Here is a 128,774-nt window from a genome sequence, read left to right as displayed (position 1 = left end):
TTTGAGGAGAACACAAAACTTGAACAAGGGAAAATTTGGGTTATTACTACAATGTGGGACATCACCTTTGACTTAGTTAATAGTTTTCTGACTTTCCAACACACCAATGGCTATTTTTCCTTCTGCATCCAGACCAAAAAGAAGACAACATGTGATGATTTTACTTTCTTCTCCTATTCTGTCAGGATGTTTGCCCATCAAACATTTATGTGTTCACATTCAAAGCATGCCTTGTCGGTGAATGGCTGGATCAGTTGCAAAGAGAGAGAACACCTGAGGCCTTTGCCCCAGAACCATGTGGAAAAGATACTTTGCCTTGACAGCTACCGCCTCTACAACAACATCTGGGCTGTGGCACGTGCCTTAAACACTGCCTATGCCTCCAGATCCAGCTGGAGGAGGAAGAAAAGTGGGAAGGAGTCAGGAATTCAGAGGCTGCAGCCTTGGCAGGTATTTCCTTCTCATCTCTTTATTTTCTTTTCTTTTTTTCTTTCTTCCTCTCTTTCTCTCTCCCTCTCTCCTTTCTTTCTTTCCCTCCCTCTCTCCCTTCTTTCCTCCAAAACCTCTGGAGCCACACTCCCACTCCCTGTCGGTTGTTCCTCCTCTCCCTCAGAGTCAGATTCTAACAGAGGCATGACACATTCTGTCTTGTTGACCCATCCTCTACCTTTCTTGTGAGGAGAATGAGGTGTTTTAGGTTTCCAATTTTCATACTTTGGCCACCAAATGATAAGAAAGAACTCATTGGAAAATACTCTGATGTTGAGAAAGATGGAAGGTAAAAGGAGCAGAGGACAGCAGAGGATGGTAGAAGGTTAGATAGTATCACAGATGCAATGAATTTGGGCAAACTCTGGGAGACAGTGGATGGCAGGGGTGCTATGATCCATCAGATCACAAAGAGTTGGACACAAGTTAAAGACTGAACAACAAAAATTTTCATAATTTTTAGTGACATGGTAGTTAGACTGCTGTACTGCAGGCTACTTCTACTGACTGCCAGCAGTTTGGCAGTTCGATTCTCACCAGTTCAAGGTTGATTCAGCCTTCCATCCTTCCGAGGTGGGTAAAATGAGGACCCAGATGGTTGGGGGCAATCTGCTGACTCTGTAAATCACTTAGAATGGGCTGTAAAGCACTGCGAAGTGTTTTATAAGTCTAAGTGCTATTGCTATAAGACCATCCTATAGCTTGGAAATGCACAAAATCTATACCTTTTGTCTAATCAATGAAGCAAGTATTAATTCCTTTTGGTTTTCACTTATCCAGCATGCATCAGCAATAATCTTCCTAAAATCAGTAGTGGATACGAGTTACTTTGGTAATACAGCCAAAATTGTTACGATGCTTTGCACAGTGTGTAGATTCTCCTTCCTATACTGTTGACATGTAAACTAAGCTCTGTTGTTGCCCTTCTGTTGCTTCTCCTAAGGTACATACAGCCTAAAATTTAACCTAGAGAAAAGAGCAGATAAAAGAAGAGAAAGCACCACTGAAAAAGCAACTTTGGGGTAAAAGAAGTGAGTTATACGGAAGTCATCTGTAATTATACCAGTTGGGTGATTGCAGATTCTGAGATAAACCATTTTTAGTTTCTTTTCCTTAAATAAATGATCCCTAGACTACATTCAGTAACATCTTATTTTATATGTTTAGCCCATGCACTCTTCCAGATGTGTGGAAAGCTGTTGCCCTGGATGAGTCAAACTGATTCCAGAAGGACAATCAGTTTGCTGCTATGAATGTGTTCCCTGTGCAGATGGAACTATCTCCATTCAGGAAGGTGAGTATTCTAGAAAGAGAGACAATCAATTCTCATCAGCCTCTGCACATTCTCGTGTCTGTGCCCAATGGAGTCTTTGTCACTGGAGTTATGGCTGAAGGGGTTTTTGAGTAAGACACAATGGGTACATGGAGTTCAAATCACCACAGGGAAACCTTGCACAAAGTTAGTGGTTGCGTCCAATCAAAATTCTGCAACCAAAGCAATATAGATGACAATTCTCCATAATACAAAATCACTGCAGAGTTTTTAAAAAAATCTTATATCCTATTTTGTTTGCTCTCTTCATGGCTCCACTATATATTGTCTTCACTAATAAACCCTTTCACCTCTCATGTTATCAGCCCCTAAATTATGACTGAACCAGTGGTGGGCTGCTTACGGTTCAGACCGGTTCTAGTGAACTGGTAGTTGCGGTGAGCAGTTGGCCCCGCTCACCCACTCCTGCCTTTTCCTGTCGTATATTTCCCTGTTTTGTAGCTCAGCTGATTCACACCTCAGCTGTTTTACTCACCAGGGCTGACATAGAAGGTAAGTTTTTAAGCTTAAAATGGGTGGTTTTGAAGGCTGTGCGCACACAAAGCATGCATTCACTGAACCAGTTGTTAAACCAGTTTCAGCCCACCATTGGATTGAACATATATGAATAACCCTGACTGTTCTTTGGAAGGACAGATATTGAAATGGACACTCAAATATTTTGGCTGCCAAATGAGAAAAGAGGACTCATTGGCAAAGACCCTCATGTTGAGAAAGAATGAGGGCAAAAGGAGAAAGAGATGGCAGAGGATGAGATGGTTAGATAGTGCCATTGATGCAACAAAGATGAATTTGAGTAAACTCTGGGAGACAGTGGAAGATACAAGGTGGCTGGCATGCTATGATCTATGGGGTCGTGAAGAGTCAGACCCAACTTAAGTGAGTGAACAACAGTATGTGAACTGTTGGAAATCAATCTATATTTCTGGCGAAAAAGCACCCAAATGAATGAACCAATGGGTGAGTCAGTGAATGTAAAATGACGAATGATTTGGTGTTATTTGTTTTGCAGATGCAGAGCAGTGCATCAAGTGCCCCAACGATCATCACCCAAATGAAGATCAAGATCAATGTATCTCTAAGACTACAATCTTCTTCCATTACAGAGAAACTTTGGGCAGTATTGTGGTTTCCTTTGCTTTATTCTTATCGTTAATCACTGGTTCATCTTAGGAATGTTTATTAAATACCTGGAGACCCAAATAGTCAAAGCCAATAACCGGGACGTTTCTTATATCATCCTCACTTTCCTCCTGCTTTCCTTCTTGTCCACTTTTCTCTTCATTGGACGGCCAAGCAAAGCCACTTGCCTCCTCCGACAAACAGCCTTCATCTTCTCAGTGGCTGTCTCTTCCATCCTGGCCAAAACGATCATGGTGGTGCTGGCTTTCCTGGCCACAAAGCCGGGGAAGAGAATGAACAGATGGCTTGGGAAGAATTTTGCCAACTCCATTATCCTTTCTTGCTCTGCTGTCCAGATCATCATTTGCTCCATCTGTCTCAGTGTCTCTCCACCTTTTCCTGACTCCGACATGATCTCCCAACCCAGAGAGATCACCCTGCAATGCAATGAAGGCTCTGTCGCCATGTTTTATGTTGCTCTGGGGTACATGGGCTTCCTGGCCGCCATCTGCTTCACGGTGGCTTTCCTGGCCAGGAATCTGCCTGGGGCCTTCAATGAAGCCAAGCTGATCACTTTCAGCATGCTGGTCTTCTGCAGCGTTTGGGTGTCCTTTGTGCCAGCCTATCAGAGCACCAAGGGGAAGTCCATGGTGGCTGTGCAAGTCTTCTCCATCTTAGCCTCCAGTGCTGGTCTGCTGGTCTGCATCTTCTTCCCCAAGTGCTACATTATCATGCTAAGGCCTGATCTGAATACAAAAGATCACCTGACCACAAAAAGGAAAAATGGCACCTAAGTCTGAAATATTTACTCTGAAGAAGAAATACTCCTTCGAACTGACATATTAGATGCTGCTAAAATAAACAATTCCCTTTTGTTTTCATTATAGACCTCTAGAGAAGAAGTCATCACTTATGCTGAGCTGGCTAACAACTGTTTATTTCCTCTTACTGTTTACATTGAATTTTCATCTATAACATTTGAATCCATTGTCCTGCCCTTTGGCATAACAATGAAAATTATTAGTGAACTGTAACAACCCATGAAATATTTGAAGACAGTTACTACATTTGCTTTCAACTGTCTTTGTTTCAGGCTACATAAACCCAGTTTCTTTAACTGTTTCCTCTGGTCGTTGGTTTTGAGGCCTTCAGCCTCTTGCTTATCCTTTTCTGAACATGTAATTGTCCTTTCTGTGCTGTGGTGCAACTTTCTCAGGACTGGGGTGTGAAAATGCTGAATTAAGGCTTACCCAAAGAAACAGATTGGCTGGACAAAAACTAGTTGATGGTGAAAAAGACCTACATTAGAAATGGCATCCAGGTGTAACCAAAGGATAAGGCAAGATGCTGGCTAGGGAGAAGAAAGCAAAAATAAAGCAAAGATATTTTTTTTTAAGGAAGAAGTTAACATGACAAAGCTCAGTCATTGAGTTTAACAAGTGTGTGGATTACATAGAGCCATTCAAACAATGAAGGAACTGCAAGCAGCTCTGCAAACAAATGTATATTTGGTTGCTAACTGGATATCCTTATGTATGAGAAAGATAAGTTTTTCTTCCTCAGTGCTGTAACAATAAAAACTAGTTTAATTTGAATGAAGAATATACTGTGTGTGTATCTGAATTTGTTCCAGTTCCTTTTCTAGTGTCAGTTCTTCCGCCTGGACATTTTTCCTGATATTTAAATCAAATTGTGATAACAACTGTTAGGGATAACATTGTTTACCCTAACTGTTTTGGGTAAAAATAATAAATATGGTATCATGGTTTGTTGGTTAAAGTGTGTGTAACTTTAACTGCAAGAATGTAATTAAGGGTGTAGTTGTAAAAGCACTATATAAGAAGCGAGGCAATTGCAGCTCGCTCTCTCTGGCTTATTGATCCCTAATTACTGGATGGATTGATGACTGCGTTCTTGCTGGAAACGGGGAGAGAAAAAGGAGTGTTGATTTTTCTCAACGGTGAGAAGATAAAGACTGATTTATTGTAAGTATACTGACATTGGCTATTCAACACGGACTTTGCAAATAGAGTATCCCCGACAAGACTTGACTGAAATTGATATATGACTAATGGACCGTTTATTTTGACTATGCTATAATTCTTAAATGGAATAAACTATATTTTTGATAGCACAAGCGTATCTGTATTTTTACTGCGTGTTAACTAGAAAACTTATCTCACACATTTACCTGTCTGCCTATCTGACTTCGCTGCACATTCTGTTTAGTTTGTTTTCCTTAACACCCGTTGGGGAATCCAGGCTTAACACTGGTTATGGGCCCAGAGACTGCAAAGTCAGTTTAACTAGGATAAAAACAGGTTTATGTACAAAGTGAGAGTTTGTGTTGTTACACGTTACAGTAAACAGACAGCTGTGTTTTATCAATTATAGTTTTATATCCATATAGTGAAACATGGCACAAGTCAGTCTACAAAGTTTGTCCCTTATATCCAAACTGGATGGAACAAACTATGTTTCATGGTCTATGAAATGTAGTCTACTTCTACGAAGAGAAGGTCTGTGGAACATAATAGAAAACCCACCAAACGTAGAAGAATGGGATCCTGAAGATGAGGAAGATAGTCAAAAGATAGAAGACTTTAAACAGAAAAATGAACAAGCTCTTTGCATCATAGGACTAACACTATCTGATCAGCAACTTGTTCATATACGCGGAGTGCAAACAGCAGTTGGGTGTTGGCAAAAACTGAGGAGGATTTATGTCCGAGATAACGTTGGTGCTCACATAAATCTAACACGGAAGCTTTTCTGCACGTATCTCCAAAAGAATGGTGATATGCTGAGTCATCTGAATACTATGAAAAGCATTTTTCAAGAACTACATGAGAAGGAGTTAATTTTCTCTGACCTACACCAGGTCTACATAATTCTATCTTCATTAGACGAAAGTTTTGATGACTATGTAACTTCCCTTGAAATAATGCCTAAAGAAAGCCTAACTTTAACTGATATCACTGGCAGATTGATTGAAGAGGCCAGAAGAAGGCTTGAAAGAGATCAGTTAAAGAGGGAGCAACCACAAAAGGAAAATAATGAATCTCCTACTGCATACGCAATTAAAAAGTGTTTTAATTGTGGAGGGAGAGGACATTTTGCAAGATTTTGTAAGAAACCAAAGCGCCAGAAAGCAAGCCAGAATGCTGGAAGCCATCAAAGAAGAAATAAGAATTTTGAGTTAGCCATGTATAGTAATGAAGTTGTAAAAAATAATTTATGGGTGGTTGACAGTGGTGCATCCCACTGTATTACAAATGATAACAAAAAAATTGTAAAAATGTCCATGAGTTCACAGCATATCTCATTGGCAAACGGATGGAAAATGAAGGCAAAAGGTGAAGGTATTGCTCATTGTTCTAGTATAAAGGAGAACATAAAAATGTTATATGTACCTCAACTTAAATTTAATTTGCTTTCAGTTAGAATGTTGGTTAGATTAGGATACATAATTATCTTTAAGGGAGATACTTGTTTAATTGAAAAAGAAGGTAAGAAAATTACTGCATCTTTAAGAGGTGACTTATAGGTGTTAAATGATAATGGTTTAGAGGTGGCTAACACAGTTTATGATAATAAGAAACCTCATAATGAATGTATTCACTTGTTACACCGCATTGCTAGGTCATTTAAATTTTAAAATGATTAAGAGAACTGTTCAACTATCTAAAGGAATAAATTTGAAACCTTATAATAAGTATTTGCAATGTTCTGCTTGTAATCAAAACAAAAGCAAAGTTATACCGGCAAATAGAGTTGATGGATTTACTACCAAAGAGCCTTTAGAGGTAGTATTTGCCGATATAATAGGTCCTAAAAAGCCAAGTGTAGGTGGTGCTAGATACATATTAAGCATAATGGACCACTATTCTAGGTATGGTTTCTGTTTTTTAATGAAGAGAAAAACTGAAACGTATACAAATTTCTTTAATTGGTTAAAATTTGCAGAGAGGAAAACTAAAAAGAAATTAGTAACTCTTATAACAGATAATGGTGCGGAATTTACAAATAATAAATTCCAGAGTAGACTTAGAATGGCAGGTATTCAACATAAAAAGTCTGCACCATATAGGCCTCAACATAATGCATTTATAGAGAGATGAGGCCAAACACTGCAATCAATGGGAAGGACAATGTTATCTGATTCTAGATTACCTGACAATTTGTGGGGAGAAGCTATAATGTGTGGTAATCACATATTAAACAATGTTGTTAATTCAACAACAGGTGAATTACCATTCACACTGTGGCATGGTAGGAAACCTGATTTGAGTTATATTTACACATTTGGTGCACCAGCATGGGTATATATCCCTACACAACTCAGGCACAAAGGACAACATAGAGCTAAAAGATTAATTTTTGTTGGATATCAAGCAAACCATAGATCTTATAGATTCTGGGAACCAGGTACATCTAAAGTATACTGCAGTGCTAGTACACAATTCCTAGAACATATAGGATGGAATAGATTAGAGCAAGATTCAGATAATGATGTTATTATAGAACCCTATAAGAGGCAGAAAGAAAAGACTAGTTATAAGAAAAGTCCAATTAAAGAAGAAGTCCATGAAGAACAAATAGAACCAGATCAAGAGGAAATAATTGATCAAGAAGAGATAGATAGTCAAGAATAGGAAATAAAGGAAAGTCCACCTGTAAGTCCTGTTATACCTAGACGCACAACGCGTATAACTAGACCACCTGAAAGATATCAGGCGAGTATTGTTTGCCAAGTAAATAAAGTTCCTACTAGCATAGATGAACTTGATGTATCCTGCTAAGGATCAGGAGAATTGGCAAAAGGCAATGGAAAAAGAGTTAAATTCATTAAAGGAAATGAAGGTTTATGAAGAAACCAAATTACCTCCAGAAGAAAAATCCATTGGGTGCAAATGGATATTCAAAGTAAAGACTGGAAATAATGGGAAAGTAACTTATAAAGCTAGATTAGTAGCACAAGGATTTAACCAAAATGTATTTGATTATGATGAGGTATTTGCACCAAATCTTAAGGCTACAACTTTAAGAGCAGCTCTAGTATGGGCAGCTAAGAATAATTATATAATTAACCATTTAGACGTAGAAACTGCATATCTGCATGCACCATTGCAGCATACAATATATTTGAAAAAACCAGTTAGTATAAATGATAATAAAGTAAATAGCAATGATTGTTGGAAACTCAAGAAAAGTTTATATGGATTGAAACAATCTAGCTATGAATGGAACCAATATATTGTGAAAGAATTAAACAATATAGGGTTTAAATCTGGTTTAGCAGATCCATGTATGTTTAAAAGAGAAAATAATGGAACGGTGTCATTATTGTTATTATTTACAGATGATATTGCTTTGATTACTAAGACCAATAATGAAGCTACTGAGATTATTTCATTATTAGCCAAAAGGATAAAATTAAAGCATTTAGGTGAAATTAAAAAGTATCTAGGATTGACAATAAACAAAACCACAAAAGGATTTAAGATATCTCAAGAGGATAAAATTTGCCAATTAATTAAATTGTATAAAATGGAACTTTGTAAGCCTGCAAAGACTCCAATGAGTCAGGAGATTTGCAAAATGGATGCTCAAAGTCCCAAATTTGATAAGACCATATATCAATCTTTGATTGGTAGCTTATCATATATAAGCAATTGGTCAAGGCCAGATATAGCTTATAGTGTTAATCAGCTGGCACGATTTAATAATGATCCACATCAATGTCATTGGCAATCATTAAAGAGAATTTTAAGATATCTTAAAGGAACAATGCACCATGCATTGTATCTAGAGCCAAAAGGTGATTTGAATCTTAGTGCCTATGCAGATGCAAGTTTTGCAACTGACATAAATACTAAAAAATCAACATCTGGGATAGTTATATTACTTGGTAAGACACTAATAGGGTGGAGGTCAATCAGACAACAGCATATTAGCTTGTCAACGATGGAAGCAGAATTTTCATGTCTGTCATTACTATGCACTGACTTAATTCTGTACAAACAGTTATTATTAGACATGGGTATAACTGTTAAAGATTCTATTATTGTATATGAGGACAACCAGACAGCCATACAGTTAGCTACTAATATTGCTGTAAAGACTAGATCAAAGCATACTGATTTAAGATACTTAAATGTTAGAGAATCTGTAAAAAATGGTCTAATTAAACTTGAGTACTGCATGACGGAAGAAAATATTGCAGACCAGTTTACAAAAGCTCAAGGTGTTGTAAAATTTAAAGAGAGTTGTAACAATTATGATTTAAAGATGTAAATGGTTATATTATTGTAATATTATTATTATTACACAAAAGGGGAGAATGTTAGGGATAACATTGTTTACCCTAACTGTTTTGGGTAAAAATAATAAATATGGTATCATGGTTTGTTGGTTAAAGTGTGTGTATCTTTAACTGCAAGAATGTAATTAAGGGTGTAGTTGTAAAAGCACTATATAAGAAGCGAGGCAATTGCAGCTCGCTCTCTCTGGCTTACTGATCCCTAATTACTGGATGGATTGATGACTGCGTTCTTGCTGGAAACGGGGAGAGAAAAAGGAGTGTTGATTTTTCTCAACGGTGAGAAGATAAAGACTGGACTGATTTATTGTAAGTGTACTGACATTGGCTATTCAACACGGACTTTGCAAATAGAGTATCCCCGACAAGACTTGACTGAAATTGATATATGACTAATGGACTGTTTATTTTGACTATGCTATAATTCTTAAATGGAATAAACTATATTTTTGATAGCACAAGCGTATCTGTATTTTTACTGCGTGTTAACGAGAAGGCTTATCTCACACATTTACCTGTCTGCCTATCTGACTTCGCTGCACGTTCTGTTTAGTTTGTTTTCCTTAACACCCGTTGGGGAATCCAGGCTTAACAACAACAACTTATGTCTCCTACTGAGGGGTCTTTCCAGTGGAACAGCTTGTTTTCAGAATTTGGGGATGCTCCAACACTGGAGGTTTTGGGGAAAAGTTTAGACAACCATTTATCTGAAATGTTATTGAGTTTCCTTCTGAGCAAAGCCTTGGACTAGAAGACCTCCCAGATCCCTTCCAGTTTTGTTATTCTATTATTCTATTAAGGGCTCTTACTTGTAAATGGCCACTTTGCATATATATGAATTACAGATAACAGATAACAGATAATCAGAGTTGGAAGAAACCTTGTAGGTCATCTAGTCCACCCCCCACCCAAGCGGGAGACCCTACACCATTTCTGACAAATGGCAGTCCAATCTCTTACTGAAAGCCTCCAGTGAGGAAGCTGCCACACCTTCTGAAGGCAAGCTGTTCCATTGGTTGGTTGTTCTCACTGTCAGAAAGTTTTTCCTTATTTCCAGGTTAAATCTCTCCTCGTTCAGTTTCCATCCATTATTCCTTGTCTGGCCTTTGGGTGCTTTAGAAAATAGCTTGACCCCTTCCTCTCTGTGGCAGGCCCTCAAATATTGGAAGATTGCTATCATGTCTCCCCTGGTCCTTCTCTTCACTGGTCCTTCTCTTCTCTATTCTGTTATGCCATACAAAATAAAATCTACCTGATATTGGATTCCTAGTCTGAAGGGCTCAAACTCCCTTTGGAAATGTTTTGCAAGGCAAAAAGAAAAGAAAATACATGACACAGTGAAGACCATTGTATTTATTACACTAGATATCCATAGAAAAACCAACTCTTGCCTGGGATGAACCAAAACAGCCCTAAGAATCAGCAAACTTTCATATTCTCTATTATATGTCATTGGGCAGAAATCACAAAGACAGGAGGTGGGGAAGAAACAAGGAAATCCAAGACTAAGTCTGTTGATTACACAATCAAAAATACAAAAACAAAACAAAAATCCACGTAAAAAGCAAGCACATATTAACAATGTTCATCATTCAGACTTCTACATCATATTTATGACAGCTGCAGTGACCTGGAATCATGGGATCACTTTTTGCAACTTTCTAACAAGCAAATTCAATTACGAAGTCAGATATATTAAGAACTGTAGTGTCTCAGCCAGTCCTTGAGTATTGAAGATTTGCCCTGAAATGAATACAAACTCCAGCTCCTTTGTAGTGCAATGATGGTTTATTCATTAGCTCAGCAAACAACAAATACTCTTCTCTGACAAGAAAGACTAAAAGCCAGGCAAGGTTAGAGTTGGGTTTGAGTTTGCTCCCTTTCCTTTTATTACCATTATTATGAGACACACCCTACCACACCCAGGCCTATACACAGTTCTAATTCTGGCCATGCCTAACCCATTATCCCTAAATGCTATTAACCCTGTAACATGTCTACATCCCTACCCTATTCTGACCCTCACTAAATTATCCCCATCTGGTGCCACCTTCACCATGTTTTAACCTAAGGCTTAATTACCACCTATATGTGCCCCAACCCCCTTTAACAATATGCTCCACATCAATACATGAAAAGAGCCATTTCCAGCAGCCCCGCTGTTGTTTCAGAATCCATCCTGCAGCCCCACAGTTGCTTCAGAATCCATCCTCCATCCCCACAGTTGTTGCAGAATCCATCCTCAACTCTGCTAGGTCATTCCAAAGCCATCTGCCAGCACACAAGCAGAAATACAGATCCGGCAGCAGCAGAGATAAGGTGACATGACATGACATTGCTTTGAGGCATATTCAGAGCTGACGGGCTCCGAGTGAACTCGGAGCCCGACATAGTGGTTCAATTGACAACGGTGGCAAGAAAAGTTGTAAAAAGTTATAAAATGGGGTGAAACCCACTTGTCTTCCTTAGCAACAGAAATTTTGGGCTCAATTGTAGTTGTTAAGTTGAGGATTACCTGTAAAACACATCTGTAAACCAACAGTTTTCACTGGATCAGCCTTGGAGATGACTGAGATTTTAGTTCCTGTAAAATGGAATTATCACATTACAAACTGGTTTACAATAGGCTATAGATTCCTTCCTCGCCATCTTTAAAATCCAAAGCATTAGGAAAAAAGGATAGAAATATTGGCTTGAACGAACATTTCCCCAGTTCTAGAAATGAACTGGGCACGGGATTTAAGTGCCAACTTTCTATTGAAAAATCCAACTGCTATGAGGACTGGACAACTGGTCACTTAGTGGTTGTAGCTATATTACAAGTACCACCAGCTCCCACTATCACAGGAAATGAGGAGGGGTGTTGTGAGTTGTAATTCAGCAATTGGCCTGGTGATTTGCACGATTTTTCTCCTCTGTGAACTCGCTGGTGAGCAATTAGGTGTGTCTATTGCCAGAAGTTCTTCCCACACTCTGAGCAGATGTAAGGTTTCTCCCCTGTGTGGATCCTCTGATGTCGAGTCAGGTGTATCCATTGAGTAAAGCTCTTTCCACACTCGGTACAAGCAAACGGCTTCTCCCCAGAGTGGATTCTCAGGTGTAAAGTGAGAGTACTGCTATAAGCAAAGCTTTGTGTACACTCAGAGCACTTATACGGCTTGTCACCAGCATGAGATTTCTGATGGTACGACAGACCGCTATTTTGAGAGAAACTCTTGCCGTACTCTAAATATATGTATGGTTTTTCCAACGTATGCCCTTTCTGATGTGTCATAAGACTCATCCACTTCCTGAAGTGTTTCCCACAGTCTGGGCACTCATACGGTTTTTCTCCAGTGTGGATTCTCTGGTGTTGAGTTAGTTGTATCTGCTGAGTAAAGCTCTTACCACATTCCGAGCAAGCAAACGGTTTCTCTCCACTATGGATCCTCTGGTGTAATACAAGTGTGCTGGCACACGTTAAGGTCTTTTCGCACTGAGAGCACTTATATGGTTTTTCCCCCGCATAGGTTCTCTGATGATAAGACAGATTGCTACTCTGACAGAAGCCCTTTCCACATTCCGAGCATTTGTAGGGTTTCTCCTCTGTATGCAGCCACTGATGCGTGTTCAGGTTTGTCCACTGGCTGAAACTCCTCCCACAATCGGCACATGTGTATGGTTTCTCCCCCTTGTGGATCCTTCAGTGGGAGGAGAGGGTGCTACTGTGGTTGAAGCTCTTTCCACACTCTGCGCATTTAAATGGCTTCTCAACCGTGTGGATTCGTTTATGTTTGGTGAGGTTGCTGTTATCAATGAAACGTTTCCCGCACTCGGGACATTGAAATGGTTTCTTTCCTGAGTGGGTCCTCTGATGGCCAATCAGGTGATGACTCCAACTGAAGCTCTTCCGGCAGTCTGAACACTGAAATGGCTTGTCCCCTGTGTGAGTTCGCTAATGTACCACAAGGTGCATCTTCTCTTTGAAACCCTTCCCGCACTCCAAACCCTTGCATGACCTTTCCAATTCCAGGACTTTGCTTGGGGTTGCAGGGCTGGAGATCTCAGCCAATAGTTTTCCATAAGAAGAGGAGAATTGCCTACTCTTTCCTGCCAGATCTTGGCTGCCTATTTTTCCTGCACAGCCTCCTTGCTGCACCCGGAATTCATCAAATCTCACATTTTCAGTTGAAATGGGTCTCTTTTTCCTTCTCTGATGCGGCACAGTTTCCCTGCTTTGCCCTTTGCTATTTGTAGTGTTCTCTTTTTCATCACCTGCAAGAACAAAGAGAGAAAAGACACCAATGGAGAAAGAGATTTGGGGTGAACTGCAGACGAGACAAATGGGGGGACAAAGAGAAATAAATGCTGAATGTTAGGTTCTGTTGTGGTTCGCCAGCAGCCTGTGCAGACAGCAGCGGAATCGGACAGTGGGAAAGAACGGGGACCAGTCCGGGAGTTCCATTCCATTTCTATTCTATTCTATTCTATTCTGTTCTGTTCTGTTCTGTTCTGTTCTGTTCTGTTCTATTCTATTCTATTCTATTCTATTCTATTCTACTCTACTCTACTCTACTCTACTCTACTCTACTCATCCATTTTTCCCAGCTTCCCCAAAAATCTCTCACATCTCCCCACCCAACTTACCTGATTCACCAGGATCCCATCGACCAACTGACAAATTGCCTGTAAAGTTGTCTACTTCTTCCTTGAAGCCTTCAGCTGGCAGATTTTCATCTAACAGGGGCATCTGATCCAGAGCCAGAAGAATTCCTTTGACAGAAAATCAAAATGGATATAAAAAGGGCTATACATTTATAAAAGTGCAATGCATTTCTAGCTCGAGTGGTAAAAACATGAAGAGAACAAACATTTTTATCTCTGCTTCTACCCAGAAATAAAACAGAAAGAACTTGCTTATATAGCCAAGTCAACAACTTACGACAATAACTGAGCCCAAAATTTCTGTTGCTAAGCGAGACAGTTGTTAAGTGAGCTTTGCTCCAATTTATGACATTCTTGCCACTAAACAAATGCTGCAGTTGTTAAGTAACAGAGAATTTGGCCTTCCCATTGACTTTGCTTCTCAGAAGGCCCCAAAAGGTAATTACATAATCTTGAGACATTACAACTGTCATAAATATGAGTCAATCGTCAAGCATCTGAATTTTGATCATGGGATCATGGGGATGCTGCAATAGTCATAAGTGTGAAAAATAGTCATATTACTTTTTTCAGTGCCATTGTAACTTCAAATGGTCACTAAAGGAACTGTTGTAAGTCAAGGAACACCTGTATAATCAAAACTAAAGGTATTACGGACTGAGGCTGGCTTCCTATTTTTACACTCTAACCATTCCCAAGTATAGAAGAGCTTTCTCCCTAGCTCGTTTTAATGTCTTGCCCTCAGCACTACTGGATGGGTGATTTAAGAGGCTCCTGATCAACGAGTGGCTATGCCCCTATGACAGAGCTGAGGTTGAAACTGTGGAGCATGTGCTTTTATATTGCCCTATATATAACATAGGCAGATCTAAGTTACTGTGTCTCCTTGAAACTGACCCTTCTAGACCCAATGTTAGTAATTTGTTCTTATATTGTCTAGGGGATGGCTCCTCATACATCAGTTCTCAGGTTTCCAATTTTTTTTAAAGAGCTGTAACCATCAGAGGAGAACGCTGTAATTCCCCTTAGTCAAATTTTTGGTGACCAATTGTTCATGATTAATTTTCCCATTTCTTCTTTTATTGTACTTGTGTTTTGGCCTGTGACTGCAAATAAAGTACCATGTTTCTCCAACAATACGGCCTCCCCCAATAGGAAGTCCCAGCATGTTTTATAGGCATGAAATGAAATTAAGCCCCTCCCCCCAAATTAAGGCCTATGTTAAAACATGTGAAATGGGAGGAATGGTGGGGGGGCTTGCCGTTAGGAAGTACTTTTGTTGCACACCCGGATATGGTGCTGCCTGCGTTGACCCCGATACAAAGTGCCCCACCAACGCCAAGGTCAACATCCAAGCCGTCGCTGCCCGCCCGAAGATGCAAGGGGGGGAAATTAAGTCACCCCCAAAAAGACGGCCTAGCCATTTTTGGGGGGCTCAAAAAAAAATAAGACCCGGCCTTATTATATGAGAAACATGGTATTATAATAATAAAAACTAAAGGTTCCTAATCCACACATATTTTTCAATCTAAACAGGATCCCTGGCTTAGCCAGAAAGCAATTAGAGGCAGATAATTCTTAGCTACAAAGAAGGTAACAAGAGCTAACATGATACAAAAACCTATTTGCAAAGAAGGTTAGTCTAGCTGCAAGAATTTAACTTTAGTGAGAACAATTAATAGTCGTTTTAAATTAATTTAGGGGAACGACGTGCCTCCAGAAGTTGTGAATGCTCCAACCCTGGAAGTTTTTAAGAAGAGATTGGACAATCATTTGTGTGAAATGGGACAGGGTTTGAGTGAGCAGGGGTTTGGACTAGAAGATCTCCAAGGTCCCTTCCAACTCTGTCATTCTGTTATAGCAATAGCTTATGTATCAGTGCTTTTACAGCCTTCTTGAAGCAGTTTACAGAGTCAGCATATTGTCCCCAACAATCTGGGTCCTTGTTTTACTCACCTGTTATGTGCTGTTTTTCTACACAGGATGTAAAGGTGAAATACACGACTGACATTCTTTCACAAGGTAATGCCTAGCTTAGGGAATCCCTCTTAATCAAATAGAGGAGGTAAGGATCTTTACCAGGGGTGGGCTGCTGGGGGATTGCAGGGGCTCAGGAGAGCCCCTACCTAAGACTGCAGGGCTCGGAGAGCCCCCAGTAACCTCAGAAAAACAAGCAGCAAGGGAAAGCTCTTAATAGGCTTAATTGAACTTCTGGGCGTTCAGCCAAGAGCATTTAACACCTTGTAAAAATGTTGCAAGCTAGATAAACAATCCACTCAGTGCTTGCGAGGGAGAGCCATTGAGAAAATCAGACAGCATAGCCACTAAGCCTTCGAGGGGATTAATTCCCAAATAATAAGAATCACGTAACTCACAAGAAACTCCACTAAGGCTCCAAGATCCCTCTCACAGTCACTTCTATTAAGCCTGGTTTCCCCCAGTCTTTTATTTAAGTCAGGGGTCTTCAAACTTGACAGCTTTAAGACTTGTGGACTTCAACTCCCAGAATTCCTCCTCCAGTCATCTTAGCTCAGAAATTCTGGGAGTTGAAGTCCACAAGTCTTAAATTTGCCACATTTGAAGACCCTTGGCTTAAGTATTAAATGCACCAAAATAATAAACAACTTTTTGGTATACTATCTTTTTGTAGGTAATTAGGGCAAAGAAGCGACATCAAGTTGGCCACACCCACCCAGCCACATGAACACCTAGCCACACCCACCAGATCACATGACCACCTGATCACACCACCACCTAGCCACATCCACCCAGCCACACCCACCCAATCATTAGGTCAGAGTGCCCCTTGCTAAAAAAATTTGAAGCCTACCCTTGTTCCTTAGCCAAGGAAGCCAGCGTCTTCTGAATCTCCTCCATGACTTCACGAGGCAAAATCCTTTGGTCTGCATTCAGCAACGTCCACTCCTCCTCCTTAAAGCAGACAGCAACTTCTTCAAAGATCGCCAGAGCCTGAAAGCAAAGAGAACTCCTTTCTCATCACAATAATACCATATTGGGTCTCATTACAGGTGGAGATGAAGCAGCGTACGGGGGGGGGGAGGTTCAAAAATTATCCTCATGGTGCCTAGAAAACAACCTGCACCTAAACATCAGCAAGACAAAGGAGATGGTGTTAGACTTCCAGAAGAAGAGAGAGGAACCCGCCCCAATTTACATCGAGGGGGGCTGTGTGGAGATACTTTCCTCCTTTAAATTCCTGGGAGTCTACCTCAGCGAAGATCTTACCTGGAAAATCAACATACCCCAGGTGGCCAGAAAGGCCCAACAGGGACTCCATTTCCTTAGGGTCTTGCAAAAGAATGACGTGGAACAATGACTGATAACCTCCTTTAATCGATAGATAAATAGAAAGCGTCCTCACATATTGCATGACGGTGTGGTATGCTGGCTTGACAGCCACGGATAGAAAGACACTACAGAGGGTGGTGAGCACAGCACAAAACATCGTGTGCTGTTCCCTGACACCACTAGATGACCTTGCTAGGGCTCGCTGCCTTAGAAGAGTGAGGAAAAATCTCAGGGATGACTCACACCCCAGTCAGTACTTCTTCACTCTCATACCATAGGGTAGGAGATATAGTTTACTTTAGTTTACTTTACTTTATTGTCATTGCACCTCATACAATGAAATCAAACACCATCTTCAGTGCACATCATGACCATGAAAATAAACACAAACACACATCCTTCACACTTCACACATTGAACCAAAACCCCCGACACAGCACCAACGCTGCATTATACAGTAGAATTCAACAGAGCTACTGCCCTGGGATAGAAGCTGTTTTTCACCAACAGGCTGAAGAACAGTTTCTACCTGTGGGCTGTCAGACTTCTGAACAGAAAATAACTTCATGTCAACATAGTATAGTAGACTTGCGGGGCCGGTGTGTTGTGTAACAAGGTCACCTACTGCAGTGGCCCCCAACCTTTTTTGAACCAGGGACCAGTTTCACGATTATTTATTCTTCCACGGACCGGTACCTGAGTAACACGAGACTCCACCACCATCGGGACGGCTCTTCGTTCGAAGCCGCCCCCCCCCCTTCGACGAAACTAAGGTGCGAGCACCCAAACACCGCTTTCCAACTGAAAACCCGGAAGCACTTCCAACTGAAAACCCGGAAGCAACTGAAAACCCGGAAGCGCCGTTGAAACAAGATGGCGGCGCCCAAGCTTTGCGGCCCGGTAAAAAATGATCCACGGACCGGTACCGGTCCGGGGACTGGTGGTTGGGGACCCCTGACCTACTGTAATAAGATTGGAACTGGGTTAGGGACTTCTGTCCTCACTGTGAGTTGTGTTGGGGGGCGGGGGAGTGCACGAAGGGAGACTCAGCCAATCTCTTTGTACACATGTTGTACTCTGACAATAAAGGCAATAATAGTAGACACAATCCACCACCAAGAATCCTGCAGTTGGTCAAACTTTTCCAAAGTTCTGTTTGCAGAGCAAGCTGAAGTGAGCCCATGCCAGCCCCAGCCTATCAATCAAACACGAAACCCAAAATAAATGGAGCTTAATGTTTAGGTTTATCCCACATGTGCTCAACATACCTTACCGTTACTTCCTCTTCTGACCTCCCTACCTCCCCACTTTTACATTTACAATGGAGAGAAACATGGAACAGAATTAAGAACACGGGCTGGTTATTCTCTCTAGCCACATTGGTGCCACTCCTGACCAGGCTACAAAGCTGGTGTTTTTTTTTCTCCCGAAATAAAAATAAAAAACTACAGATTAATAGAGTTGGAAGGGACCTTGCAGGTCATCTAGTCCAACCCCGCACCCAAAGCTGATTGATATCCAGTCAGCTTTGATATGTATAGATAATCGAGAGGCAACCAATACTTTGGGATAGAACAATGGTGGCTAACCTTTTTGGGCTCCTGTGCCAAAAATTGTGTGTGCACTTGCACGCTCATACTCGCGTGCCAGCACCCAGAAGTCAATCTGCGCACACCCCCATGCTCCCTACACATGCACACGCAATCCCCCCCACACACACCGCTCCCTTACCTGTACTGCGCCTCACAGCTGATTTTCGGCCGATTTGAGGCCTTTTTCAGCCTCCCAAAGGCTTGAGGAAGGCTTCTTCAAGCTTCTACAAGCTTTGTAGGCCGAAATCTAGCCCCGTTTCATCACTTCCTGTTTTTTCCGAAAAAAATTGGAAGTGACGAAATGGGGCTAGATTTTAGCCTACAAAGCTTGTAGAAGCCTGCAAAAGCCTTCCTGAAGCTTCTGAGAAGCTGAAAAAGACTTCAAACCGGCTGAAAATCAGCTGTGAGGCGTGCACATGCGCAATGAGGTAAGTTTGCCGGCAGCTCGCGTGCCGGCACAAATGGCTCTGCATGCCACCTGTGGTACACGTGCCATAGGTTTGCCATCACAGGGATAGGATCAGGGTCTACTAATTCTCCAAAGCACCTTGTAATATGACTTTACAACTGTTTTTTCCACAGTTACCACCTTTGCCGCATCCCCAGGGTCATGTGATCAAAATTCAGATGATTGGCAACTGGTTCATATTGCTGTGTCCCTAGGCCATTCGATTCCCCTTTCTTGAAATTCCCGTGAATAAAGTCTACAGGGAAGCCAGATTTACTTAAGATCCGTATTACTAACTCATCAGCTGCCATGATTCACTTAACAACTGCGATAAGAAAGGTCGCAAAATGGGGCAAAACTCCCTTAACAAAGGTCTCTTTTAGCAACAGAATTTTGGGTCTCAATTGTGGTCATAACTTGCGGACTCCCCGTAGTCCATGGTGGAGAGAAGACAGCCCAGCAGAGCTACAGGGAGAGATTCCTAGAAAAAAAGTTTGGCCAAGTTTAAACTTTGTAAAATAGGACAAAAAATAATAATAAATTAGAACAGTGTTGCGAGAAATTACTGGATTTCAAATAGAATTTAAGCCTGAAATGTTTTTGCTAGGGATAATCAGAGGAACATTTTAAAAAGAAATGGAATACCTCATAATACACATTCCAACAGCAGCAAGAATAACCTATCCTCAAAGTTGGAAATTAGATTGCACTCCCACAGACGATACGATCATAAAGAAAATTATGGATTGTGCAGAAATGGCAAAACTCACGTTGGAATTACAAGAGAGGGAAGAAAAGAAATATTATACAGTCTGGAAAAAAATGGTATAATTGGTTGGATGATAGGACAGCAAGAACAAAAAAATAATATAAACAAATAAATGTATACTTAAATACATAGGTAGATAGTTAACAAAAACTGGGAAAGTGGATGTCACAACGTTGTAAAAATTGTATTTGTGTTGTTTTTATATTTGTGTTGTTTTTTAATTGTGTAAAATTCAATAAAAATTTATTGGAGCAAAATAGGAAGAAGTAGCATAGCTTGAGAATGGGGGGTCGGGAGGGAAAGAGCGACCTTCACCAAGGGGAAAAAAAAAATAAGGATGACCTTCACCAAGGGGAAAAAAAAATAAGGACAAGATGCAAACGTGCCTGATGACCTAGCCCCTGAATAACACCCATCTTCGGTATTTCTACAAATGACATAGCCAAGTAGCAATTCACTATTAAGTCCGAAGTCATCTCAGTAAGATTTCTGCAGGGGGGGGAATCAGATAGCAGCTTCACCTCTCTTGCAGAAATCTTCCTTTGGATGTCTTCGGACACCGGCGCACGTGCCTCGAGTGTCTACTCAAGGTTTACTCGGAGCTTACAACACAGACAGACATCCCAGAGAGGCCCGTTTCAGAGAACCCACTCCAAGAAGCCGAGAAAGGAGACTCCCCGCGGGGCCTTTCTTGTCTCTCGGATGCAGAAGCGCCCCCGACTCGTCTCTCCTCCTCCTCCTCCTCCTTGCTCGGGCTCCCCCGCGGCCCTTTCCACCCCTCCAGGGGAAGACCTGGCCCGGATCAGCGGCATCGTTCCCTCTGGATTCCGCGCTCGCTTTTCCAACCGTGGACCGGTCCTCCCCGCCCCCGCAAGCGCGCAACGCTCTCCCCCGGGCGTGGGAAAATCCGCACCGCCTTTCCCACGGAGGGGGCGGGGCGACTCCCCTCGCCGCCCTTAACTCTGCGCTGGCCGGAGAAGCTTTTCTTCTCCTCTCTTCCTCGGAGATACAGCCGGCAAATGTTAGGACGCCACCTTCCCGGATTCGGTGACCTCCTGCGGATGGGAATGGGGGGACGGACGGACTCCCATTCCCATCCTCCACGCCCGGCAAGTCTCTTCCTTTTTTTTCTTTTCTTGTTCTTTTTTGTGAGGTCTTTAGTGTTCTTTGAGCTGGCTTCTTTTCTTGTAGACTTTTCATAACCCAAACTAGGTAACATCAACAGCTATCTTTTTTTAAAAAAAATATTTATTTATTTGTTTGTTTGTTTGTTTGTTTGTTTGTTTATTCAAGCGATTATAAGATAACAGGTAAAAGTATAAACATACTTATGAATACATGAAATGGATACATATAAGAAAAAATAAAAAGAAACAATAGGACAGGGACGCTTATGCACGCCCCCTACAGACCTCTTAGGAAAAGGATGAGGTCAATAATAAGACAGTATAAGGTTAAAGTTTTTGGAGTTTGGGGAAGAAACCACAGAGTCAGGAAGAGTATTCCAGACATTGACCACTCTGTTGCTGAAGTCTTATTTCCTGCAATCAAGTTTGGTGCAATTAACCTTGAGTTTGTATCTATTGTTTGCTCTTGTATTGTTATGGTTGAAGCTGAAGTATTCATTGACAGGTAGGACATCGCAATGTATGATTTTATATACTATACTTAGATCGGACTGAAGACGGCGTAATTCAAGGTTATGGTAATAACTTTTACATATGGTAAAATTTACATACGCTCTGTTCCACTCCATTCCAATTTTTCTATTCTATTCCATTCTATTCTATTTCATTCCAGTATTTCTCTTCTCTTCTCTTCTCTTCTCTTCTCTTCTCTTCTCTTCTCTTCTCTTCTCTTCTCTTCTCTTCTCATTCCATTCCAATATTTCTATTCTATTCTATTCTATTTTACTCTACTCTACTCTACTCTACTCTACTCTACTCTACTCTACTCTACTCTACTCTACTCTACTCCACTCCACTCCACTCCACTCCACTCCACTCCACTCCACTCCATTCCAATATTTCTATTCTATTCTATTCTATTCTATTCTATTCTATTCTATTATTCTATTCTATTCTATTCTTGTTGTTTTTATTTCTTTTATATTGTGTACATAAGTACTGTAAGTCGCCTTGTGCAAGTAGGCGGCAATATAAATGTTCTAAATAAATCAATAATAAATAAACAGGATGGCAAGAAAGCATGCCAACTCAGAGGGCACTAAGGACCCCTCCTTTTAAACCTGAGCTACCAATATTATCCTTTATTGATGATACCTAAATGGGCAGATGAAGTGTCGAATAAATCATGATGCTTGATGTAGGGCTGCCTTTGCCAGGGAATACCGAGCAGGGGGGTTAGACTATAGATGACCTCTAGGGTCCCTTCCAACTCTGTGATTCTGTAGGGGGTCTTCTGCTTGGACTACATGACCTCCAAGTCTGTGATTCTGTGACCTTTTTAATTTTAGCTTTTTCTCTCTCTCTAGGCTGGACCAGGAGGAGGGATGGCAAAGGCTGGCGGGAGGAACCTTCAGCCGGCTTAGGCGAAGAAATATCATCTTGAAGGCGCCCTTTTAAAAAGGAAGGGCTGAAGGAAGTTTTGGAGTCTCCACTCAAGGGTTAAGGAAAACGAGTCACGAAGCCTAGAGGGACCACTAAAGAGCAGGAGGAGGAGAAAAGGAAGCGGAGTCCCGTCTACGCCCCCTCCCTGGCAAAGAAGCCTTGGAATTTCGCGGTTCCATTTGCGGGGTGGTTCTGAGGGAGGCTGGGCCTGATAAGTGCCCTTGGAAGCCCCAGACCTTGAAAGGCGAGGGTTAAGGAAAAGGTGGATTTAATCGGCAGAACCCGGGCAACCAAGAAAACTCCTGTTGCTTAACTCTTTGTTGTTGTTCAGCTGCTAAATGCTGGGCTCTTTGCGACTCTATGGAGCAGGTTCTCCAAACTTGGTCCCTTTAAGACTTGTGGACTTCAACTTCAAATAAGATATTTTCAAGCCTCTAGTTGGCAGTGTTGCAAAATTTCTTAAAACCACTCCCCCTTCTTCCCCCTTAAAAAAGCCTAAAAAGAACGAAAATATATGTATATATATTTAATTTAAAGAAAAAAATACTAAAGGGGGCCTCTATTTTATAAAATATAAACAGTCAAAAAGGAGAAAAAAGAACTAGTAAATATAAAAGAAAAAAAACCAGTCTGCTTAACTAGATCACCATAGAAGTTCAATGAAAGAAAAAAAAAAAAAAGGTAAAAGTAAAAAGCCAAGCCTCACTTTGACATTTCTCTTTAAAAATCGCCGCTAAGTCAGTTTTGTCAAGAATCTTACAGATTTCTTCTCATTCTTAGAGTGTCCTTTAGTCCTGAATATTAACATTAAAAAAAAAGTCCTCACCAAGCCGATACACTTTCTCTTGCGATCTCTTCCTTCCAGAGCTGTCCCAGCTTCAGCAGCTTAATGGCTGCCTCCCCGCCGATGGTAAAAGGGCTTCTTCTGGATCAACCAGGGACCTGCGATGTCCCTGGGATCTACAGAACGCGCCCCTTACTATCACCGTCTCTACGGGACGGTTTAGGTCCGTTGGGACCGACCAGGAGCGGGGATATCAGTTGCTATCTCAGAGCCCCGAGATAGCAGCTGTATCGCAGCGACGAGACTCCGCCTTCTCCCTGTTTTCTATCTTCTCTCTGTTTTCTATCTTTTTCTTTCTATTCTTTTTTCTCTCTTTCTTGTCTTCTTTTTCTCTCTTGCATTTATGTGTGTGTTGTTGGTCTATTTTAATTGTAAAATTAATAAAGTATATTTTTTTAAAAAAGAAAAAAAGTCAAGAGGGCAGCCATGACCATGAGATGGAAGACCTACACATTTTCAATTTGCAACACTCCTAAAAAAAGGGGGGGAAGGGCTTCAACTGCAGAGACAAAAATCACAACTTGATTTTCTTGGCTTCCTCTGTGGAGGCTTCAAATTCTATTGAGAAATAGTGGTAGAAATATTTTTGAGAAGGTGCCACCCTTTTTGTATGCATTTTCAAACCTCTCTTCCGGATTTCTTAAAAGTTATCAATGGGTTCTTGGGGACAACATACAGTATCCTCGATGTGCAAGCACAGTGCAGCCCAACATTTCCATTGCTAAGCTAGATAGTCGTTAAGCGGGTTGTGCCCCATTTTACAACCTTTTGTTGCAAGTTGTTAAGCGAATCATGCTTCATCATTAAATGAATCTAGTTTCCCCCTCATTGACTGTGCTCGTCAGAAGCCAGCTGGGAAGGTTACAAATGGTGATCATATGATCCCAGGACAGTACAACTATCATAAATATAACCCAAAGCATCTGAATTTTGATTATAGGACCGTGGGAATGCTGCAACCATCCAAAGTGTGAAAAATGGTAATTTCCTTTTTTTCAGTGCCATTGTAACTTTGAATGGTCAATAAATGAAATGTTGTAAACCAAGGATTACCTGTAAAGGAATTACAGGGTCATGAAATGAGAAAAGAGAGAAAATAATATTGAAAATAGCTGTATAAATATATTTGAGAAGGTGCCACTCTCTTTCTATGCTTTTTCAAGCCTTCTGGATTTCTTTAAAGTACCTGCAGATGCCTAGAGACCTTGTGTGTGTGTGTGTGTGTGTTCCAGAATTTCATTTATAAAACATTAAAGTTTATCTTCTTTTTTTAAACTTTCTTTGCTGTCACTCCACTGACTTTCCTCATTTCAGTCTAAATTTCAGCATTCCTATTGACGAATCTAACCAAAGCGAGCACGATCGAGACAATCCAATCTCTGAATGCAAAACTTTATTGAGTACATCGTTTCGCCACTGATTAGGGCAAAACCAGCTAATTCCCACGCAAGCCCACATAATTAAAAGTATAGGATTCTTCCCCCAGTGTTGCAGGTTATATTGTCCAATTGAGTTTCATTGTATTGTCATGAGAAAAAGTCTTTGGCTTTGGCAAATAACTGCTGAAGTGTCCTTGGCTCTGACACTCCTCTTCATGATATCTGGAACTACATTGCATCTCCCTGGTTCATTGGCAAGGCAAGAAGCGATAATGGTTGCAACAGCAAAAGCACGCTTCGAATCTTGGCACCAATCCTAGAGTGGTATCTATTACTGGGGGGAATGGGGGAAGCCAATGACATATGTGCACTGCACTGTCCTAATACCAATCCTGTAATTTAGAGACATGTGTCAGAGAAAGAAACCTAGGAAGGACCCGTCCTAATGGATCAAACAGTTAAAAAGTGACGACAGGAGATTTATACCTTCAGAATTGCAAGGTTCTATTCATATAGCCTTACAATAAAGTAGAATAACAGAGTCATAGCAGATGCTATTGTATTTCTCCTCAGACCTTTTATTTTTTGGGTTAAGCATGTCAGAATAACAAAACAACAGAGTTGGAAGGGACCTTGTAGGTCATCTAATCCAACCCCCTGCTCAAGAAGGAGACCCTATACCATTTCTGACAAGTGGCTGGTCAGTTTCTTCTTAAAAGGCTCCAGTGATGAAACACCCACAACTTCTGAAGGCAAGCTGTTCCACTGGTTGATTGTTCTCACTGTCAGCTAATTTCTCCTTATTTCTAGGTTAAATCTCTCCTTGATCAGTTTCCATCCATTGTTCCTTGTCTGGCCTTCGGGTACTTTGGAAAATGGTTTGACCCCCACTCCTCTCTGTGACAGCCCCTCAAATACTGGAACACTGATATCATGTCATCCTTGGCCCTTCTCTTTACTAGAGTAGTCGTGCCCAATTCCTGCAACCGTTCTTTGTATGTTTTAGCCTCCAGCCCCCTAATCATCATGGTTACTCTTCTCTGCACTCTTCATAGAGTCTCAACATCTTTTTTACAGTGTGGGAACCAAAATTGGATGTAGTAATGTAGGTGAGATATAGCTCAACTAATTGTATTGCCTGTCCAGTTTAATTAGATGGACTGACCCTTTTTTCCCCTTAAATTATGGACACCTTTTTTTAAAAAAACTATCATACACGCAGCAAAGAATTACAGAATGCTTAGTGGAAAAAAAGCTGCCCAGCATTTCTAAGATATAGAAGTATTTGAGATACCCAATTGAACATAAAATTACATTTTTATTTTTACCCAAGAAAAGATCTCCCTATTCTCCACCCTACCCCACCCCAAAATTAGAAAGACAAAGTCTTCAGCACTACAGCATGCCATTTAAATTGCTACCAGGACTGGTGGAAATATACATTTGATTCCCTTTTGGGAAATAATCAATAAAGTGTCCAGCTATGAGAAGAAAAACAAAGGAGCTACCTTGATCCTGAAAACATTTATTTATTTATTTATTCATTCGTTCATTCATTCAGGTTCTATAGCCACCCATTTCAGTCAATGACACTGGGTGGCTTACAGTTGAAAAAAACGTGTTACAATCAAAATATTAAAACATTTTAGTACTGAGCATTTAATACGTTTGTATATAAAATCATATTCCTCCTTAGTTTCTACGGGATTCATTCTTTCCGATAATGTGCTATTCCAGAAAACATGAGCTGAATCCTTATGCTTTATATGTGGACTTCCTTGATATCATCTGTCATGGAAGAAAAGTTAGTGAGTAAGAAAGTAAAAAAAGTTGATAAAAAAACAAAGTTTAGGTGGGCATGAGGCAGAACGCCAAAATGAAATCACCCCCTCCTCATTTTGTCCGCACACAGACTAAATGGACAAATTGTCATTCTAAAAGAAGCCAGAGAAGTAACGATAGGTGGTCCTTAACATACAACCCCAACTGAGCCCAAAGTTTCTATTGCTAAGCGAGTTAAGTGAGTTTTACAACCTTTCAAGCCACAGTTGTTAAGTGAATCACTGCAGTTGTTAAGCTACTAATATGGTTGACTGCCCCATTGATTTTGGTCATCAGAAGGTCGCAAAAGGTAACCATGTGATCCCAGAACACTGCAACCATTATAAATATTAGCTAGTTGCCAAGCATCCAAATTTTAATCAAGTGACCAAGGGAATGCTGCCGTGGTCATAATGGCGAAAACTATTGTAAGTCACTGTTTTCCGTGCCGTTGTAACTTTGAACAGTCACCAAATGAATGGTTTTGGACTCAGTTATGGTCGTAAATACAGGAGTACATGTAACTAAAAACATTTGGGCCAATGGTAGCTCATGCTTTACCTGTACTGCAGGGGGCAGTGTACTTGGCTGTTGCAAATTCACCTGGAACACAAAAAAGGAAAGTTTGTCAGGGCTGAGGTGTCTCTCTCCTAGACTTTGATCTACATCATATGGTTCATGGTATGGATTTTGCTCCAGGAGTACAAAGCGGTTGTCCTCTAATTTTACATGCAAATGTTGTGCGAGAGATAATTTTATCTCTCATTAAAAATCCTGAACTCTCCCCAAGAATCGGATGGATTTTTCCCACCAAGCAGTGCTTTAAGGTAGCAGTTCCCAACCTTTGCAGTGAGGGACAGGGGAACCAGGCCACGTAAGCAGTGGCTTGGCGTGCACACACACACAGGCATGTAGCTCAACTTATGTGAGTTAAGACGCATGCATGTCCGCTCATGCACCAATCCAACACTCCCTTGAGCTACATGCACATGCGTGCCAGCCTGCTTCTCACAGAACTCAGTTCTGAATAGCCCATTGCTTGGTACAGGGCCATGGCCAGGGGGTTGCGGATCCCCGCTGTAAGGGCCAAACACATGCCCACTTTCGGCAAAGCCGAAAGCCGTTAATTTTTCCTCTTTTTGAGCCCTAAACCTCCCAATGCAAAAGGAAGAAAAAATTTCGAACAACCTCATGTTGAAAAATAATTAATTAAACAAGCTGATCGGAAGTACCACCATTCAGTCCCCTTCTCACCAATTTCATAATAATCATAGACTTTGACCAAGGCAGGCTTCAGACCCTGGACGGGTGTCTCCTGCTCCACTGTAAAGGAGAAAGTCTGGCTTGTGTTGCGTACCTGCAGAGAAAAATGAGATTATGGACAAGACGGAGAGGTTTCTGCAGGCAACACATTGTATAGCCCTTTTTGTTCTCTGAGCTTTGTTGTTTCCGTTATACCTGACTCGGTATCATCATCAGTGCTGGTGAAGTTGAATTTGTTACCTGTTTATACCCAGTAGCTTGCTCTGCCTGTGTTGGTGGGGTTTTTTCTCCTTGATAGTTTTTTACTTGGTTGTTTTCTGCTTGATTGTTTATCTGGTATTAGCCTCTGCTTATCTAGGTGAAGGCTACTGGAGAGGATGTCATCTGGTCATTTTGTTTCTTTCTTAGCTTTTTATTGTCTTTTCTGAATGGTGTGTCCTTCATTTCTGTGTCCATTGAAGGCTGATTTATCTGAATGCTAAGCTTCCAGGAATCCCATAGCGCTTTTGGATTTAGCTTGGTCTGAGCTACATATGGTAGCTTGTCACGAGCTATATACATCTTTAAAATGTTGAACTACATATATTCCCTTTTATTGGAGACCTCACGCTGGCAGGGATCCTTAAAAACCCTGGATGTATTTTGACATGGCTACCATAGGGGTGAGAAATCAAGCACTACTACAGGATATTGTTCCAGGGGGGTGGGACCAGACCTAATAAAAGAGAAAGTGAAGTTGTGCTACATATATGAAATAGTTACGTCTCTACAGAAATGCAATGGAAGTCTCTATGTCCCTAGGAAGACCGCCAATCTCTTTCAACATTCTTGAGCTGAAAGGAAAAGGCCTAAAATATACTGTAAAGGGAAGGATGGGCATTGTAAAATCCAATCTATCTGGAGCTTTCAATCTTCCTTTTCTTTGTGTCCTAAAACTGTTGGATCGCTTTTTCTCCCTAAACAGATTAAAGGCAAAAAAAAATCCTAAAAGAGAGCTTTGAAGTCACCCAGCCCATCACCAGCTCACTACAGGAACCCAAATGAAAGTCATTTGAATGAAAGTCATTTGAACATCTTTTGGCTAAGAAGATACTATCTACTATTTAATATCGGGAGAATTCCAGTAGAAATATTCTCATGTTGTAGTGCAAGGGTGTCAAACTCGATTTCATTGAGGGCAGCACCAGGGTTGTGTTTGACCTCAGGGTGCAGGGTGGGTGTGGCCAGGGTTGGCATGGCCAGTTCGACGTCACTCATGTTGGGAGCATCTGTGGTGGCTTGAGTGTTCTGCCAGTGAAAACGGGCATCCAAGCTCCCTTTTTGGCTGTGACAACCTCCTGCAACCCTCTGCCAACAAAAATGGAGCTTGGGAGGGATGTGTGCAGCCCTCCTGAGCTCTGTTTTCGCAGGCAGAGGCACCATGGGTTGGTCCTTTGTGTTAGGGATAACATTGTTTTACCCTAACTGTTTTGGGTAAAGATAATAAAATGATGAATCATGGTTTGTCAGATAAAGTGTATGTGACTTTAAGCTAAAGGAATGTAATTAAGGGTGCAGCTGTAAAAGTACTATATAAGCAGCAAGGCACTCTCTGGCTCTCACTGGCTGGCTTATTGAAGACTGCATTCTTGCTGGATCGGGAGGAGAAGAAGTGTTGGATTACTTTGAAGATATTTCTCAACGGAGAGAAGATAAGTTTTGGACAGATTTATTATATGTGTACTGACACTGGCTATTCGACACGGACTTTGCAAATAGAGTATCCCCGACAAGACTTGACTGAAATTGATATATGACTAATGGACCGTTTATTTGACTATGCTATAATTCTTAAATGGAATAAACAATATTTTTGATAGCACAAGCGTATCTGTATTTTTTACTGCGTGTTAACGAGAAGGCTTATCTCACACATTTACCTGTCTTCCTATCTGACTTCGCTGTACATTCTGTTTAGTTTGTTTTCCTTAACACCCGTTGGGGAATCCAGGCTTAACACTGGTTATGGGCCCAGAGAGACTGCAAAGTCAGTTTAACTAGGATAAAAACAGGTTTATGTAAAAAGTGAGATTTTCTGTTGTTACACGTTACAGTAAACAGACAGCTGTGTTTTATCAATTATATTTTTATATCCATATAGTGAAATATGGCACAAGACAGTCTACAAAGTTTGTCCCTTATATCCAAGCTGGATGGAACAAACTATGTTTCATGGTCTATGAAATGTAGTCTACTTCTACGAAGAGAAGGTCTGTGGAACATAATTGAAAACCCACCAAACGTAGAAGAATGGGATACTGAAGATGAGGAAGATAGTAAAAAGATAGAAGAATTTAAAGAGAAAAATGTACAGGCACTTTGCATCATAGGACTTACATTAACTGATCAGCAACTTGTTCATATACACGGAGAGCAAACTGCTGTTGGGTGTTGGCAAAAACTGAGGAGGATTTATGTTCGAGATAACGTTGGTGCTCACATAAATCTAACACGGAAGCTTTTCCGCACGTATCTCCAAAAGAATGGTGACATGCTGAGTCATTTGAATACTATGAAAAGCAATTTTCAAGAACTGCACGAGAAGGAGTTAATTTTCTCTGAGCTACACCAGGTCTACATAATGCTATCTTCATTAGACAAAAGTTTTGATGACTACGTAACTTCCCTTGAAATATTGCCTAAAGAAAGTCTAACTTTAACTGATATCACTGGCAGATTGATTGAAGAGGCCAGAAGAAGGCTTGAAAGAGATCAGTTAAGGAGGAGCAACCTCAAAAGGAAAATAATGAATCTCCTACTGCATATGCAATTAAAAGTGTTTTAATTGTGGGGGAGAGGACATTTTGCAAGATTTTGTAAGAAGCCAAAGCGCCAGAATGCAAGCCAGAATGCTGTAAGCCATCAAAGAAGAAATAAGAATTATGAGTTAGCAATGTATAGTAATGGAGTTGTAAAAAATAATTTATGGGTGGTTGACAGTGGTGCGTCCCACTGTATTACAAATGATAACAAAAAAATTGTAAAAATGTCCATGAATTCACAACATATCTCATTGGCAAACGGATGGAAAATTAAAGCAAAAGGTGAAGGTATTGCACATTGTTCTTATATAAATGAGAACGTAAAAATGTTATATGTACCTCAACTTAAATTTAATTTGCTTTCTGTTAGAATGTTGGTTAGATTAGGATACATAGTTACCTTTAAGGGAGATACTTGTTTAATTGAAAAAGAAGGTAAGAAAATTACTGCATCTTTAAGAGGTGATTTATATGTGTTAAATGATAATGGTTTAGAGGTGGCTAACACAATTTATGAAAATAAGAAACCTCATAATGAATGTATTCACTTGTTACACCGAAGGTTAGGTCATTTAAATTTTAAAATGATTAAGAGAACTGTTCAGCTATCTAAAGGAATAAGTTTGAAACCTTGTAATAAGTATTTGCAATGTTCTGCTTGTAATCAAAACAAAAGCAAAGTTATACCGGCAAATAGAGTTGATGGATTTACTACCAAAGAGCCTTTAGAGGTAGTATTTGCCGATATAATAGGTCCTAAAAAGCCAAGTGTAGGTGGTGCTAAATACATATTAAGCATAATGGACCACTATTCTAGGTATGGTTTCTGTTTTTTAATGAAGAGAAAAACTGAAATGTATACAAATTTCTTTAATTGGTTAAAATTTGCAGAGAGGAAAACTAAAAAGAAATTAGTAACTCTTATAACAGATAATGGTGCGGAATTTACAAATAATAAATTCCAGAATAGACTTAGAATGGCAGGTATTCAACATAAAAAGTCTGCACCATATAGGCCTCAACATAATGCATTTATAGAGAGAAGAGGCCAAACACTGCAATCAATGGGAAGAACAATGTTATCTGATTCTGGATTGATAGCACAAGCGTATCTGTATTTTTACTGCGTGTTAACGAGAAGGCTTATCTCACACATTTACCTGTCTTCCTATCTGACTTCGCTGTACATTCTGTTTAGTTTGTTTTCCTTAACACCCGTTGGGGAATCCAGGCTTAACACTTTGCTTTTTCCAGGGCAGCCCTGCAGGCCAGATCTAAGTACCCCGTGGGCTATATCTGGGCCTTGAGTTTGACACCCCTGTTATAGTGAACTAAACACCATCATGACGCATGAGAGAGATGCCGTAGGTTCACATAAAACAGAGTTTGTCAACCTTACTGGCTGAGAAATTGTGGGGTTTGAAGTCCATACAACTTGAAGTCACCAAGGTTGACGAACATTGACATAGGAAAATATACCTGCCCCAGAGTGTACATCTTTGTGTAGAGACTAGATAATATTCATTGGCCAGAAGTAAGAAGAGTGGCACATTGTGTTGGCTACTTGAAAAAAAGTCAGCCCCTAAATAAGCTTGTAACTCCTTGCTTTCAAGAAAAATAAGGACAAGGAGAAAAGAAGGGGTCCTGCCCTGGATTTTATCCCCTTGATTGAATGATCATGTCCCCTGTTTGGGCTCCTCTCCTTATCCTTACTCACCTCATTCAAGTATAGCAGGACATGATTGATGTTCACTTCAGTCTTCTGGATCTGACCTAGCTTTTCCAGCTTCAGGGTGAAAACATTTGAAAAATGGAAAGAGCTTTAGTAGCATTCATAGTCATACTAGGTGGCCATAGAAACAGAGTTAGAAGTGATCTTGTAAGTCACCCAAGTTAAACCTCCCACTCAGTAAAGAATCCACCACAAAGTTGTGGCTAACTTTGGGTTGCATGTATAGGTGCAATATTTCACGGGAGAAAGAATGGCAACTGCTATTTTCATTGAAAAATATCAATATTCATCACATCTGTTTCAGCATTATTAATCCCCATTTCTTATTACAGGAGTTCTCAACATGAATCAATTGCTTAGGAACCATTCAAAATTTTGTTTCCCCAGGGCCACTGATTGCCCTCCACCTATGATTTTACATTTTATATGCCTTTCTGGTTCTTTGACCCACAGTTATGCTGACCACGATTTTCACTTTTTACCAATAGAAACCATCATCCCCTTGACAAGACTTGACTGAAATTGATATATGACTAATGGACCGTTTATTTGACTATGCTATAATTCTTAAATGGAATAAACAATATTTTTGATAGCACAAGCGTATCTGTATTTTTACTGCGTGTTAACGAGAAGGCTTATCTCACACATTTACCTGTCTTCCTATCTGACTTCGCTGTACATTCTGTTTAGTTTGTTTTCCTTAACACCCGTTGGGGAATCCAGGCTTAACACTGGTTATGGGCCCAGAGAGACTGCAAAGTCAGTTTAACTAGGATAAAAACAGGTTTATGTAAAAAGTGAGATTTTCTGTTGTTACACGTTACAGTAAACAGACAGCTGTGTTTTATCAATTATATTTTTATATCCATATAGTGAAATATGGCACAAGACAGTCTACAAAGTTTGTCCCTTATATCCAAGCTGGATGGAACAAACTATGTTTCATGGTCTATGAAATGTAGTCTACTTCTACGAAGAGAAGGTCTGTGGAACATAATTGAAAACCCACCAAACGTAGAAGAATGGGATACTGAAGATGAGGAAGATAGTAAAAAGATAGAAGAATTTAAAGAGAAAAATGTACAGGCACTTTGCATCATAGGACTTACATTAACTGATCAGCAACTTGTTCATATACACGGAGAGCAAACTGCTGTTGGGTGTTGGCAAAAACTGAGGAGGATTTATGTTCGAGATAACGTTGGTGCTCACATAAATCTAACACGGAAGCTTTTCCGCACGTATCTCCAAAAGAATGGTGACATGCTGAGTCATTTGAATACTATGAAAAGCAATTTTCAAGAACTGCACGAGAAGGAGTTAATTTTCTCTGAGCTACACCAGGTCTACATAATGCTATCTTCATTAGACAAAAGTTTTGATGACTACGTAACTTCCCTTGAAATATTGCCTAAAGAAAGTCTAACTTTAACTGATATCACTGGCAGATTGATTGAAGAGGCCAGAAGAAGGCTTGAAAGAGATCAGTTAAGGAGGGAGCAACCTCAAAAGGAAAATAATGAATCTCCTACTGCATATGCAATTAAAAAGTGTTTTAATTGTGGGGGGAGAGGACATTTTGCAAGATTTTGTAAGAAGCCAAAGCGCCAGAATGCAAGCCAGAATGCTGTAAGCCATCAAAGAAGAAATAAGAATTATGAGTTAGCAATGTATAGTAATGGAGTTGTAAAAAATAATTTATGGGTGGTTGACAGTGGTGCGTCCCACTGTATTACAAATGATAACAAAAAAATTGTAAAAATGTCCATGAATTCACAACATATCTCATTGGCAAACGGATGGAAAATTAAAGCAAAAGGTGAAGGTATTGCACATTGTTCTTATATAAATGAGAACGTAAAAATGTTATATGTACCTCAACTTAAATTTAATTTGCTTTCTGTTAGAATGTTGGTTAGATTAGGATACATAGTTACCTTTAAGGGAGATACTTGTTTAATTGAAAAAGAAGGTAAGAAAATTACTGCATCTTTAAGAGGTGATTTATATGTGTTAAATGATAATGGTTTAGAGGTGGCTAACACAATTTATGAAAATAAGAAACCTCATAATGAATGTATTCACTTGTTACAACCGAAGGTTAGGTCATTTAAATTTTAAAATGATTAAGAGAACTGTTCAGCTATCTAAAGGAATAAGTTTGAAACCTTGTAATAAGTATTTGCAATGTTCTGCTTGTAATCAAAACAAAAGCAAAGTTATACCGGCAAATAGAGTTGATGGATTTACTACCAAAGAGCCTTTAGAGGTAGTATTTGCCGATATAATAGGTCCTAAAAAGCCAAGTGTAGGTGGTGCTAAATACATATAAGCATAATGGACCACTATTCTAGGTATGGTTTCTGTTTTTTAATGAAGAGAAAAACTGAAATGTATACAAATTTCTTTAATTGGTTAAAATTTGCAGAGAGGAAAACTAAAAAGAAATTAGTAACTCTTATAACAGATAATGGTGCGGAATTTACAAATAATAAATTCCAGAATAGACTTAGAATGGCAGGTATTCAACATAAAAAGTCTGCACCATATAGGCCTCAACATAATGCATTTATAGAGAGAAGAGGCCAAACACTGCAATCAATGGGAAGAACAATGTTATCTGATTCTGGATTGATAGCACAAGCGTATCTGTATTTTTACTGCGTGTTAACGAGAAGGCTTATCTCACACATTTACCTGTCTTCCTATCTGACTTCGCTGTACATTCTGTTTAGTTTGTTTTCCTTAACACCCGTTGGGGAATCCAGGCTTAACACTTTGCTTTTTCCAGGGCAGCCCTGCAGGCCAGATCTAAGTACCCCGTGGGCTATATCTGGGCCTTGAGTTTGACACCCCTGTTATAGTGAACTAAACACCATCATGACGCATGAGAGAGATGCCGTAGGTTCACATAAAACAGAGTTTGTCAACCTTACTGGCTGAGAAATTGTGGGGTTTGAAGTCCATACAACTTGAAGTCACCAAGGTTGACGAACATTGACATAGGAAAATATACCTGCCCCAGAGTGTACATCTTTGTGTAGAGACTAGATAATATTCATTGGCCAGAAGTAAGAAGAGTGGCACATTGTGTTGGCTACTTGAAAAAAAGTCAGCCCCTAAATAAGCTTGTAACTCCTTGCTTTCAAGAAAAATAAGGACAAGGAGAAAAGAAGGGGTCCTGCCCTGGATTTTATCCCCTTGATTGAATGATCATGTCCCCTGTTTGGGCTCCTCTCCTTATCCTTACTCACCTCATTCAAGTATAGCAGGACATGATTGATGTTCACTTCAGTCTTCTGGATCTGACCTAGCTTTTCCAGCTTCAGGGTGAAAACATTTGAAAAATGGAAAGAGCTTTAGTAGCATTCATAGTCATACTAGGTGGCCATAGAAACAGAGTTAGAAGTGATCTTGTAAGTCACCCAAGTTAAACCTCCCACTCAGTAAAGAATCCACCACAAAGTTGTGGCTAACTTTGGGTTGCATGTATAGGTGCAATATTTCATATCGGGAGAAAGAATGGCAACTGCTATTTTCATTGGAGAAAATATCAATATTCATCACATCTGTTTCAGCATTATTAATCCCCATTTCTTATTACAGGTAGTTCTCAACATGCAATCAATTGCTTAGGAACCATTCAAAATTTTGACAGACTTCCCCAGGGCCACTCTTCCTGATTGCCCTCCACCTATGGTCATGTGATTACATTTTAGGTGTTTCGCAACCACCTGCCTTTCTGGTTCTTTGAAGTATCCCACAGTTATGTGACCACGATTTTCAATGTTTTTTACCAGAAACCATCATTTACTTCCAATTTCTACCAAAACTCAAATTGCAGACAATAATGCACTAAATGTTCATCAGAAAAAAAGGTTGTTAAAAGATACTTATTTAGGCATATACTGTACATATATACGCACATATATGTAAAAGGGGATAATTTACTTCTTTTTCTTCAGTGCCCAGCTAAAGTTGATCACTTTTTTCATCTTTTTTTGTACGCTATTTTGTTATTAGTGTTGAATGTGTGCTTCTGTTTTGGTTTTTTTACTTTTCTGTTTTGTATTTTATCTTTTTATGATAAAACAATAAATAATGTATATAAAAAAGAAAGAAAAATGGCTGTAAAATTAGATGCAGTCAAATGTTGACCCGTCTAGTGACCAGCGCAACTTGTGACCATAATTCCAAGGTTGATTGCAGTCATAGGTCGAGAATTACCTCCATAAAGAAATACAGCACTGAAGCTTTAGCGGAAAAGGGAACCTGGGCTAAAAAGATACCTTTTTTATACTGGATTTCACCGGGATGTATCCGGATAGCATCTTAATCTGGACAATTACCATATTGGAAACTAGACGTTGGCCAGTGTAACTGAGAAACCAAGAAAGGAGAGAAGACATGTGACTCTTTTTGAAGTAAGAAATACACAGCTTGAAGCAAAATGCTGCATGCAGGTTCATAAAAACTTGGCCGTGCCCTCAGGGCCTCCATCCAATGTTGCCATTAAATGGAGCTTCTGGAATGTGGAACCATGGCCTTTCAGAAAGTGGGGGAGCTGAGTAGCAGCCTTTGGGCCCTCATACAATGGTCCATCCCTGAAGGAGAAGGGCCTGTATCTGTTCAAGAAAGCAAGGCTCAACAACCATCCAAGAAAGAGATTACCTGACATTCATGGCAATGTCAAAAGTGACATGAGCTTTGTTTCCTGTGCAAGTCTCAGGAACGGTGTGCACATCCAGCCTAAATGGTACATCTTCTTGCTCCAAAGGGACATTGTATTTCAAGGCAGTCTGGAATGGAAAGGCCATCATTTGGGAATGTTCAACACTCCCGTGACAGAGGAATTTGGAGATTTAAAACGTGGGATATGTAAAAGGGTGAAAAAAATCTGGATTCAAATAGACACACTAATCTAGAGGATTTAAAGATTAAAATACAATTGAGACCAGAGGCTTTTCTTTGAGGATTCGATGAACAAACAGTTGGGGAAAAAGTCATGGAACTTTGTTGTTGTACATGGTAACTGCAGTGAGATTAATGTATGCACAAAAATGGAAAGATTCAGCACCCCCACAATAGAGGAACAGTTGGTGAAAAAGATGGAATTCACTGAGATGACCAAATTGATTTATCTGACAGAGAAAAGACAAATATCTATGTTTATTGCTGACCGGAAACTCCTAATGGACTCCTATTTATTTATTTTATTATTTTATTTGTAAAGGTAAAGGTTTCCCCTTTCCAGTCGTGTTCAACTCTTGTGAGGGGGTGCTTATCTCCTTTTCTTAGCTAAGGGACTCAAAATTGTCCAGACACTTCGGTGGTCATGTGGCCAGCATGACTATACACAGAACACTGTTACATTCCCACCGAAATGGTACCTATTTATCTACTTGCATTTGCATGCTTTTGAACTTCTAGGTGGGCAGAAGCTGAGGCAAGAATGGGAACTCACCCCATCACGTTGCACTCAGTTCTTGAACCCAGGCCGTCATCTTTCCAGCTGACAAGCTCAACATCTTTAACCACTGAGCCATCATGCTCCTTTATTTGAATCCCCCCTTTATTATTTTACAAATAGGAGAAAAGGAACATAATTTATAGTGTTTTGATGTTTAGACATGATAGATTATAAAAAGGAGTTATGTTGTAACCATGGAGTAAGAGGTATATTTATTATTTTACTTTTAACTGCTGTAAAGAAGTTCACAAGCTACTACTTTCCTTTTTTTTCTTCTATTTTTCTGTTACTTCTTTTTTCTTGCACTTTTAGCTTTCTCTTTGATTTATTTTCCTTTTTCTTCTTATTTTGTGTTACACTATTTTGTATAAATTATGTATTTAAATATTTCTATAATTGCCCATCTTCCATCAAACTATAGGCAGCTCCCAACCAACAATTAAAAGAACAATATAAAACAATATAATACACATACTTATTAAAACCATAAACATTACAAACCTAGCACCAAAGCTAAATTTCCAGTCAATTATTAATCCTTTTGTTCACCTCATTCTCTCCCAATGTTTTGGAGAAAACCCAGGTCTTCAGTGCTTTTCAGAAGGGTACAAGGGTAGAGGCCTGCCAACTTTCTGGGAGAAGAATGCTCCATTGGACAGAAACTGCCACAGAACAGGCACACTTCCTAGATCCCATAAATTGGCAAAGTCTAAGAAAAGGGACTAGAAGCATGTTCATCTTATTTGACCCGGTAGGACAAGTAGATGTCCTTAGGGAGATGAAGTCCCACAAGTGCCATGTAGAGATTTAAAGATAATAATCCTTTTCATCTTTTGAAATGTTTATAATGTTTTTCTATGATTTTAAAAAAAATTATCCTAAATTATTCTGATGTTAATGTTTAATTTTATTGATTAAATTGTACTGAGGAGTATTCCTTGCTGCTCTCTGAGCTTGGTTTTTTTCTTGCAGACATTTCATTCCCCAAGCTAAATAAATCATCAGTGCTAGTAAGCAGTGGGGTTTTCTCTCAGTTTCTATTCTAGTTGCTCACCCTGTCAGAGTGGAGTTGGGAGTTCTTTGGTTGGTCTGTTTACTGTTAACTTTTTTGGCAGTTCCTTGATTGGGATATTTACTTCTTGATTGTTGGGCTGATATTAATCTTGGGGTTCATTTATGCTCCTCTGGGTGCTGTTTGCTTTTTGTTCCCTTTCCGGGAACAAAATTAAATTGCACATTGCCCAGAGCCTTCTCTGAGGAGAGGGGCAGTTAACTAATATCAAATATAAACAAACAAACAAACAAACAGCACCTTAAATTGCACCCGGAAGGAGTTGAGAGTGAGTGAAGCTTCACAACAGAGATATTAAACGGGAAAATCTAAGAGCACCCATCACTGCATACACTGCGGCATTCTGGATAGTTGTAGCTTCCAAATGGTCCTCAAGGGCAGCCCCATGTAGAGCGTATTGCAGTACTCCAAATAGAAAAAGGAAATCTGGAACGAGTGCTTCATTTACAATTTAGTTGCTAGCAACTTCCCAAGGACCCTGGGTGCGGGGGTCTTGCTTGGCTAATGTAAACCATTCAAACATTGTCAGAAGATGGCGTCTCTAAAACACTAGTCTCTCACCATTTTTCTTCCCCAGTGCTTTTCTCCCTCCCTCCCTTCCTTATCAGGTCTCTTTATCTTTCATAAATGACCTATGGAATTCATTCCTTCATGAACTGAATGGCTTCTAAAGCAGGATTGGATGCATCCACAGAATACAGGTCTCTCAAGGTTCCATGTCCTTTCTGAAATCAGGACAGCAGGTCCCTTTGTGTCAAGTTGTGGGAGAATTATGGGCTCTGCCTCCTGCTTCTCATGGCCGGCCGCCATGAGAAGCAAAATGCTGGACTTAAATGGCTTAATCTGGTCTGGCTGCTCTTATGTTCTCAAAGATATTCTCCATCCCTTATTTAGCTGGCTGACTCTCTTGATGTCTTTTCTTCTCAACTTACATTCCCATAAGGCCATTGGGAACCCAAAAGAGATCATCACTAGGCAGTGACACTGGTCTCTTCTCTCACTAGAGCGCTCACCTGCATAAAGATGCAACCGGTCACCTCAGCCTTGTAGTTCCCTGGCACTTGGGGCAGATCCTGGCACTGGAGCAGCAGAGAGTTTTTGCTGTCCACATGGAATTTTGTCAGGACAGCATCTCCTGAACTCAAGGTCACTCTGGCATAGATGCCATCCTTGGAATAAGTAAGTGTCTGGTATTGGGAGAGGGCCTGGAGAGCCACCACCGTATCCTGCAAGAGAAAGCAAAAGAATGGAATGGAATGGAATGGATTTATTTATTTATTTATTTTATTTGATTTGCCAATTGTTTGCAAGATAATAAGTATAAGTGTATACATAGTTGTGAATACATGAAATGAGTACATATAAGAAAAATAAAAGAAGAATAAGAGAAACAATAGGACAGGGACGGTAGGCACGTTGGTGCACTTATGCATGCCCCCTACAGACCTCTTAGGAAAGGGGTGAGGTCAATAGTAGACAGTCTAAGGTTAAAGTTTTTGGGGTTTGGGGAAGAAACTACAGAGCCAGGTAGAGTATTCCAGACATTGACCACTCTATTGCTGAAGTCCTATTTCCTGCAATCAAGTTTGGTGCGGTTAACCCTGAGTTTGTATCTATTGTGTGCTCTTGTGTTGTTATGGTTGAAGCTGAAGTATTCATTGACAGGTAGGACATTGCAATGTATGATTTTATATACCATGCTTAAATCAGACCGAAGACGGCGTAATTCAAGGTTTTCTAGTTCTAGAATTTCACGTCTGGTGGCATAAGGTATTCTACAATGAGTAGAGGAGTGGAGAACTCTTCTTGTGAAATATTTCTGGACTTTCTCAATTGTGCTAATATCAGATACGTAATGTGGGTTCCAGACTGATGAACTGTATTCGAGTATTGGTCTAGCAAATGTTTTGTATGCTCTGGTTAGTAGTGTGATATTACCAGAGAAAAAGCTACGTAGGATTAGGTTAACAACTCTTAATGCCTTTTTGGCTATGTAGTTGCAGTGGGCTCTAGCACTTAGATCATTAGAGGTGAGTATTCCAAGGTCCTTTACGGAGCTTGGGTCATCAACAAGATCTTGACTATTCAGCTTGTATTTTATTTTCTGATTTTTTTTGCCAATATGTAAGACAGAGCATTTATTTGTTGAGATTTGAAGTTGCCATTTGTTTGACCATTCTGATACATAGTCAAGATCTTTTTGTAGAGTAGCAGTATTGTCTGTGGTATTGAACAGCTTTACATCATCAGCGAAAAGAACGCAATTGCTCTTAATATGATCACAGAGGTCATTTATGTAGAGTATGAAGAGAGTTGGTCCTAGAACACTGCCTTGGGGGACACCACTATTGACAGGTACAGAATTTGATAGTATGCTCCCAATTTTGACCATTTGTTGTCTGTTTGCCAGGAATGCTTCTATCCAGTTATGCAGTTGTCCAGAGATACCATAGGATTTTATTTTTAGGAGTAGTTTGTCGTGTACCACTGAATCAAAGGCTTTACAGAAGTCTATGTAGATTGCGTCTATTGCTTTGCCCTAGTCGAGTTTTGTCGTCCATATGTTTTTGCAGTGTAAGAGTTGCAGATTACAGGATAGTTTTTTTCTGAAACCAAATTGTTTATTGGAGAGTAGGTTGTTTGTCTCTAAGTGGAGGATGATGGATTGGTTAATAATTGATTCCATGACTTTACAGGTGACGCAGCATAAGGAGATTGGTCTGTAATTTTCAACTAGGCTTGGGTCTCCCTTTTTGAAGATGGGGATGACTGTGGCTTGTGACCATAGGTTAGGCAAGGAGCTGGTCCTGAAAGATTTTTCAAAGATTATGCTTAGAGGTTTGGCTATGGCAGTGGATAGCTTTTTTAAGAAGTAGGCACATATTCCATCCGGTCCAATAGATAGAGATGGTTTTAGATTGCTTAGTGCTTTTTCAACATTGTCTTCTGTAAAATCAATATGTATTAGATCATTGTTGTTATCTGTGGTACGGCTAGGAAATATTGGGCATGATCCATTGCTGTTTCCAAATACTGAGCCGAAGAATGTGTTAAAGAGGTTGGCTTTAATGGTGTCTTTACCATCAGGTCCTATCAGGGGTGGGATGGACCTTGAGTCTTTTAGTTTGTTGTTTACAAAATTGTAAAAAGCATGGGTGGAATTGGTGCTTAGAAGGTTTTCCTCTTGTTTAATGTGATAATTGGTGCATTCGGTCTTTATCTGGTGGCATAAATTTTTGTATCGGCTTTTGAAATTGGCAACGTGACCAGATTTGTTTTTCCGCCAGAGTGATCTCTTTTGGATTGAAGTTTCCTTATTGTTATGGGTAATCTGCTTTTTTGTTTTGTTTTGGGAGTTGTTGTTGGTACATATAGTTTGATGACTCTTTTGACTTCAAGTAAAAATATGTTGTAATGGTCTTCAACAGTATTGCATCCAGTGAATAGAGATTGCCAATCAAGGGATGAGAGATCGTTGTCTATAAGATCATAGTTGCCTTTTTGAAGTTACAATTGGGGATTACATCATTGTGGTGATTTTTGTGTGGGCGTATGTTGAGACAAAAGTCAATCATATTGTGGTCACTGCTGGAAAAGGGTTCTTTAGTTTGTATTCCGTAAATTAAATTCAAACTATTGCAGAAGATGAGATTGAGGCAGTTGTTTAGTCTAGTGTTGTTGGTTACTAGTTGTTCCAGTCCCAGATTTGTAATAGCATTGTAGAAGGTTGTGTGTATGATTTCAGTTGTACAATCATTTAGGGTCCAGTCAATATGAGGTAGATTGAAATCACCAAGAAAGATAAAAGGGTATGGGCAGGATGCAGCCCATGTTAGTAATGTATTTAGCTTGTTTACATGTTCGATGTCATAATCAGGTGCTCTGTAACATAGTAAGAATCGAATTGTGATATTTAAGGATAGTTCACAGATGATGGTCTCAGGAAGAGCAAGCTCCTGGGTAACTTGGATATTTTTTAGATGTAAGGACTTTTTATAGAAGATAGCAAAACCACCTCCTCCACGAATTTCATGATCTGATCGGTAAACATGATAGTCTCTTACTGTGGTAATGGAGTCAGGGAGAGATGCATTGAGCCATGTTTCACAGACAAATATAATGTCGAATTTAGCCATATTTAGTAGGAGGAAAAATTCAGGTATTTTATTCACGAGGCTTCTTGCATTGAGTAGTTTGCATTTAAGGCCAGCAGTAGTTGGAATTGAGGTAGTTAGGGGCGTGCATGCCTAGTCTTGGGTGATGGTGGATCGGTTGAGGTAGGGTTGTGGTTGAGGGTTAAAACTGAGTTAAAACTGGATTGAATGAGATGAGATGAGATGCTGGAAGGGACCTTGGAGGTCTTTTAGTCCAGCCCCTGCTCAAGCAGGAGAACCTATATCATTTCAGAAAAGTGGCTGTCCAGTCTCTTCTTAAAAACCTCCAGTGAGGGAGCACCCACAACTTCTGAAGAGAAGCTGTTCCACTGCTTCAATGTCCTCACTGTTAGGAAATTATTTGTATTGAATGACACACCTCAGCTGGTCATCCTGGGAGCTAAGATTCCGCACATCTGGAGGCCATACCAAGGCATATCATATCACATCAGGTTTGTTTCCAATTGCTTCTTCCTACATCCTCTTGAGAATTTGTGAGGAGCAAACATACCTGTGTAGAAGAGTATCCTCCATTGGAATTCTGTTGTTTGGTCAACCATTTGACGATGGCAGCTGCTGTCATTAATTCTTCCGAGGACAGGGACAGGTTTTTGGTCAGCAAAGCAAGGAGCATGTAGGCAGTCAACTCTACCTCAGCAGAGGTAGCACGCAAGGGAAGTGGAAAATCAGACCTCTGCTTTGGCTTCCAGGACCTCTCCCAGTGGATGGAGCCATCCTCTTCAAAGAGACAAGGAAAAGTTAACTTTGGATTGCACACACAGTCCAAGCACCATCAGAGATATATCCAGTTTCAACTGGTATCTGTAAAAAAACATTTGGCCTCCCTGGTGTCAAGCCCTATGCAGCTGGGCAACAGGAGAAGCACATTCCAGGTGGACCTCAATGCACAACCGGTTACTTGTTCAAAGTTATGATGGATCTCCCCAGAGCTAGTTATGACCCATTTTGGGAGTTACAATAGTCAACGTACGACCACAATTGTGCCCAAAATTTATGTTGCTAAGTGAGAAATTTGCTCAGTCAGTTTTTCCTCATTTTATGACTTTCCTTGCCACAATTGTTCACTGTATTACTGCAGCTGTTACATTAGTAACAGGGTTGTTAAGTGATTTTGCTGTTCAGAAGGTCGCAAAAGGGGATCCCATGACCCCAGGTCACTGCAACCATCATAAGCGTGAGTCAGCTGACAAGCCTTCAAATGTAACTCATGTGCCCATGGGGATGTTGCAATGGTCATAAGTGTGAAAAATGGCCATAAGTCACTCTTTCCAGTGCTGTTGTAACTTCCAGTGGTCACTGAAAGCTAAAACATATGAAGAACGGTTGCTGGAATTGGGTATGTCCAGTTTAATGAAAAGAAGGACTAGGGGTGACATGATAGCAGTGTTCTAATATCTCAGGGGCTGCCCCAAAGAAGAAGGAGTCAAGCTATTCTCCAAAGCACCTGAGGGCAAGACAAGAAGCAAAGGATGGAAACTAATCAAGGAGAGAAGCAACCTAGAACTAAGGAGGAATGTCCTGACCATGAGAACAATTAATCAGTGGAACAACTTGCCTCCAGAATTTGTGGCTTCCCCAACACTGGAAATTTTTAAGAAGAGATTGGACAACCATTTGTCTGAAATGGGATAGGGTTTCCTGCCTAAGGAGGGGGTTGGACTAGACCCTTCCAATTTTGTTATTCTATTGTAGATACTAAGCAAACTGTTGTAAGTCGAGGGCTACCTATCCCCACTCATACCTCCATGGTCACGTGATCACATTTTGGGTGCTTGGCAACCGACTCTTCTTTATGACAGTTTGCAGCATCCTGCAGTCGTGTGAGAGCATGATTCATTATGGCTTTGGTTAGTTACTAGCATTTTTATTTCCAGTTGCTAGCAAAAAACTGGAAAATTGATTCTCTTAACAACCGCCATGTTTACTTAATGACTGTCATAACAAAATGATCATAACTTTGAATCCAGTCACCTGATGCCTCAATGTGTGACTGCAATGACTTATAATCATGACTCTGGGCTCAATTGCAGTCATACATCGAGGCTACCTGTAAACAGATTTCAATGACCCTCAGGCCAATAAGCCACCCCATTACCATCATGATAAAGGGTTAGAAGATGCTGAATGTTAATACGATGATAATGTGATCGACAGATTTGTTCCATGATGGCCAGAAGGCATATCTTCTCTGGCTCATCTGCCTACTTATTTCTTTCCAGTGGTCATTAATAAATTATTCACGGAATTATGCTTCCATCCTCATATAATGAGATGGGCAGCAAATATATTTAATCAATAAAATATAATCCTGTATGAAAAAAAAACTTGGGGTTATAGGCTGGACTGGGGAGACCAGTGAACATTTTTCTTCGCATGCCAATAAAGTTGGTTGCACATTTCCAATTTCTTCGGTGGGTACCTGCTTTTCATAACAAAGAGCTCATTTCTCACCGTCCTCCACAGCTACTTTTAGAAGGGAGTCCAACATTTCTTGCCTCTTGTCCTCTTTCCCCGCCAAAGCAAAAGCATATGCTAACAGAGCCCGGAGATAAATGTGGATCTCTTTTGCTTCAGTCACCTTCTCCAGGCAAACTAAAGCATTTCGCACCACAGGATGCTGCAGAGGAGAAAACGTTTAATGGAAGTCAATATAGCAGTATAGAAAGCATATTTATCTCCACCCTATATTAACCAGGGTCGTGGTCATTTGTCATAAAGCATAAGCGAAAGTTAATCATCACGGAAATTAAACATTTGAAGAAAGTTGCCAGAGTGATCAGAAGGGATAAAATTTAAAAAATGAGATCGCAAGAGAAAGAAATGGAATAGATCCAATGTTAAACTATATGCAAAAATAGCAAGTTAAGTGATCATTTAGAGAGAGTGTCTTGAGATTCTGTCTAAACCATAGAAGCATATACAAAAAGAGAAAGCCAAAGAATATGAGGCAGACCCAGAAGATGGACAGACAACATCAAAGTCACGCAACAATAGCATCAAATAACAGTGATTTAGGCCACCAAAAATGCAAGAACCAGAACTTTGTATCTCCTTTGACACTTAAAATGATGGAGGAGGAAGAGGAGGAGGAAGGTTCCTGAAGAGGAGATTGTGAAGAAACTCAGGATCTTGGAAAAGCCCTCTGATCAAATTGGCTTTATTATTCATTTAAGTTGTTAAACAGTCTTCACAACAATACACCAACAAGCAAGCTGATGGTCTAACAGATGCAAGCCAGTTCTTATTTTCTTCCTCCAAGGAAAAGAGAGAAGTCAGAAGCTCAGGATAAACGAAGAGCACAGAAATGTCAGCTCTTGATCTTGGTATTTCTGCTGCCTGAGCCACTATCAGCTACTTGCTCTTCCTACATGCTCCTGTGTTTTTGGAACAAGGCTTAGCAATTCCTCCCTAGGTGAGGTCCAAGATGGGAATGCTGGTGGGTCAATTATGAGAGGAAGAGGAGCAGGGCAAATCAAGATTGACAATGGTGCTTCTGTTATTTGCGAAAAGAAGCTTCTTTCCAGTTCACATAAAAGTCCTTAGAAAGCAAGTCAAAAAGTCTTCACCCTAATTTGTTGAAAGACAACATGGTCCTAAAGTGAAAGCTGTTGATGTTGTCAACACCCTTTCCCTCTCCTTTCAATAAGTTTTGCTAAAGAAGACTGTGAACACCTTGCTTGGAAGAATTACTTTGGTGGAGTCAGCTGCCAAGAGTCAGAGAGCTGGTCGTTAGAAGCCAAATCTGAAGAAACAAGTTAGGGGAGAACTGATTGTCTTATTGGCATTGTTACAGTAGCCAGGAGACCACAATATTATTGCAGAGTAGTAGTTTGACTTGCCAAGGTACAGTCCTGTTATAGGATACACTTGCGTGTTTCCCAAGGTGCACCACAGGAGGGTGAGCTGACTTCGCACCAAAGAGAAAGGTGAGTGGTTCTTCCTGCAGCATCACCCAAGGCCCCCTCCCTTCCCGGAGCTGCCTCGCAAATTGGCACCAAAACCGAAAAGGTTTAGAGCTATCAGGAATCTGATTGCCTGCACAGAGCACCAGTTTGCCTCCTCACCAAAGTAGTACCTATCTATTTACTTGTATAAAACATGCTTTTGAATTGTTAGGTGACAGAAGCTAAAGCAAGCGACAGGAGCTCATCCTGCCACATAGTACTTCAGCTCAAACCACCGGAACTGAGACCATCTCTGACATTAAGCCACTGAGCCACCGTGCCTCTTAATTGATTGGAGAGAGAAAAGGACAGAATTGATTAGAGAAGAGGAGGGATAAGGAAGAGGTAATTGGGCTTATTCAGCTTGTACAATTACATTTTGGGTTCACCAGACTATGACATGACTTTGCATGTGCCATGAAGCTGGTCAGATGTGGTCTATTTCATTAGCCTAAATGATTGTGAACTCCATGACCAAGTGGGAACTTGAACATGGGTTTCCTCACTGCTAGTTTACTGCAATCATGGTTGCACTTTGCACACTTACGGTGGGAGGTAGCGGCACTTCCAGCAAAGCAATGGTGATGTAAGTTGAAAGAGTGGTCTTGTCATCAACTCCCCCCTGCAGGAGAGAGAGATATATATCAGCTGCACGATTATACAAAGAACTTCCACTATCTTCTATCATCCATCCAATCTTTTCAAATTTGTATTATATCTCCCTCACAAGAAAACATGGAGTTGTGGGAACTGAGCAATACAGTGGTGCTTTTTCAGGAGGCAACTGGACTTTCTTGTCTTTTCTTTTGAAGATGTTTCGCTTCTCATCCAACAAGCTTCCTCGGCTCTTACTGGATGGTGGGGAATGGAAGGATTTATAGACAGCTGGTCATTTGAATTCTTTTAGTGAGTCCAGGGGTGGGCTGCTATTGATTCACACTGGTTCAGGCAAACCAGTTGTTAATTTTATGGCCAGTTTGACGAACCGGCATATGCCACACCTGTTGGCCCCGCCTACTCCACCCCTCCCCTCCCAGGAGTCCCCATGTGGTTCATTTTTTAGATTGTACCGTGTTTCTCACAAAATAAGGCCAGGCGAGCCGGCGAGCATCTCTGCTGCTGCTACCCTTGGTGCTCCAGCCTCAGGCTCTGCAAATTTGCAAAAGTCCCGGTGCGCAGCCTGTTCCTGCATTCCAAGCACCCAGGCCGAGCTGCAGCTGTCCCTCTCTCGCCACCGCCATCTCCAATAACAGCAGCAGCAGCAGCGGGAACTGTGGAAGCGTTTCAACTGCTTCTTGGGCGGGGGAGCTGCCTCCGTAACTTCCACAGTTCCCACCGCTGCTGCCACTGTTATTGGAGATGGCGCTGGCAAGAAAGGGACTGCTGCAGCTCGGCCTGGGGGCTTGGAATGTAGGAACAGGCTGCGCACCGGGACTTTTGCAAACTTGCAGAGGCCAAGGCTGGAGCACCAAGGGTAGCAGCAGCAGAGACGCTCGCTCGGCTCTTCTCACGCCCACCCAGCTGCTCGGAATTAAACCAAAACACAGCTCATGGTGCTTCCAGGTACCTCAAAATCTTTTTTCCCCCTGTTGTTACAGAGATGGGGGGAAAGCGGAGGCGACTCAGATGCTGTTGTTGGAGACGGTGGTGGCAAGAGAGGCGCCAGCACCGGTGGGAACTGTGGAAGCTACGGAGGCCTGAGAAGCAACTGAAATGCTGCCGGACATCCATGCCGATGCCGCCCGCCTGCTAACCCGGGTAAGGGAGGGGTAAGGGAGCCCTCTGTGCTCTACCATGATTGGCTGTTAGGAGCGGCTGATGGTGAGGTGTAGCTGTCCATGGGGCACTCTAATGGCAAGTTCCCCCCTGCCTTCCCCTTCCAATTTCGCATGTTTTAAACTAGGCCTAAATTTGGGGGGAGGGGCTTAATTTCATTTTATGCCTAGAAAACATGCTGGGTCTTCCTATTGGGGGGGCGTATTGTTGGAGAAACACGGTAGTTAAGTGCAGGGATCATGTGGAGGTTCGGGGAGAGCAAAACACAAACCTCTGAAGCCCGGGGAGGCCATTTTCGCCCTCCTGGAGGCTCGAGGAAAGCCTCCTGAGCCTGAGAAGGGTAAAAAATGGGCCTCCCGGAACTTCCAGAAGGCCAGAAACAGGCCTCCAGAGCCCGGGGAGGGTGAAAATGCCCACCCCCATGGCCCGTTTTTGCTCTCAGATGTCAGTGTTCCAATGAAACTCCTTATTTCATAAGAATTTATTGAAGAAGTAAATATGGTTATGTAAATATCTAAGTAAAATATGGCTTCCAAGGCAGATACCATGGTGGCCATGCCCACCGTGGACACGCCCACTCAGCAACTGGGCAGAGAAACGGTTGTTAAATTAATTGAAGCCCATCCCTGAGTGAGTCATCGAGGCCACTAGGAGGCCTAGTTATCTGTGTCATCAGGGTCACCTGAATAGTGCAAATGTATGTGGAGTTTTCTTAGCTGCAGGATGTTGTTTGCCCTGTGTTCCTTTTCTGCTGAAGGCAGGTGCAGGCTATTGAGGATGAGTCTGTGCTGCCTGCATCTCAAATTGAAGCACAAATGGTTCGTATTCTGCAATTTTTCTGGAAATCCGTTCATACTCCTACACTATTCGAAGGGTGTTCATCCCAAAATGCATAGCTAAATGAGCTAAATAGCTACACTATTCTAAATAGCTAAATAGCTACACTATTCGAAGGGTGTTCATCCCAAAATGCATAGCTAAATGTCTTTGTCTTCAAACAAAAAGAAGAAAGTTCAATTGCCTCCTGAAAATGCACCCTTGGGCACTTCTGAAGATACTGTGTCAGTTTTTCGTGTAAAACGTTAAATCCTGACTGCTGAATATTCACGAGTCTTTCTGTTTTGTCAATGTTGTCCTTGTTCATTAACAGAAAGACAACACATATTTTCTTCCGGATTAGAAATCCAGAGTAATTCCCAATCATTCTCTATGTGGCCAAACCAACTCAATCTTCCTGTATCTTCAATTCACATTCCTTCTTGAGCTCAATTTGTTTCATGACGGTCCAAAGTTACAACAGGCTTGGAATAAACCAGCTTTCAGTACATCCTCAAAAGTACGACTCTCACACCACTCATGAACACAATTTGGGCACTTGGCAACTGGCTTGCATTTACGACAGTTGCATAGTCCTGTTGTGATCATAATCTGCAACCTTCCTGGCCAGTTTTGGACAAAAAAAGTGAATTGGGGAAACCAGATTCACTTAACAACCATGGTGATTTGTTTAACAAGTGCCATAAAAACAGTCATAATATCAGGTTGGCCATGTGATGACTTGCATAGCAACTATATCATTTAGAGTCCCAAATTGTGACTCCAATTGTGGTCATAAATCGAGGACTACCTATAATACCAATATACCCTACTCTCATTTCCAAAGACACGTCTCCGTTTTCTTTCACCTTCCTCTTGTACCTTGAGATTATTGTTAAAAAGAGACCCAGTGCTCCGAAAGCATCCATCATTCTCCTGCTGCTGTGTCAGTGAGTTCTGAGCATCGTTGACCTGCTTGTCTTCCACAAAGATTATGGATCTTGCCCGAGCAAAAGATTTCAGCACAAAAGCCGTCAGCCTATAAGACAGCACAGAGCACAGGAGAACCTCATTTTTCTTTTTCTAGTTCCCAAGCTCCTACGATCTTCGGCCATCTTGGGATTGAAGAACCCATTGAAAGAAGGTATCAAGAAAGGAGGACAGCTATAACTGGGCAGTCAAAGCCCCCCTTTCCACCAGCAATGTGGTGGTTGCACAGGTATAGGCAATTATCTTCACTTTTTAAAAAACCATTCCCGAGTATTCCCCTGCTTGATATGCTTATACCATGTTTCTCTTCAATCCTGCACATGTGCTGGACCCTTGGTAAGGAGGAATAGTCCATTTCCCTGCTGTATAAATTGCATCCTCCCCTTTTTAAAAACATCCCTCAATAAATTGGGGAAGTGTCTCTTGGGGATCACATGAATATGCCTGTGTGATGTTCTTGGCAGCAATATGGCACTGTCTTCCCATTTTCTTCTTCTGGGATGCTGTTTCAACATCCAAATTTAGCCTAAAGCCATGGTATTTCCTAGTGGCTTCCCATCCAAAGACTAAAGGGAACCAACCTTATATTTTGGCGACTTGTGGGTGTGGGTGGTCTTAAGAGATTCTTTGGTTGGGCTGTTTACTTATGGTTCTTTGACAGTTTATTGTTTGGGGTATTGTTTACTTGATTGTTGGTATGAGGTTGACTTTGGAGCTAATCTATGCTGATCTAAGTGCTGATTACTGGTGGAAAGTTGCTACCAAGCTTTTGGGCTGGTTGATTGTCTCTTTTGCATAATCTATAGATGTTGCTAATGTCTATGTGTCTGTTAATGGCTCATTTGTCAGAGTGCCAGGCTTCTAGAAATTCCCTGGCATTTTTGGACTTGGCCAAGTAAACAGCTCAATCAAAGAATCTCTAGGACCATCCCCACCCACACAGACAGGCAAGACACCAGAATATAAACGGACAGCAAACTGCACTCCTTACTAGCACTGATGATATGACCTAGTTAGGGTAATGAAATGTCTGCAAGAAAACAGCCAAGCTCAGAGAGCACCAAGGACCCCTCATTTCAATCCCCAGCTACAAATATTCTCCTTTATGGCTCCTGAATTGTTTGAATGTTGATTTGGTTAGTCCATCATTGTAGAAAGTTTGGGAAACGTGACCTTAAGAACAAAGAAATCTTACCAAGTGTTCCCTTCTTTAGAGTAAGATTCTCCAAAAGCGCTGTAAGAACCATCACGATGCTTGTAGTTCAGTTGCCGTTGATAGCCTGAAGTGGAAGAGTAAATTTAGAGGCGAGCTGAGCAGCAGGTACATTTCCAAACCGAACTGAAATATTTACTTCAAGTTTGTGATTCAAGATACAGAAGGATCATGACAGACTTGGAACAGTGGGCGCTATCTAACAAAATGAAATTCAGTGGTGAAAAAAGTAAGGTTCTTCATTTAGGCAAGAAAAACAAAATGTACAGGTACAGTATACACAGTTCTAGGCTACATAAACAGGGATAGAATCAAGATCAAGGGTTAATACCATTTTATAATGCCTTGGTAAGGCCACACTTGGAATACTGCATTCAGTTTTGGTTGCCACAATATAAAAAAGATGTTGAGACTCTAGAAAGCGTGCAGAGAAGAGTAACAAAGATGATTAGGGGACTAGAGGCTAAAACATAGAAAGAATGATGGCTGAAACTTGGTATGTCTAGTTTAATGAAAAAAAGGACTAGGGTTGACATGATAGCAGTGTTTTGATATCTCAGAGGCTGCCACAAATAAGAGGGAGTCAACCTATTCTCCAAAGCACCAAAAGGCAGGACAAGAAGCAATGGATGGAAATTAATCAAGGAGAGAAGCAACCTAGAACTAAAGAGAAATTTCCTGACATTTAGAATAATTAATCAGTGGAACAACTTGCCTCCAGAAGTTGTGAATTCTCCAACACTGGAAGTTTTTAAGAAGAGATTGGATGACGATTTGTCTGAAATGGTATAGGATTTCCTGCCTAAGCCGGGGGTTGGACTAGAAGACCTCCAAGTTCCCTCCAAGGACCACTATATTGCTACAGAAATGCATGAAACCAAAGATGAAAATCTCCTAGAATGCATATGGTCAATATAAAAGAAAAAAAGAATGATATGGCCATAGGTGTATGTTGTGACCGGGTTTGGAATCTGCTCCTTTGGCAGATGGGAGTTCGAGCTATGAGATATAAGATATGGCAGGGAAATATGAGCCGGCATTGATAAGTGACTTGGATGTTAGCCAGGATGAGGAAATGGATTTAACAAGGAGAGATGAACCTGAGTTAGTGGAGATGTCAGGACTTTCGACCTTCTCTAATTCTTCCTCTGAGCAACAGCCGGGAATAACTAACAAGGAAAACATGCGAGAGTTTTCCAGCAAAGAAGAGAACTTTGAGAGATCATGGCTCGACGTAAGAAATAGACGTAGGTTAAGACGTCAAACTCAGTTAGGGGAAATGGCTGGGCTGGTGAAATTCGCCAGAAGCAAAGTGATTAATGGGAGTGAAAATATGACAAGAACTCTTGAGACTTTGAGAATTTATTGCCACGTCAGGATTGCTGGACAGAGTGTGGATTTACTATTGAGGATTGGAATACCTCAATAGTTCTCTTGTGGGGGTTTGTTTTTTGGTTTGTGATATTTTTGGAACTGCTGAATTTTGTTTTGCTCATCTGTAATTAAAGGGGAGACATAACAGGTATATATTATAGGCCACCCAATCAAGCAGAAAATATAGACGTCCTTTTTGCCAGCTAACTAACAAATATATGCAGGAAACACACAACAATAGTAATGGGAGACTTCAATTATCCTGATATCAATTGGAAAACTAATTCCTCACCAAGTGAGAAATCAAATAAGTTCCTAACCAACCTAGCTGACAACTTTGTTGTCCAAAAGGTAGAGGGTGAAACTAGAGGGACAGCCATATTGGACTTAATTCTTACAAACAGAGAAGAAGTGATAGAGGGAGTTGAAACTGCAGGAACCTTGGGTGAGAGTGACCATGTCATACTAGAATTCAACATAACACAAACACAAGCAACAGAACATAATGACACCAGAGTCTTGGATTTTAAAAGAGCTGATTTCAATAAACTCAGAGAGAACTTGGGAAAGATTCCATGGATAAAAAGCCTAAAGGGGAAAACCACTCAAGAATCAATACCACTGAGAAAGAAAAACAGGAAACAGGGATACAATCAAGATCAAGGGAAGCATGGCTACACAAAGATCTCTCTGGCAAATTGAAAGAAAAAAAGGACAAGTACAAAAAACGGAAAGAAGGACATACAACCAAGGCAGAATATCAGCAGATAGCCAGACTCTGCAAAGACGAAGTCAGGATAGCAAAGGCTCAGAGTGAACAAAGACTTGCAACAAAAGACAAAGATAATAAAAAAAGTTTCTTCCAACATATAAATAACAAGAAAAAATCAAGGAAACAGTCGGTCCACTAAAGAGAGAAGATGGCAAGGAAGTAACAGGCAACAGAGAGAAAGCAGAACTGCTTAACTCATTCTTTGCATCCGTCTTCACGCAAAAAGAAACAATAGCTCAACCCACCAAAAACATAACTGTAAAAGACAGACCAGAAATAAAAGTTAAAATAAGCAAAAAAAAAATAGTAAGAGAACACCTGTCTGATCTTGATGAAAACAAATCACCAGGGCCTGATGGATTACATCCTAGAGTTTTAAAGGAGCTGGCAGAGGTCATCTCAGAACCACTGCACCATATCTTTCAAAAATCCTGCAGCACCGGGGAACTACCAGAGGACTGGAAAAGAGCTGATGTGGTTCCCATCTTCAAAAAAGGAAAAAAAACAGACCCAGGAAACTATAGACCAATCAGCCTAATATTAATACCCAGGAAGATACTGGAAAAGATAATAAAAAACAGATCTGCCAACATCTAGAAACAAGTAAAGTAATAACTAGCAGTCAGCACGGGTTTGTTAAAAACAGATCATGCCAAACCAATCTTATTTCATTCTTCAACACGGTGGCTAAATTGGTAGACCAGCAAAATACTGTGGACACGATATATTTAGATTTCAGCAAGGCATTCGACAAAGTAGACCACAACCTACTTCTTAGTAAGCTAGAAAAAAGTGGAATAGATAGCACCACTACTAGATGGACTTGCAACTGACTAGCAAACTATACTCAACGAGTTGTCCTTAATGGATTTAAGTCTACATGGAGGGAAGTAAGCAATGGGGTGCCACAAGGTTCCGTCTTAGGCCCAGTATTCTTCAATATCTTAATTAACGACTTAGATGAGGAAATAGAAGGGGAACTTACCAAATTTGCAGATTATATTAAGCTGGCAGGATAGTTAACACCCAAGAAGATAGACTCAAGATCCAGATGGATCTTGACAGACCAGAACACTGGGCCATATCTAACAAAATGAAATTCAATGTAGAGAAAAGTAAAGTCCTACACTTAGGCAAGAAAAACCAAAAGTACACATATAGACTGGGTGAAACCAGGCTCAATAGCAGTAACTGTGAGAGGGATCTTGGAGTCTTAGTGGACAACCAGCTAAATATGAGCCAGCAGTGTGCAGCAGCAGCCAAAATAGCTAATGCAATCCTAAATTGTATTAACCGAGAGATACAATCAAGATCAAGGGAAGTACTAATACCACTCTATAAAGCCTTAGTAAGACCACACCTAGAGTACTGCATCCAGTTTTGCTCACCACACTATAAAAAAGATGTTGAGACTCTAGAAAGAGTGCAGAGAAGAGCAACCAGGATGATTAGGGGACTGGAGGCTAAAACATTACAATGAACGGTTGCAGGAACTGAGCTTGGCTAGTCTAGTAAAGAGAATGTCCAGGGGAGACATGATAGCGGTCTTCCAATATTTGAGGGGCTGCCTCAGAGAGAAAGGGGTCAAGCTATTTTCTAAAGCGCCTGTAGGCCAGACAATGAATAATGGATGGAAACTGAACAAGGAGAGATTCGACCTGGAAATAAGGAGAAACTTTCTGACAGTGAGAAAAAATCAACCAATGGAACAGAAGTTGCCCTCAGAAGTTGTGGGAGCACCATCACTTGAGACTTTCAAGAAGAGATTGGACTGCCATTGTCAGAAATGGTGTAGGGTCTCCCGCTTGGGCAGGGGGTTGGACTAGATGACCTACAAGTTCCCTTCCAACTCTGCTTATCTGTTAAACCTTCCAATTCGGTTATTCTATTCTATTCTCTGCTACTGCAGGCTAACTGGGTTGTCCAGAACAGCAAGCCATTGAGCAATATTTTATTTTATTTATTAGATTGTAATCCCTCATTTGCTACCTTTTCATAAGAAATTCAAAAGGGAGAATGTGCATGCTATTCCTTCATTTTATCTTCCCCATAACACTTTTCTATTTTCCCCAACCAATCTTTTGAAGTGAGTTGAGTCAAGGTAGAGTGACTAAATCCAAAATCACTCTGTCATTTTTTCATACTCAGGCAGTACTAGAACTTACAGCCTCCTGGTTTCTAGGCCAGTGTACACCAAACTGTTTCTCTATATTACTTAACATCTGGAAAGGTTCCAAGAATCTTAGTCAATCTTATCTGTTTAATTTACAACCTCCTCTATTAATACCAGTAACCAATCTGTTGATGGAGCCTTTGAAAGTTTCCCAACTGCGGTAGGGAAAGAATGAGAGGAGAATTCCTGTGAGGTGCTTCTCACCAGCCTCTAAGTATCCGACAGCCTTGGATTTGATCTCCTGTGTCAGTTGTCCAGTCTCATTGAGATAGTTCAGGATGTAGATATTGGGGGCAAAGAGGGCCATGTTCTGCTCCCCACAGCCGTAGGGCATTTGGAGAAGCTGATTGAGGTTCTTTATCGCTCCTCCTAAAATGTCTCCTGAGAAAGGGAAAGAAAAGGACGTATGATAGAGAGGATCTTGCCAACTTTGATTCCCCCCCTCAAAAGAGGCCACTGTTTGAATTTTCAGAGAAACCTACCCAATTTTCTCCCACCCTTAGTGTCAGGTCCCTGCCAGAATGCTGCCAATCCAAGGGGGAGGGGGTTGCCATCTGGGACAAGATACTTTGCATGCTTTCACTTTTGCTGTAACCATGTGGGATTTAGGGAGGAGGACCAAGTCAACATGATGGACTGCTCCCAGCCAGCTCTAGCCTGTTACCAAAGTCACAGCATTCTGAGGATGAACCATTATCAACCTAATGCCTCGGGGTTCTCAAAACATCCTTGCTATACTGTATTAGCTATTTTGGAATGAGGGCCATTGGGGTGGGGTTTGAATGGGAAGAATAAACTAAACTTTGTGTGGGAACTTCAGATTCTGCCTGTTCTCTCTGCAATCCCTTTCTCTCTGTAAAAGTTCCTTTTGAAATGCCAATAATGTTTCAAGAGTCATGCATTCTTGAAAAGGTAGCTGAGGCAGGTCCTTACATTTAACCCAATGCCCCAAAACTGCCAACTGCAGCGATTATCCAACATGCTTGAATACAAGTAGTTTTATATAATTGAACCCAATGTTTCTGTTGCTGAGCAAGATAATTAAATGAATTTCCTCCCATTTTATTACCTTTTTTGCCACAATAGTTCAGTGAATCAGTGCCAGGGATTGACTTAGAAAGCACCCAGCCCAGGCTTAATGGAAAACCATCAACCATGGACCATACAGATAATCCACAGCTTATGACCACAATTGAGCCCAAAATTTCCATTGCTATGGTGAGATAGTTGCTTGCCACAATTGTTAAGTTAATCACTGCAGTTGTTAAGTTAGTAACCAAGTTGTTAAGTGAATCTGGCTTCCCCATTGATTTTGCTGTCAGAAGGTCGCAAAAGATGACCACATGACCCCCGGAACACTGCACCCGTCATAAATATGAGTCAGTTGCCAAACATTTGAATTTTGATTATGTGACCACAGGGATGCTGTAATGGTAGTACAGTAAGTGTGAAAGGTGGTCATAACTCACTTTTTTCAGTGCCGTTGTAACTTCAAATGTCACTAAACAAACTGTGGTAAGTTAAGGACAACTTGTACATGGAATTGGAGTGGCTTCCAGATTGACCCAGGGACCTTATGTGGGAGTGTCCAAGAACAGAATTAATTTCTAAAATGATTAAGACGGTATCTCACTTACCCAGCACACAAAATGAAGCCCTGGCTGAGCCTTCTACAACATTCTCCGGTAATGTCAGAGGAAAATATTTGGACACGGGTTCTGCTATAAAAGAGATGCAAAACTTTGATCATGGTGCAGGTGGCACTGCTGTTCTAACTGGTCTCTTGGTGCAAGTTCTGCTTAGAAGGCTGAGCTGCAGTAGTGATTTCAGCAGGAATCAAATTGTTCAAGAGACCATATCCAATGTTTATATCCTTTCTCCCCACTCTTTCCTCTCCTCTAGGCTTTCATGAATACCTGTGTTGGGGAGGTGGTGATCTTTGGAAGGAGGCACTTCAAAAAAGAGCTTTTAGAGTAAGTTAAGAACTGGGTCTACAGGGGCAACGTACCAGATGCACAGAGAAGAGAGTTGAACACCATTTCTTTCTCAATCCCTTCAGGCTTCACCGGAACAGAAAGGGAAGGAAAAAGGGAGAGGTGAACAGGAGTGTTAAGAGTCATGTAGTAAAATTGCTGTAGACATAATATGTGAGTTAAGTAGATGAGCACCAAGAAGAAATGTGGTTGTACCCAGAAGATTGTGGTTGGTGATTGAACTGCCCTTTGTCAGAAATGGTGTAGGGCAGAGGTCTCATTCTCACAGCCCGCGGGCCAATCCTGTGCCCCCCACCGTGATATGAAAGTATAATATTAGTGCGGCCCGCAAAGGGAATGGACCTCTGAAGGAAGTCCTGCCCTCCATTCCTCGTTGTGGCTGACATTCGGTGCTAGGCTAAGCTACACCGACTTCATGCACACTACACTTGTAACAACAATGTGGCGGATGACGAACAGTCCGGTAGCAGTCGCATTTTTTTGCGGTCGCCATTCCGGTACTTTCTACCATCAACAAATGCCATGATCAAATGCAGAGAAAGGCGACTGCTACCGGGCTGTTCGTCATCCACCGCGCTGTTGTGACAAGTAGAAGCGGAAATGACATTTGAGTTGATGACATTTGAGGATATTTTTTTAACAACGTTTTTTGTGCAATCCCTTATGCGGCCCAGCCTCACCCAGACTCTACCTCCAGCGGCCCCCAGGTAAATTGTGTTTGAGACCCCTGGTGTAGGGTCTCCTGCTTAGGCAGGGGGGGTTGGACTAGATGACCTACAAGGTCCCTTCCAACTCTGATTATCTGTTATCTGTTAGAATTCATATCACTGGATAGATCAACACAGAACTGCTTTGTGTTGTTTCCTAACAAGGTAATTTTTGAGTTTGAAGGTTCATTCTCGGAGCTTGTGGGTTGGTTTCCGAACTTTTCATTATTAGGCTAGGTAACGTCTTCAACAGAGTATGGGGATGTCAGTGTCATAACCCTTTTTATGTAAAACAAAAAACACACACAAAAAAACCCCTTTTTATGTAAAGTCTTGACTAATCCCTTTTTCTATCATTTGCTGGCTTTCTAAAAAGATCCCCCTTTTGTTGTAGTAATTCATGCCTTATAGTAGCCATGTTTTGTATTGTAAAATGTGTAATCCAAAGGAGAAGAAAGCGAAAAAGGGGGGGGGAAAGATAACCGGGTCCACTAACAATATCCCTTCAGATCTTGCCAGACTTCTCCCAAGGAACACTCCAAAGCTCAGATAGATGATCTCACAGCATTTTTCTTGACCTGGGAAACTCTACTAACTGGGATAAATTGCTGGCTGTTGGCATTTTCCTCACAATCATCTCTGACATTTAACACAAAATATCCACCATCGCTTTACTCAGACATCTGTGTCCTCTCCTTACCCAGCCTGGGTTTAAAGCACCCCACATACCTCAACTAATAACGACTTGATCACGATGTCTTTGTTTCCAATGGTGGGCACCTCCACTACTTCATTCCCACAGAGCTGATTTGAAGTCACAGCCTCTGCACTTGCTGTGAGGTTGACCTCCCCTGGAACAGAAATGGTTCGCCTCATTACAATATGTCCCTTTATGTAGTAATGGTATGTGAGTAAGTGCAGTGGCCTGGAGGTAGAGCTCTCACCTCACAATCAGGAGGCTGTGAGTTTGAACCTAGGTAGAGGCACAGTGAGAATATATCTGTTGAAAAGAACTCTGCATTGGCAACAGGAAGGACATCCGGCCAGTAAACACTCAGCTTCATTCAATTGCCCAGATTCCACCCCGCAAGCAATGATTGAAATCATTAAAAGATGAGCCCAATGTGGATTCAGCCTTCCATCCTTCCGAGATGGATAAAATGAGGACCCCAAATTATTCAGCCGGAGAACTTCAATGTTTCCCAAAGGTGAGGAGGAGCTGTCACTTTCAGCACCCGCACACTACATTTCCCGGTGGGCTCCGCGGTTGGGAGAGATTGTCTATCACAGAGAGCCCCAAACTCCGGTCCCCGAGCTTTTGCTCCCAGGCTGCTTTGCGGTGGGCAGCCTTTCCTGCAAGAGGCGGACTCCATTTCCTGGCGCTCCCCGTGGCCTGAGGAGGAGGAGGAAGGGAAGGAGCTGTTTTTTCCCCGCAAGATGGTGGACGGGGTGCTGAGATTATATTCAAATTCAAATGTTTGACTGGTCTGGTGAAAAGAAGGCCTAAGGGTGACTCTATGACAGCTGTGTGCCTAAGGCTGGAGTAGAATGCTCACTCTCCCTGAAATTGGCCCAAAGTCTTTTGCAAGATGGGCCAAAATGTTTAGCAACATGTCCACCAATTCTGTAAAACCACTTAGAGAGGGTTGTAAAGCACTATTGCTATGATGGTGATGATACAGTAATGATATGTAGAAAGGACCAAGAAAAGATTGGGCAAAGAGAACCTGCCAAGGGACATGGTCGGATAAGGGACAATAGACCCCGTGGCTGGATAGCAGGGAGATGCAAGAGGATCAGAAGATACTCTCTTTTAACCTTTTCGGAACCAAGTGCCAAAATGGGAACACGTGCAAGCTGAAAATGCACCAAGTGCCGGAATACAGCCACACACATGTATGGGTGTGGGAAACTGGAAGGTCAGTTTCCTGGCGTGCACATGAGTGCTGGCCACCTGGTCTTTCAGTTAGTAGCACGCATGTGCACATGAAGATCAGCTGCCGGCATTGTGTATGCATGTTAGGGAGCTGCTCTTCCGGTTTCTGGCACTCCTGCACACAGGAAGATCAGCTGCCTGGCATACATGCATGTGCCAGAAGATCTTTCTTACATACATTACAATCTTAGGAGGAAATTAAAACTCTGCTCCGTGATTTACTTTACACATGGAGGGAAAAGGTCATCTTCTAAGTAATGGCTCCACTATTAGAGTTACACTTACCTAGAATTTTAGGGGTCATCATCCATGACACTGTTTTCCTTCCGTTTGCACAGATACAATAGGAATCTTCCTCCTCCTCCATAGGAGATGCCTCAAAGTCAGCAGAAGGCGTCAGAGATATTCTGACCTGGAAAAAAAAATAGTTCAAAGGGAAAGTTATACATCCCCATCTGCAGTGCAGAGAAAAACTCATAATCATCATTTCCTATGAGGCTGAGCCTTTCAAAAGGCTCTCAAAAGATGGTGTCTTCAGCAACATTGGTGAACCCATGGGGAGCCTGCACAATGGTCATACTATGATTAGGTGAATGTTCCTCCCCCCCAATTTTGCTTTTATTGATTGGTTCAGTTTTTAACACCTGTGGTAATGTTTGAATATTTGTTTGTTTATTGGATTGTTATGCCTCCATCTTCCCTACACACACACACACACACACACACACACATGAATGAATGAATGAATGAATGAATGAATGAATGAATGAATGAATGTATGAAAAGGATAATATACAGTCTGTTCAAAACTCTTTTATTCTCCTAGAAACTAGGCAATATGCTTTGAAAGGTTCCATCTTTACCTATATCTATATCTTTGTCAGGCTAAGCTCAAGAAAAGTTCAGCCAGAGTTCAGATCTTTCTCTGCTTATACACAATAGACAGAATCTTGCAAGCTCATTCCCAGTCTAGCAGGTATATCCTGGCAGATTCTAGGGAGTGGCTATCCAAAATCTCTGTCTCCTATCCCGCTCCAAGCTGTGGTGCCTCATCCCCCCCTCACTTTCTAGAATGTGCCCCTCCTTCCTGGGAAACTGCTAATCACTGTAACTCACCTTCCTAACTCTCCCTCCGTATGCACCATCTCTCATAGTCTTTTCGAATAAATTATCCTTTGGAACTGGTTGAATTAAAAGTTAATCATACTTCCATATTGTAGGCATTAATGTATGAGGAAGAAAATAGCCAGGCTGGTCCAAGTATTTTGTTGCAAAAAATAAAGAATGTAGAATTATATCCCAAGTCTTGACATCATAATAGATACAGAGCACAGTTATTCTAGTGCTTGAAATAAGAATCCAATAAGCTTCTCTTTGCTATTCTTGGTAAAAATGAGCAATTAAAGAACTCAAAAAGCGGGATGAACCCCATTCTTGCTAATGGTAAAACCAACCACAATCTTTGGGGTACAACCTACACTCCCTCTGTTAGTTCTAGTTCATTTCCCCCATACACTCATTACTTTCATGGATGCATTATTCAATAGAGAAGCATCTGCTAGGGTAGTGTTTTCAAACTCAGCAACTTTAAATTGAATGGACTTCAGTTTGCTGGCTGGGGAATTCTGGAAGTTGAAGTCCAAACATCTTAAAATCACCAAGCTTGAAATAATGTACTATAGGAAAAAAAAGGTATTGAAAGCCAGTTCTCTAGCAAAAATGGGAGCGCAGGTATTGGGGTTTTTTGTTTGCAAATTGGGGCAGGATAATTTCAGGCAGTTTTGAGACCTTGAATGCAAACAATGGACAGTTAAGAATTAAGCCCCTGAAAGCAGAACAAGAAGTAATGGATGGAAATTTAAGGAGAGAAGCAATGCCTGAGAATGAGAACAATCAGTGGAATAGGCTGCCTCCAGAAATTGTGGGTGCTTCATCACTGGAGATTTTAAAGAAAAGATTGGATAGCCATTTGTCCAAAACGGGTGTCAAACTTCAGGCCCGCGGGTCGGATATGTCACGTGCTGGCCCTGCCCCCATCTGGTTTAGTGAAGGGGAAAAAAGTCCCAATACATCACGTGATGATGCTATGATGACACGAGCTTGACACCCCTGGTCCAGAATGATATAGGTTCCTGCTAGAAGAGGGGGTGTAATGCCCCAGCATATAACTTTTATATACTATTGTTGCTCTCTAGCCCCATCTAGTGTCCAGAGAGACAATTACCAATTATATTGTTTGAAGCTGATCTAACCTCTTTACCCATCAGCCTGCACTCTTAAGGGCACACTATAAAGCCAGACTCCATTTCCTTTAGCATTTGGAGAAGGCAGAAGCACAAAGAATAATCCATCTTAATCTGTGGCACATGGTCATCCAAGAACAAACCCACATCCCACACACTGAGCGTTGTTGGTGAGATTTAAATTTATTGTTATGTTCAGCAGTAACTCAATATTCTCTATCTTGTATTTGGTTCTCATTGTATGTATTGCTATTTTCCCCGAGTTTCACCATATCCTGGTCTTTGAATAAAGCATTCAGATCTACGCACATGGTCTGTTTTATTGGTGGATGGGTGGGTTTAGCTGCATGTCTAGCTGCGCACAGACTAATGTGTATTGAGGACAGAACGGGGTGGATGGGCCTAGAATACCACCCAAGATCTCTTCCAGCTCTGTTATTTTGTTATTCTGAATTGGAGCAAATGGACTCAGGCAGAGAAAGAGGACCAAGCAATTCCAAGAATACAGAGGGAAGGTCCCATAGCCAGCAGTAAAGCGCTTCTTACCCGGATGCAGTAAGTCAGGTAGGAGAAGACGGTAGCCTTGAGTGGGAAGGCTTCTCCTCGCACCACAGAGTATGGAAAGGTGAGTTCAATGAAGAACGGCTGGAAGGCCTTCAGAAAAGTGGGCTGGGCCAGGCCAAAGCCTGCGTCTGCTGAAAGACAGAAAGCTCCAGCTTTCCATTCGGTGATGGTGTCCGGGATGGTCACAGGAAGAGCAATCTCTTTGGGTTCTTCAGATACATCACTCTTTCTACTGGAACTATGGAGTTGAGAATGGCTATTTCCTTGAGAACCACTGAAGGACACAAGAGAATAGAAAGTGAGTGAAGCAATCCACTACAGGTGTGTTGATTTCTGGCAGTTAGTTCTGGTCTCCAGCAAGCAAGCCCCATTGGGGAAAAAAGGATTTGCTTAACAACCATGCTATTTGTTTAATGACCATGGCAAAAAATCAGGGCCAGGTCACCGTGCCTCAATTCACAACTGCAATGACTTATGACCATAATTCCAGACTCAACTAGGAATATAAATTTAGCACTAACCATACATTTTGAGGGGTGGGGGGAACAGCATAAAAGATAGCTTAGTCCCAGAGCAGTTGTGCAAAACACCCCAATGAATCAGATGTCTACACAATAATACAGGTGGTCCTCAACTTACAACAGTTCCCATAGGGACCGTTCAAAGTTACAAAGGCACTGAAAAAACCTGGCTTATGACCATTTCTCAAAGTTACAACCTTTGCAGCTTCCTCATTGTCATGTGGATGAAAATTCAGATGCAGCTTCCTTCTCCTGGTGCCTTCCAGAAATATTGGATTACGACTGCCTTCGTGCTCAGCCAAGCCAGCTCAAACTTGCCATTGGGGATGATGGGAGGGGGGAGCTATAGCCGTCCATACCTGGAAGCTCCCCTAGGTTGTAGTAATTGGTCTCCAGGGAAATCTCTTAGGTTGTGCTATCCACTTACTTTATAATAACCAGGTCCCACATCCACGTTTCAGGAAACAAGCGCCGAGGTGTCCTTTTAGGAGCAGCCTCAACCTGAGGTGTGGGAAGCCCCGGAAGAGCAGCACCAACACTAAAGGAACCTCCAGGGATTGGCATAGAGCCAATTACTGGGGAAATGAAAGGCTGATCAACAAGAGGGCGTCCAGGTCCTGGTAAACCGTCTAATTTCATTGCCATCACTGTAACACAGAGAGAAAGCTATTTGATGAGTTATACTCAAAGGATACTAATCCCTCCCCTCCCACATCCAGTTTTGATCTTTGTCCACATAAATTCATAGTGGATGACGGGAGGCTTCCAGACAGTTGGACAACAGGTCCAACGATGTCCTAATTTCACCACTGGAAGCCTCAACCTTTCCACTTTCTTTGCTTCATGGAACTCTGTTCCAGAATTCAAACATCACCTGTTAGATTCCCCCATAAACTCCATCCTCTTTGTTCTATATTAACATACTCCAAACCCTGAATCCTGATTGGTCCACACGGACCGCAACCTGATTGGACAACTAAGCGGCCATGATTGGTGCGCTAAGAATCAACCGCGATTGGCCAAGCCGATCGCAGGAGATTCAAAGCGCTGTCATTGGCCGCCGAGCCGCAAGCAACCCCTATATGAAGGGCTGCCACGGACCGCAGGTCTTGTACAGAACTGTAATCTGAATAAAGAGCTGAATGTTCACTTTTTGGTCTCGCATCTCTGTGGGGACCGATCTACCCGATCTAACACTCTTTGTGATGGTTACTATCAACCCTTCAATTAAAACAGTGTTGTGCGATGTCTAAGTATATTCACTCGTGTTGTATGGCTGTGGTATTATTATTAAACTTTTCATCTTTTCTACTGTCCGCTCTTATTGGCATCATATTGAGATTATTATGTAAATGAAGACTCAATTACCCAGGGCAAAAGTATGTAAAAAGGTTAAATCATGGCAAACTGGACCAAAGTCCTACTCAATTACTCTTTCACTCTATGTGTAACCCAGAAGTTTTCTTTTGACAGAAGGAGTTAAACTTGGATGAGTAATGAAACATCTCAGTTTAGTAAACTTTGGTCCAGTTGCCATAATTTAACCTTTTTACATATTATGATTATTATTGCTCTTGCTTTGCATGCACATTGAGAACTTTTATACCGGAGACAAATTCCTTGTGTGTCTAATCATGCTTGGCCAAATGAAGTGTTCTGTTCTGTTCTGTTCTAGTCCATCCCATTCCATTTAATATCAACCCCTCAATTCCTCCCCCCACTTAACCTCAACATCTAATATGATGCAAGGGGTGGTGGGAGGAACTAAGTTTCTGACAAGATGGTGGCTCCAATTGGTTGATCAAAGTCACACCTCTTTATATTGACAGGCATAAAAAAGGGACAGGCTTCACACACACAGGTCTGGCTGTCATCCTGACTTAAAAAAAAAAAAAACTTTGCCTCAAATATCTTTTTACTGGAGGGGATGTGTCTTAACATTAACCGTGTGAATTATGCTTTGCTTAGTGGGGCGCTTTTGTAGCCTATTGATGCTTCAATGGGAGGAGAATCTACTGCTTCATGGTTTTGGTTTCTGTCGCTTGCACATGTCTCTGTACAAGTCAGGATTTGAGTCCTCAACAAGTCAGGAATAGCAATAGCACTTACTTATATACCCCTTTACAGTGCTTTACAGTCCTCTCTAAGCGGTTTACAGAGTCAGCGTATCGCCCCCACTCTAATCTGGGTCCTCATTTTACTGACCTTGGAAGGATGGAAGGCTGAGTCAACCTTGAGCCTGGTGACATTCGAACTTCTGGCAGTCGGCAATACTGCATTCTAACCACTGCACCACCACGGCTCTTCTCAATTGCTTAAGAGAGTTCAGGTCAAGGATTTTTGGGGCATTGCCCATGTGGTGACATTATATGTAACAATGACATGGTGCAGATCATATGGATTCTAGGGTACAGAACAATGAAACAACAGAGCTGGAAGAGACCTTGGAGGTCTTCTACCTGCTGTTTGAGCATAATATCCTATACCATTTGAGACAAGGGGTTGGCCAATCTCTTCTTAAAAGTCTCCAGTGATGAAGAACCCACAACTTCTGAAGGCAAGCGGTTCCACTGGTTAGTTGTTCTAACTGTTGGGCAAGGGCTCTTTATTTATAGGTTGGTCCTCTCTTTGATTAGGTTTCAACCATTGATTCTTGTCCTGGCCTCAAATGCTTTGGAGAATAGGTTGACCCCCCCTCCCTTCTCTTTGGCCACCCTTCAAATATTGAAAGACTGCTATCATGTCAACCCTAGTTCTTTTTTTATTATTATTATTAAACAAATTTTATTAATTTTAAAGACAAACAAATCATCATTAACCATTACATACTTGAACCTTTTTCCATTGTAAATTTTACAAGTCAAATAATACCTTATTTTATACAATATAATTCTATTTTAAACCATTTCCATATGGACATACAAATACCTCTTATCCAGTTTCTCTTTACTTCTCTTTACTCTTATTCAATTTCACTATTATTATTTCATCTATTTCTTTCTGACTTGGTTACCATTATTCTCATTTTATATTTCTGCAAGGTTTTATTAATTCTCCCAAAAACATAAACACACAACACACAAACATATAAAAATCTTTTAGGAAAGTAACTTGGCCCCAGGTACCTCTCTCTACATGAACTTCAATTATATTCATGCTCATCTTACATGTCATTACCTATTTTATTTACCATTCTATGTCTTCTATATTAGCTTCTCCACACATTTCACTCTTCTTAATTCTATCTTATTTAATCCATCTTAATTTAAGTCATCATATTTGTATCTTTTGTCCATTCTTTATTATCCCTTTGTCTCATTCCTTATGAAGAAAAAAAAGAGTTTCTCCTGAAATCACTAATCAGAGTATGATGCCTTTCTATCTTCCCCCTAAATTAATTAAATTAACATTTAAAATAACATCTAATACCCAATCTGATTCTGCTTGGTACATTCTGTCTACTAGTTTTTTGTTTTGTTTTTTAAATAAAAGAAAAATAATAAATCCAAAATGATTAAATACATAGTTAAATAATAGATCTAAATATTGAATCTTATAACATTCCCATTGCCTTTTCCAAAGACAAATGCTACAATAATAATTTTATAATAACATCAATACCATAGTCATATTAAACTCTTTGATTAAAACTCAATATTCTAAACATTCCCTTTAATATTTTATTAAATTTTAAAATCAATCATTACTAAACATTTCAACATTTTAATCTCTTATTAATTCTTAAACCATTCTAATTATCTATTTTTAATACAAATGCTACAATACCATCTTATGTACCTTGCAAAATCTTTTTAAAGAAATTATACTTTACCCTTTGTCCCTAAAAAAGGTTCCTCTTTTCCCATCTGATTTCAAAACTTTGTGGCTTTTCTCCACCTTTTCCCTTTCTTTCTTCTCCCACCAGACCTTTCTACCCCCTCTTCTCCTAGCCTCTGCCTTACTGGCTTCCCTTCTCTGTTGTGTACCTTTTTCTTTTGTTTACTATCATTATATTGGTTTTGCACCTTATTTTTCTCTTTCTTAAGTGTTTTTTTAAATCTTAAGTCCTTCATTTTCCTTCCTTTCTTTCTTCCTTCTTTCTTAGTTAAATTTTGAAATTCATTAAAGATGGCTTCTTCTTCTTCTTCTGCTGCTGCCACCATCTGTTGTAGTGTTTGTTGATAAGTAGCAAGCGCCATTTCTAAAAAAGGAAGGCTTCTTTTACACCATCTTTGTCGTCTTTTGTTTGCTCATATTCTTTTCTCAGTTCCTCAACAGAAAAGCCATTATAAATCTTTTCTTTTCTTTTCTTTTCTTTTCTTTTTTTCCCCCTCTTTCTTCTTGCATCAACCAAAATATTTCAAAAAATAGAACAATCCCAAAGTCATCAATCAATCCAAGCCAAGACAAAGTTCTCACTTTCTCTTCCTGGGGTAGTATCAATCAAAAAAAGAAAGTCCAAATCTATATCTTAAAGCCTTATTGCCATACATTCAGTCTTCAGATCCTTAAGGCATCTCCTCCAACAAAATCTTAACATATAAATATATTTTTGTCCTCTCCCTTCCCACTTATCACATAAAGCCAGTTTTTACCTGAAAAGACAGGTTTCTCAGTACCTACTTGTTGATTCCGTTGGGAAGGAGAGTAAACTTTCCTTTCAGCACCTCAAAATTGCCGCTTGTTTTCTCTTCTGGAAAGTATCATTCGAAAAGCCATAATTTCCAGGAATTATGTTAAATATGTCTTAGAGTCCTGGGTCAACCAGGAAAAACTTTCACTTTCAAAGGCTTTCTCCTCTTCCTCCTGCGCATTCTTGACCAGCTGCCGGCTTCTTTGTGGCGGCCATTACGGACCGCCGCTGCACGTCTTGGGAAAAGGGGGTTCTGCCGGCTGGGGAGGGGTCTGCAACACCCCCAAACCCCTCTCCAGATCCCCCTATCTTCAGCCGCCCCTGCAGGGCAGCCTTAGCTCCAAACCCGTCCGGATCGGAGCACCAAAACGGCTAGCGCAGCAGGGATCGCGCAGTATCGCGAATCCCTGCCGCTCACGAAGCCGACAAACCGGAAGTTCAACCCTAGTTCTTCTTTTCATTAGACTAGACATACCCAATTTCTGCTGCAAAGGAACTCCCTCAGCCACTGTGGAACACAGGAATTTGGGATCAAATCTCAGCTATCAGGGTCTCCATCCATGAAAGAGTTCCAGCACTCAATCCTGGAAGTAGCTCGATTATAAAAGATACTTTTCCTTACCACTTTTTCCACATTCCAGTTCTTACCGTTAGCAGAGCAGTGACGTGGGATGTACAGCCTGGTGTTGGTAAAAATGTTCACACCGAATTCCTACCAGATAAAGCAAAGAGCCACTGAGGAACAGTCCTTTCTGCTCATGAAAACTAATGATCAACGTTTATTCTCAGTACGTGCTAATATACCCAACCATAAGGAATGTATTATTGAAGACACTATCTCCAGTAAAAAATAAAAAAAAATCATAATGCTGTATCCTCTGTACATATCGCAGCCCATTTGGGTGGCACTTAAAGGGACAGAGAAGCAACAGATGGAAATTGGCATCTTCTATATCCATCTTCATTTATTTTATTTATTTGATTTGTCAATCACTTCCATGATAATAGGTATAAGTATAAACATGAGTGAGAATACAGGAAATAGGTACAAATAAATGAGGACAATAGGACAGGGACAGGAGGCACGATGGTGCACTTATGCACGCCCCTTAGATATAGCCAGAAAGCCAATCCCTTGATGGGTCTGTAGCAGAGAAGCAGTGGGAGAGAAGTCGTTGTTCACGGGTGTCAAACTCAATTGTGTCATGTGGCATCTCGAAATGTATCACAATGTTATTTGTCCTTTGCAGAGCTGGGGTAGGCATGGCCTGTGTGTGATGCATCTGGCCTGCAGCCCCTCAGTTTGACAGGTCTTTCTTAGCAGATGGCAGCTCTTGGCTGATAGCAATAGTACTTGTATACTGCTTCACAGTGCTTTACAGCCTTCTCTGAGAGGTTTACACAGTCAGCCTTTTGCTCCCAACAATCTGGATCCTCATTTTACCGATCTCAGAAGGATTTGGAAACTGAGTCAACCTTGAGCTGCTCAGAATTGAACTCCTGGAGTAAACAGTGTGTTAGCCTGCATTACTGCATCCTAACCACTATGCCACTAGGACTTTTAACTCTTGGTGCAATGATTCACTCAACAACTGTGGCAAGAAAAGTCATAAAATGGGGCAAACCTCACTTAACAAATGTCTCACTTAGCAACAGAATTTTGGGGCTCAATTATGGTCATAAATTGAGGACCACCTGTAAGGTTAGATTAAATCCCAGGGCAGATGGTTAGAAAAGACAAACCATTAAGAAAATAAGGAAAGCATATCGTGAATATATGTGAATATATGTGTCCCAGGATAATGTTCCAGGACCAATCTCAGTCAGTCACAGGGACAAGGGATTTTGTCTTCCGAGTTTTGGGATCATGCTAGAGCTCATCTTCAGGGAACATCTCTCTACCAGAATGCGTGCTAGTTTCCTGAGGATGGGCTCCAGCATGAGACTGAAAACGTGGAAGACAAAACCTCTGGTTTCGGTGACCGACCCAGATTGGATCCTGCAAGAAAACTATATCTCTATGGATCTGCCCAGGAAGATACCAGAAGTCTACTTCAGCTCAGCAGAGAACCAACTATGCACTTCTCCTTGCCTAATGAGAGCATCTCCCCTGTGGGGAATCAGAACTTTGATGCTTACCCTGAATATGCGGTAAGAATCCCCATCTTCAGGAATAAAATGCACTGGGGAGCCAATTCTTTCACCCCTGGATGGATTTTTTTGCAGGACAGGGATAAATATTGACTGAATTCTTAAAGAGGTCAACAGAGAAGATGGGATCCTTCTTGGGAAGGAAGTTGTAAACCTGAAACCAGAAAGGATGCAACTGAGGATGGAGATTTCAGCTAGAGGAACTTCCTGCCCGTCAAGTTGCCAATGAAATGCCAATGAAACAGACTGTGAAATAGCAATAGCACTTAGAATTATATACCACTTCATAGCATTTTACAGTCCTCTCTAAGTGTTTTACAGAGTCAGCCTATTGCCACCAATAATCTAGGTCCTCATTTTACCGACCTCGGAAGGATGGAAGGCTGAGCCAACCTTGAGCCAGTCAGAATTGAACACCTGCAGTGAGCAATGAGTTAGCCTGCAGCACCTGTACTCTAACCACTGCGCTGCCACGGCTCTTGATAGAATGGGAGAATGACCTTGGGAGATGAGAAAAGGGAGAGAGATCAGATAAAAGAGGGAAAAACCTAAAGCTGAGTAATGGACAGGTAAAAAGAGACAGCAGGTGAATTGTACTTTCAAACCTGCAAGATTAGTATCAGTCTCTCACGTACAGTAGACCAAACAATCAACACAATAAGATTAGTTGATTGTAAGGCCACATTAATAGTCTTGCAATCTGAAAGCACAGTTATCCTGCCACATCTGTTCAGCAGTTGATCAATTAGGGCAGATCCCTTCCACATTTCTTTCTCTGCTCATTACTTCATTTTGGGCTCCTTAGGCACCATCTCTTCTGTCTGTCTTCCAAGGTCATTCTCACGTTCCATTATAGGCCGCCACATGAAATGGTGAGTTCTCTTTACTGAAATCTCAGCAGAGGCCACCTGGTCTTCTGGCCAAGATGATCCACATGATTCTACATTGAGACACCTCTGAGACAGGCTGGGTTAAGAATTCAGGAGTGATCCGAGCAAGCATCTATGTTTGATGGAGAACCAGAATTTGGCTTCTTGGTCTGTGACCTTTCCCAGTACTCCACACTGGCTCTAGGACTCTGTGTCAACTTCAAAGGGAGATTTTGCTGATTGCAGCCATTGCCACTCTTCAGCTGCCACAGAGTCAGTGGGAGAGGGATGTCATTTCCAGAGAGCAACAAGAAATCGCCCCATGGGAACCAAGGTTGTCTAACCAGATGTTCTACTAAGACTTGGACAGTTTTCCATAACAATACCTGGACATTTAATTGGACAATGTGGCCTGCACTTATGAGAAGGGAGGGAGATTCTATTATTTAATTATGTGAAAACTGTGGGAACTAGTTAGAGTTGGTTTTGCTTCAATCGGTGCCGACATGATGTACTCAATAAAGTTTAGCATAAAGAGATTGGATCGCCTCAAGCTTGCTTGCTTGCTTGGGTTTGTCAGTTGGAACCTTGACACTCTGAGAATGGGACTGACTCAAAGTTCCTCAGGAATTTTATTCCTAATCCATTACTTTCACCACTATAACACACTACTTTGCATTATGGCAAAATCTCTGGACTCTGATAGTGGGCTGCCCTCAGTCTACATGCTTTGTCCTTCTATTTTTCCTACATTTTTTCCCCCTAAAATTAATTTATGGACAATTTTCTTTACTTCTCCTTCCCTGCAATCCTCCCCTAACTTCTTAAATTTAGTTGTGACTACTATCTTCTGGTGTAAATTGTAAATAAATGGCTGCAAGTGATCGTATTTGAAGTACATCTCAATGGACAAGTAAATCTTGGGATGAAACCAGCATCAGCCAGGACTTATCTAGACCCCAAATGAAATGCATTCGGAACTTACCTTCTCAGAGGAGAGCTCGGCTTCAGGTTTCAAGAGAAAGACACTCTGGTCAACGGCATGGATGGCACAGAGAGAACTGGGGAAGGCTGAAAGATGGAGTTGGGCTTTCTGGCCAGGCAGACCTTCTTGATCCGAGAACCACAGTTTGGGCTGTAAACATAAACTGGGTCTTTGAAAAGGACACTTCCACTTGGTGTGGAATGAATGGAAGGAGAATGAATGGAATGAAGTCATCCTTGTTGTCATGCATATTGTAACATTGAGTTGCCCTCTGTGACTAACCTCAAGCCACAGTTTGATAGGCTCAATGGAACTACTGGCTGACCCCCCACCCCAAATAGGCTTAAGTTGACTTCCGGATTGGCATCATTGTGACACAATTGTAGGAACTAGGGCTCAGCTAACCTAGGCTGAACTCTCTTCGTTGGGGGACCCTTAAAGGGCTAAAGTCACCTTGGAGAGGTGACGAAGAAAGGAGGGACGCCTCATAGATCGCAGAGAGTCACAACTCTCCTGCTTGATCTGAGGCTTATCTTCCTTTCCAGCAACGAAGAAGGGATATTTATTGATATTGTTTTAATTGAAATATTAAAATGGACAAGAGAGGAAGGCTAGAAATAGAGTATCTACCAATATAAGGTTTGTGATATTAAGATATAGGATAGAGGTAGAAATTAGAAAGGGGGGGAAGATAATTATGCATATTTCTATACAGTATGTTACAATTAGTAGGTAGATGTAAGGACCAGAAGTTGAAAGATGGTTGTATTATGTACAATGTTATTATAATAATGTGAGTAGGATTAATGTAATTAAGGCTATCAAAATTGTTAAAAAGAAAAAAGGCTTAAGTTTAGCTGATGTTTCGGGTTTTCTTTCCATTGCCATTTGTTATGACCCACTGAGTTACCGGCATTCAAGGGAACAGGTCTGGCCAGGATATAACTGATTCAGTGGTGGGATTCAAATTTTTTATTACCGGTTCTGTGGGTGTGACTTGGTGGGCATGGCAGGGGAAGGATACTGTAAAATCTCCAGTCAGAGGTGGTATTTGCCAATTCTCCGAACTACTAAAAAATTTCCACTACTGGTTCTCTAGAACTGGTCAGAACCTGCTGAATACCCACCTCTGAACTGATTACATCAGCTTGGACAAGCAGATAGCAAAAGGGTAACTCAAGAGCTATTTCTGAAAGGATCAGAAGCAAACAAGGTTTTGTGGATACTAGTGCCAGTAGAGTTGAGGAGCACCAGCTTAGAGAAGACCTGTTCTGGATCATTAAGATTCTGCCTTTCTTTAACAGCACAACACAAAATGTACAACTTTACCTTGTGGGAGAAGCACGTTTCTACGGTGAAGTCTCTCAAGCCAGCAACGAGTTCTCCACTGGGCAAAATGGTGTAGAGGAGCAAGTGGATCTTGGGAGCAGTGTCGACATCCACCAAGAGATTCAAAAGGAAGTCCCCTTTGGTTTCTAAAGGATGAAAATCCCAGGTGAGGGAAAGAGAGAGATCAAAAGAGACATATAAATTTTGATAGATGGATGGTTCAATGGATGGATGGATGGATGGATGGATGGATGGATGGATGGATGGATGGATGGAATAAGTTCCAGTTGGAATACATCAGACTTCACCAGGGTGATCCCAACAGGCTGGGAAATGTGAGTCAAAAATGGATCATTGAAGAATCAGGAGCAGAAGGACTTTAGCTGCTGTTTTCTTTTCAGATGTGAGGGTTTGCCTTCTCCTCCACAAGAACTTTTAGGTTTGTGGTCAGAATGATCAAATTAGTGGTCTCTCTTGTTTCAGGGATCCATGAAACAGCAGGTGAGTCTACCTCCAGTAACCTCTCCCACTGCACAGGAAAGCAATGGACATAAAACAGGCCCTGTGGCACACACCAGAGTCCTTCAACCCTTTGCCATCCTAAAAACCCCAAATGCTGCCTCAGACCCATGAGTCAGTGCTGTTAGTAGTGCCTTTCCATGGCTCTCCAAGGTTTCTGGAAACCCTGGATTGAACTTGGGGTCTTTCTGTGTACCAGGTGATTGGGAACTCAATCCCATTCTCTATCCTTCATTCCTCCATTTTGCATGTTTTTTTTTTAATCCTTGAAAACAAAGTCACACCCAACATGCCATCCTGCTGACTACAAGAGACTGAGGCCCTAATCCTCTGTGGGACTCTAAGAAGAGCCTGTCCCAGAGGAAAAAGCATAGGCATCTGGGCAGCCTTCTACTGTAGTTGCAAAGAGACATCACTGTGATGCCCAGCAAAAAAACTCAGGAAGAAGGAAGTGACTGCAGAGATTTGGGAGAAATGGCCTGTTCCTACTGCTTGAGAGCATCCCTTTCCTCTGCCCAATGGCATGGCTGGCTTTGTGTGCCCAGCTTCCATGCCCTGCCGGTGTGAAATCAGATATAGTGAACCCAGCTGTGAATGGGGAAAGGGTTTTGTGAATGGGAAAAGGGTTTTGTGAATGGGGAAAGGGTTTTGTGAATGGGAGAGGTTTTTCAGACATACAAGGGGGTACTCAGCATTCGGCAAGAGAGAACTGGATCCCCATAGATGGAGACACCCTGGAACATCTGGGAAGCTTTTTGCCAAGCAGGAAGGGGGAGTGTAATTTGGAGGGAGAACACTTACCTGTTCCCTGTTCCACTGGCTGCCTGTGTGTCCCTGTTCGTATGATGTCCCCCCTAGCCTTGACCTGCAGGGAAAGAAGAAATTCCTGCTAGATGTGCTAGGGCTTGGAGAAATCGATTCATTAATTGATTGATTGATTGATTGATTGATTGATTTGCAACTCTAAGCACTGGCTGTCATGTTAGATATATGGATCCCTAGAATTGTGGAGCTGCAATTGTCTAGTTTAACCTTTTGATTAAAGCAATAATAATAATTCACCCATGGCGTTAATCAGCGTTAATTGGAATGGAATGTGTTGTTTTAATTACATATATTTATAATTTTTTCTTTTTTTAAGAATATAGTGTGTATTTTAAGAATGTACCAAGCAGAATCCAAATTGAAGTTATGTATTATATTGAATGTTATAACTTTAGGGTATATATTGAAGCCTAAATAAGAGTTAAATGGATAAACTTAAAAGATATAAAGGAGTATAGTAACTACAGGAGAAACTTTGTTTAATGAGAAAAGATAATAGATAATTGAAACAGGACAGACAAAAAATATAAATATAATGATTTGAATTGATAGAGATAATTAAAATAAAATTGAGAAAATTAAAAGAGGGGAGAAGCTATGCAGAAAATGTAAAACAGTAATAAGATATGGAATAGAACATAAAAATGAGCATGAAATTGAATTTGTGTCTGTACGAAGAAATGTAATCCGGGATTACGCTACTTTCAAAAAAATGTTTTATTTGTATTTTTTTGTGTGTGAAAACTCAAATAAAATTTACAAAAAAAAATATATCATGGAAAACCTAATAGATGTTATGCATCCTGAGCACAAATGCTATACTTTTAAGGAAACCTTGGACAGTGGCAGAAGAATAAGAGGAAACACTACTTGGACATAGTTTAAACCACAAATTGCAGAAAACACAGAAGTGTAGCTTTGGATCTCACAGCTGACTTTTGATATAGTGGTTAAAAATACCAGCCCAGAAACTTGGAGACCGTGAGTTCTAGTCTGGCATGAAGCCAACTGGGAGAGTGTGGATCAGTCACTCGCTGTATGAGGAAGATAGGGAGAAACCTCTTCTGAAAATGTTATCAAGAAAACTCTAGGGAATTGTCCAAGCAGCCACTAGGAGCCAAGATGGGCTTACACCAAAAAGAGGGAAATCAGGAGATTTGCTTTCCCAAATACACTCACCCTAACAAGGGTACAACTAAGGATGACTTAGTTATGACCTGATCAAGGATGAGTGAGATATTTCTTCAAAGAAGTTCAGTGCACATTGGAGTATGTGCACACCTGGTATATGGCATCCAGTTTTGGTCACCACATTACAAACAAGATGTTGAGACTTTGGAAAAAGTGCAAAGAAGAGCAACTAAGGTGATTAAAGGCCTGGGGACTAGAACATATGAAGAACAGTTACAGGATTTGCATCTGGCTAGTCTAGAGAAAACAAACATTAGGGGGTGACATGATAGCAGTATTCCACTATTTGAGAGGCTGCCACAAAGAAGAGGGGGTCAATTTATTTTCCAAAGCATCAGAAGGCAGGACAAGAAACAATGGACTGAAATTAATTAAGGAGAGAAGCAACCTGGAATTAAGGAGAAACTACCTAACAGTGAGGACAGTTAACCAGTGGAACAGCTTGCCTTCAGAAGTTCTGGGTGCTTCATCACTGGAGGTTTTAAGAAGAGACTGGACAGCCACCTATCTGAAATGGTATAGGCAGGGTGGGATTCAAATTTTTAACAACCGGTTCGGTGGGCGTGGCTTGGTGGTCATGTGACTGGGTGGACGTGGCTTGGTGGTCATGTAATTGGCTGGGTGTGGCCAACTCAATATCACTCACATTGAGGCACGCATCTCCTCGCCTGGCCTCTCGTGACTGTGGGGATGCTGCAACAGTCGTAAGTATGAAAAATGGTCATAAGTCACTTTTTCAGTGCCACTGTAACTTTGAATGGTCACTCCACACAAGCAAAGTACCAGCAAAGGAGGGGGAAAAACTCCAGAGACATTCCTGAGACAAGAAGTCTAGTCCTGCCAAGAATGTAATAAGGGTTAACAGAGAGGCAGTTTCTGTAAGCAACACCAGAATGTCTCCTTCCTGCCTTCCTTACAGGATTAGGCCAGTAATTTCTTCTAACAACCGGTTCTCCAAACTGCTTAGAATGTTTACAACCGGTTTTAGCGAATAGGTGTGAACTGGTAGACTCCCACCCCTGGGTATAGGATCTGCTGTTTGAACAGGGGGTTAGACTATAAGTCCTCCAAAGTCCCTTCCATTGATTAATGGCTGTTTAACAAAGCGAAGCAAACATGCTGACACATGTGACACTTGTGAATGCAGCCTTCGCCTGAAGACTCACCATGTAATAGAAGACAATCTCGTCCTCCTTCTCATCACCTTGGTTAAGGATGTAACGCACCCGAACCGGCTCACGGTGGCCGCAGCTTAAAGTCTTTGACGCAGGCTCAACATGTACATAACTGTTGCTTGGAGAATAAAACATGTACACTGTGTGAAATTCATTACCATGACTGGGTGTAATCCAGTGGTCGCTATTACACCAAGGTTTGTTTTGATACATAGCCTGAAAGGAAAAGCATAGATTTAGAGAAATTAGGTGGGAGGCTGGCTGAGAACATTTTGCTGGCAAGGGCGAGAGAGATGGGCAGCTCAAAAATGTGACAGATCGATAGATGATAGCTAGATATTGATATACAGGAGATATTCAGTAGATATACAAATAGATAATGGATGGGTGGGTGGGTGGAAGAAACAGAAAGATGAGAGAGAAGATATATATAGATAATGGATGGGTGGATAGAGAGAAGGAGAGATGATATATAGATATACAGTAGATATAGATAGATAATGGATGTGTGTGTGTGTGTGTGTGTATGCATGCATACATACATACATACATACATACATACATACATACATACATACATATGAGAGGCAACCAAAAGTCAAGAGGGGGGCTGTGACTGTGCTCTGGAAGCCACACTCCATTTGTTTTACCCTCTCTCTCTCTCTCTCTCTCTCACACACACACACAGAGAGAGAGAGAGAGAGAGAGAGAGAGAGAGAGAGAGAAAGAAAAAAAAGGAGGAGCCCTAAGTCCTTTTAACTAACTAACTAGAATAACTTCTAACTTTATTGTGACTTTAAATCTACATAATCAGCATACATTAAAATGAAATTTCAGTGCACAAAGCTCTTAAAGGGTCACCATCTCCAAAATACACTACATAAACATGACAAAAGTAAAAGTAAATAAAAAAATTAAAAATGTGCATATACCCACATATATGACACAGAGAAACAGCACACAGTCTAGTTTGGAATGTACATGGCGAGAAAAACGAATCTTGTGAGTTTCCCAGACAGATGGCCTAGGGAACAAAGCTGTTACAAAATCTGCTAGTCCTGCTAGAAATAATTCGAAACCTCCTCCCAGAGGGAAGCAACAGAAACAAACCATCAAGTGGGAATGTCATAAAATACAGCCATTGCATATCGAGAGGACTAACCGTAAAAGACAAAAAGTCACTTCTGATATTACTGATTTCAATAGAGAATTCAGCTCTCCCCGCAGCATCCGTCACTTGATAGAGTCGCTGTTGAGTTTCTATCAACAAAATCTCCACTGTTCCATTGCTGATCGGCACCTCGTTGCTGTCTACCAGCTTCACCTGTGCACGAAAAAACACCACACTGATCCAACCGGTTGCAGCAAAATATTTCAGGATTTACCAATGCAGTTTCTATTCTGCCTTTCCTTCAGGGATGCCAAGCTTTCCTGTCAAGCCATCCTAATCTTTTTCCCCCATCGCTACAATTCTGTGAAAAAGGGGAGACTAGCAGCAGGGACTTGAGCCTCGAAATAGGTTTGGGGGCTGTAGCTGAGAAAGAAAGGGGACAATTTCTAAACCCAAGCAAGGAGCTGCTGAAAGAGGGTGTTACAGTTGGTTTGATAAATGGACTCTTCATTAAGGAAAAAGGGCTTTGGGAGTTTCAAAGCAGAGCGTCCACAGGGGATGATAGGATTAGCAATAGCACTTCTATACTGTCTCATGGTGTTTTGTATACTCTCTGGACAGTTTACAATGTCGGCATTTTGCCCCCAATCATCTGGGTCCTCAGCTGCAGGCTAACTCACTGCTCACTACCAGCAGTTCGATGTCCTTAGTGCCTCGGCATTGACTCAGCCTTCCATCTTTCCAAGGTCAGTAAAATGAGGACCAGATGATTGGGGGCAATAGACCAACTCTGTAAACCACTTAGAGAGAGCTGCAAAACCACTATGAAGCAGTATACAAGGCATGATTGGGACTTTGTGGTGGCTGCCATCTTGATTTTGGGGGGCTACCACCATCATTTCCATGGATACCCCTGCTTAATAATCCTACTAATGAACAAAGGCTGAAAGGTTCCTATTGTAGACTCCGGCTTGCTTGCTTGCTTGCTTCTTCCTTTCCCCGTATCTATATCTATCTATCTATCTATCTATCTATCTATCTATCTATCTATCTATCTATCTATCTATCTATCTATCTATCTATCATCTATCTATCTATCTATCCATCTATCTAATTATCAATCTATCATCTGTTGGAAGAAATGTCTACCTGGGTTCAGTTCCAAGTGGAAAGTAAGACACTGGAAATATGGAAGCTGCTTGGAAAGATGGTGTAATGGTGGACAGGACCACATGAGTTTTTGGGGTCCAGGGCAAATGAACACATGGCTGAGAGAGAGACAGAGAGAGAGATTTATACCCTCTCTTGGGCTTTGAATTTGAGTTTCCTGTTCCTGTGGCAAGGGCATGTATTCTGATTGGTTATAAACTCCCATGTGGAGTCATGGGTCATGATTCAAGTTTGGTTGATGCTTTGGGGCTGATACAATGATGGGGCTTTGTTTGTGGCTGAATGGCTTTGCCCTGAAGGATAATCCCATCATCCTGGAGCTGAGGTCTTTTTATTTGTAGATAAGCTGGCCCAGCCTTTTGTCTTGTACATAGGTTGGCACCAAAATATCTTCTGGGACTATTAACAAAAGTGGGGGCTGCTTTCCAGGAGCATGTTTCTCCTTTATGGAAATATAATATTCTGCCTTTTTAATATTTCCTAGAATATGTCATTCTTCTAGGAGATGAGTAGGTGCTAACTTTCTACGCATCTATCTATCATTTGTCTACCTACTTCCTCTGTCCATCCGTCCATCTGTCCCTCCCTCCTTTGATTGAAATGGTATAAGATCTGCTTGAGCAAGGGATTGAACTAGAACAGCGGCCCCCAACCAGGGCTGGGATTCTACCAGTTTGCACATATTCACTAGAACTGGTTGTTAACATTCTAAGCAGTTTGGAGAACTGGTTGTTAGAAGAAATTACTGGCCTAATCCTGTAAGGAAGGCAGGAAGTAAACATTCTGGTGTTGCTTACAGAAACTGCCTCTCCATTAATCCTTATTACATTCTTGGCAGGACTAGACTTCCTGTCGCTGGAACCTCTCTGGGTTTTTTTTTCCTCCTTTGCTGGTACTTTGCTTGTGTGGAGTGACCATTCAAAGTTTCAATGGCACTGAAAAAAGTGACTTATGACCCTTTTTCACGCTTACGACTGTTACAGCATCCCCACAGTCATGAGAGGCCAGGCGAGGAGATGCGTGCCTCAATGTGAGTGATATTGAGTTGGCCACACCCATCCAATAACATGACCACCAAGCCACATCCCCCCAGTCACATGACCACCAAGTCACACCCACCAACTAAGCCACACCCACCAAACCAGTTGTTAAAAAATTTGAACCCCACCCCTGCCCCCAACCTTTTGGGCACTAGAGACCCATTCCAAGGAGAGAGGTTTTTCCACAGATTAGAGAGGGCGTGATTTCATATGCTGCCTGCATCCTACAAATAGGGCTTCGCTTGTTTGTGCAGTGCTTTTTCTGGTATGCCCCTGCCCGCTACTGGGCCATGGACCAGGGGGTGGGGATCCCTGAACTACAAGACCTCCAAGGTCTCTTCCAAGTTGTTATTCTGTATTTCTTAATGCTTTTACGCTGCTTTTGATCGTTCTAGCTCAGAGCAGCTGGACAGCAGCTGTTAGGGTGAAGAAATGGCATTGGAACAGACTGGAGGCATCGGCTGGGCTGATACGGCTTAAATCTAGCTTTGCAGAGAAACCACAGCTCCCATCTTACCTGCACGACATAAGGCATGTCAGGTTTATAGTAACGGTCTAGGTGTTCAAAGATAATTTTGCTCAATGTGGACGTGACCTCAATGGATTCTGTGGCATTCACCTCCACTCCTGTTGAAGAGAAGTGTCATCTGCAAAAGGCTGGACAAGTGGTTGGAATAGATGATCTCCAGAGCCCTCCCATGTGCAGATTTCTCTGATATGTCTATGAAGATTCTCAGTCATCCAAGTCATGGTTGTCCCAAAGGTGCTTTTTCAAGATGGAACTGGACATTCTGGTTTTTCTTTGAAGATTCGCTTTACAATCCACGAAACTCCTTCAAAGAACTGAAGAAGCTTCTTGGATGAGAAGTGAAACATCTTCAAATAAAAACAAGGAAGTCCAGTTGCCTCTTGAAAAAGCACATCTGGGATTACTCTGACATACTAATTCCCTCTGTTAGTTTGAATTTGCCACTCAGTAGCCCTTTAAACATTTCCCCTGTCCAGTTGTGACTGGCTCAAAGGGGTAATGTGCATCTCCAATTCTCAGCCTGAGGAATTTCTTGTCTGAGAGACACTTCCATCATCAGGTGGCCAGCACAAAAGTATGGGACGTGGTAACCTTTCCCGCTGAAGAGATATCTATTTTTCTACCTACATTTGCATGCTTTCAAACTGCTAGGTTGGCAGGAGCTGGGGCGAGAATGGGAACTCACCCAATTCTGCAATGCTTGGGACTCGAACCTGAGCTGACAGCTTTCTTAACCACTTAGCCACCACGCTTTTTATAGGATATCAAATTTGATTAGTATGTCTCAGACTGCTTGGAACCAGCTAATTCACCCACCTCCCCCCCACACACAAAATCTCATCACTTCACTTTCTGGGAAATGGGTGTTGGAGCAGAGAATAGTTTTCTCAATTATAACTCAGATGCCACTACTCTCTTAGACTTAGACACAGGGTGTTTTTTTCTATCAAGGTTGACTCAGCCTTCCATCTTTCTGAGATGGGTAAAAAGACGACCCAGATTGTTGGAGACAATAGGCTGACTCTGTAAACCACTTAGAGAGGGCTTAAATAGCAATAGCCCTTAGACTTATATACCACTTCACAGTGCTTTACAGCCAGAGGTGGTATTTAGCCGGTTCGGACCAGTTTGAGTGAACTGGTATCAGAAATTTTCCTGTTCTAAATTCCCTTGTTTTTTAGCTCAGCTGATTCACACAGCAAAGTGGATTGCTGCATCTCAGCTGAGCTAAAAAACAGCTCACTTCACCAGTGCTGATACCGAGGGCGGCCTTTGAGAGCTGTGCTGCACAAAACGCGCTCTCGTAGAACCAATCGCACCACTGTCTGGTCCTGCCCATCCCACCCACTCCGCCCCACCTTGTCCTATATATCTTGCCTTTGTCACGCGGCCCAGCTAATCTCTGCACCTCGCCTGCTCTGCTCACCAAAGGTAAGCATGCCACCTGCTTGCCCTTCACCTCGGCCAGGTCAGGGAACACACCATTCCTTAGCTCTGGAGAGAAATAGCAATAGGCTGCTGAGAGAAACAGCAATAGGCTGCTGCTTCTCTTTGTTGCAGTGCTTTCCGGATCGGACTTAGAGGACCCAAAGTGGCGGCTCACAGCTGCTCTCATTCTCCAAGCAAGAGCAACAGTGGAGAGAAGCAGGCACTGCCCCGGACAGCAAAGATGGAGGGGAACAGGCTCCAAAAGGCTGTACGGTCGACCTTCGCAGCACGGCAAAAGCTGCACATACACAGAAGCCATGTGCCGTGCTCATACACAGAAGCCCTGCACATGCGCTCACATTTTCAGCAAACCGGTGGTGGGATTATTTGAATCTCACCACTGTTTGCAACCCCCCTAAGTGGTTTAGTCAGCCTATTGCCCCCAACAATCTGGGTTTTCATTTTACCCGCATTGAAAGGATGAAGGCTGAGTCAACCTTGAGCCTGGTGAGATTCGAACTGCCAAATTGCAGTCAGCAGGCATTCAGCAGAAGTAGCCTGCAGTACTGCACTCTAACCACTACGCAACCAAGCACTGTGAAATTTTATATAAGTCTAAGTGCTATTGCTATTGTTATCTCCCAAACTTTCCTAATAGGAAACAGGAGCTTTAGGTCTGATTCTGGGCCATTCTGTCAGCCCGTTGGTGCTCTTTTGTTTCTTGAAGGTTACCTGTTCCTTCCTCTGTGATTTTGCCTTCTACGGTGATGGCCATCGAAAAGCCTTGCCACCTCAGGTGGAACTTCTCCATGTTCACCACCTTGGAGAAACAGCCATCTCCATCTGCCTGCATGCCACAACAACCAAGAAACAGCAGCCTGTGATCGCTTTGCAAATACCTTGCGTTCGTTATTTTCCAGCAACAGAACCTTTTCAACCTGATACCTTCTAGGTGGGTTGGAAACAACAGCAGAGCCAAGCCAAAGAGATGGAAACCTTGTAGGAAAGTGATTCAACAGAACTTCCCTTCTGAACACCTGTCTAAACTTACTCCTTAGCTCTTGCCTGCTTTTTAAGTAGACAATTTAAATATAGTCTGAACCTCAATTTGTTCTTCACGTTGTCATTACTTTTACTCAAATAGTCCTCGACTTTTGACCATAATTTAGCCCAATATCTCTGTTGCTTAGTGAGACATTTGTTAAATGGTTTTTCCCTATTTTACAACCTTTTTTGTCACAATTGGTAAGTGGATCACTGCAATTGTTACGTTAATAACACGGTTGCTAAGTGGGTCTGGTTTCCCCATTGACTTTGCTTGTCAAAAGGTCACAAAAGGTGGTCCCATGACCTCTGGAACACCGCAACCATCATAAATATGAGTCAGTTGCCAAGGGTCAAAATTTTGATCCCATGGCTATGAGGATGGCGCAGTGGTCATGCGTGTGAAAAACCCATTTTCATTGTTCTACCATACTTTGTCGAGAAGTTATGAGGCACCATGATCATGATACACCTCCCTCCCTTGTAGGTAAATATTCTCGGCTGTGCAAATCTTCCTTGTGAAACATTGTGAGAACTTTAGCCACCCAGCACCTTTATCACCTGTTTTCTCATTCATCTAATCAAAATGTGTAAGAATTAATACATTTTATCTCGGAAGTCAATAATTTCCCAAAATTTGTAGACCGGTGTTAATTGATTATGTGCCATCTAGCCAATTTTGACTCCAAGTTACCACATAGATAGATTTGCCCTATGAGAATATCTATCTACAACTTGTTCTTTTGATGGTGCCCCCATCACTGTAACCAAGACCCTCCACCTTCCTGCTGGACATCCTCTTCTTCTCTTTCCGTACACCTTTCCCAACATTAGAGCTTCTTTATTTCTTTTTCATTAGACCTTCTGAATGCTTTTCTGAATATCATGCTCACCTTGATATAGCAGTCCTTGACTTATAGCCACAATTGGGACAGGAACTTCCATCTCTAAGCAAGGTTGTTGTTAAATGGGGCCTTGGGGCTCTCTGAACTTGGTTGTTTTCTTGCAGATGTTTCATTACCCAGCTAGGTAATACCATCAATGCTAGTAAGGGAGTGGGGTTTTCTCTCAGTATATATTCTAGTGTAGGGGTCTTCAAACGTGACAGTTTTAAGACTTGTAGACTTCCTCCTCCAGTCATGTTAGCTCAGGAATTCTGGGAATTGAAGTCTACAAGTCTTAAACTTGCCATGTTTGAAGATCCTTGTTCTAGTGGCTTGCGTGTCAGTGCTGATGGGAGTGGACTTGTTGGTTCTTTGGTTGTGTTAGGGTTAGGGTTGGGCTATTTACTATTAGCTTCTTTGGCAGTTCCTTGATTGGGGTATTGTTTACTTCTAGATTGTTGATCTGATGTTAATCTTTATGTTAATTTATGCTCATCTGGGTGATTAGATTAACACCAAGATTTGACTGTGGGAATCTTGTGACAATCATAAGTGCAGTCATAAGTGCAAAGATATGAATCACATTGTTATCACCATCATATTTTTGAATGATTGCCAAACGAATGGTTGTAAGTCAAGGACTATCTCTGTTTACCTCTTCACTGCATGACCTTTCTTCAAATAATATTGGCCCATAGCAACCTTCAGCCAGAAATGGAGATCTCTTCTATTTGAAGATGTCCCTTTTAGCCAAATGGTGTTTGTGCTAATATTGTTGGATGGTTTAAATCCCGTATGGAAAAAAATATTTCAGAGGAAATAGTAAACAGGAATAAGGGAAGAACATGAGGAAGCTTCACAAAGAGATGACAAGGAAGAATTACAGAATTCCGCAGAAGTGCACAGAGTTACACTTAAGTGGAAGAGGCTGTGGATGAAAATAAACTTTAAAAAATACTTGGTGGAAACCATGAGGAATCCAATCATCAGCCATCCTCACGGCATACCCAAGCCAGGGTAAATGTCACTGTTTCAATAGTATATACCTACTAGAAATTCTAGCATGTTCAAAGACTGCGTTATTTGGAACTTTGTCATGCCAGGTGATGCCAAGAATACGTTGGAGACAGCGCATATGAAAGGTGTTCAACTTTCTCTCCTGCCATGCATAAAGGGTCCAAGACTCGCTGCAGTATAAGAGTTCTATAGACCTGAATCTTTGTATGTTCCGTCAGCTTCTTATTAAGCCATACTCTCTTTGTAAGTCTGGAAAATGTGGTGGCCACTTTACCAATATGTTTATACAGCTCAGTGTCTAAAGAGAGAATGTCGAAGATAGTTGAGCCAAGGTACACAAAGTCATGGATGACCTCAGGTTCTTGTGCAGAGATTGTAATTCAGAGAGGTGAATCCACATCCTGACCCATGACTTGTGTTTTTTTCAGGCTGATTTTTAGTCCCAAATCTTGGCAGGCCTTGCTAAAATGATCCATAAGTTGTTGACAGTCTTCAGCAGTGAGCAGTAACTGCAGCATTGTCAGTGAAGAGAAAATCCTGCAAGCATGTCATCTGGTCTTTGGTCTTCGCTCTCAATCTAGAGAAATTACAGTGTTTCCCATCTGATCTGGTCCAGAGATAAATTCCCTCTGTTGCAATTCCAAAAGCATGTTTCAGCATGTCAGCAAAAAAGATCCCAAATAGAGTTGGCATAAGGACACAGCCCTGCTTCACTCCACTTTGAATATCAAAGGAATCTGATGTTAAGCCATCAAAAACTACTCTGCCCTTCATTTCCTCATGAAAGAACCTGATGATGTTGAGGAGCTGAGGTGGACATTCAATCTTGGGGAGGATTTTATAAAGGCCATCCCTACTAACCAAGACAAAAGCCTTTCATAAGATCTATGAAGGCTACAAAAAGTGGCTGTCTTTGTTCCCTGTACTTCTGCAACTGTCTAAGGGAAAATACCATATCAGTAATGGACCTGTTGGCTCAGAATCTGCACTGTGATTCTGTATAGACTCTCTCTGCAAGCACCTAGAGCCTCTTCAATATGACTCAAGGTCCATCCCACCCCTGAAAGGACCTAATGGTAAAGACTGCAATGACGATACCATTAAAGCCAACTACTTTAACGCATTCTTTGGCTCAGTATTTGTAAACAGCAATGGATCATGCCCAGTATTTTCTAATCGAACCACAGACAACTACAATGATCTAATACATATCGATTTTACAGAAGACAATGTTGAAAAAGCACTACACAATCTAAAACCATCTCTATCGGACTGGATGGAATATGTGCCTACTTCTTTAAAAAGTTATCCACTGCCATAGCCGAACCTCTAAGCATAATCTTTGAAAAATCTTTCAGGACCAGCTCCTTGCCAAAACTATGGTCACAAGCCATGGTTATTCCCACCTTCAAAAAGGGAGACTCCAGCCTAGTTGAAAATTACAGACCAATCTTTTTATGCTGCATCACCTGTAAAGTCATGGAATCAATTATTAACCAATCCATTATCCTCCACTTATAGACAAAACAACCTACTCTCTAATAAACAATTTGGTTTCAGAAAAAAACTATCCTGTAATCTGCAATTCTTACACTACAAAAATATATGGACTACACCAGCGGTTGCCAACCTGTGGGCCGTGAGAAAATTTTGGTGGGCTGCAGAGAAATCTCACCCCCAGAGCACTTCCACAAAGCAATCCAGGCTGCGCAGAAACACAAGGCTACGCCGCCCACATGGCCCAGGAACCCTCCCCATCCACTCACTCCTTACCCGATAAACTTGCCTGCTAAATTGCTATTTTTCCTTTTTCTGACCATAATATTTACATACAAGCCATGCCCAGCCAGTCACATGACCACCAAGCCACACCCACAAATTAGGCCATGCTCACAGAACCGGTTAGTGGTCCCTGGGATCTAAAATTATGAGTTTGGTGGTCCCTCAAGTCCAAAAGTTTGGCAACCCCTGGACTACACAACTCAATCAGGGCAAAGCAATAGACGCAATCTACATAGACTTCTGTAAAGCCTTTGATTCAGTGGTACACAACAAACTACTCCTAAAACTAAAATCTTATGGTATATCTGGACACCTGCATAACTGGATAGAAGCATTCCTGTCAAACAGACAACAAATGGTCAAAATTGGGAGCATCCTATCAAATTCTGTACCTGTCAACAGTGGTGTCCCCCAAGGCAGTGTTCTAGGACCAACTCTCTTCATACTCTATACAAATGACCTCTGTAATCATATTAAAAGCAACTGTGTTCTCTTTGCTGATGATGTTTTATTTATTTTATTTATTTATTTTTGTTAATTGCTTACAAGATAATTGGCATAAGTAAAAACATAGTTATGTAAAGCTATTCAACACCACAAACAATACTGCTATCCTTCAAAAAGACCTCGACTATGTATCACATTGGTCAAACAAATGGCAACTTTAAATCTCAACAAATAAATATTGGCAAAAAAATATTGGCAATAAATATTGGCAAAAAAAAAACAAACAGAAAATAAAATACAGGCTGAATAGTCAAGACCTTGTTGATAATCCAAACTTTGTCAAGGATCTTGGAATACTCATCTCTAATGATCTAAGTGCTAGAGCCCACTGTAACTATATAGCCAAAAAGGCATTAAGAGTTGTTAACTTAAACTTATGTAGCTTTTTCTCTGGTAATATTACACTAATAACTAGAGCATACAAAACATTTTCTAGACCAATACTCGAATACAGCTCATCGGTCTGGAACCCACATTACGTATCTGATATTAACACAGTTGAGAAAGTCAAGAAATATTTCACAAGAAGAGTTCTCCACTCCTCTACTATTGCAGAATATCTTATGCCACCAGACTTGAAATTCTAGATCTAGAAAACATAGAACTATGCCGCCTTCGATCCGATCTAAGTATAGTATATAAAATTATACATTGCAATGTCCTACCTGTCAATGAATACTTCAGCTTCAACCATAACAATACAAGAGCACACAGTAGATACAAAATCAAGGTTAATCGCACCAAACTTGATTGCAGGAAATACGACTTCAGCCACAGAGTGATCAATGTCTGGAACACTCTACCTGACTCTGTGGTTTCTTCCCCAAACCCCAAAAACTTTAACCTTAGACTTTCTACTATTGACCTCACTCACCCCTTTCCTAAGAGGTCTGTAGGGGGCGTGCATAAGTGCACCAATGTGCCTACCATCCCTGTCCTATTGTTTATTTTATTCTTCTTATATGCATCCATGTATTCATAACTATGTTTTTATTTATACCTATTTTCTTGTAAGCAATTGACAAACCAAATAAAATAAAATAAATAAAATAAAATAAACAAAATACCATATCAGTAATGGACCTGTTGGCTCGGAATCTGCACTGTGATTCTGGATAGACTCTCTCTGCAAGCACCTGGAGCCTCTTCAGTATGACACTGGCAAGCAGCTTCCCTACAACACTAAGAAAGATGCTGCTGTAGTTGCTACAGTCACCCTTGTTGCCTTTGTTCTTATACAGTGTGATGATATTTACATCCTTTATGTCCTGCAGCACTCCACCTTCCCTCCAGCAAAGACAGAGGATTTCATGCAGTTCAGTGGGGATGATCTCTTTGCAGCCCTTCAGAACTTCAGCAGGGATGTTATCCTTCCCAGGTGCCCTGCCAGAGACAAGGGAATCCAGGGCCCCATTGCGTTCTTCTAAAGTTAGTTCACTGTCAAGCTCCTCCAAAGCAGGCAGGTACTCAATGTTATTTAATTCTTCAGTTACAACATGTTCTCTGGAATACAACTCAGAGTAGTGCTGCACCCAGCGTACCATCTCTTGTGCTCGGCCCTGGATGACCTCGCCTGTAGCCAACTTCAGGGGGGCAGATTTCTTCTGTATTGGACCTAAGGCCTGCTTGATGCCATCATACATCCCCTTGATGTTGCTTGTGTCAGCTGCTCTCTGGATCTGAGAGCAAAGCTGCAGCCAGTAATCATTAGCACATTTCCTGGCGGTCTGTTTACTACAAGCAGCTCACAGAATCTGTAGGTTACGCTCACTGGAACAGGCTTTATATGCAATTAAAGCTCTCCTCTTTTCCTCATTGGCTGGCATAAGCTCCCCCAAATGAGCTTCAAACCAATCTGCTGTCTTTCTGATCTTCTTACCAAACACTGACGAGGCCATGTTATAAACAGCATTCTTGAAATGTTCCCATCGTTCAGATGCATTTGTTTCCGCTGGGCCTGGGATCGTTTCCTTGGGTGCTTGAGCAAGTTCCTCCACTCTGTCCTGATTGCGAGTCTTGCTGATGTCGATCTGTGGTCTTCCTTCCTTCTTCAAGTGATGCAATCTCTTTGTTTGCAGTTTTATTCTGCTGTGCACCAAGAAGTGGTCTGTATCACAATCAGCAACCTGTTAGCTGCGTGCAATCGTAATACTGCGAAGGCTGGGGCACCTGGTGAGAATTAAGTCGAGCTGGTGTCAATGCTTCGATCTTGGATGTCTCCAGGAAACTCTGTGTTGAGGCTTTGTACGAAAGAATGTATTGTTAATGCAAAAACCGTAATAGCAGCAAAACTCCAGCAGGCGTTGACCATTTTCGTTCATCTTCCCAACACCGAAATGACCTAAATAAGTGGGCCAAGAACTATGGTCAGCTCCAATTCTGGCACTGAAATCGCCAAGGATAAACAATGGTTCTTTCTCAGGGATTTTCTTAATAGCGGCAGCCAGATCATCGTAGAATTCGTCTTTAGATTCTACTGAAGATGATAATGTCAGTGCATATGCACTAATAAGAGTAACCAGCCCTGCTGGTTACAGGATACTGCAGGGACAGGATACTTTCACTTCCTGCAGCAGGTGGAGTAATGAGTCCTAATAGGGTGTTTCTGACCACGAAGCCAACTCTGTATTCCCTAGTCTCATTTGATGGTTTTCCCTGCCTGATGAACAAGAAGTTTCTCTCCTATAACAGATCCCGAGTCTGACAGCCTTGTCTCTTGAAGGGCAACAATGTCTATCTGCAGTCTGCTCAGCTCCATGTCGATGACAGCTGTCTTTTGTGCATCATCTATTTCCTGCAGCTCGTCAGAAAGGCCAGGGGTCATTGTCTGAGCATTCCAAGTGCCCAACTTTAGAAATAAACCATAAGAACAAGAGAAAGATACTATGTGGTATGTATATAGAGCAAAAGGTGATTGCAAAGCATATATGTTGAGGTAATTCCCCGTTAGGAGAATGAGCGCATACAGGGAAGCGTATAGAGAGTAGTGTTTGAATAATACACACACAGCACACAGATACACTGTACAGTAAATGTAGGGTTTTACTTTCAATAAAGGTTTAAGCAAAGTTCAAAATAAGCAGTCCAAAGTCATTCACAGGTAAGATCAGTCAGTTTTCAATCCAGTGATAATCCAGTAACAAAGTCCAGTGTCAAAAACAGTTCAGTATCAGACTTACATCAAATCCAAGAATATCAGTCAATTAGGAAAAATGGAGGAACGGCAATACTTTCCAACAGAAGGAAACAGAGATTCACTGAGACACACTCTCTTCTGAGACTAAGACTAAGACTAAGACAAACCAGGTTTCTGGCTCCATCTTATGGCCGTTTGAGAAACCACACCTAATTACAGTTTTGCATTTTCTTAACAATACAGTTTTAAAATGTTTATCCTGGTTTATATATTTCTAACCCAAATACCTGTTAGGTGACTTATATTCCTAACAACATAATCAAAGAGAACATGGAATGGTTAAGATGAAAAGAAATGGGGCAAATGCAGCAATTGGATATGTTGGTGGAATTGGGAATGGTTAAGATGAAAAGAAATGGGGCAAATGCAGCAATTGGATATGTTGGTGGAATTGGGAATGCTTAGTTTAAGGAAAAAGACTAGGGGGGTAACATGATAGCAGTGTTCCAATATCTCAGGGGTTGCCACAAAGAAGAGGGAGTCAAGTTAAGCATATGAGCAATGGGTGGAAACAAATCAAGGAGAGAAGCAATCTAGAACTAAGGAGAAATTTCCTGACAGTGAGAACAATTAACCAGTGGAACCACTTGCCTCCAGAAGTTGTGAATGCTCCAACACTGGAAGTGTTTAAGAAGTGATTGTATAACTATTTGTCTGAAATGGTGTAGGGATTCCTGCCTAAGCAGGGGGTTGGGTTGAAGATCTCCAAGATTCCAACTCTGTTTTTCTATTTTATTCTGTTCGGCTTCATTCCACTCCATTCCACTCCACTCCACTCTTATTTCAATGCAGAGCAATTTAATTGAAAGAAACATGTTTGAAAATGGGGGGATAATGATGTCTCTTTTTGCTATTTTTTTCCATACAGTTTCAATAAAGCAAGCATTGAATATTTTCAATTGTCTGAACTATTTTCAATTGTCTCAACAATCGTCTGAATATGACCCTCCCTACTATTTGCCAGAATGAATCAAGAAAACATAATCCCCATTTTAAAAAAAAAACAGCAAAGAAATAGGTTTAAAATAGGTCTATAAAGATATCCCAGCTGTGGAAACTCAATGTCCCTCCTTACCTTGCCTTCAAATTCTGTACACAGACTTTCATCAGTATTACACTGGAAAGGCACTTTTTGGGGATGCCGGCAGAGGCTCAGTTTCATCAGGCCAGGCACCGGTTTCCCATAGGTGTACCTGGAGTCAGAACCCACCAATATGGACAAAAACACAGAGAGGGAGATGGTTTGCATAGAGAAAGAAGATCAATGGGACCTACAGGGTTCAAAGGAAGCCATGTGGTTATTTTTTTTACAGGATTCAAAGGAAGCCATGTGGTTTGTTTGTTTTTTTACAGGATCCAATTCGAGTTAGTCACCTGGACCATAGATTTAGTCTTCCAAGCTTTCGGTGATGGGTTGGAGATCATCCTCAGAGTTTCCCTCTCTGTATTTTTCCCTCCCTCTCTCTCTCCTTCCCTCTTTCTCTCTCTCTCCCTCCCTCTCCATTTTTTCTTTCTCTCCCTCCCTCTCTCTTTTTCTCCCTCTCTCCCCCTCTTTTCCTCTCCCTCTTTCTCCCCCCTCTCTTTCTCATTCCCTCCCTTCCCCCCACTCTCTCCCACTCCAGAATGTGGTCACTGAGCTGTTCTATGTGTACTATTTATATGGTGCTCAGCTATGTGTGGCTTTTAGTTGTTAATTGGCATACTGATGGCCAGATTAATATCATTAATTAAGTCATTATTGTTTCCAAACAAGAACCAACCAGGGAAATAATAACCAATGACTTAATAGCCAGAGAAACAATAACCAACAATCTAATAGCTGGCCATCAACACCCTAATTAACAACAAAAAGCCATACACACAATTCGGAATTACATTAAATATTACGCATAGAACAGCCTGTTGCACATATTCTGCAGAGAGAGAGGATGGACCCCAGCATGACTCCAGAACTCAGAAGACTGAGCCTCTGGTCCTGGTGACGACTCAGATTGGATCCTACAACATTATCCTGGGACGCATATATTTACTTGCATTCATATTTTTTAAAATTTATAATTTTAATTTATATGGCTCATATATATTTAAGTCTGGCTGATTTGGATTGCTTTAACCTTCTGTGTTGTTATGTATTGCATTTCTTATTTTTCTTTCATAATTATCTTTTTTTTTTATTACGTCAGGTTATCATTGATTTTATATTATATTGTTATTTTTGCCATTTATCCATCATCTCAGACCAGAATGACTCGGGAAATTTTCCCTCTCCCTCCCTCTATTAAAGAGCAAATCTTGCAGCCAGAATTTTTTTTCCTTTCTGCTTGTTTATACTGTCTTTGTTTGAACAACCCTTGTTTACCCAGCCTTTCACAATAACAACCTGACTAGGACTGGGCTGCCTTCAAGGGAACTCTGCTTATTACTGTTATATATCTTCTCTCACCAGCTTCATCAATATTTATCTATTAGGTTTATTACCACTAGAACCTCCAGGTATATTTATTTATACCTATGGGTTATTTTATCTTGTTATGTCTTATAAAATATGTTTTTTTTAATTATTCTGCTCTGGTTTCCTTCAGAAGGTAGTAAATTACCATCATCATCATCACCTTCATCACTATTGTGCCTTTCTATCTATACCCCACAAGAGGGCAATGCAAAGCCAACCTTGGCTGATCTCGGAGCCTGAGCAGCATACGGCCTGTTCGGTATTTGGACAGGAGGCCACCAGGAGATCCCAGGCCAGGATATTGAATACGACATTCTCAGAAGAAAACAACATCAAACCACTTCCATATTTCTGTCAAGAAACCTATATGGGCATGAAATCACCAAGAAGTGAACAAAACCCGAACAGGAGTAGATTTTCCATCCTCCCTTTCTTTTGCTGTTGTGACCTGTCAGCTGCCAGCAGAGCTAGTAGCAGAGTCAGATGAGGAGGAGGTTGAGGGAGGGCCTGGGCCAACTTCAGAGCCTTTGGAAGGCTCTGATAAGGAAACAGCATCAGAGACAGAGGCAAGGCCTTCCGTCCACCCCCAGGTGGAGAGGCAGCTGTTTTTGGGACCTGAGCTGAGTGAGGAGAAGGAACAGATGGGGTTCATCCCAGATATGTGTATGCGTAGAGAGGAAAGGAGAGCAAAGGAAAGCAATAAGCTGGCTCTCAGGGAAAAGAAGACGTAGACCCTAGCTAGCCCCTCCCTGGCTGGGAAATAAACAGGAGGGATTTGGGAGTGGCCTGTTGTCGCCGACAATCATCCGTTCGTATACAGCAAACAGTTCGGATTTGTTGGCCAGAACCAGGTTTGTTGGGACTAATTACAGTTGGTTTTTGTTACTGTTGTTCCTACCCTGTTTTGAAAAGGGGGTTGTTTTACTCGCGAGTAAGCAGCCTATCATTACTTGCGAAGGCTGGGTCAGAACACACACCAGGAAAATCTTGCACGTTCTGCTCACAATGGGAAAAGGAGAGTAGTTGAGCATCACGTACCTGCCACACACACTGACTTCTATTTTCTTAGTCACAACTGTGATGAGTTTCGGGGCCTTCACCAAAAGCTCAAATTTGGGCAGAACTAAAAGGAGGAAAGGGAAGGGATGAAAATCATGAGATGAACCTTGTGGAAGCACAACTGTCCAGTTCTCTCCTGTGACCTCCTTTGAGGACTAAGGAGATGGGAGAAATTGGCCAGACAATTGAGGTCTGAAAGGAAAAGTCAGTTGTAAATCTAAGTAAGACAAATTCAGTTTTGGTCGTCATGATGTAAAAAAGATGTTGAGAGTCTCTAGAAAGAATGCAGAAAAGATCAACAAAGATGATTAGGGGACTGGAGGCTAAAACATGAAGAACGGTTGTAGGAACTGGGTATGTCTAGTTTAATGAAAAGAAGGACTAGGGGAGACATGATAGCAGTCTTCCAATATCTCAGGGGCTTCCCCAAAGAAGAGGGAGTCAAGCTATTCTCCAAAGCACCTGAAGGCAGGACAAGAAGCAATGGGTGGAAACTAATCAAGGAGAGAAGCAACTTACATCTAAGGAAAAATTTCCTGACAAAACAATTAATCAGTGGAACAATTTGTCACCAGAAGTTGTAAGTGCTCCAACACTGGAAGTTTTTTAAAAGATATTGGATAGTCATTTATCTGAAGTGGTGTAGGGCAGAGGTGAAATTCAAAAGTTTTCCCTACCGGCTCTGTGGGTGTGGCTTGGTATAGTAATAGCAAGCAGAGGTGATTGGGGCTATTTTTTACCAATTCAAATCGTCCCTACCACCTATCCTGAGGTGGGCCAAGGTGGTTGAATTTCACCCCTGGTGTAAGTTTTCTTGCCTAAGCAGGGGGTTGGAGGTCCCTTCCAACTCTGTTATTCTATTCTAAATTAAACCTTGCATTAAGAAGGCAGTAAACATTATGCGAGAATGAATTTAACAATTCCATTTGGACAAACTTCTAAAATGTTTGGCTTCAATCTTAGGTAATATGTTCTTGTTTTGGTGGCTTATGTTTTGTAGAAGTTCAACCCATTGAATTAGTTTCACCTGGGGGGAGGGATTGGGGGGAGGGGGGGTTGAGTGAACCTTCAATCCCACTGTCCCAACCACTATCTTAAATTTCTGGCCCAGAGACTCCATATTCATATGTGATCTGTATATGATTAGCTGGTAAATCATTATCTCAAATCTCAGAAAATGGGCTAATTTAGCTGAGTAACCATATCAATGTGAAATTTGTTGGAGAAATTGAGTCTTAGAATTAAACTGAATAAACAGAATTGTAAGGTCTCTGGCCTGCTAAATCCCACATTGCCAAATGTTTGTTTGTTTGTTTGCTTGCTTACTTATCCATCCATTCATTTCCTCCTTCCTTCTTTCCTTTCTTCCCCTACCCTCCTTCCTTCCTTTCCTCCTTCCTTTCTTCCTCCCTCCTTCCCTCCCTCTGTCCCACTCTCCTTCCTTCCTTCCTTCACTCATTCTTTTCCCCCTTTTTCTTTCTTTTCTTCCCTCCCATCCTCCTTTTCTTTCTTCCCCTCCTTCCCTCCTACCTTCCTTCCTTCCATTTCCATCCTGCTTTTTCCATCCTTTAAAAAAAATCCTAAATATAAATATTCTAGCAGTAATGATTTTTTTTAAAAATCTACCAGCTCAACATGAAGAGGCATTTAAATTTTCAAACCAGTGTGTAGATTAAGCTGCTACAACTTTATTGGGACAAATAAACCTTAATTCATTAAGACAGTATTATCTGGACTGTCCAAAAGAAAAGGAAGGAAGGAAAGAAGGAAAAAAGGATGGAAGAGGAAGGAAGGAAAGGAGAGAGGGAGGAAAGGAAGGACGGTTGTGGGAAGAAAGAAAAGAAGGGTAAATTGGATCTCCCCTTCTTACCGTATTCGTCTACCTCAAAGCTGTAATCTGCAACTTTCTCGGAGTCTTTCTCTACCACCACTTTGTAGGTGCCCAAGCGGGGATCAGAAGACAGAGAATAGGAAAGCTGGATTATGCCCAATGGAGTCTCCACATCTCTCCACTGGAACACCCGGTTGTTTTTGGGATCCTGGAAAGAACAAGTTCAAAAGATTGACCATAACCGACAATTGTTCTAGAATCAGTGGTTCATGACCCAGGCAATGTAATCCTACAATCCCATTCTCCGAGTGCTATTAGCAATGTATTTAGATACGACAGCCTTCCAGAAGCCCACATATATATTAGGATTAAACTCTGCAACATCTGCACCCAGCAAGGACAATTGCTGTGCTGTGCTGGAAATTCGGGTAGTTATGCTCCCTAATTTTCTGAAGGCCCCAAGTTCGAGATGATGGCTATAGGTCTTAGAGCCGTGGTGGTACAGTGGTTAGAATGCAGTACTACAGGCTACTTCTGCTGACTGCCAGCTGCCTGCAATTTGGCAGTTCAAACCTCACTAGGCTCAAGGATGACTCAGCCTTCCATCCTTCTGAGGTCAATAAAATGAAGAGCCAGATCATTGGGGGCAATATGCTGACTCTAAACTGCTTAGAGAGGGGGGTTAAAGCTCTGTGAAGCGGTATATAAGTCTAAGTGCTATTGCTATTAGCAAGAAGGCTCTACCATTGGACAAAGGGATGTTCGAGCTCAGATTGTACAAGCTGAGGGAGGCTGGGACATATTTCCTTGAACACTTTCACAACTTTAGAGCAACTAATTTAAGAAAGAAGGGAGCAAAACAAAACAAGCTTCTCGGCTGGTTGCCAGATCAGCACTGCATTACTTCAGAGGACCACTAGATGGAAGGGATGTATTCACTGAGTAGCTCACCATTCTGCTGCCATCTTGAGGAATTGCAGCCCAGAAATGGTAGCACTAAATAACCTGTGAATTACTTTATGCAGGAAGTTGATTCATGTTTTTAGTTGATTTCCCTGATCGATGTTACTGTTTCTGTGATCAAATGCAAGGAGAGGGCTCTCATTCAGCCCAATTCCTAGTAAAGAAGATAGGAATGGACCTGTCAAAGACAAAGTATCCCTCGTTTTGCTACTTTTGAGACTGGGTGAAATAGCCCCATTCTTAACTAAGTGAAATGGGACTCAATATTAGCTACTTTAAAATTTTCTCTCCCTCGTCAAGAAAAGATATCCTTGAATCTTTTTCTGGGCAACAATCTGGAAATGGTTTGGCATTTTGATTTCCCAAGAGCCTGTATCCCTCAGATTTCCTGGTGGCCTCCCATCCAGAGATTCATGAGGTCCAATCAGCCATGGAGCTGGCACTGCTATGGCCTTTCAGCACATACCTGGATGTACACAACTGGAAACTATGGAGACAAAAAAAAAGCACAAGAAAATCAGAGATACCGAGGAATAAAAATGAGGATAAAGAAAAAAAAGTAGAAAAAAGGGACATGGGAGATTCTTTTATGTTGCATTATGGTTTTGATGTGTATTTATTTGTATCTTGCCTTACCTCATGGGACTACTCTTGGAATTCCCACATACATACCCATAACAACCACCTTGTGAGGTTGGTTGGTTGACAGTGCCTAGGCACAAGGTCACCCAGCCAGTTTTCATGACTAAGAGTAGATTTAAGCTCAGCACTAATCCAAAGCCTTCAATTACTCCATGAGTCTTCACTTAGGAGTATCTCCACACATACTTAGTTCAATGTTGTATGTGAGGAGGGACGGGTCCGTACAATTCCCCTGAAGGGGAATTGACTCCGGGGAGAGCATGAATTGAATGTTTTCTCACGGAGATGCCATTCATCTCTGTCTGTCTTAATACCCCCTGTTAAGTCTGGGAGATCGGTCCCGGGTAGATCGGTCCCGGGTAGATCGGTCCCAGGTAGATCGGGTCGCATTGAGACGCGAGACTCAAAGTGCACATTCAGCTCTTTATTGAATATACAGTTAGCTCCAGGACCTGCGAGCCGCTTGGCTTTATTCAGCCGGCCGGCGGCTCAGCGGCCAATGGCAGCACCTTGAATTTCCCACGATCGGCTCGGCCAATCGCGGTAGGTTCTTAGTGTGCCAATCACAGTCATTTAGTTAACCAATCGGGTTGCGGTCCATGTGGACCAATCAGAACTCAGGTTTTCGAGAATGTTAATATAGAATGCCCCCCCAAAAAATTTACCTCCTCCTTCATGGGATGTAAATCTTTATCCATAGAGACGATGCGAAACTTAACTGCAAAAGACAGAGGGAGAATATGTGGGAAAAGTAGCCACTGAATATAGAAACATTAAAATATAGAAGGGATCTTGGAGATCATTTACTGTAGTCCAGTGTTTTCTCGTAATTGAGAATTTAAAGATGTGTGGACTTCTGCTCCCAGAATTCCCTGGCCAGCCATAGGGTTTTTCCAGAAGATTCCATGCTGGCTGTTGAATTCTGGGAACAGAAGTCTAAAGATCTTTAAGCTGCTCCAGTTGAAAAACACTAATTTGATCCCTGCCCAGGGCAGTAATACACTGTTGCAGCATTCCTGGTTGGTTTTGTTTTGTTTAAATTCTTCCATCAATCCTTCCTCCTGGGTAGTCAAGCCCATCCAGCTCCATTAAGACTTTTTTTTCTGATGCACAATCATAATGTACTTTTCTGACATTTAAACCATTGTTTCGTGTCTCCTAGAAAGACACCCCCCCCCAAATTGAGCAGCTAAGAGATACATGATGACCACTGTCAGACCTCCACATAGTCTTCTCTACACTGAGGCAAGAGCATACTCACTATCTCCAGACATTTATCATAGATCTTTTTATCCCCCTTCCCTTTGGTTGCCCTCCTCTGGAGACATTCTGGTTAGTCTGTTTTCACTGATGAAATGCAGGGTCCAGTCAACTGGAGAAGAACAATGAGGACTCCTGACATCAAAGAAGTCACGTGGTTATGCTTATCCTGCTTCTATTCCACTCGGTAGATGGTGTCACCTCCAGATTACATATAGGTAGTCCTCAACTTACGATCACAATTGAGCCCAAAATTTACGTTGAGTGAGACGTTTGTTAAGTGACAGTTACCCCATTTTACAACCTTTCTTTCCTAGGTTGTTAAATGAACCACTGCAATTGATAAGTTAGGGTTAGGGTTGGTTGTTAAGTGAATCTGACTCTTCCCGATTGACTTCGCTCATCAGAAAGTCTCAAAAAATGATCACATCACTTTGGGACACAAAGTGCAATTTTCATAAACATGAGTCAGTTATCAAGCATCTAAATTTTGATTATGTGACTTCCAGTGGCATCTTCTTTGCTGATGGACCGAAGACTGCGATTGTGTGTGGCTTCGATCCGTGCTCTCTTGTTGGAGGGCTCTGAACATCTGTTTGGGGGGACAAAATCACCCTGTAGGGGTGGTGAAGAAAGGGGAGACCGCCAGCTGGGTCGAGGGGAGCTACATTTCCCCTCCCTGGCTAGGCATACTCCCCTCTGAAGATGGGCTGTAGCAGTAGTCAAATATGGCCACCCTGAAGAAGAAGAGCTAACCAGGACAAAGATTGTGATGGAGCAGTGAAGAAGCGTGAAAACCGGGCTAATAAGACACAACATCTGGAAATAAAGGTATCCCGGAATTAAGATCTTAAGAAATTTCTAAGAAAGATAATAAAAGCGATGACCAGAGAAAATGAAAAAAAAAATTGACAGCTGAAAGTGGCTTTGAACTTTGAAAGGAGGAAGTCAGAAAAAAAGATTTGTTTAAACTGGATAATATATGATTTTGTCACTAAATAAGCTTAATCAAAGCTGAACTTGGATGTGCCAAAAAAAGGAAACAATAACAGTAACTGATATTTGGATTTTTGGAATCTAAAAGCCCTAAATAGAGAAGAGAAAGTGGGGGGAAAGGGCGGAATTCAGACATAACAGAGAGTGTCATCTAGTGGTAAAGGAAAAATTTAGTGACTCTTTGAAAAAGGAAAAAAAAACACCTGGTTCTTTTAAAAGAGGAATTTGATACAAAATAAGAGAAACTTTGTTACAATAAAATAGAAACCCTGAAAAGTGAAAAGTGGAAATACAGAATATTAAAATAAAGAAGCGTAAAGAAATTACTCTGGAATTGTTTGGTGATCTTGACATAAACTTAAATTTATGGATATTGGACTATTTGATCAACCTGGGAAAAACTTAAAGAGGAATTAATAAGAGCTGGTCATTGGAAATAAATATCAAAGACGCTGGTCGAATTAAACTACTGGATAATTAACCTAAAGACTAAAGAAAGAGATAAAGAAAATATAACAGAAGTGTTTAAAAATGGTAGAACTTTTTTTGGAGCTACAATTGGAACTAAGAAATGTAAAAAGAAATGCTACATGAAAAAGGTGAGTCGTGCTGTCTTGCCTTACAATCATTAGAAATGACAATCCTGGAGTATGAAGAACAACAAGGAGTGCCAGAAGGGGAGGAGCTGATCAAAGAAGGGGACAGCTCTAATGAACAATTGGAGAATGAACATCAAAGTGAAGGAGGGAAAAATGGGAATTAAAACTTGGAGATCTGAGGAGGCTATTAAAAAGAGGAATGTTTTCAAAACCAAACAAAGTAAAAGGAAACAGCAGAAAAGGGAATCACAGAAGAAAGCTTTAAAGAGGGAGGGGGATAAAAACTGGAGTAAGAAAAGGAGGGGAAAATGAAGGAAAAAGAAGTGATAAGAAAAAGGACCAGGAAGAGGGCGGAGCTGGCGTCGTGATGATACGGCATGCAATCTCGGAGGTCTGAGATGGCAGCCGATATCTTTGCCCCTGGACGGTCCAAATGGATCTAAACCATCCCGAAGAGACGGCGATAGTGAACAGCGCATCCTGTAGATCCCAGGGATACCGCAAAGTCCCTGGTTGATCCAGGAGAAGCTCTTCTTGCCAGCGGCAGAGAGGCAGCCATTAAAGCTGCTGAAGTTGGGACAGCTCCGAAACGGAAGAGAGCAGAAAGAGAAAGTGTGCCGGTTTGGTGAGAACACCTTGCGACTCGCTTAACAATCACCTGGCTTAGCAATGGAAATTCTAAAATTTATTTTAAAAAATCTGTAAAAATTGTAACAATAAAGTTTTGGAAGGGTTAGAAAAACAAGAATTTTAGGAGCTGGAGTCACCCTTTACCTTCTTGTCCCGCTCTGTAGATTGGTTTGTCCGTCTGGATGAAAACCAGATGCTTTGGTTTCTCGATTTGCACTTTTTTGCGGTTCTGGAAACTCTGGGTCAAGCCATTTCCAGTCAACTCAAGAATGGCTTCTGATGGAGGAGAAATGTTGCTCCGCCTGGGAATCTGCAGGATGAAAAGAGACAAAATCAAATGGTTTGAGAGGTATCGTTATCATGATGATCTATTGCTTTGTGTTTGCATTATGTTGAATACAACAACCTAAGGGGGAGAGGGAGGGAGAGCGAGAAAGAGACTTACCTGAAAGGAACACATTGAAATACATCTTTTTCTTTTACCGTCACTTGATTCAGGACCTCGGGTCCAACAAGAGGGTCAAGTTGAGTGTTTCCTTCAGATTGTTTATCTGGACACAGAAGTTCTCAGTGGTCTCCATGTAGATTATGCTGGGTACTACTGCCACATATCGCCTTGAAAAGAGGGGCAGGGGCTCATATTAGAAAATATGCAGAGCAAATACAGAAGGGTTTCCTGAGATTTGGGCCTGTGTGGGTGGAGATAAATCTGTGTCAAAAGGTTGAATCATGACACTGGACCATCTTTGTTAATCTGAAGCATTTCGTTGCTCATCCAAGCAACTTTATCAGTCAGGGCAAAATTAGTCAGGAAGAGTCAGAGTTGTTGTATTTGCACCAACTTTTGCCACACTAACTTCAGGGGTTTCTTCCCAAAATTGGCTGCAATCTGGGGAGAAGCCCTTGGAGTTGGTGTGGTGAGAGTTGGTACCTTCCAATGACTCTCTGACTCTGCCTAGCTAATTTTGCTCTGACTGATGAAGTTGCCTAACTCTTCTAACCCTTTGGCCTGGAATACTGAGTCTTCATCAATACAAATCTATAAAGCAACCTTGGCATCTTTAAGGTGGGTGGATTTCATCTCCCATGCTCACTGGGGAATTACAGTATAACAGAATTGGAAGGGACCTTGGAGATCATCTAGTCCAACCCGCTGCTCAAGCAGGAGACCCTATACCATTTATGACAGGTGGCTGTCCAGTCTCTTGAAAGCTTCCAGCGATGAAGCTCCCACAACTTCTGAAAGCAAGCTGTTCCATTGGTTGATTGTTCTCACTGTCAGAAAGTTTCTCCTTATTTCCAGGCTAAATCTCTCCTTGTTCAGTTTCCATCCATTATTCCTTGTCTGGCCTTCGGGTGCTTTAGAAAATAGCTTGACCCCTTCCTCCCTGTGGCAGCCCTCAAATATTGGAAGACTGCTATCATGTCTCCCCTGGTCCTTCTCTTTACTAGACTAGCCAGGCCCAGTTCCTGCAACCATTCGTTCTATGTTTTAGCCTCCAGTCCCCTAATCATCTCTTGTTCTTCTCTGCACTCTTTCTGGAGTCTCAATATATTTTTATAGTGTGGTGACCAAATCTGGAGGCAGTATTCTAGGTGTAGTCTTACTAAGGCTTTATAGAGTGGTATTAGTACTTCATCCTGATCAGTGGTGGGATTCAAATTTTTTTACTACTGGTTCGGTGGACGTGGCTTGGTGGGTGTGGCAGGGGAGGGACACTGTACAATCTCCAGTGAGAGGTGGTATTTGCCGGTTCTATGAACTACTCAAAATTTCCACTACCGGTTCTCCAGAACTGGTCAGAACCTGCTGAATACCACCTCTGATCCTGATTCAGTCTCTCTGTTAATGCAATTTAGGATTGCATTGGCTTTTTTTGGCTGTTGCCACACACTACTAGCTCAATATTTAGAATAGAATAGAATAGCAGAGTTGGAAGGGACCTTGGAGATCTTCTAGTCCAACCCCCTTCCTAGGCAGGAAACCCTACATCATTTCAGACAAATGGTTATCAACCATCTTTTTAATTTAATTGACTGTCCACTAAGACTCCAATCCCTTTCACAGTTACTGCTACTAAGCCAGGTTTCACCTAATCTGTATGTGTACTTTTGGTTTTTCCTGCCTAACTTAAGACTTTACCTTTCTCTACAATGAATTTCATTTTGTTAGATAGGACCCAGTATTCAAGTCTGTCGAGATTCATCTGGCTCCTTAGTCTATCAAATAGGATGTTAACTATTTCTGGCAGCTTACTATCATCTGCAAATTTGATGAGTTCTATTCTTCTATTCCCTCATCTAAGTCATTTATGAAGATATTGAGGAGTACTGGCCCTAAGATGGAACCTTATGGTACAATACTGCTTACTTCCCTCCATGTAGACGTGGTACCATTAAGGACTACATATGTGCAAGCTATATACAGTCTGTGTGTATGTGTGTAATGTGTATATGTGTGTTATGTATGTGTATCAGAAATATATATACTTTCTTTTGAGGGCTGGCAACAGAATTTCATTTTTAATGTGGGCCAGTGTGCTCACAAACATGAGTGTGTGTGTGTGTGTGTGTGTGTTTGTGTATGTATGTGTACCTGTGTTTCACTGAAAATAAGATCGGATCTTATATTAATTTTTGCTCCAAAAGACACATTAGGGCTTATTTTCTGGTTACGGCGTATTTTTGGGAAAATGTGGTACCGTGTTTCTCCAACAATACGGCCTCCACCAATAGGAAGCCCCAGCATGATTTATTGGCATAAAATCAAATTAAGCCCCTCCCCCCAAATTAAGGCCCATATTAAACATGCGAAATAGGGGGGAATGGCGGGGGGGGGCTTGCCGTTAGGAAGTACTTTGTTGCATGCCCAGATATGGTGCTGCCTGCGTTGGTGGAGCACTTCATATCGGGAGACCTTCCGCCACCGTTGCTTTCCCTTCTCCCTTGCTGCCGTGGCGTTACAGCAAAGCCGCGGTGTTTGGTGCAGCCACGTGCAGCCAGTCAGGGCTCCTCCCTGCAACCGGAGCCCTGAGGAGACACTTGGCTTCAGGCGCTCCTGTCGCCGCCTTCCCTTTGCCTTCAAAGGTAAAGTGAATTATTTTAAAAACCTCCGCTCATCCCATCAGGGCCGCGCCGGAGCCGTGCGAGCTGGGCAGAGCCGGGAAAACGAGCCGCGGGTGTTTCCTGGTTCTGCCCAGCCCGCCGCCCTCTCCGACTGTTTTGCCGCCGCCCTCTCCGACTGTGAAACTTGTGTGCTTCGCCAAACGCTCCAAGCGAGGCGAGCTCTTTCATACATAGAGAGAGAGGGGGGGGAAAGATTCTGGTGTGCTCCGAGAGGCTGGCTCTTTTCTCTAGCCTAGGCTGACATCTGACTGAATCTCTATCCCGCTCCTTTATCCTCACGACAGGGTTGGCAGCGACGCTCTCTGGTGCGGCCACCTCAGCTTGCCAGCCTTGCCCCGCTATGAGACGATACTGTGACAGTCGCTGCTGCCGCACTCCCTTCTCTTTCCTCGCCTCTCCTCCCTTCGCCGGCAGGAGTGTGCGTGCCTGCTGCCACTGCCGCCGCTCCTGAGGCCGCCTGGGGCGGGCAGGTGGGAAAGCAAGCAAGGTGGCTGCGCTGTCTTCTTTTTCCCTCAGCGAAGCGCTGCCGCTTGCCGCTGCCACCGCCACCTGCGATGGGTGAGGAGGTGGCGGAGGCACCCGAAATGTCACCAAGGCAGCGAGTGCCTACCCGCCGGGCCCTCCGCTCATCCCACCAGGGCCGCGGCAGAGCCGTGCGGGCTGGGCAGAACCAAGAAACACCTGCGGCTTGTTTTCCCGGCTCTGCCCAGCCTGCACGGCTCTGCCACAGCCCTGGAGGCACTTCCTGTCAGCCTCGGCTAGAGAAAAGAGCCAGCCTCTCGGAGCACGCCGGCGTCTTTCCCTCTCTCTCTCTCTCTATGTATGAAAGAGCTCGCCTCACTCGGAGCGTTTGGCGAAGCACACGAGTTTCGCAGTCAGAGAGGGAGGCGGCGGCGAAAAGGACGCGGCAGCAATGGCAGGATGCTGCAAGTCAGGACCTTGCATTGAAGCAGCCCGGGGGGCACGTAGCCACCTCCCTCCAGCCCACCTTGAGGATTTGCCTTTTGTTGTTGGTATACTTGGCTTCAGGCGCTCCTGTCGCCGCCTTCCCTTTGCCTTCGAATGTAAAGTGAATTATTTTAAAAACCTCCGCTCATCCTGCCAATGAATTATTTTAAAAACCTCCGCTCATCCCATCAGGGCCGCGCCGGAGCCGTGCGAGCTGGGCAGAGCCGGGAAAACGAGCCGCGGGTGTTTCCTGGTTCTGCCCAGCCCGCACGGCTCTGCCGCGCCCTGGCGGGATGAGCGGAGGTTTTAAATAATTCACTTTACCTTCGAAGGCAAAGGGAAAGCGGCCGCAGGAGCGCCTGAAGCCAAGTATACCAACAACAAAAGGCAAATCCTCAAGGTGGGCTGGAGGGAGGTGGCTACATGCCCCCGGCTGCTTCAATGCAAGGTCCTGACTTGCAGCATCCTGCCGTTGCCGCCGCATCCTTTTCGCCGCCGCCCTCTCCGACTGTGAAACTCGTGTGCTTCGCCAAATGCTCCGAGCGAGGCGAGCTCTTTCATACATAGAGAGAGAGAGAGGGAAAGATTCTGGCGTGCTCGAGAGGCTGGCTCTTTTCTCTAGCCTAGGCCTGACATCTGACTGAATCTCTATCCTGCTCCTTTATCCTCACGACAGGGTTGGCAGCGACGCTCTCTGGTCCGGCCACCTCAGCTTGCCAGCCTTGCCCCGCTATGAGACGATACTGTGACAGCCGCTGCTGCCACACTCCCTTCTCTTTCCTCGCCTCTCCTCCCTTCGCCGGCAGGAGTGTGCGTGCCTGCTGCCACTGCCGCCGCTCCTGAGGCCGTCTGGGGCGGGCAGGTGGGAAAGCAAGCAAGGTGGCTGCGCTGTCTTCTTTTTCCCTCAGCGAAGCGCTGCCGCTTGCCGCTGCCACCGCCACCTGCAATGGGTGAGGAGGTGGCGGAGGCACTCGAAATGTCACCAAGGCAGCGAGTGCTTCCCCGCCGGGCCCTCCGCTCATCCTGCCAGGGCCGCGGCAGAGCCGTGCGGGCTGGGCAGAACCAGGAAACACCGCGGCTCGCTTTCCCGGCTCTGCCCAGCTCGCACGGCTCGGCGCGGCCCTGATGGGATGAGCGGAGGTTTTTAAAATAATTTGCTTTACCTTCAAAGGTAAAGGGAAGGCGACCACAAGAGCGCCTGAAGCCAAGTGTCTCCTCAGGGCTCCGGTTGCAGGGAGGAGCCCTGACTGGCCGCACATGGCTGCGCCAAATGCCGCAGCGTTACTGTAACACCGCAGCAGCAAGGGAGAAGGAAAAGCAACGGTGATGGGAAGGTCTCCCAAACATCCAAGCTGTCGCCGCCCGCCCACCCAAGGATGCAACGGGGAATTAAGTCACCCCGAAAAGACGGCCTAGCTGGTTTTTCGGGGTCAAAAAAAAATAAGGCCCGGGCTTATTATGTGAGAAACACGGTACTAAATGCGTCAGTCTGGCTAATTATCTTAACTAGGGCATTCCAACGGCTGGCTGGCCCCAGGAGGAGGAGAAAGTTGTTACCAGGCAACCAGCAAGTATCCAGATTGGACAATATGATATATTGTTTTGAGAAGACTGGAAAGTTTTTCTTTTAAGGTTGTGAAAAGCCTAGGAAGATTCAGAACTGGCTATTCACCAGTTTGTACCAGGATGGTATTTCCAATAAAAATTGTTCTTTGAGGAATTGAATTGCCTCAGGGTTCTGATTTGCGATGGCTATAATTCCTGGAATGCTGACACTCACACTGTCAGTGAAAAAAAGGATTTGAGCATTGCAAAAAGTAATGACAGAAGGAGATAGGCCAGCCTGATCCAGGCCAAAGCCATCTCTTGCATAGATCAGGAAGGAGAACAAAAGGAGAGACAGTTTGAACTAGTTAGGATTAGTTCCTGGGTCAAAATGGTTATTGAAATTGTGAATTGCAACCACACTATGAAGATCACAAGACAATCCAAGAACTTGGGAGAAGTCTAGGATTATTTTATGTTATTTTTACTTATTTATCTTTAGCATTTCTGAACCACCCATCTCCCTCAAAGAGTATGTCCTGTACATTACGCTCCAAAGTTGCATTGCATTTGATGGGGTCCCTTCTCAGTTAAATAAATAAGGTGGGTATCCCTCCACTTCCTAATGCCATCTCATTGTTCAAAGCCAAAATAAAAACTAATCTCAGAGATGTCCCAAAGGTGATATATATATATATATATATGGTGTTCGGCTTGGTTGGTATTTTCCCACGTCATTGTAGTTGTTCTTTTAAAGTTGTAGCAACGTTTCAGCAGAATCTCATCTGCCATCATCAGGCTTCTGTATTGTGTCCGTCTGTGAGTCAGACTTTTACAGTAGTTTCAGATTTGAATTTGGGGCAGCCTATTGCTGTGCCAGAATGGTTTTCTTCATCCTGATTGGTTGGGAGTCTTGGTCTGTGTTTATTGGTCTCGGAGTTTGCTGTGTTCTGCTTGATTGGTGTCTCTAATATCTTCTGTCTGTTTTTGGCTCTTTTTGTATCTTGATTGGCTGGCAGCATTGTGTTGCTTTAATGGAGGCCTTTAGTGCAGCTTGGCTTCGGGTAAATGGACGGCTATCATTAGTTAGGAAGCTGGGTTTCATCTGGGTGCCTGGTTGGGATGTGTTTGAGCTGGAGGTATCAGGGGGGATCTGTTTGTGCCCAGTTCCCCAGTTTCTCAGTTTCTCACAGATCCCCCCTGATACCTCCAGCTCAAACACATCCCAACCAGGCACCCAGATGAAACCCAGCTTCCTAACTAATGATAGCCGTCCATTTACCCGAAGCCAAGCTGCACTAAAGGCCTCCATTAAAGCAACACAATGCTGCCAGCCAATCAAGATACAAAAAGAGCCAAAAACAGACAGAAGATATTAGAGACACCAATCAAGCAGAACACAGCAAACTCCGAGACCAATAAACACAGACCAAGACTCCCAACCAATCAGGATGAAGAAAAACCATTCTGGCACAGCAATAGGCTGCCCCAAATTCAAATCTGAAACTACTGTAAAAGTCTGACTCACAGACGGACACAATACAGAAGCCTGATGATGGCAGATGAGATTCTGCTGAAACGTTGCTACAACTTTAAAAGAACAACTACAATGACGTGGGAAAATACCGAACCAAGCCGAACACCATACATGTAAGTACCGCGAAAACTTAAGAAAATATATATATATATATATATATATATATATATATATATATATATATATATATATATATATATATATATATATATATATATATATATAGTTGTGCTTTTAAAGTTGTAGCAACGTTTGGCAGAATCTCATCTGTTTTCTCATCAGAACACATATATATATATATATATATATATATATATATATATATATATATATATATATATATATATATATTCCTGTCTCCCCCCCGCCCTCCCTCCTCCTGGTTCCACCACCAAATATCTCTGAAGCATCACTGCTCCTTAAGTTTCCCTTTGAAAATCCTGGACTGAGAGATGCTTAGTTTAAAAATAAAACAGCACAGAATTTCAAGCCTAAATCTTTCCCAGCCAAAGAAGACAGAAAGAGAAATAGCCAGCAGAAAGCAACTTACAGTTGCGGGGTGGTAGCAGCCACATTGATCCTGAGAAGGACAGACAGTAGAAGGAGAAGGAAGAGGTTTTTTCCACATTGCCAGCTTTTCCCCATAATATTGAGGAGAGAGGCTGGCTGCGGAGCTGAGCTGAAAAGTACGAACTGTTCCCTCTTCAGCTCTGGTTGCTGACTGCCTCTCTGCAAACAGTCTGTGCGGAAGAAGAGGTAAAACCCAGAAACGGGGTCAGTTTTTATTTCCAGCCCAACAGTGGATCCTTGCCAGCGTTCAAGGCCAAAAGGGTGGAGGCAGAAACAACACAATAAGTAAAATGTAGTCCTTGACTTAACGCAGTTCGTTTAGTAGAGTACAATAACAGAGTTGGAAGGGACCTTGGAGGTCTTCTAGTCCAACCTCCTGCTCAGATAGGAAACCCTGTGCCACTTCAGACAAATTATTGTACAATCTCTTCTGAAAAACTTCCAGTGTTGGAGCATTCACAACTTCTGGAGGGAAGATATTCCACTGAATAATTAATTGTTCTAACTGCCAAGAAATTCTCCCTTACTTCTAGGTTGCTTCTGTCTTTGATTTGTTTCCATCCATTGCTGCTTCTCCTGCCTTCAGGTGCTTTGGAGAATAGGTTGACCCCCCTCTCCTATTGGGGGCAACCCCGAGATATTGGAAGAGTGCTATCATGTCACCCTGAGTCCTTCTTTTCATCAGACTAGACATACCCAATTCCAGCAACTGTTCTTTTTATGTTTCAGCCTCCAGTCCCCTAATCATCTTTGTTGCTCTTCTCTGCACTCTTTCTAGAATCTCAACATCTTTTTTTACATCATGGCAACCAAATCTGGATGCATATTCCAAGTGTGGTCTTACCAAGGCATTACAAAGTGGTATTAATGCTTAACATGATCTTGATTCTATCCCTCTGTTAATGCAGCCTAGGACTGTGTTGGCTTTTTTGGCAGTTGCCACATACTGCTGGCTCATATTTAATGAATGTCCACTAGGACTAAATTATTCCACTAGGACTAAATCAATAGTTCCCTCAAATGATTCATCATCAAATGATTTAGCCTCCAGATCCCTTATCATCTTTGTTGCTGTTCTCTGCACACTTTGTACACATTTTCTGCTTACTTTTCTGCACACCTCCGCCCCTTTTTTGTATTGTGGTGATGAAAACTCGATGCAGTATTCCAAGGGTGGTCTCACTAGGGTCTCACTTTAAAGCAATGCTATCACTTCTTGCGATCTTGATACTATCTCTCTGTTAATGCAGTCTAGGACTATGTTGGCTTTTTTGGGCAGCTGCAGCACACTGCTGGCTCATATTTAAGTGACTGTCCACTAGGGCTCCAAGATCGCTCTCACAATTCCTACTAGTGATCGTTCAAAATTACAAGGGCACTGACTTACGATCATTTTTCGCACCTACACCATTGCTGCATCCCGATGGTCACGTGATCAAAATCCAGACGCTTTGCAACTGGTTGATATTTATGATGGTTTCAGTGTCCTGGGATCATGTGATCAACTTTTGCAACCTTCTGACAACAAAGTCAATGGCTATGTTGGCTCTTTCTAAAATCTACAATGATTTCCTTTGTTTTATTAACATTTAGAACCAGATAAGATACTTAGAATACTTGCAACTTTGCAATTTTACCTCGTCCTACAAGCCTTGTTATTATGTAATTTAGCAAACTGGTTAACATGCAGCATTTTCTTTGTCTGAATGTCGATTGTTCCCAGTTTTTCCTTCTCATGTTAACCCACTCTTTTAATTATTATACACTTATTTGTAGGGACTTCTATAGTCTTTGATTAAAGGTCATTTAAATCAACGATTGTGGAAACTCAAACTCAGAGGAACAGCTGCAATTATAACATTCTTGAAATGGGTTTAGAGCATCCCAGAACTAGATTTTCTAGACAAGCAGAGGCCACAACAAGTTTCCAAAGCACCTGAAGACAGAACAAGAAGCAATGGATGGAAACTTATCAAGGAGAGTTCCAACCTAGAACTAAGATGAAATTTTGTGATGGTTAGAACAATGAATCATTACCTCCAGAAGTTGTGGGTGTTCCAACACTTGAGGTTTTGAAGAAGAGATTGGACAACTGTTTGTCCGGAATGTTCTCCTGCTTGAAAAGGGGGATGGACTAGAAAACCTCCAAAGTCCCTTATAATTCTGTTATTCGGTTATTCTACAGAATAGAATATATATTCAGACTTCCAAGATACTTTAATATAGCCTTACAATAAAGTAGAATTAGTTCATCTAGTTGTGTTTCCAGTCTTCTTTACTCAGGATTGTGGGAAGAAATATCAACCTGGTTCTGTTCCAAGCTGAGAGAAAGACACTAGAAACATGGAGGCTGATTGGAAAGATGATTTAATAAGAAAGCAGAACCACATGTGATTCTGGGCAGCTGACAAAATGGAGTTAAGAATAGTGGGAGTAATAGTTTCTTTGGGCTTTGCACTTCCTGTTCCTGTGCAAGAACATGTATTCTATTGGCTGTTGTCAGATTCCTATGGGGTCATGTAGGGGTTATATAGGGGTCATAACTGGCTCTATAGGCAAAGAGAAAATACAAATCCTGAGTGCTTGTCAGCCTCTGGCTTATTGTTTCTCTGAGCTCCCAGGTGAAGTTTGGACTGCTCTGGAATGGTGCAATGAATGGGCTTGTGTTCTGAAAGGGTCTTGGGCCATTCCTATTGTGGCTTAATGGCTTTTGTCCTGTTTTGGCTATTGGTTGAGGGTATTTGCTTATGAATAGAGCTATCTAGATACTTGCCTTCTTTCAGTAAGCTCTTGATCTCTTAAGTGCTGACATCTGCTGTGCCCTATTAAGAAAATATAGGGACTGCTTTCTGCCTCTAAAAACATGTTTCTCCATTTTTCATTTAGGGAAATATAATATTCTGCTTCTTAATATTTCCCAAAATGTTTCATTCTTCTGGGAGGAGGGGCCTTCCCACAGGAATCATATCCATTAAATAACCCATTCTTGAGAAGCAGCCAAAACCAGATTAACAATAGGAAGGAACGATCTGGAAGAACCTGAAAAGTCAGAATCTTGAAAGTCTTCTTGTTGCCCAGGGCAAAAATCCTTATACTATCTCAGACAATTGGTTGTTCAAACTTTTCTGGAAAATCTCCAGCAATGGACACCCACAACTCCAGGATACAAACTGTGTCATTGATTAATCATTCCCACTGTCAAGAAATTCCTTCTTATTTCCGCAATGAATCTCCCTTTAGCAAACTTCCACCTCTTCCTTCTTGTCCTGCTTTCAGGTGCTGTGGATAAAAAATTAACCCTCTTCTCTGTGGGAGCCCTTTAAGGATTGGAAGATAGCTATCATGTTTCCCCCTAAGCCTAAGCCTTCATGAGCAATAGCGCTTACACTTATATACTGCTTCACCGTGCTTTATAACCCTCTCTAAGCAGCTCACAGTCACCCTATTGCCCCCAACAATCTGGGTCCTCATTTTACCAACCTTGGAAGGATGGAAGGCTGAGTCAACCTTGAGCCAATAAGATTTGAACTGCTAAACTGCTGGCAGTGGAGTCAGCAGAAGTTACCTGCAATACTGTATTCTAACCAATGCACGACCACCAGCTTCATTAGGCTAAATATCCCCTTCTATCTGCTCATCTAGATCATTTATGAAGAGGTTGAAGAATGCTTAAGGTACCCCACTGATGCTCCTCTCCACACAGATGTAGGGCTACATATTGAGTGCAGTTAGTCAGCCAACTGCAAATCCATATTCACAGCATTCCCTTTGTCCACTAATTTATCAAAGAAGTCAATAAGGAATGGGTTGTGGTTTTTTTTTTTGTTGTTTTTTTTTGCATTGCCTGTTTTTAATAAACCCATGCTGGCTTCAAGGAATCACCTTGTTCATTTCTAGGTGTTCGCAAATCCGCCGCTTTATGATCTTTTCCTTGATTTTCCCTGGTATTGATGTCAAGCTGATTGGTCAGTAGTTTCTCAAATAGTTCCCCCCCACCTTTTAGAAGATTGGAGCCACATCCGTTGTTTTCTGGTCCTCTGGGAGTTATCCCCATGCTCCAAGGGCTCTGAAAGATTTCATTCAGTGGTTCCGAGATCACATTTGCCAGCTTCTTCAGTACTCCGGGATGTAGACCGTCTGGTGCAGATTTGAACTTGTTGAAAGCAAATAAATGTTGTTGTCTTTCCAATTCCTTGCCTATTTTGACTTGCATTCCTGTTCTGTCTCCCACAGTGCTGCTTTTGTTAGGTTGGACAAAAAGGTTTTTTTCCTTTCACGTGAAAGAAGGAATTAAGCAGTTCTGTTTTCTTCCTGCTGCCCATCAGCACCCATCTCCTCCCATTGGCGAATCTATCCTTTCCTTGACTTTCTTCTTATTCCTTAAAGTCTAAAAGAAACTTGTTATTTTTATTTTTATTTTTATTTTTTTGCATTTCTTGCACTCTGAACCTTAGCCTTTCTGACTCCATCCTTGCAGATTTGGGATATTTGCCGATATTTTATTTGAGTTTATATGCCCTTCTTTCTTTTTTTCATATTTGTCCTTTTTGTTTCTCAATTAGTCAGAAAGCTCTTTGTGCAGCCATGCTGGTCTTTTCTTGCGGTCTCTTGTTTATCTTTTTCTAGGCTGTTGGTTTTTTTGAGGGGGAAACCAACAGATTTATCCTTGGCTTTGCATTCTGGCCAAGGAAACTTTGGCTCTTGTGAAAGACAGGGAGTTTTTGGAATGTAATTAATTGTTTGGTTGTTTCATCAGCCTTCCTCCGGATGGATCAGATAAAAGAAAAGATAACTGTGCTATGCCAAAGGAACAAAGTGTTTCAGGGGGAGTAGGTAAATAACCTGCATTCCTTAAAATAATATTTAGATTACATGGACTTTCAGCCCAATTGTCAGTTCTAAGATATGTCTTCTGTCTCTTTCTTTTTTTTTTAACAAATTTTATTGATTTTCAAAAACAAACACAAACAAACAAAACATAAAACATAAAAACATAAAAGATCTTTTTTGAAAGCAGCTTAATCCCGAGTTACATCTCTTCGTACAGACACAAATTCAAATTCATGCTCATTTTATATACCACTCCATATCTTGTTACCATTCTACATTTTCTATATAGTTTCTCCCCTCTTTTAAATTTCTTAATTTTATTTTATTTATTTCATCTCAGTTCAGATCATTATACTTTTTTTTTAATAAAAGTTTTTATTGATTTTAACGACAAACAAAAACAAAAAAAACCTAAAACATAACATAAAAAACATCATCATTCTTCATATATTTACAGACAGTGTATCGGTTGGTTTACCACTCTTTTTTGTGCATCCATTTCATAGTCATCATAATAATTATGTTACATAATAACTCATATTATCAATCAACAATTATATATCCTAATATCATTATTAAACAATCATTTGACTATAATTTTACTAATTCATACTTAAGCGAGATAACTGTAATTTAGTTACTTTATTTTATAACAAATCATAAAATCATACCAAGTCTATCTTAATAAAATATTCTAAAAGTGTTATCAAGACCAAGAAAAAATGTATATTCGTTATTTCCTAAATTTCTAACTATTCTATTATTATATTGTATTATCTAACCATTGATAAAAAAAGATCCCAAACTTCATAAAATTGTTTATCTTCTTGTTCTCTAATTTCAAATGTCAATCTACTCATTTCAGCACATTCCAATATTTTCTTAATAATTTCTTCCTCTAATGGTATTTTCTCACTCTTCCAATTTTTAGCAAATACAATTCTAGCCGCTGTTAATACATTTACAATCAAATACTTTAAGTTTTTATTATATGTATCAGGTAAGATTCCCAATAAAAAAATCTCTGGCTTCAAATCTATATGTTTCTTTGTCATTTTTTCCAACCATATGCGAATTCTAGTCCAGTATTTCCTGGCCTCCTCACAAGTCCACCACATATGGTAATATGAACCAGGAATCTGATGACATTTCCAGCACTTTTCAGATTTGTTCTTGAACATTTTTGCTATTCTTGTTGGGGGAAAATGCCACCTGTAAAACATCTTATACAAATTTTCTTTATATGCTGTTGACATTGTCATTTTATAATTTTGAGACCACAACTTTTGCCATTTCTCTAAGTCAATCCCATATCCAAAATTCTTCCCCCAAGCAATCATTGTTTCTTTAACTTGTTCATCCTCCAATTTAATTTCCAACAAATAATTATATAATTTTTTAATCACTTTTTCATCAGTACCTGTCAAAATCCTATCTAAATCAGTCATTTTATCATAAAATCCTTCCATTTTGGAATCTTTAAGATACCTTGAATGTATTTGCGCATATGAAAACCAATTCATCTTTATACGTTGTTCTTCTAAATTTTGCATCGTTTTAAGTTCACCCTTTTCATCTAGTAATTCCCCATATCTAACTGTTTGTTCCTTCTTATAAATTATAGGATAAGAAAAGGCTTCAATAGTTGATAACCACACTGGATTTTTCAAATAACATTGTTTCTTAATTTTCTCCCAATTCAACCATAACGATTCCCGTATATAATGCCTTCTAAAATAACCCTGTGATTTAGTTCCTTATACCATAGAAAAGCATGCCAACCCAATAGTAAATCATGTCCTTCTAATGCCAACAATCTAGTCTTTCTTAACGTTATCCATTCTTTAGCCCACATTAAATTTGCAGCTTGATAATACAACTCCCAATTAGGAAGACCAAATCCTCCTCTAATTCTAGCATCCTGTAAAAGTTTTAATTTTATTCTCGCTTTCTTACCTTGCCATATATACTTCAACACAATTTTATTTAATTCTTCAAAATAGTCTTTACCTAACCTAATTGGTATTGTTTGAAACAAATATAACATTCTAGGTAAAATATTCATCTTAATTGTTGAAATTCTACCTATCAGTGACAATTGTAAGTTTTCCCATTTTTTCAGATCAGATGCTATCTGCTGCTTAAGTTTAATATAGTTATTCTCTTTCAGTGTAGTACATCTTGACGTCAAATATATCCCCAAATATTTAACTTTATTCGTAACTTGAATTTTCAATAGGTGTGTCAGCTCTTCTCTTTGTCTTAATAACATGTTCTTTGTCAAAATCTTTGTTTTGCCTTTATTTATTTTCAAGCCAGCCATCTCACCATACATCTCTATCTTTTCGAATAATTTTAAAGCTGTCTCAAGAGGATCTTCCAAAATAAAGACCAAGTCGTCTGCAAAGGCTTGCAATTTGAATTCCTCCTTTTTAACTTTCATTCCTTTTATATTTGTATCCTCTCTAATATTTCTATTTAACACTTCCAAAGTCAATACAAATAACAAAGGAGATAATGGACATCCTTGTCTTGTACCTTTTTTAATATTAATAGAGTCTGTAAGTTCTCCATCTATCATTACTTTTGCCGTTTGCTCATAATATATGGCTTCTATTGCTTGAATAAATTTTCTAGCAAAGCCCATCTGTTCCAATAATAGTAGCATAAATCTCCAATTCACGTTATCAAATGCCTTTTGGGCATCTAAGAATATCAAAGCCATTTGTTTTTCAGGATGCGCCTCATAATATTCCAATGTATCCAGAATTATCCTCATATTGTCTTTAATTTGTCTCTTTGGTAAAAATCCATTCTGATCAGGGTGAATAAAATTATTTAAATATTTTTTAAGCCTCTCTGCCAAGATTGAAGCAAAGATTTTGTAATCTGCATTCAATAAGGAAATAGGTCTATAGTTCTTAATTTGTAATGGGTCAACCCCTTCTTTTGGGATAAGTGTAATATAAGCTTCTGACCATGTTTTAGGTATTTTCTTATTTATCATAACTTCATTCATGACTTCTAATAGTGGAATGCTCAACGATTCTTGTAGTGTTCTATAAAATTCTACCGGGAGACCATCTGGTCCTGGTGCTTTTCCATTGTTCTGTCTGTTGAGTGCTTCAGTTAATTCCATCATTGTTATAGCACTTTCTAACGTTTCCCCAGTTTCATCAGGTATATTAGGTAGGTTAGCATTTTGTAAATACTGTTTGATTTTTCCCTCATCAAGATCCTCCTGTTTATATAATTGTCCATAAAAATCTCGATTAATTGCTTTTTTCTCTTTATTACCATAGCATACTTGGCCTTGATTGTCTATTAACTGTAATATTTTCCTTGATTCTTTCTCTTTTCTCAATTTATATGCTAACCATCTACCTGGCCTATTTGCATCTTCAAAATAATTCTGTTTAGCACTTCTAATTTTTTGTGCCAGTTCTTCTTTCTCTGCTTGATCCATTTTATGTTTAATTATGTCCATTTTAAGTCTGATATCTTTTTTTTGTGGCGCTTTTTGTAATTCTTTTTCCAATTTTTTATGGTCATCTTCTAGAGCAGTGATCCCCAACCTTTTTTATGCCGCGACCCGGTACCGGCATCAGCTGGGCGCCGCGGCCCGGTACCGGCATCAGCTGGGCGCCGCCATCTTTTGATGAAAAAGTGCTTCCGGTGAGCTTTCTACCGGAAAAGCTCACCGGAAGCACTTTTTCATCAAAAAGATGGCGCCCAGCAACCAGTGGCCCGGTAGGACTTGTTCCGCGGACCGGTACCGGTCCACGGACCGGTGGTTGGGGACCCCTGTTCTAGAGCTTTAATCATTTGCCTCTTCCTAATGTTCTTTTTCTTTGAATAGTCTATTATTAATCCTCTTGCATATGCCTTCATTGTATCCCAAACATTCTGTATTGAAGTGTCCTCTTTTTTGTTTACATTGAAGAAGAAGGCCAATTCTTTTTCCATCCATTGTGTAAAGTTTTTTTCCTTTAAAATAGTATTATTTAATGTCCATCTAGATCTTCCTTTTTGTCCTTTCCATTTAATTGTCATTGGATTATGGTCTGCCCATGTACTTGTTTCAATATTTATTTCTTGAATATTAGATAATAATTCCGTTGATGCCAAATCATATCTATTCTGGACCATGATAAATGTCTATTGGAATAAAAAGTATATTGTTGTGTTTTAGCATTTCTTTCTCTCCATATGTCTTTAAGATTTAATTCATCTGTCATTTTAAAAAAAGATTTAGGGAGAGTCTTCCTATTTTGTCGTGTTGCTTTTGCTGTATAATCCAATTTATTGTCTACAATTCCATTGAAATCTCCCATCATAAGTATATTAGCGTAGTCAAGTTCAATTATTTTCATATGTAATTTTTTATAAAATTCTTCTTGTTTATCATTCGGGGCATAAATTGCAACCAAAAGTGTTTTTGTATTATTATCCACTATTTCAACCATTAATACTCTTCCATCTTCATCAGTAAAAGTCAGTTTTGCTGGAATAGTTTCCTTAATAATACAAAACCACTCCTCTTTTCTTACAGTAAGTCAGAGAAGTAAATATTTTCCCTAATTTTGGTCGTGCCAGTAGTTGTTCGTGTTGTTTTTTAATGTGTACTTCTTGTAGGCAAATTATATCAAATTTTAGCTTCTCTAATTTGTGAAAGGTTTTTCTTCTTTTAGTAGCTGAATTCAGTCCATTTATATTGATAGAAATCAATTTTTTTTCCTCCATCGTTATACTTTATATTTAGGTCTAACAGCTCTCGTGGATCTTACTTCACGTTGTTCTTTGGTCTCCACTTGTCCACCTATTGCACCTTCCTCTTTTCTCATTTCCATTTGATCCTCTTCAGATTCAGTTGAAATGTTCTCTTTTTCTATCTCCATTTCTCTTCTTTCAAAAAATTCCTTGTAGAATGTTTCTGCTTTCTCAATTGAATCAATTCTGTATCTCTGTTCTTGCCACGTAAACATTAATCCTTCTATAGTTGCCATCTATAGTTCACCTCTTTTTCCAATAGCCTTTTAGTCAAAAATCGATATTCTCTTCTAATCTCTCTCACTTTTCTAGGTACTTGTTTTAAGACCACAATCTCTTTGTCTTTATACTTCAACACCCTCTCTCTTGCCACTTGTAATATTTGGGTTTTAATAGTTTTTTTGGTGAATCTAACATGAACCTCTCTTGGTAATTGGTTCCTCGTCGCATATCTTGTGAAAACTCGATATATCTCATCTACTCCATCCATCATCTTTTCCTCTGTTATTTCCAAGGCTCCAGCCAAGATTTCAATCATTACTGCAGCCAAATTTTGTCCTTTTTCCTCCTCAATATTTTGAAATCTAAGATAAAATTCTGACCTGTCCATCTCCCACTTCAACATCCCACTTTTTTCTTGTTCAACCGTTGTTAATCTGCTATCGATATTTCCAATTATGTCATCTCTTTGCTTGTCTTTCTCTTCTATTTTTTGGATTCTCTCATCATGATTCACCATCATTTGTTGAAAATTTTCAAATTTTTCATCAATCTTCCCAATTCTTTTATCAATACTCTCCATTCTTTGTTCCATGCTCATTTTAAGATCTTGTATTCCTTGCATAACCGTCATTAAATCCATTTGTGCTTTATCTTGCTTTGCCATTATAGAAAGTCGTCCTCCAGTTGATGGGGAAACAGGAGCAGAAGTTGAAATGCCCGAAGGTAAAATTCTCTTACTCATTCCGTGATTCAGAGTCTTCCGGTTCTTTTAATCCAGTTAATAAGGTGACCAATTATAATCCAATTAAAAAAAGGGAAAACACCAAAAAAAAAAAAAAAAAGCCAATAAGAAGTAAAAAGCCCAAAATTAAAAAAAGAAAAATTCTTCAGGTTCTTCAAGACCTTAATCCAATTGTGAAATGCTCAATTATAATTCAAAAGTAAAAATTAAAAATGAAGAGAAAAAAGAGACAAAATAAAGCCAACAATGTAAATAATAATAATAATAATAATAATAATAATAATAATAATAATAATAATAATAATAATAATCAAAAAGAAGAAGTTCTTCAGGTTCTTCCCACCTTAATCCAATTGAGAGATCTCAAAAATAAAAAATAACCATAAAAATAAGTCAGAAGTAGAAATAATAAAGCAAAAATCCCAATAAAAAAAAGAATAAAAAGGAAAAATTAAATATTCTGAGGCTTCCCCTTTAAAAATAAACTAAGAATGAGGTAAAATAAAAAATAAAAATAAGTATACCAATATTACAAAATGCTGTGGGGTTGGGGGGGAGGGATAGAACAGTTGATAAAAAATAAAGAATAAAAAGCACCCACTGCCTTTTATTTATCCAAGGCTCTTATTTGGCTTCTCCACACATTTCAAAGCCAAGCTTCAGATATTCAATTAATAATAGAAGTCCCGAAGTGCACCTGTATAAACATCCTCCAGTGCTCTTCCCTCTATCTTCCCTCTATCTTATCACTTCCAATAGCCTTGAAAAATAAGTTTTTTCCCAGCTCTCAACTTCAAATAAAATATTTTCAAGACTCTAGTTGGCAGTGTTGCAAAATTTCTTAAAACCACTCCCCCTTCTTCCCCCTTAAAAGCCTAAAAAAAATGAAAATATATGTATATATATTTAATTTAAAGAAAAAAAATACTAAAGGGGGCCTCTATTTTATAAAATATAAACAGTCAAAAAGGAGCAAAAAGAACTAGTAAATATAAAAGAAAAAACCAGTCTGCTTAACTAGATCACCATAGAAGTTCAATGAAAGAAAAAAAAAAGTAAAAGTAAAAAGCCAAGCCTCACTTTGACATTTCTCTTTAAAAATCGCCGCTAAGTCAGTTTTGTCAAGAATCTTACAGATTTCTTCTCATTCTTAGAGTGTCCTTTAGTCCCAATATTAATATTAAAAAAAAAGTCCTCACCAAGCCGATACACTTTCTCTTACGATCTCTTCCTTCCGGAGCTGTCAGCTTCAGCAGCTTAATGGCTGCCTCCCCGCCGATGGTAAAAGGGCTTCTTCTGGATCAACTAGGGACTTGCGATGTCCCTGGGATCTACAGAATGCGCCCCTTACTATCACCGTCTCTACGGGACGGTTTAGGTCCGTTGGGACCGACCAGGAGCGGGGATATCAGCTGCAATCTCAGAGCCTCGAGATAGCAGCTGTATCGCAGCGACGAGACTCCGCCTTCTCCCAGATCATTATACTTATATTCTTTGTCTGTCCTGCTTCCAGCTGTCTATTGTCTTTTCTCATTAAACAAAATTTCTCCTGTAATCACTGATTGGAGTATGACGCCTTTATCTCTTTCCCCTAAATTTATAACACTTAGTATAATACATAACTTCCATTTGGATTCTGCTTAGTACATTCTAAAGTTACACACTATATTTTAAAAAGAGAGAAAATTATAAATATATAATATAATTAAAACAACAATCCATACCAATTCAAATCTATCATTAATATTAATATTCATTTAAGTCTTAAACATTTTACACATTACTTTTCAGATAAGTATCATACTTCTATGAGAACACTTATAAACTTTCCATTATTATTTCCCACCCACTTCACTTGTATTTTAAAACATTGTGTCATTAAAATGTTCCCATTCCTTCTTAATTCAATTCTCTCATTTATTTCATTTCCTTTCTTTTGTTCACAAAAATTTCACTGAATTACACTAAATATTTAATCCCACTTTTTAATCACATGTTATTTCCAATTTTCTAACTATGCCAAAAGAACAAAGTGTTTCAGGGGGAGTAGGTAAATAGCCAGCATTCCTTAAAATAATATTTAGATTACATGGACTTTCAGCCCAAGGTTGGGCAGCTGTTGGCATCCTTCCTTTTTTTTTTTTTTGCATATATTTTTTTTATTTTATAACATATAAAAATTCAATTTTTGGTTAAACAGTGTGTTGTCTGGGTACAAATAGTTTTAAGAAATAATCATCAAAGTGTTTATAACAATATTCATTGCATTGATATTCATTCTATCATAATAATCATAATAATGATATTTGCTTATGCATTTTAACAAGCCTCCCGTTTTTTCATTATTCCTTTTCTTATGGTTCCATGTTTCTAATTTCTGTTTGCCTGGTTGTCCACTAAGACTCCACTAAGACTGCTATTAAGCCTGGTTTCACCCAGTCTATATGTGTACTTTTGTTTTTATTTTCTTAAGTGTAGGACTTTACCTTTTTCTATATTGAATTTCATTTTATTAGATAGGGCCCAGTGTTCAAGTCTGTCAAGGTCCATCTGGATCTTGAGCCTATCTTCTAGGATGTTAGCTATTCCTGCCAGCTTAGTATCATCTGAAAATTCGGTAAATTTATTTATTTATTTTGTCAAGCGATTATTAGATAACAGGTATAAGTATAAACATGTTTATGAATACATGAAAAGGATACGAATAAGAAAAAAAGAAACAATAGGACAGGGATGGTAGGCACGTTGGTGCGCTTATGCACTCCCCCTACAGACCTCTTAGGAAAGGGGTGAGGTCAATAGTAGACAACCTAAGGTTAAAGTTTTGGGGGTTTGGGGAAGAAACCACAGAGTCAGGTAGAGTATTCCAGACATTGACCACTCTGTTGCTGAATAGTTACCCTTCTATTCCCTCATCTAAATTGTTTATGAAGATATTGAAGAGTACTAGGCCTAAGATGGAAGTTTTTGGTACCCCATTGCTTACTTTCCTTTATGTAGACATAGTACCATTAAGGACTACTTTGTCAGCCAGTTGCAACTCCATCTGGTGGGGAAGCTATCTATCCCACTTTTTTCTAGCTTATGAAGAAATAGATTGTGATCTACTTCAGCGGTTGCCAACCAGTGGGCCGCAAGAAAATTTTGGTGGGCCACAGAGAAATGTCACCCCCAGAGCACCCCCCCCAAAGCAATTAATCCAGGCTGAGCAGAAACAGAAGGCTGCGCTGCCCACATGGCCCACGGGAACCTTCCCCACCCACTCATTGCTTACCCAGCAAACTTGCCTGCTAAATTGCTATTTTTCCTTTTTCCGACCCTCAGCTGTTCTGCTGTGCCTGGAGATTTAGATTAGCTAGGAAGCAGGAAATGGTTGGATTATTTCCCCCCACTTCACTTGTATTTTAAAACATTGTGTCATTAAAATGTTCCCATTCCTTCTTAATTCAATTCTCTCATTTATTTCATTTCCTTTCTTTTGTTCACAAAAATTTCACTGAATTACACTAAATATTTTATCCCACTTTTTAATCACATGTTGTTTCCAATTTTCTAACATTATTTCTAATACAAATATAACAATACAATCTTATGTACCTTTGCAGAATCATTTGGATGGATGGATCAGATAAAAGAAAAGATAACTGTGCTATGCCAAAGGAACAAAGTGTTTCAGGGGGAGTAGGTAAATAGCCAGCATTCCTTAAAATAATATTTAGATTACATGGACTTTCAGCCCAAGGTTGGGCAGCTGTTGGCATCCTTCCTTTTTTTTTTTTTGCATATTTTTATTTTATTTTATAACATAAAAATTCAATTTTTGGTTAAACAGTGTGTTGTCTGGGTACAAATAGTTTTAAGAAATAATCATCAAAGTGTTTATAACAATATTCATTGCACTGATATTCATTCTATCATAATAATCATAATAATGATATTTGCTTATGCATTTTAACAAGCCTCCCTTTTTTCATTATTCCTTTTCTTATGGTTCCATGTTTCTAATTTCTGTTTGCCTGGTTGTCCACTAAGACTCCACTAAGACTGCTATTAAGCCTGGTTTCACCCAGTCTATATGTGTACTTTTGTTTTTATTTTCTTAAGTGTAGGACTTTTCCTTTTTTCTATATTGAATTTCATTTTATTAGATAGGGCCCAGTGTTCAAGTCTGTCAAGGTCCATCTGGATCTTGAGCCTATCTTCTAGGATGTTAGCTATTCCTGCCAGCTTAGTATCATCTGAAAATTTGGTAAATTTATTTATTTATTTTGTCAAGCGATTATTAGATAACAGGTATAAATATAAACATGTTTATGAATACATGAAAAGGATACGAATAAGAAAAAAAGAAACAATAGGACAGGGAAGGTAGGCACGTTGGTGTGCTTATGCACTCCCCCTACAGACCTCTTAGGAAAGGGGTGAGGTCAATAGTAGACAACCTAAGGTTAAAGTTTTGGGGGTTTGGGGAAGAAACCACAGAGTCAGGTAGAGTATTCCAGACATTGACCACTCTGTTGCTGAATAGTTACCCTTCTATTCTCTCATCTAAATTGTTTATGAAGATATTGAAGAGTACTAGGCCTAAGACGGAAGTTTTTGGTACCCCACTGCTTACTTTCCTTTATGTAGACATAGTACCATTAAGGACTACTTTGTCAGCCACTTGCAACTCCATCTGGTGGGGAAGCCATCTATCCCACTTTTTTCTAGCTGATGAAGAAATAGATTGTGATCTACTTCAGCGGTTGCCAACCAGTGGGCCGCAAGAAAATTTTGGTGGGCCACAGAGAAATGTCACCCCCAGAGCACGCCCCCCCAAAGCAATTAATCCAGGCTGAGCAGAAACAGAAGGCTGCGCTGCCCACATGGCCCACGGGAACCTTCCCCACCCACTCATTGCTTACCCAGCAAACTTGCCTGCTAAATTGCTATTTTTCCTTTTTCCGACCCTCAGCTGTTCTGCTGTGCCGGGAGATTTAGATTAGCTAGGAAGCAGGAAATGGTTGGATTTCTTGCTTTCTAGCTAGTCTTTAGTTCTTCAGCTCTGCTTTTAAGCACAGCCAAACCTCCCTTAAGACTGAAGGTTCTATTTTGGTTGAAAGCAAATTTTGTGTGACAGACTGAGCTAGCCGATGGCAGATAGATAGATCTCTGAATGAATCTGTGATTCTGTGAGTAACTCAATCTGCCTGCCTGTTTTGCCTGATATTGGGTAAAAGTTGCTCTTTTTTAATAAATAAAAAATCAATATTTATATAAATATTTATAATATTTACATACAAGCCATGCCCAGCAAGTCACATGACCACCAAGCCACACCCACAAATTAGGCCACACCCACAGAACCGGTTAGTGGTCCCTGGGATTTAAAACTATGAGTTTGGTGGTCCCTGGGGTCCAAAAGGTTGGCGACCCCTGGTCTACTTTGTCAATGCCTTGCTGAAGTCTAAGTATATTACGTCCACAGTATTTTGCTGGTCTACTAATTTAGTCACTATGTTCAATAATGAAATAAGATTGGTTTGGCATGATCTGTTTTTAACAAACCCATGCTGACTTCTAGTTATTACTTTACTCATCTCTAGATATTGGAAGATCTGTTTTGTTATGTCAGAGTATATTCATGAATAGAGCATGGTAACAAGGTCAGCCAATGAGGACTGTTTGGAACCTGAAACTAGAAGTAGACTAGGCGCGGCTCTATATTAAGCTCTAAAGCTCTGAAGCTATGTTAAGCTCTGAGTTATTGAAAATGAAACTTGCTTGCCTGCTGAACTAAAGTGAAACTGATGCCTGTTTCTGAGCTCCTGAGTTGCTGCTCTGCTCTGAACCTGTAACATGTCTGCTTCTCTTTGAGTTTGCTCCATGTTTGAGAAATTTGCAACTGGTATTGTAAAATTTACTTTCTGTTTATAAAGAAATTAAATGAAGCCTCAGTCATCTGTGTTTACTTTTCTGGTGCTGAATTTATGCTGCAATACTCTGGTCATTTTATTTTATTTTCCAGCATCTTCCCAACTATTGATGTTAGTCTGTAGTTCCCTATATCTGTTTTTTCCCTTTTTTAAAGATGGGAACCACATCAGCTCCTTTCCAGTCTTCTGATAGTTCCCCGGTGCTCCAGGACTTGTGAAAGATGTGGTACAGTGGTTCTGACATTACATCTGCCAGATCCTTTAGAACTCTGAGATGTAATCTGTAAGGTCCCGGTGATTTGTATTCATCAAAATCAGACAGGTGTTTTCTTACCATTTTTTTGTTTATTTTAACTTTTATTTCTAGTCTGTCTTTTACAGTTATGTTTTTGGTGGGTTGAGCTATAGTTTCTTCTTGCAAGAAAACCAATGCAAAGAATGAGTTAAACAGCTCTGCTTTCTCTCTGTTGCCATTACTTCCTTGCCGTCTTCTCTCTTTAGTGGACCGACTGTTTCCTTGATTTTTTTTTCTTGTTATTTATATGTTGAAAGAAACTTTTATTAGCTTTGACTCTTGTTGCAAGTCTTTGTTCATTCTGAGCCTTTGCTTTCCTGACTTTGTCTTTACATATTCTGGTTATCTGCTGATATTCTGCCTTAGTTGCGTGTCACTCTTTCCATTTTTTGTACTTGTCCTTTTTGTCTTTCAATTTGTCAGGGAGATCTTTGTGGAGCCATGCTGGTTTCTTCTTGGATTTTTTGTTTTTCCTTCTCCTGGTATTGTGTTGGTCTGGGCTTCTATGATCATACTTTTCAGAATTTCCCAAGATTGTTTTCCCCTTTAGAATTTTCATCCAAGGAATCTTTTGAGTTTTCTCTGAGTTTATTAAAATCAGCTCTTTTAAAATCTCTGGTATCAGGTTTTATTGCAGGGGTGTCAAACTCAAGGGCCACGGATGTGGTTTGACTATCCTGTGTTTGTTAACTATAGCATTTTATATATATTTTTTCTTAAGCATTTTATATATATATTTTCTTAAGTTTTTGCGGGTATTTACATGTATGGTATTCAGCTTTGTTCGGGTATTTTCCCACGTCATTATAGTTGTGCTTTTAAAGTTGTAGCAACGTTTTGGCAGAATCTCATCTGCCATCATTAGGCTTCTGTATTGTGTTCGTCTGTGAGTCAGACTTTCACAGCCATTTCTATTTTAAATTTGGTGCTAGCCTCCTGCTGTGCCAGAATGGTTTTTTCTTCATCCTGATTGGTTGGGAGTGTTGGTCTGTGTTTATTGGTCTTGGAGTTTGCTGTGTTCTGCTTGGTGTTTCTAATATCTTCTGTCTGTTTTGTAGCTTTTTTTTTTTTTTGTCTTGATTGGCTGGCAACATTGTGTTTCCTGTATTGGAGGCTTTTAGTGTGGCTTGGCTTCGAGTAAACAGAGGGCTATCATTTATTAGGAAGCTAGGTTTCATCTGGGTGCCTGGTTGGGGTGTGTTTGAGCTGGAGGTATCGGGGGGGTCTGTTTGTGCCCAGGTGTTTGCTTGGTTTGTGGTGTAGAGATTTTTTGTGAGTGCAGGTTTTCAGATAATTGACAGTCTGGTGGAGTCACCTCTTCTATTCATGCTTTCAGGTCTTTTTTCAATCTCTATGGTTTCTCTGATAATTCTGTAGCTGGGGTTTTCTATAGTGGCTAGGGTTTTGGTGCCATTGAAGTCGATGCTATGACCTGTGGCTTTCATGTGTTGGACTAATGAGGAAGTGTGTTCCAGCTTTTTTACTGCATTTTTGTGTTCATCCAGGCAGGTACTTGTTCTTCTATTGGTCTGTCCGATGTATGTGGCAGGGCACATACAAGCTGACACACGCCAAGAACACAAACCCAGACTCCAAACTCGAAGCCAGACTAAAACCCAGAATGCTACATCACAGCCACCCGCTCAGGACCTCACATCAGAAAACAAAGGAAATTACACCACAAGAACTGAAGAAGTTGCAACACAGCAAATGACCCAGGATATCACAGCACAAGACCAAGGATACCACAGCAATAAATCTTACAAGGTCATCACACAACCCATTACCCAAGCCGTTACTACACAGGAGGCCAATGGAAAAGAGATCAAAACACAAACGACCCAGGAGATTACAACGCAGGACCCAGGATACCACAACAAAAGACCTCGCAAGCCTATCACACAACCCATTACCCAAGCCATTAAAACACGAGAGGCTAATGGAAAAAAAATCACTACAAAACAAACGACCCAGGAGATTACAGCACAAGATCCAGGATATCTCCACAACAAAACTCACAAGGCCATCACACAGCCCATTATACCAACATCAACTCCATCAACCAATCAAGAGGCAGCAGCGCAACCAACCAGCCCAGCACACCAGCCCCCACCACCAGTATTTATATAGAGAGACCGCAGCTCTGATCAAAGACTGCATGCACTGACACAAAGCCAAAAGCACCAGCCTGAGGATGGCGAGTGGGACCTCACCGAAATGTCGCCAAGATACTCTTAATCTTATATGGGAAAAGACCTGAACACACCTAGACA

The 128,774-nt window shown here is 41.0% G+C and overlaps 1 protein-coding gene, 1 long non-coding RNA gene and 1 pseudogene across 3 annotated transcripts; 1 reads left to right on the top strand and 2 right to left on the bottom strand.

Moving 5' to 3' along the window:
- Positions 1 to 390: 390 nt before the first annotated feature.
- Positions 391 to 3,041, top strand: LOC113427243 (uncharacterized). Its single transcript, XR_015746268.1, has 3 exons — positions 391 to 450; positions 1,674 to 1,783; positions 2,835 to 3,041. It is a non-coding gene; the product is annotated as an uncharacterized LOC113427243 (long non-coding RNA).
- An 8,021-nt stretch (positions 3,042 to 11,062) lies between these two features.
- On the bottom strand, positions 11,063 to 20,911 carry LOC148128572 (uncharacterized; annotated as a pseudogene). Its single transcript, XR_015746275.1, has 5 exons — positions 20,779 to 20,911; positions 16,741 to 16,896; positions 15,867 to 15,922; positions 13,893 to 14,018; positions 11,063 to 13,520 (listed from the first exon to the last, which is right to left on the bottom strand). The product of XR_015746275.1 is annotated as an uncharacterized LOC148128572 (transcript).
- A 5,415-nt stretch (positions 20,912 to 26,326) lies between these two features.
- LOC113428547 (alpha-2-macroglobulin-like) lies at positions 26,327 to 102,308 on the bottom strand. Its single transcript, XM_087948822.1, is given in 35 exon segments — positions 26,327 to 26,609; positions 27,204 to 27,245; positions 27,897 to 27,999; positions 32,424 to 32,492; positions 36,731 to 36,821; positions 37,113 to 37,240; positions 39,997 to 40,209; positions 43,649 to 43,875; positions 45,610 to 45,775; positions 47,650 to 47,724; positions 50,577 to 50,733; positions 51,880 to 51,964; positions 56,421 to 56,597; positions 57,854 to 57,937; positions 58,225 to 58,276; positions 59,647 to 59,768; positions 61,139 to 61,265; positions 63,643 to 63,934; positions 64,609 to 64,828; positions 69,463 to 69,526; positions 70,954 to 70,983; positions 70,985 to 71,119; positions 72,820 to 72,969; positions 74,149 to 74,294; positions 75,469 to 75,532; positions 77,850 to 78,074; positions 79,021 to 79,182; positions 81,697 to 81,806; positions 83,869 to 83,983; positions 92,642 to 92,759; positions 95,057 to 95,141; positions 96,948 to 97,116; positions 98,338 to 98,358; positions 99,179 to 99,231; positions 102,143 to 102,308. Coding segments are annotated over 34 exon segments (4,083 nt in total). The 5' UTR covers positions 99,212 to 99,231; positions 102,143 to 102,308; the 3' UTR covers positions 26,327 to 26,583.
- Between the last annotated feature and the right edge of the window lie 26,466 nt (positions 102,309 to 128,774).

The sequence above is a fragment of the Notechis scutatus genome, unplaced genomic scaffold, assembly GCF_049901735.1.
Source record: "Notechis scutatus isolate UNSWTSFEM ecotype Mainland unplaced genomic scaffold, rNotScu1.2 NSCUSCF23, whole genome shotgun sequence".
Classification (NCBI taxonomy): domain Eukaryota; kingdom Metazoa; phylum Chordata; class Lepidosauria; order Squamata; family Elapidae; genus Notechis; species Notechis scutatus.
Note: the sequence above shows the minus strand (reverse complement) of the source record. Positions and strands in the feature narration are given on the sequence as shown.